This window comes from Garra rufa, chromosome 6, assembly GCF_049309525.1.
Source record: "Garra rufa chromosome 6, GarRuf1.0, whole genome shotgun sequence".
In the NCBI taxonomy this organism is placed as follows: Eukaryota; Metazoa; Chordata; class Actinopteri; order Cypriniformes; family Cyprinidae; genus Garra; species Garra rufa.
In genome coordinates, this window is record NC_133366.1 from 10,064,861 (window position 1) to 10,202,878 (window position 138,018).

The 138,018-nt window shown below is 35.0% G+C and overlaps 7 protein-coding genes across 8 annotated transcripts in view; 5 read left to right on the forward strand and 2 right to left on the reverse strand.

The window, feature by feature from the left end:
* The first annotated feature begins 6,200 nt into the window (after positions 1-6,200).
* prokr1a (prokineticin receptor 1a) lies at positions 6,201-17,147 on the forward strand. Its single transcript, XM_073843365.1, has 2 exons — positions 6,201-6,664; positions 15,785-17,147. The coding sequence occupies exons 1-2, from the start codon at positions 6,201-6,203 to the stop codon at positions 16,488-16,490; spliced, it is 1,170 nt and encodes a 389-aa protein (XP_073699466.1). The 3' UTR covers positions 16,491-17,147.
* Positions 17,148-30,763: 13,616 nt separating this feature from the next.
* On the reverse strand, positions 30,764-53,862 carry aplf (aprataxin and PNKP like factor). Its single transcript, XM_073842974.1, has 11 exons — positions 53,602-53,862; positions 53,338-53,430; positions 51,511-51,582; positions 49,629-49,789; positions 48,147-48,327; positions 45,755-45,839; positions 42,003-42,193; positions 40,070-40,356; positions 39,290-39,409; positions 35,991-36,037; positions 30,764-32,387 (listed from the first exon to the last, which is right to left on the reverse strand). The coding sequence occupies exons 2-11, from the start codon at positions 53,428-53,430 to the stop codon at positions 32,206-32,208; spliced, it is 1,419 nt and encodes a 472-aa protein (XP_073699075.1). The 5' UTR covers positions 53,602-53,862; the 3' UTR covers positions 30,764-32,205.
* Positions 53,863-53,940: 78 nt separating this feature from the next.
* fbxo48 (F-box protein 48) lies at positions 53,941-56,740 on the forward strand. Its single transcript, XM_073843140.1, has 3 exons — positions 53,941-54,012; positions 54,318-54,613; positions 55,844-56,740. Exons 2-3 carry the CDS (start codon positions 54,329-54,331, stop codon positions 56,003-56,005), a joined length of 447 nt encoding a protein of 148 aa, XP_073699241.1. The 5' UTR covers positions 53,941-54,012; positions 54,318-54,328; the 3' UTR covers positions 56,006-56,740.
* Positions 56,741-58,325: 1,585 nt separating this feature from the next.
* Positions 58,326-62,935, forward strand: cnrip1a (cannabinoid receptor interacting protein 1a). Its single transcript, XM_073843123.1, has 3 exons — positions 58,326-58,559; positions 58,927-59,071; positions 61,895-62,935. Exons 1-3 carry the CDS (start codon positions 58,381-58,383, stop codon positions 62,057-62,059), a joined length of 489 nt encoding a protein of 162 aa, XP_073699224.1. The 5' UTR covers positions 58,326-58,380; the 3' UTR covers positions 62,060-62,935.
* A 2,425-nt stretch (positions 62,936-65,360) lies between these two features.
* On the forward strand, positions 65,361-91,882 carry ppp3r1b (protein phosphatase 3 (formerly 2B), regulatory s1ubunit B, alpha isoform, b). 2 transcript variants are annotated; one of them, XM_073842002.1, is made up of 6 exons: positions 65,361-65,596; positions 74,337-74,376; positions 81,890-82,066; positions 83,966-84,025; positions 84,176-84,360; positions 89,580-91,882. In XM_073842002.1, the coding sequence occupies exons 1-6, from the start codon at positions 65,594-65,596 to the stop codon at positions 89,625-89,627; spliced, it is 513 nt and encodes a 170-aa protein (XP_073698103.1). In that variant the 5' UTR covers positions 65,361-65,593; the 3' UTR covers positions 89,628-91,882. The 2 variants fall into 2 exon arrangements, with proteins under 2 accessions (XP_073698103.1, XP_073698104.1); XM_073842003.1 differs by lacking the exons at positions 65,361-65,596; positions 74,337-74,376 and adding an exon at positions 81,202-81,294.
* Positions 91,883-105,424: 13,542 nt separating this feature from the next.
* Positions 105,425-112,515, reverse strand: etaa1a (ETAA1 activator of ATR kinase a). The gene is made up of 6 exons (XM_073843235.1): positions 112,322-112,515; positions 111,832-111,966; positions 111,009-111,082; positions 110,810-110,919; positions 107,867-109,395; positions 105,425-106,104 (listed from the first exon to the last, which is right to left on the reverse strand). Exons 1-6 carry the CDS (start codon positions 112,446-112,448, stop codon positions 105,983-105,985), a joined length of 2,097 nt encoding a protein of 698 aa, XP_073699336.1. The 5' UTR covers positions 112,449-112,515; the 3' UTR covers positions 105,425-105,982.
* A 24,420-nt stretch (positions 112,516-136,935) lies between these two features.
* Positions 136,936-138,018, forward strand: part of LOC141336824 (actin-related protein 2-A-like) — an 8,698-nt gene continuing 7,615 nt past the window's right edge. Inside the window, exon 1 of the mRNA XM_073842552.1 lies at positions 136,936-136,971. Coding sequence (XP_073698653.1) covers positions 136,936-136,971 — 36 coding nt within the window. The remainder of the gene's footprint in view (positions 136,972-138,018) is intronic.

Below are 138,018 nucleotides of genomic sequence, written 5' to 3' on the forward strand. Positions count from 1 at the left end.
ACGAATCTCAAAATCATGCAGTCATTATTGGAAAGGTTTCAAATACGCAAAAGATGATGGAAAACCAAAGAGTTTGTGGGACCTGAAGGATTTTTCAGAAGAACAGCAGGCAGTTTACTGGTTTAGGATAAACAAGGGACTCATGAACATCTATCACACACACACACACACACACACAAAAAAACAGATGTGGATAAAAACACAGTATTAAGAATCAAGTGTATGTAAACTTTTGAACAGGGTTATTTTTATAAATTCAATTTTTTATGTAAATGTCTTTTATGTTAAAACATCTTATCCAGGTCAGTAATAAAAAATAACATGCATTTTGTATGATCCCTCTTATTTTGGTAAAATGATAATTTTTAAGATTATGTAAAAAAAATTCTTTGCTTTTTCTCATCAGTATAGTGCATTTCATGGTAAATTTAAAACAAGTTAGGTAAAAAGTAATTTATAAAGTAGTCAGATTACCTAAAATGACAACCTAGATTACATTATCCCATAACAAAGATTTAAGGTGAGACACTGCAGGTGAATAGGGTAAGAAAAACTAACAGTTATCACCTTACTTACCCAGTTAATTAATTATATTGATAATTGCAAAACATATTTGTATTACAAGTTTTCTAAAATGTTAGGTTTAAATATACAAATGAGGCATTATTTAATGAAATATGCACTAATTTGCATACATTTCTAGTACAAAAATCTAAACACTGGATAAAGTCAGTTTCATATTAGAGTCAAATGTTTTTATGGAGGGGATTTGGGTCTCTCATTTTGTCCCTCCATAATTCTAAAAAAAACTTAGAACAGGTAAAAACCAATGTATTTTTTTGCCATTTTGGGGGGAATAAAATGTATAAAATCAAGCTAATTATATATGAACAAATCCCTCTGTAAAAACCAAATATAGACAGAAATACAAATGTAAAGTTTGGTGTGTGTAAGTGCTACAGAAGTGGAGATTTATGGCTCAGTGTAGGAGAAAAAACAAATTTTGAGAAAACGGCCTTTAAAAATATGTATTCTAATTGATATCTATTAACACAAATAGATAAAGTGCTATAAAAGTAACACTTAATGGTGTCTTTTGGGTGTTTTCTTTCCACTAGTCTGTAAAAACACTATGAAACACAATCTCAAACTTGACAGGTGCATGAAAAAACTGTTTTTGCCTGCAGTGTCTGCCCTTAAACAAGTTACCTGTGTGAAATCGTTCTCACAGCAAGTCTTTTTATAAAGACAGTAATCTAACTGGGAAAAAGGTCATTTGTAGCAACCGTCATCCCTGATTTACTCTCTAAATGAGCAGACTACCGATCTCTCATCGTCATGACAGCCCAATCATCTCTCTCCACACCGCTCTGACATCAGGTAGCCTCATGCAATCTGTGAAGTAACTCAAGCGTGCTGGACGTTCAGACAGTGTGTTTGGGATGAACCCAAAAGGCGACTGCTCAGCTACAGCTGTCAGACGAGTTCACCGGGTCTCTCATGCAGGCTAATGGATGTACACAGCTGTCCACCATTAAAGCATCCCTGCTTCCTCACTTCTGGTTATAATGAGCTTCACTCATTATGACGGGAACGGTCTAATTTTGTCCCGCAGATCACTGTTTGATATTCAGATGCTTGTGGATTCAGTGCTGCTTTTATGGCTCGGTGTGTGATTTAGAGAAAGGGTGGAATATTTTCATCTACCATACTCTCTTATCAGAGTTGTAAATTCAGAGAATGTTCTGGAATGATTCTGTCAGGGAGGGAGTGAAGGATCGTGTGTGTGTGGAGGACAGCATTATGCTGTCTGATAGTTTCTGTGTCTACATATTAATAAATCTTTAACACGACCTGTTTCACTTTCTTCTTTGTCCAGATGGCTTGTCCTGCTTCTCAGCACTCAGCAAACAGAAGTGCATCTGAATCCCACAAAAATGCATCTGGATCGTATTTCAACCCTAAATTAAAAAAAAAAAAAAAAAGAAGGAAATTATATTTTGCATAAAGTCAATGAAGCCTGTTTTTGCATTCTGGCAAATTACTTTATAGCTACTGGCAGCTTGTTTAACTCTGTCTAAATGACATGGTTTCATTGTAACATTATTTTCTGGACAATTAAACACATTTTGCTTTTTTTCTTCACTGCAGTAATGAGATTTTAAGAGGAAAATGTGACCCTGGACCACAAAACTAGTCATAAGGGGCATTTTTTGTTGATGTATGGTTTGTTAGGATAACCAATATTTGGCTGAGATACAACCATTTGAAAATCTGGAATCTGAGTGTGCAAAAAAATAAATAAATAAAAAATTTGAGAGAATCGGCTTTATAGTTGTCCAAATGAAGTTCTTAGCAATGTATATTACTAATCAAAAATTAAGTTTTGATATATTTACTGTATGGACATTTATAAAATGTCTTCATGGAACATGATCTTTTCTTAATATGACACTTGATATGATTTTTGGCATAAAAGAAAATTAGTTTTGTGGTCCAGGGTCACATATGTGTACAGCTGTTTTAAAAATATTCAGTATCTTTAGATTATTGGGTGAAATATGGACCTGGACATGTTTTTGATGGGTTTCGAGATGTTGATTTATTTGGCCCATAAAATTACCTGCTAAAATTCCTTGCTGAACCTTTATCACCTTGTCAGTTATTTATGTCTGAGGTTGAACTAGCCTGTTTCTCTCAAGGCTTTTTCAGTCATCAGTTGCTGTGCCTGAAACAGAACAATATCAAAGAATGGCAGTTTTCATTGAACTGAACAATATCACAAAAGTGACCCTGGACCACAAAACCAGTCATAAGGGTCAATTTTTTTAAATTGAGATTTATACATTATCTGAAAGCTGAATAAATAATTCTCCACTGATGTATGGTTTGTTAGGATAGAACATTGCCTCAGATAGAACTCTTTGAAAATCTCGAATCTGAAGGTGCAAAAAAATCTAAATTTTGATCAAATCACCTTTAAAGTTGTCCGAAAATTAAATTTTGATATATCTACGGTAAAAAAAATTACAAAATATATTAATGGAAACTGATCTTTACTTGACATCCTAATGATTTTTTGGCATAAAAAGAACATTTTTGACCCATACAATGTATTGTTGCTACAAATATACCCGTGATAATTAAGACTGGTTTGTGATATCACTTTTGTGAGAATAAATTACCACTAATTCAAAACATTAGCAGTTAATAGCGTCCAAAATGGCGAGTGCTAATTGTTGAATAGTTGTTTTCCCGCCCGTTTCACGTTTAACACTGGATTAATAATGTAAACAGTCAGTTGAGCCCATAAATTTGTGATTTTAAGGAACTTTACCTCAAAACACTTGACACTTGATACAGCGACTGAACAGAGATTATTCAAAATGAAAAGTATAAACAAATCTTTCGCCAGGCCCAACGGTTGCGTTTACGTTTGACTAGCCACAGAGCGACTTGGCGATTTTATTGTCGTATTGTGATTTCGTGGTTTGTCCATTCGAGTTTTTAAGCTACATTTAGTAGAATATGTTTATAAAAATGTATTTAATTTGCGAAAGACTGCGTGAGGATGATTTGTGATCCGGCTTGCAGACTCACAGTAGTTCCGCTAGAGGGCAGGAGGCGCTGAGCGCTGCTTCATCATTAGCTGAGAGAACAGCAGCAGCTCTAGGATCACAGACAGCAGAAACTAGAGAACATCTGAAGATGCGCACATGTCCTGACTCGGAGATCAACACGACTAAACATGAAAGGAGAAATGCTGTGAAGGTAGGATATACTTGATTTTTATTTCTTTAAGGGAAAAGTGCAATTGTTCAGTATTTTCTGTCTGCAGATTTGCGCTTTTTTACAGACTAATTGCATATTGACTACAGTTTATACAAAGTTTGTAAGCGTTTAAATCTGAGGCAGTTGTTAGGTTTTGTTTAAATACAAACGAAAACATGTGAAGAGCTTACAATAAATTATTTTAGAAGTGCAGAATACATGTTAGAAAACATCACAGACTGACACAGTGCATGCTTATTTGAGGTCAATGAATCTGCAAAATGATAATTATTTAAAAAAAATAAGAGGGATCATACAAAATGCATGTTACTTTTTATTTAGTACTGACCTGAATAAGATATTTCACATAAAAGACGTTTACATATAGTCCACATGAAAAAAAAAATAGTAGTTGGATTTATAAAAATGACCCTGTTCAAATGTTTACATACACTTGATTCTTAATACTGTGTTGTTACCTGAATGATCCACAGCTATTTTTTGTTTAGTGATAGTTGTTCATGAGTCCCTTGTTTGTCCTGAACAACTGCCTGCTGTTCTTTAGAAAAATCCTTTAGGTCCCACAAATGATGTGGTTTTTCAGCATTTTTATATATTTAAACCCTTTCCAGCAATGACTGTATGGTTTTGAGATGCATCTTTTCACACTGAGGACAACTGAGGGACTCATATGCAAATATTACAGAAGGTTCAAAGGCTCACTGATGCTCCAGAGGGAAATACAATGCTTTAAGAATGCATTAATTTAAAGATCATTTAACATATTTTGTCTTCTGGGAAACATGTAAGTATCTTTTGAAGGGCAGTACTAAATGAAAAAAAAAAGCTCTTAATGCATCTTGTTTCCTTCTGAAGCATCAGAGAGCGTTTGACCCTTCTGTAATAGTTGCATATGAGTCCCTCAGTGTCCTCAGTGTGAAAAGATGGATCTCAAAAAATGCTGACAAACCAAAGAATTTGTGGGACCTGAAGGACTTTTCTGAAGGACAGCAGCCAGTTTAACTGTTCAGGACAAACAAGGGACTCATGCACAACTATCACTAAACAAAAAAAAACCCCAGCTGTGGATCATTCAGGTCACAACACAGTATTAAGAATCAGGTGTATGTAAACTTTTGAACAGGGTCACTTTTATAAATTCAGCTATTATTTTCTCTTGTGGATTATAATAAACGTCTTTTGTGTGAAATATAAAAAATTACATGGATGATGCCTCTTATTTTGGTAAAATAATTAACATTTTGCAGATTCTGCAAGGTGTATGTAAATGTTTGACCTCAATTGTATCTGCTATTCTGTGTTTGCTGATACTAAAGCAGAGCTATTTAATTTAATCTAATAGTGCTTGTTTTGTCCCCAATGATCAATTTCAATCTAATATAATTAAAGTACCATCCCTACATTTTTCCTCATCCTTAAATCATTCCTGTTTTATTTATTTATTTTTATTTATAAACTCAGTGCAAGTCTGTTTGCTCTTTAGGCCAGGTTAGTAAAAACCTTAGCTACTTATAATTTTAATCTATACCAGCCTCATACTGTTGCTATCACCAGACAACAATAAAAAAAGAGAGGAGGCGACTAGAAAAAAAAACCCTCACTCTTAAAAAGAAAGGTTCTTTATTGGCACTGATGGTTCCTAGAACCTTTTCAGTGTAAAAAAAAGTCATTTATAATGGAAAAAGGTTCTAAATATTCTTCATTTAAGAACTGCTCATTGAAATATTCTTTGAAACTAAAATGGCTTTGCATCGCTGCATAAACATCCTTTTGTAAGCTTTATTTCTTAGAGTACACAAGTACAGAAAAAAGTAGGGAATTCAGTTTTGTTTTAAAGAAAAACGTTAAGTTTTAAATAAATCAGAGCATTATCATAAACCCATCTCTAATGTGGCCATCTGTAAGCTTTTTGCTCTCCAAACTCGAACCGATTTTGTGTCTCATCCACACATCTCTCAGTAAGCAGGAGTTGTGAATATGTTTTCTTCCATTAAAAGCACGGTTCACTCCAAAGTGAATATTTTGTTGTCATTTATTCACCCACACGTCGGCGCGATCTCATATAATTTTCTTTCTTCCACGCAGCGCCAAAATGGAACGTTAGCCAGAATGTGAGCTCTCGTTGTCTATAAGAGCGCAAAGTGCTTTTAACTGCCAAACTACACTTCAAAATGGAGCTTTTCAAATAATTGCAAAGAACCTTTCAGTGAAAGAATATTTTAATAGTCTGAAGAACCTTTTTCCATCATAAAGAACTTTTTGAGGAATGAAAAGATTCCATGGATCTTATAAGTTTTCACGGAATCACAGATGCCAATAAAGAACCTTTATTTTTAACACCTATCCAACAGTGAATGTCATCTAAAAGTATATTGTGGAAACTCATGACAGCACAGTAAAAAGAGAAGATGGGAGAAGACAACAGGAGCACCTCCACCGGGACATGGACTCTCATCCACCCATCAGGGAGCCCTCATGATCTCGTGCCCAATTACGACATCCCTCTGGATTACGAGGTTCCGGTGGACGAGATGCCAGACACAACTCAGGGACGAGCGTTCTTCGTGGCTACAATCGTTATCGCGGTGGTCCTGGTCTGCATCATGCTGGTCTGCGGCGTTGGGAATTGCCTCTTTATAGCCTCACTGGCACGTTACAAGAAACTAAGGAATCTCACCAATTTACTCATCGCCAACTTGGCAATATCAGACTTCCTGGTGGCGATTGTGTGCTGTCCATTTCTGGTGGATTATTACGTGGTCAAGAGGCTGTCGTGGGATCATGGGATTGTGCTTTGCATCTCCATTAACTACCTTAGGACTGTGTCTCTCTACGTTTCCACCAATGCCCTGCTAGCCATCGCTGTGGACAGGTGAGCGTTTGTCTATCTGATCCATCTATCCCATTTTAAAGAGATAGTTTACATGATTTACTCTCCCTCAAGCCATCCTAGGTGTCTATGACTTTCTTCTTTCAGACGAATGCAATCAGAGTTTTATTAAAGAATGTCCTGGCTCTTTCAAGCGTAATAATGGCAGTGAATGGGTGTTGAGATTTTGAAGTTCAATAAAGTGCATCCATCCGTCATAAAAAGTCAATCTCTAAAGAGTTTATAAAGGCCTTCTGAAGCGAATCGATGCATTTGTGTAAGAAGGGCATAGGCATAGCCTAAGATCCGGTGAGAATATGCTGGTCTCGCGAGAACCAAGTTTTGCTTACAGCAAAGAAAAACCTATGAAAGCCTGTTTCCACCACTGAATTAAAAAAAAAAAAAAAAAAATTTAAAATATTGCGACTTACAATTCTGAAATTTTTTTCTCAGAATTGTGAAATATAAACTTACAATTGTGAGTTATAGAGAAACTCACAATTCCGCAATTGTTTTTTTCGATTTGTTTGCACTCTCAGATTCCAAATTTTCAAATAGCTGTATCTCAGCCAAAATAAAGTCGCAAATTGCGTGATATAAACTCGCAATTAGGAGAAATAAAGTCAGAATTGGGAGAATTTGGAGTTTATATCTTGCCATTCTGACTCTATAACTTGCAATTGTAGGTTTTTATCTCACAATTCTAAAAAAAAAGTCAGAATTGCAAAAAATAAACGTGCAATTCTGATTTTCTTTCTCGCAATTGCGAGGTTGTATCTTGCAATTCTGACTTTTTTTCAAAATCGTGAGATAAAAACATACAATTGCAAGTTATAGAGTCAGAATTGCAAAATATAAACTCACAATTCTGAGAAATAAAGTCACAAATGCATAATTTAAACTCCCAGTTGTGAGTTATAAAGTCAGAATTCCGATATATAAACTTGCAATTATGAGAAATGAAGTCAGAATTGTGAGATATAAACTACATTACAATTCTGTAAACATAGCAGTCTTTTTTTTCTCCTCAGAACTGGACTTTATAATTCACAATTGAAGGTTAATATCTCACAATTCTGAGAGAAAAAAAGTCAAAATTGCGAGAACTCGCAGAGAAAGAAAATCAGAATTGCAAGTCTATATCTCGCAATTCTGACTTTATAACTCGCAATTGTGTTTTTATATCTCACAGTTTGGAGAAAAAAAGTCAAAATTGCGAGATAAAAAGTTGCAACCTATTTATTTTTTATTCAGTGGTGGAAACGGGCTTCCATAAAAACCAGTCTCCTCTTGGCTGATATATGCACTTTATTGGACTTCAAAGTCTCAACATCCATTCACTGCCATTATAAAGCTGGGAAGAGCCAGGACATTTTTTAATATGTGACCCTGAACCACAAAAGCAGTCTTAAGTAGCACTGGTATATTTGTAGCAATAGCCAAAAATACATTGTATAGGTCAAAATTATTGATTTTTCTTTTATGTCAAAAATCATTAGGATATTAAGTAAAAACCATGAAGATATTTGTAATATATCAAAAGTTTTGATTAGTAATATGCATTGCTAAGAAATTTATTTGGACAACTTTAAAGGCAATTTTCTCAAAATTTAGATTTTTTTGCACTCTCAGATTCCAGACTTTCAAATAGCTGTATCTCAGCCAAATATTGTCCTATCCTATCCTAACAAGCTTATTTATTCAGCTTTCAGATGATATATATATTTGAAAAATTGACCCTCCAATTGTATTTGTCTGAAAGAAGAAAGTCATATACACCTAGGATGGTTTGACAGTGAGTAAACCATGTGTTAACTTTCCTTTTTGGGCAAACTATCTCTTTAAGTTGTAAAAGGTTCATGTCATTATGGGAAAGTAATGACTAAATTCTTAGTCTTTCAATTTCATTTGAAAAGAAGTTTAGTTAATTCAGAAAGAATGCATTAAATTGATTAAAATTGACAGAAAAAAAAAACGTTCTGTTCTTTTTAACTTTGGATTCATCAAAGAATCCCAAACAACAGATTTTTCTTCAAAAATATGAAGTAGCACAAGTGTTTTCAACATTGATAATAATGAGAAACATTTCTTCAGCATCAAATCAGCATATTTGAAAGGATCTTTCTGATATTTCTGAAGGATCATGTGACACTGAAGACTGGAGTAATGATGCTGAAAATTCAGCTTTAATCACAGGAATAAATCACATTTTAAAATATATTCAAATAGAAAACAGTTATTTGAATTTGTAAAAATATTTCAGAATATTACCATAATTTTGAGTCTTGGTAAATATAAGAGTCTTCTGTTAAAACATTAAAACATCTGACCTACCCCAAACTTCTAAACAATGTAGATTATATTTGTATAAATTTTGCTGTCATACAGCTATCACGTGCATTCCCTGTAGATTATTAAAAAAAATTTCCTTAACTTTGGTAACAGGGTTGTCTAGCTGAGAGCGTTTACCATATTCATGGAAAGTGCCACGTAAAAAGAGAAACTGCTCAGCTTGTACATTTTTTAAAACCCAAAATGAACATGCACAAAATCATATTTACGACTTCCAATCTTACAAGCACAAACTTTTCAGAAGAACACGAAGGCAGGATCAGAGACTTCAGTTTAGATTTAGGAGAGACTCAAGTTAGGATTAGGTGCAGACTTCATTCATACATTCACATACACCTCAAATGCTTTCTGAGGTGTATGTGGGGAATTGCACAGCGTTTGCATCACATTTGGCCAATCCCTGAAGTTAAGCTAGCTAATTAGCATGTCAATATTTGAATGGCCGGAGAGAACATTTTGTATTTAGTCGCCTTCAGCAACGGCTTTAGATATCAACTGACAACTCTGCAAGTCCGAAAATTAGCATCTGGCACAAAGTACAGTACATCCAATAGTCTCAGCGCCTCTAAAGATCATAAGCTAAACCCATTAGTCAGTCCTTCCTGCAGTTTGGTTCTTCCTAATCGATTCTCAAGCACGTTTGAGCAAATAATTTGGCAGACGTTTACTTTAAAAATAATATAAAACCTAATGGACTCAGTACTTGCTGTGAACTACTGCAGCTACATTTTAAGACAGCATCCTACCTGAAATCAAAGATGTACAGATAATGTACTCACCCACTTGTCATCTAAGATGTTCAAGTCTTCCTTTCTTCAGTCTTAAAGAAATTATGATTTTTGAGGAAAACATTTCAGGATTTTTGTCCATATAGTGGATTTCTATGGTGCCTTGAGTTTGAACTTCCAAAATGCAGTTTAAATGCGGCCTCAAACGATCCCAAATACGGTTGTAATTTTTTTTTAAATGACAATTTATATACTTTTTAACTAGGGGAGGGAATCTTCAGGCTCTTCACAATCAGATCCAATTCCGATTCTGGGAGTCGTGATCCGATTTCAAAATGATTCTTGATCTATTTTTTCCCCAATTAATTCTTCTGCTGTGCAGATACATCTTTTAACAAAATGTAAAATTGCAGTTTTTTGTTTCTTGTTCATAGTTGGAATATCAGTCAGTACTGCCATCTTAAAAGTAGGGATGTGAATCTTTACTAGTTTTAAGATTCAATTTAATTATGATTTTCATTATCAACTAAATATCACGATGCGTCACATTCTCAGTTTTCAATATTACTGCACATGGCTACATTTTCATATACATTTTATATCGAATTTGCTGTTTGATTGTTACTGATGAGCTCATAGACAGTGGCTGCATTCAAACTAATGCACAGATCTCAATATATCAGATGTTTTGTCCTGTTCTGAAAACATAACTGTCTGTGTGTACATCAGTTTCGTATAAAAGTATTTGAAAAATCAAGTGCATTTAAACGCATCTGCAAATGAGCTTCATGACGAACAACCACAAAGTGCATGTGAAAGTCTGTCAGTGCGTGAGTTTCGTGCATCTAATAGTACTGCATTTCAAACGGCATAAATGAAAGCATACCTAAAGTAAAACTCAGTGGGTGGAAGCACACACTCTCAAGCAATGCGCACGTCTCACAGCGCAAATTCTGTGCAATAAAGCCTGCCGCGCCTGTAGCGCGCACATGTGCCATATGCAGGGAAAAAACAAGCTCAGAATCGATTCAGAATTGTTGAAGAGAGAATTGCCATGCATCGTAGAATCTATTTTTTCTCCCACCCTAATTTTTAACCTCAAAGGCTCATCTTGTCCTGCTCTGCTCTGTTTTCTCTCTCAACTTCAAAATCGTCCTCGATTGTCTTTGCATGTTCACTTTGAAAACACTGGGTCGGTACCTCTGTAGCGATGTAGGATGATTTTGAAATTAATTTTGAAGATGAGGGAAAAAACTAGATGGGAGTTCAGGCAGAGCAAGACAAGACGAGTGTTTGAGGTTAAAAAGTATATCAATTGTAATAAAAAAATATATATATAACCACTCGTTTTGTTAGACAAGACTCTTCTTCTTCGACTGGGATCATTTACAATCACATTTGGGATCGTTTGAAGCTACATTTAAACTGCATTTTGGAAGATCAAACTCTGGGCACCATAGAAGTCCACTATATGGAGAAAAATCCTGAAATGTTTTCCTCAAAAACATAATTTCTTTACGACTGAAGAAAGACATGAACATCTTGGATGACAAGGGGGTGAGTACATTATCTGTACATTTTTGTTCTGGAAGTGAACTTCTCCTTTGAGCCTTGTTTACTGCTATAGATTTTGATATTAGTATGCACACTCTTAAAAATAAAGGTGCTTCATAGAAGAACCATTTTTGGTCCCACAAAGAACCATTCAGTCAACGGTTCTTTAAAGAACCATTTCTTGCTTAGCTTTTTATAATCTTTAGAACCTTATTTGCCACAAATAACCTTTTGTAAAACAGAAAGGTTCTTCAGAACATCCATGGAATCTTTCCATTACACAAAAGGTTCTTTACTGTGGAAAAAGTTCTTTAGATTGTTAAAATGTTCTAACTAATTAAAAAATGGTTCTTTTAAGAACAGATCACTTAAAGGTTTCTTATAGAACCAAAAATTCTTCTTCTATGGTACCACCTTTTAGGAACGTTTACTTTTAAGACTTATGATGCCTATTTAGGCAGCTGACTAAGTTTTAGAACAGAGCCGCTCTTATCATCAGTGTTGTTTTCGTCAACGATGATGAAATCATTTCGTTGACGCCACTTTTTTTCATGACGATAATGAGACGATGACGAGATAAAAATAGCTCGTTGATGACTAAAACATGACGAGGCGTGTGTGAGTTTTTGTTGACGAGACGAGAATAGACGAAAATGTTAGTGGGTGGTCCGTCAGACGTTTAAAATGCATGACATTTCTGCTTATTGTGCATGCCAATTAAAACCGAAAAAGTATCTGCCGCTATGGCAAGCCGTTTTAGCATTAAATACTCTTTGCCATACTAGTATGGCAAGCCGTTTTAGCATTAAATACTCTTTGCCATACTAGTATGGCAAGCCGTTTTAGCATTCTATCCTTGTTTGGTTACACTCAACACGTCACATTGTTGTCACTCAGACAGACAGACGATTAACCATGATGGCGGCAATTTGCACACAGGGTGGTCGCAAACGGTGAGAGGACCTATGGGTGTATTTCAAATATATGTCTTTTATGTCTAAAACCATTCCTTCATTATTGTAATTATTGGTGAAAATAGTCGATTCGGAAGCTCACATTTTGTTGAACTATAGATCTGCTATTTTCACAACTTATAAGTGACACTACCCAACAGCAAAATACTTACTGACCTACATTAATTTGTTAAAAGACTTTTCCCCCTTTTTTTGACTAAAACTAGACTAAAACCTTTTTGACTTTTCGTCGACTAAAATTGGACTAAAACTATCACATTTAGAAGTGACTAAAATTGGACTAAAACTAATAAGCATTTTAGTCCAAAAGACTAAGACTAAATCTAAGATGGTTGTCAAAAACAACACTGCTTATCATACAATGCCATTCATGAAATCTTCTGACCTGTTACTCCCAGCATGCTGTTTCCCATGAACTCTGACTTCTCATTTCTGATTTTGCACAGAAGTAGCACAGATGATACATATCAGTGGCAAATTTAATAAAGTAAAAAAGTCTTTGGTCTTTCCATGCATCACAGTAACCGCATGTATTTAGTGCAAAAGTACATTCTGTTCAGTCCTGCTGTTCCCTATTGAGCCAGTGAAGATTGCAAATGTTTCCTGTGGGAAGTATAGAATTCTTTGGAACAAGTAATTTAAAGTAACATACAGATAATTTAACAAATTAAATTTGTATTTACCAGTAATAAGTTTAGAATTATTTCAGGCAGTGGGACAGATTGACTGCATGAGAGAAAACAAGAGCAGCTCTGGACAAAAATGTGCTGTTAATCAAAACGGATGGGTAGAAATTGCGCTGTACCCTACATTTAGAGAACGAGTGATGGAGGAGCCGGTTATTCGCTGTGAATGTCAAAAGGTTATGAAATATGTCATTAAGAACCGGGAGCAGTGATCAGATCAGACAGAGAGATCAGCGAGTCAGTGTGTGTTAATAGACTGCTGTGTGCCAGACCCATAATCCTGATTCATTTTCTGCATTTGGACTGTTCTGAGGATTTGAGCTTTGAGATGTTTGATAAATATCAATACAAATCCTTCACAAACACCCACACCCACACTAAACACCAGATCTGTTCCAAACGCTCACTGTTTCCTGATCCAGATTCAAATCCAGATTTATTCCAAATGCTCACAGTTTCCTGATCCAGATTTAATTCCACTTGTGTTTGTCTATCTATAAATCTTCTAATATCAAAACTCTTTAAACTCTCAGACAAAGCTTTGTCAAAAGATAATTTTAAATTATTATATTTTGTCTTAAGATACTTTTTTTCACTTGTTTCAGGTATAAAAAGTTTTTAGTTTTTACTAATTAATTGTAAAATGTATTTTTTACTTATAAATGAATCAAAGAAGAATAACTAAAAACTATGGAAGCCCGTTTCTGCCACTGAATTAAAAAAAAATAGGTAATTATGACTTTTTATCTCACAGTTCTTTTTCTCAGAATTGCAAGAAAAAATTCAGAATTGCAAGATATAAACTCACAATTGTGAGAAAACTAAATTATGACTTTTTATCAATTCTGACATTCTATCAGTTGTGTCTCTTTTTTTCAGAATTGTCTGATACAAACTCACAATTGTGAGTTATATAAAGTCAGTTAAATACAATATGCTGACTTCTATCTCTCAATTGTAAGATATATAATCTCGCATTTTTTGAGAACATATCAGACTTTTTACACGTCAGAACTGGACTTAACTCAGAATTGCGAGTTTATATCTGACAATTCTAAGAAAAAAGTCAGAATTGCAAGAAAAAAAGTCAGAATGGTAATTTACATGTCGCAATTCTGTCTTGTTTTCATGTAATTGTGTAACACAAACTCGTAATTCTGAGAAATAAAGTTAATTTTAGTGAGAAAAAGTCAAAATTGCAAGAAAAAAGTCACAATTGTGAGAAATAAATTTGCAATTTTGAAAAAAAAGTCTGAATTGTGAAACATAACCTCACATTTGTGAGAAAAAGTCAGAATTGCAAGAAAAAAAAGTCAGAATTACGATATATAAACTGGCAATTATGAGAAAAAAAGTCTGAATTGCGTCTTTATATCTCACAACTCTGACTTTATTCTCACAGTTTACATTTCGTATTTTTTTCTCTGAATTGCATGATACAAACTCACAATTCTGAGAAATAAAGTCAGAATCATAGTTAGAAAAAAAGTAAGAATTGCAAGGAAAACAATTCAGAATTGCAAGATATAAACTTTTAAGAAAAACGTCAGAATTGCGAGATACAAACTTGCAAAAAGTCAGAATTACGACTTTTTATCTCACAATTCTGACTTTTTTCTTGCAATTGTGAGTTTACATTCCACAATTCTGTCTTTTTTTGTTGGAATTGTGTGATACAAACTCGTAATTCTGAGAAATAAAGTCGATCTTAGTGAGAAAAAGTCAGAATTGCAGAAAAAAAAGTCACAATTGCGAGATATAAACTCACAATTGCAAAAAAAAAAGTCAGAATTGTAAAATATAAACTTGCATTTGTGAGAAAAAGTAAGAATTGTGAGTTTATATCCTGAAAAAAAGTCAGAATTGCAAGAAAAAGTCAGAAGACTCACAATTACGAGAAAAAAAACTTCAGAATTACGTCTTTTTATCTCACAATTCTGACTTTTTTCCTGCAGTTGCGAGTTTACATTTCACAATTCTCGGAATTGCATGATACAGACTTGCAATTCTGAATCATGGTTAGAAAAAAAAATGAATTGCAAGAAAAAAAGTCAGAATTGTGAGATAAACTTGCAAGGAAAAAGTAAGAATTGTGAGTTTATATCCTGAAAAAAAGTCAGAATTGCAAGAAAAAGTCAGAAGACTCACAATTATGAGAAAAAAAACTTCAGAATTACGTCTTTTATCTCACAATTCTGACTTTTTTCTTGCAATTGTGAGTTTACATTCCACAATTCTGTCTTTTTTTGTTGGAATTGTGTGATACAAACTCGTAATTCTGAGAAATAAAGTCGATCTTAGTGAGAAAAAGTCAGAATTGCAGAAAAAAAAGTCACAATTGCGAGATATAAACTCACAATTGCAAAAAAAAAGTCAGAATTGTAAAATATAAACTTGCATTTGTGAGAAAAAGTAAGAATTGTGAGTTTATGTCCTGAAAAAACGTCAGAATTGCAAGAAAAAGTCAGAAGACTCACAATTACGAGAAAAAAAACTTCAGAATTACGTCTTTTTATCTCACAATTCTGACTTTTTTCCTGCAGTTGCGAGTTTACATTTCACAATTCTCGGAATTGCATGATACAGACTTGCAATTCTGAATCATGGTTAGAAAAAAAAATGAACTGCAAGAAAAAAAGTCAGAATTGTGAGATAAACTTGCAAGAAAAAAGTCAGAATTACAGCTTTTTTCTCACAATGCTGACTTTAGAATACAAACTCGCATTCATGAGAAAAAAGTAATCCTGCAGTTCTGACTTTATAACTCGCAACTGTGGCAGAAACTCATTCAAACAGGTGTCCCATCGTTTTCTTTTTTGTATTCAACAGGTACATGGCCATCGTTCATCCCCTGAAGCCTCGCATGAAGTACCAGACAGCGTACTGTATTATTTTCGGGGTCTGGATAATCCCAATCCTCATCGCGGTGCCGTCGGCCTACTTCGCCACAGAGCACGAGTACCCGCACAGCGCTCTGGACCACGACAAAAAGATCTTCTGCGCCCAGATCTGGTCAGCAGACCAGCAGCTCATGTATCGCTCCTACTTTCTCTTCATCTTCATTGTGGAGTTCCTGGGCCCCGTGATCACCATGTCAGTCTGTTACGCGCGGATCTCCAGAGAGCTGTGGTTCAAAAGCGTCCCGGGATTCCCAACGGAGCAGCTGCGGAAACGGCTACGCCGGCGACGCAGGACGGTGGTGGCGCTAATTGCGGTTCTGGTGGCATATGTTATGTGCTGGGCGCCGTATTATAGTTTTACGCTGCTGCGTGATTTCTACCCGGCACTGATCACGCGTGGTCGTAACTCGCTGGTTGTTTTCTACATCATCGAGTGCATTGCTATGAGCAACGGAGTCATTAACACACTGTGTTTTGTGAGCGTTAGAAACAATGCCATGAAGTGCTTTGGAGCGGTCAAACTCTCTAACTGGCGCTCTCTAACGAGAGCGATCGTCGGCAAGATGGCGGAAGATGATATTAGGACTTCATCAATGCGAGTGACTGAGGATGTGGAATGTACACGAATAAAGTGAAACGATGAGACGGAGAAAAAAGCTTGAAGGTGACGCAAGGCCTCAACAGTGACTTCAGAAGGGTCAAGAAATGGCCATAAACACTTGAGTCATACACGCACAAAGAAATTAAGAAGACTTTCAAGGCCAAAACCCAATTACCTCTACAAGAGGTTCAGGTCGCATAACTGAAGACCAACGATGTGGTTCAGCCAAGAGTTGTGATATGAAAAATTATGCTGATGAGAGACTGGTTTATGAGCAATATGAAAGCAAGGAAATAAGATGTAAATGCTGCCAGATTAATATATTAATGTCAAGTCGACTGCAGTATTCATTTCCCAACTGATTAAGAAATACGTTGCTCCGAAAAGACGTCAACATGCATTTTCAGTGATTAATGTGGATTTAGACCAGAAACCAGAAATGAGGCTGCTGGACGAAACCTTGAGTTATTCGATTTTAACAAAAGTGACAGAAGAAAAATCTATGGTCACACTAGATTCTAGGGCGTTCATCTTTAGTTTGAGGACTAATTCTCACTATTAACTATGACTTTTGCCTCAAGAAACTTTTGCCGCCTAATTTGCTGCTGATTAAAGAGTTCACCCAAAAATGAAAATTCTGTGATTAATTACTCACCCTCATGTCGCTTCAAACCCGTAAGACCTTCGTTCATCTTCGGAACACAAATTGAGAATATTTTGATGAAATCCAAAAGCTCTCCATAGACAGCAAGGATCCTTCCACATTCAACGTCCAGAAACTAAAATAGTCCATGTGAGGGTCAGAGAGCTATCAGATTTCATCAAAAATATCTTAGTTTGTGTTCCAAAGATGAACGAAGGTCTTATGGGTTTGGAACGACATGAGGGTGAGTAATTACTCACAGAATTTTCATTTGTGGGTGAACTTCCTCTTCAACAGTTAGTAAGGTAGTTGTTACATTTAGGTATGGGGTAGGATTAAAGGAGTAGTTCACTTTCAGAACAAAAATGTACAGATAATGTACTCACCCCCTTGTCATCCAAGATGTTCATGTCTTTCTTTCTTCAGTCGTAAAGAAATTATGTTTTTTGAGTAAAACATTTCAGGATTTCTCTCCATATAATGGACTTCTATGGTGCCCCCGAGTTTGAACTTCCAAAATGCTGTTTAAATGCAGCTCTAAACAATCACGACCGAGGAAGAAGGGTCTTATCTAGCGAAATGATTATTTTCTAAAAACATTTACAATTTATATACTTTCTCTATACATCTCTATACAGAGTACACACAGAGCTAGACAAGACGAGCATTTGAGGTTAAAAAGTATATAAATTGTTTTTTTTTTTTTAAATAAGCAATTTTGCTAGATAAGACCTTTCTTTCCTCGGCTGTGATCCTTTAGAGCCCTTTGAAGCTGCATTTTGGAAGTTCAAACTCCGGGGCACCATAGAAGTCCATTATATGGAGAGAAATCCTGAAATGTTTTCCTCAAAAAACATAATTTTCTTACAACTGAAGAAAGAAAGACATGAACATCTTGGATGACAAGGGGGTGAGTACATTATCTGTACATTTTTGTTCTGGAAGTGAACTTCTCCTTTGAGCCTTGTTTACTGCTATAGATTTTGATATTAGTATGCACACTCTTAAAAATAAAGGTGCTTCAAAAGGTTCTTCAAGCGATGCCATAGAAGAACCATTTTTGGTCCCACAAAGAACCATTCAGTCAACGGTTCTTTAAAGAACCATTTCTTGCTTAGCTTTTTATAATCTTTAGAACCTTATTTGCCACAAATAACCTCATTTCTGAACTGCCGCAATGTGAAGAACAATATAATAAAACATTCACAGATTTACGCTGCCGCTCAAAAGTTTGGGATCAGTAAGATTATTAATGTTTTTTTTTTTTTAAGTCTCTTATGCTTATTAAAGTTAAATTTATTTGATCAAAAATTCAGAAAAAAATGTAATATTATGAAATGCAATTCAAAATAAGTTTTTTTTTTTTAGTTTAATATACTTTAAAATATAATTTATTTCTGGGATGGAAAGCTGGATTTTCATCAGCAGTTACTCCAGTCTTTAGTGTCACATGATCCTTCAGAAATCTTTCTAAAATACTGATTTATTACTAAAGTATCACAGGTTCCAAAAATATATATATATATATATTAAGCAGCATAACTGTTTCCAACACTGATAATAAATCAGCATATTAGAATGATTTCTGAAGGATCATGTGACACTAAATACTGGAGTAATGATGCTGAAAATTCTGCTTTGCATCAAAGGAATACATTTTTTTTTAACTATATTAACATAGAAAACCTCTATTTTAAATTGCATTAACATTTCACAATATTACAGCTTTTCCCTGTATTTTTAATCAAATAAACACAGCCTTGATGAGCAGAAAAGTCTCCTTTAAAAAGCATTAAAAAAAACTTTAAGCGGCAGTGTATGTTTATCTGTTTTAGATAAAACTACACCGAAATTTCTCTCACTGAAGGACTAGCATATATTTTTTTGTAGAAATCGTCACCACAGGTACGTTTTTTTCCAGTAAGCCTGGGTTGCTAATGTTGGTGCCCATTCATACTGTGTAAATAGGCTCTTTTCTGAATAAGAGCAGAGTTTAAATAAAGCATTTATGATACAAACAGTTTTCAGTTGTTATTTCTTCTTCTTTCTTTTCTTTTTTTTATTTATATAGCACTATATAAATACAACACAGTTGCCCAAAGTGCTTTACAAGGTAACCTTATTTGACCTCAGAAACAAGGTTATTAACCTTTCAGTTGAAGAATGACGTTGAAAATGCATTCAAGCATGGAAAAAGTTTAAAAACTTGCATTATTTCTGTTTAGGATCTAAGGTGTCCCCAGGCATCAAAAACATGATTAAATGCAATTAACTTTCACATTTTCTGATTATTGTACATACAGTTGTCTATCTAGGTCTGTTTTATTGAATTTTCCTAATTTTGACCCCAAACAGAAACTGTGACTATAATGGATAACAGTCACATCTGGAGTCTGTCTGGATGCAAAAGCTACAAAGTTAAAGCTACAATAACATCTGCCTACTGGGTTTCCTCTAGATCAGAGGAACATTTTGAAGACTTTTAAAGGGTAAATCAGAGGTTAATTTAAAAACATTCTGTGAAAAACAGTAAATGAATCTAAAAGAAGGGGGTTCATTTTCCTTGTATTCAATCCATATGCACATTTGGGTAAAAGATGCACTTTTTTGCCAAATCGATAAAAAGATAGTTTCCATACAAAGCCGTCACCGGTTTGATCACATTTGAGACTTTCCGAGTCGTTTAACTCACTGAGCAAACAGAGAAACATGAGCATGCTGCTTGGGAGATATATTAGTGAATGAAATCCCCGTACAACAAGTATAGTGCCGCAAAAAAGCCTTCATTGGAAGTACCATGGGTCCCCTCGCACATCATTAACTAGGAATTATCACTCTGTGCCGCAATCTGAAAAACACATTTGCTCTATTCTCAGTGAGCAGCCTATGCAGGGTGCATGTTAATGCCTGCTATGTTGCCTCCAAGCTCTTAGAAAAAAATGTATTCATTCTTTAATTGGTGGATGAGGTGCGAAAAACACTGATTCTACATCATGTCATGACAACAGTACTGTAAAAACTGGTAACAAGTGGAGTGAAACAGATCAAATCCATGGAATAAGAGATAAAATGTAAATCAAAGAAGCCCTTTGTAGCTAAACGCAGACATTTCAACTGACAAACTAATGGACGAAACCTGCTATGATTATTCTATATTAAAGCATAAATTTGATTTAAACAACAGGTCTACATAATATTCACCGATGCAGTTCATAAGGGAACATATACTAGCCCTACAGTTACAGAATTAGATACTTTTTAATATCTATAACATTTAATCTCATAATTGTAGCAAAAACAAGTCTATATCTCGCATTTTGGACTTTATAACTCGATTTAACTTAACATTCTGAGGGGAAAAAAGCCAAGTGTGGGATATAAATTCATGATTCTGAGCCGAGGGGAAAAGACAGAATAACGAATTGATTTTTCTTATCAAAATTGGGAGATATAACCTCGGAAGTGAGAGAAAAAAGTAAGAATTTTGAAATATAAACAGTAATTTTCTGCCACCAGACAGGTTCTGCCCACAAAAACCGTCATCAATGTTTGCAAACACCCAGGGATAATAGAATGCCTAAAAATCTATACACTATCTGGGAAAATGATGTTAGTTAGGGTACTACAAGAGGAAATGAAACAAAGTTGAAGTTATTTTAAACAAGTAATAAAAACTCAGTGAGTGTTTTAGCGCAATTTTCTCACGTCATGGGATCACAACACTAAGAGATAGTAAATGTTTTCCTGGATTTTTTTGTGCGTTCCCGAAATTAGACCTTCCTATGCCGAAAACCCGAAGTCTCTAGGTGGTCTGGTTGAGGAGTACATAGAAGTGCAAGATTGGTGCGCACAGACAGAACAGAAATCATGAGTTAACAATCGCAATTTTGTCCGGTGGAAAATTGCGCTAAAAACCTAAAAGATTCGGGGCTTTTGACAAAACATTCGGGGCTTAAGCCCAATTAGCCACCCCCCGCTCCGCCCCTGCAAACACCTTTATGGGTGAGACTTCTGGGGCCTGTTTCAGTAAGGAGGTTCAACCAACTCTGAGTTTAAACTTGAACTCTGAATTGAATTACCCTGAGATGGGAAACGCTGAGTTTTCAGTTTCAGAACAGCTGATCTGAATTAGTTTAATCCATTCTGAGTAGGTTGAGTAGTTTAGCACTTGCACCACCACTAAAGACATGATCAATGGAGCTCCAAAATTATGAATCACCATGGCAACAGCTCCTGCCAAAAAGACATCCGCATACTTCAAGCCAATGCTTAACTGTAATTCTTAAAGTCCCCCTGAAATCAAAATTAAAGTCTTTTGTCTTTTAGTATGAATATATTACCCTTAAGATTATCTATAAGCTAGTGTGCTTTAAAACGACAAATTTCGCGTTCACAAGATATGGGCATTCAAAACTTACTGTCTCGTCACTTCCGCCAATATGAAGCAACGATTTTGATGATATCACCGTGCACTTCAGTTTCTCATCAAACGTTCTGTCCAATCAAATGCTCTCTAGAGTCCGTAGCGTCCTGCCCCCTACACAGAGACGCAATACACGAGCAGATCATATGCGCTCATATGTGCGATCGGCATGTATTAAACTACACAGCCTCAGCATGATTATGATTACTATTTTGTTTTAGCAAGAGTTTCATATTGAATCTGTGGGATAATTTATTAGTCTGTAGCTGTCATAAGCTACAAATGCAGCTTTACCGAGCTCAACGGCTCTGGCCCGAGCAGATATTAATGGAACGCTATTGGCTATTCAAAATAAGTGGGCGGGGCTGGGCGACATGTTTTTGTTTCCGTTAAAAGTACGTCACCACACAGAATAACGCTGCGTGTTTCAAGGCACTTCAGTGGACCTTTAATAATTATTAAGAATATAATAATTCAATTATTAATCATTATAATATCAAAGGTAAAAACTGGCAGAACGGTAAGTTATTAAACTACTATTAATTTCATGGTATCCCACAAGCAAAAGAAAAAGATGAAAACAGCTAAACATTAAGTTTAAAAACATAATTCAACCAGGTAAAGCTTTAAGCATAAAAGGTTCATGGGTGTAGGCTACATGGCTTTACAAATATTTGACATAATAAAATTTGACATAATAAAAATATACAACTCCTCATTTCAGAGTTAACATACTCAGAGTTCTCACTTAATCTTTCTGAAACGGCCCCTGAAATGACAAGAAGAATAACAATATGCAGTAAGCAGTAAAACTGTTTGCACTACAAACCAGTGTTCATAATTAAGATTATACATTAAAATAATATGGTAGGACACGCCTTGCAATATCAAACAGCAAAACGAGCTGTTTAGTAAAAACAGGTGGATGCAGATGAGACCGAAGCCATACAAATTTACAAATGGCCATGCACATTTAAAGGGGTCATCAGGTGCAAAACTAACTTTTCCATGTTGTTTGAACATTAATGTGTGTTGGTAGTTTGTGTACACAACCACCCTACAATGATAAAAATCCACCCAGTGGTATTTTTGTTCATCTTTAAAAGTAATATCCCCTTTTTAAAATCAGCTCATTCTCAGCTTCTTGTCATTGTGACGAAACACAGTTGATTGACATGAGCGCCTTACCTTAGACCCGCCCTCACCGAGCTGAAACTGTCCGAATATGATCCTTACTGTGTCAACTCAGGTGCAGGGGAAGAGTCATTTACTCTCGACATCTGAGCCGCTGAAGACACAGAGGTTTAACGTTACTTTCGTTTTTAAATGGAAAGCGCCGATCCTGATCTACATATGCATCTATCTTTGTGTGAATCGTTCCTGATGCAGCTTCACCCACAGCAGAAGTGAGTATATAAGGTTTTTTTATCAGCTTTGCAAATGGCCTTTCTTAATTATGTGCTTGTTGTCAAGTTTCGCCGATAAACGTGGCTAAATGCAGCTAAACGCGGCTAAATGCGGCTGAAGTAAACATAATCCCAGAGAGGCACGGGGGAAGTAGAGCTCGCTGGCATTTAAAGGGGCCATGTCTTAAAATGAGCTGAAATATTGCAGAGCTGACAAGGTAAAAGGGTGTTTTTTTATACTACTATTGAGAATTTTTAACCAAAGTATATTAGAGACTTTTCATTAAGACCCTAAAGAATCTTATGAACTTGTGGGAAATGGGCATCCGATGACCCCTTTAAAAGTCGTTAACTGTTAAAAGTAAGTTTTTTTTTTATAGTCCACCAGGTTCAGTTTAAGAGGACAGCTGTCTATGGGCGAATTCCACACGTTTTTTTTTTTTGTTTGTTTGTTTGTTTTTTGCGCATTTTAAGGGCACTTCGGGAAGGGGATGCCATTTGTAGGGGCATTCCAAACGAAAGGGAGCAACTTAATCCCTTCATGAAGGGCCCTTCCATAAGTCCGTTAGCGAAGGGAACATTCCATGGTCACTTCACAGAAGTGATTTCCGTTAGTGATCATGTGATCTTTAGTTAGGAGCTCTTGCGATGCATTTTAAAACAAAGTTGGGGTTGATTTCGACTTCACATACCAGCGTAAGTAGAATAGACTGATTAAATTTGCCTTTACTTTAATGTAATACTAAATATTTTTCGTTAGTGATAGAGATATGATTTAAGACAGTAATGTAAACAAGTTTAAGCATGTTTAGTCTGAAAAAGTTTATTAGTAAATAAGACAGAATTAGACAATATTTGAATAAAATAATAAGATATATTTATTTGCAACAAGTGAGTGCTGAAAGCTGTCCTGAAGGTAACATTTGGTCAGTCATTCCCTTCGCCAAGGGAGTTCCACCCTTAAAAGAACACACTTCACTCTGCCCTTCGAAGGGAGTATGGCATAGGCCTATGTATCAGCTCACTGTTTCGGAAAAAGGACGTTGAGCTTCATTGATGAAACATAAGGAGAACAAATGCTCGGAATAAATCTTTTGAAAACCATTCATTCATAATTGCCGCATCCAATTTAATGCAACAACTTTTACGCATGAATGGATTTACGAATGCTTTAGGAGCAGATTCATTCTGCTTGTTTCCCACTGAGTGAACAGGGTCAATGGCGCAGAACTGTGAAGTGTAAAATTTAACAACATATGATACGTGGAGAACATCATGTAACGAAAACAACGCATTAAAGGGCTTATAACATTCACGTCTCGAGCACCGGCGGTAGTGCTTTATCACTTTATCGAGCTTATGAGAAAACCAGACAAATCCTAATAGTTTTGGCCATTCCCTGCTCTTAAAGCTGGAATAGAGGCATGGCTCTCGGCACAAAAGATAACCTCCTAAATCTTGTAAAAGACTAAATGCTAGAAACAGACAGAACCTCAGTGTCTCTATTTACCTCCCTTCTCCAGGAGACTGATGCTGATTTATAAACATACAGCATTTTAGAGCGGCCGGGACCCTAAGAAAGTTGTAAAAGCTGATGATTTATATAGGTACAAAAACACATAATAAGGGGTCAATAATACATTTTTTTATTATTAAGTAATCAATACTTTTGTTCAGCACGGATGCATTCAAATAATCAAAAAAATATAGTAAAGACATTTATATAACACATGTTTTTATTTTGAAATAAATTCTGTTCTTATAAACTTTCCATTGATCAAAGAATCCTGAGATATAATCCTGAGATATAATTAGAAATTAGCAGCAAATCATCATATCAGAATGATTCTGGAGCATCATGTGACACTGAAGACTGCAGTAATGATGCTGAAAATTCAGATTTGATCACAGGAATAAATTATATTTTACAACATATTCAAATAGAAAACAGATTTTACAATTTTACTAAGATTTTTTTAATTACATAAATGCAGCCTTGGTGGTTTCATAAACATTATTCTTTATCAAACCCAAACTTTATTAAACCCAAACTTAACTGCTAATAAGTTTAGAGCTTTTTTTATGGACACTTCTTACGAAATACACTCTCTACTAAACTAATCTCAGGATGTTCCAGGTTCAAGTTTCAAATGTTATTTATTTGCGACTGAAACTGTGAACAGTTACACACATTGCCCAGTGCTATCTATCCAAGATCAACTTTGGACCAAAAAAGACCCCAGTCTGCCATTTTTTTTTTGTAAGCCCCACTTAAAACCACAATTAAATGTTCCTTTCGTCTAAATCAGCAGTTCTCTGGCTTTGTTTCAGGACACCGATTCTACATTGTACCCAATGTGCAACCCAACAAAGGGCCAAAATTCATTACTACGTTTAAAAAAAAAAGTAAAAAAAAAAAAAGATAAAAAAAATCTTAATAATAAAAGCCTTAAAATATTCATCCAATAAGCATTCTTAAGTACACTGCTTCAGAAGGAAACACAATGCATTAAGAGCCAGGGGGTGAAGACTTTTTGAACTTGAAGATCAGGATAAATTTAACACTTTGTTTTCTGGGAAACATGTAAGTATGTTCTGTAACTTCTGAAGGGCAGCACTAAATGAAAAAAGAAAGGCAAAATAAGAAAAATGCACACATCTTCTTTCTTTTCAAAAGTTTTCACCCCCGGCTCTTAATGCATGGTTTTTCCTTCTGGAGCATCAGTGAGCGTTTGAGCCTTCTGTAATAGTTGTCCCTCAGTTGTCCTCAGTGTGAAAAGATGAATCTCAAAATCATACAGTCATTGTTGGATAAGGTTCAAATGCACAAAAATGCTGAAAAACCAAAGAATATGTGGGACCTAAAAGATCCCTCTTATTTTCGGTAAAGTAATTAACATTTTGCATATTATGTAAACCTTTGGCTTAAACTGTACCTGCATTTGACCAAAAAGTAACTTTTTTATCATACTTGGTATGTTTTTTTGGACTATTCACCCATAAATGTGCAGTGCAGATGAATATGCTCATGCTCAAGACACAATTTTCCATCTTACGGCACAACGATAGAGTAAATGTGTGGAACATCATGTGAAAACAAATGGTTCTGAAGTTTGTTTGTCTTTGGTCTTGAGGGTGGATGCACTGCCGATCTGTGCCTCTCTTCTCTCCTGTCCAGGACAAATAGTGTGTCTGCAGGGATTAAGGATAAGCCAAAAAAAAAAAAACATGAGATATCACATTCATCTCATTGAAATTCAAAAGAACTGACATCGACAAAAAATAGGCTTTGTAATTGTGACTGAACTGACAGATGGGAGGTCAGGAATGAGACTGTGTTGGTAGCATGTTGTTATTTCACGGCTCGTAGAGATCATCAGCTTTAAATCCTGTATAGTGACTGGGTGAAGTACAGAAAGGGCTCAATTTAATCTTTGTGCCGTGATTCAGTACAGTCAGACGGCCAGCAGCATGAATTAAAACCGTGTGAGGAACGTGAGACAGATTAGGATTCCAAAACAATGCTGCACATAAAAACTTTACAACTTTCAATGGTTTCTTTTTTCTTTGAAAAAAAAGGTACAAAAAAGAAAATGTACAATTGAAAATTTTTGCAACAAAATTAACTACAAATAATATAATAAATACAAAAAAAATGAAGAGCATTCTTCCTGCCTTTTAAAAAAAATGAAGAAAAAATTATCGATTTTTCTAAATTTAAAGTAAAGATCATGTTCCATGTAGATATTATATAGATTTCCAACCATAAATATATCAAAACTTAATGTTTAAATAGTAATATGCATTGCTAAGAATGTTTTGAACAACATTTTCAAACAACTTTTTGTACCCTCAGATATAAGATTTGAAACATGTAATTATCTTCTGTAGCTTCTGAAAGGCAGCACTAAATGAAAAAAAAAAAAAAAATGCTATTAGGCAAAATAAGAAAAAAGTTCACATCTTCTTTCTTTGCAAAAGTTTTCACCCCCGGCTCTTAATGTATCGTATTAACCTTCTGTAATAGAGAGTAATCTATCTCAAAGATGGATCTCAAAATCATACAGTCATTGTTGGAAAGGGTTCAAATACATAAAAATGCTGAAAAACCAAAGAATCTGGGACCTGAAGGATCCCTCTTACTTTGGTAAAAGAATTAACATTTTGCAGATTCTGCAAGGTGTATGTAAATTTTGACTTTAACTGTATATACCTGCATTTGACCAAAAACTTAACTTTTTATCATACTTGGTATGTTTTTTGCTATATTTTTATTATTCCCTAATATGTGCAACCCAGTGTTTTTTTTTAATATTTGTAAAAATGTAAAGAATATCTAAAAACTACACACACACTTACACTTATAAGTATTATAAATATATATACGTATTGGTCATTGTTAAAGATACCCAACTAATGATCTAATACTACTGAACTAAAAACTAACAAAACCTTATTTTTTAATGTCTATTAAGTGTTTCAAAGAGTGCAAATTGTTACAATTATTCATCATATGGTGTGTAATTTACTAATTTTAAACATTATTCTATGGTAACATTAAAATGGTTTACAATAAGGTGTCAATATTTGGTGACATTAATGTATCCACTAACATGAACAAACAATAAACAAAACATTTGTTATAGTATTTATTATTCTAATTTATTAAATGATAGTTAATAAAAATAGTTGTTCATTGTTTGTTCATGTTAGTTCACAGTGCATTATCTAATGTTAACGAACACATTAGTTAGTTTTTACAACAATGCATTAGCAAAATTAATATGAACTAAGATTAATAAATGCTGAAAAGTATTGTTCATTAGTTCATGTTAACTAAATTACTTAACTAGTGTAAACTAATAAAATGTAAAGTGTTACCATTCAAATGTTCATTATTCACAATTTACTCTGAAAAATGTTCAGCTTGTGTTGCATAAATGAGGCCCGACGGCTCTGTGCCAAACCCTAGAGAGCTCCCTTGCTGTCTTCTGAGGGAGCACCCTAAACAAAGTTCAAGTTTCTAAGTGAGTGATTTTCAATGCTCACACATATGACTCATACAAAGGCGTAAAGACTTGATTTCCAAGCAACTGTAATAGAGTTTTAAAGGACACATGCAGTGCTGCCAAAGTAAATGATTCTAGATGTCGGCCTAATTATGCTACGTAGCTTCTGGAACAAACTTACAACTTACCGCGGTGTTGGAACAGAGCAAATGTTTCCAGAATGACTAAACGCCTGGTTCTTTTCATGAGCGAGCGCGACTAAAAGCAACCGTCACGCCATATCCTTCTTATACCCTCCTACAGTGTATTTAATAACCGCAGACAGAAAGAAACGGCATTCTGAGTACCATCTCCTAGGAGACTGTAGAGAGGGCAGCTGGCATTGATTGTCAGGACCACTGCCCTGAGAAAGAGTCTCGATTCAATCCAGACCGAGCTCCTTCAGATCCTCCTTTGATGGTCTAATGGGCTGATGCTGAAGCCTCCACAAGTGCAGCAGATAATGAAGCAATGCAGAGAGTAAAGGTGAAAGAATCAAGATTATTCTAGGTCAGCTAGACCTAGCTGTAATGTTTCGAGAAACTTTAAAAACGCCCTGTTACATTCTGTTCTCACCGTTTTTTTTTTTACATTTTTTGTCTTCATTGGGTAACAAGTACTGGTTCCAACACTAGGTGTTTGTGAGGCACTCCAAGTTTCGGCTTCAGATTTGGATGCTTGTCATTATTGTGCCAATCAGTCATGAGGCAAATCTCCAAAGTAGAGCGTTGCAAATCAATTGCATACTCCAAACGCAAGTCCTTGAACAAGCACTTCTACTTCAAGCTCCATTTTGGCCGTCGATGCTTTATCGTACAAAACAGAAACAGAGCTCTTTACCAACAACCAAGTGAAAGAATGATCTGTATTCAACACACAAAAGTCCAAAATATTCATATATCTTAGTATTAATCTGTTTAGATTACCAGTTCCTCTTCTGAATGTTCACTTTTTTTATGTTTTCTGAATGGGCTCTTAAATCACAATGGCTTAGAAAGAGCTTTATCTCAAAATCATGGATTTCCCATTCAAAATTTGTTTGTTTTCTTGTTGCAGATCTCTATAAAAATGTTCTCAAACTGTGCAGCCTACAGGGTTTTGTCCTGGATTTCGAAACGTAATAATTCATGGTAATCTCTTTGCTTTTGGACTCTGTTCAACACAATGCAAGTCGCCTACCCACACAGCATTTTAAAAGGATAGTTCACCCAAAAATAAAAATCGCTGCATGGTTTACTAGGTGTATATGACAAATACAATCTGTGTTATATAAAAAAATCCTAGCCGTTCCAAGCTTTTTAATGGTGGTGAATGGGTGTTGAGATTTTGAAGTCCAAAAAAAGTTCATCCATCCATCTATCATGAAAAGTACTCCACACTAGCGATAATTATCGATAAACGATAACAAGTGTTTGATGTAATGTTTATATGACAAAAGCGGAACGAAAGAGCGCTAGTCATTGTATTTAGACCACTGTTTTTCATACAAATACATAGAAACCATTTTTACCATGGTATTAGGTGCTCTGTTTGTGGTTTTTACTGTGATTATCGTGATCTAAATATATGCTACTATGGAAGACCAATGGTTAATTAAAAAAAAAAAACTTAGAAACAGAATAATTATATTTCACCATATAAAAATTAGGTTGCTACAATTTTACAGATATTACTGATTTTGATAATGGACATAAATCTACATCTACAACTCAAGCTACTACCAAATGTGTATTTCTAAGAGACCAAAAAAGTTATTATTATTATTTTTACGAGGCAATACAAACCTGCTTTTTGATTTGAAACAATATTACTCATTAGAACATGTAGAACTAAGATTTTTTACTTATCGTTTTTAATAAATTTTGTTAAGGAAAAATGACTGGAAAAGGGCAAAGAACACAAAAAAGTGAAGTGTTTGTCATGTTCTGACCATAAAGAATAGTTTAAAACCACAATTAACCGTTTGTCCACATTGGAGCAAAAATCTGCCTTTAAACTAAAGGGACATTTATCGTGTTAATTATCAATATCGACTGATATGAGAAAAATTATTGTGCTATTTTTTTCCATACTCCCCATCCCTTACTCCACATAGCTTTGAGAGGGTAATAAAGGCCTTCTGAAGTGAATTAATGTGTTTGTGTAATTATGATGATGATTTTTATGAAGGATGGATGCGCTTTATTGGACTTCAAAATCTCAACACCCATTCACAGCCATTATAAAACTTGGAACAGCCAGGACATTTACTAATATAACTCCGAATGTATGCGTCTGAAAGAATAAAGTCACATACACCTAGGATGGCTTGAGGGTGAGTACATCATGGGGTAATTTTCATTTTTTTGGGAGAACTGTCCCTTTAAGGCATTTGAATGCTGTTCTAAAAGGATGCATTTTAACATACTTTCTTTTTGCCAAAATGTAAAGCTGTAAGGCGGATAAGGCAACCTCATAACTGTAATTCAGTCCTGAGCAATTCACCTTAAGAGTGCTATTTGTACGATGCAGAGAGTTATTACTCTCTAAGTAGTGTTCTAAATCGCTTATGTCTATTTCAGTTAGAAAGCCAAACTCATAAAGCAGCATGCTTCTACTTTCGCTCTTGCACTGTAAATGTCATTGCAGATAAATAACGATGCAAGTTACATGTATAAATCACTATTATGTCGTTGTAAATGTAGAAATTAAAAAGCATTTAAAAAAACTGAACTACTAAACTAAATCTCCATACTGGTTCTACTATGTTTATAATAGTGTTTATTTTTCCTATGACTCTAAACTTGGTCCAATCAAGACCCAGCAGTAAAAATAAACAGCCAGTCAGTAAAAAATAAAAGCCCACACTAAATCACCTGAATTCTTACAAATCATCAAAAAAGAGATTTATAAAGTAGCAGCCTTTACAAAAACTCTCACATAGACATCCCGTCTTAAGAGAAAAGTAAAAAAATAGTTGGATCTAAAAACAAACAAAGAACAAATTAAAACAAACATAAGATTTTGTGAAAAGATTCACTGAGAGTTGAAGAAACAGTGCACAATCCTCCCCAAAAAAATAAAATCATGTCATCAATTACAATTAAAGTAGTTTTAATGCTATGCTCCATATATATATATACACACACACTGCCGCTCAAAAGTTTGGGATTAGTGAGATATTTATTGTTTCTTAAAGGAGACTTTTCTGCTCATCAAGGCTGCGTTTATTTGATTAAAAATACAGAAAATAAACTGTAATATTGTAAAATGTTAATGCAATTTAAAAAAGTGGTTTTCTATTTTAATGTACTTTAAAATATAATTTATTTCTGTGACGCAAAGCTGAATTTTCAGCATCAATACTCCAGTCTTTAGTGTCAAATCTTCCTTCAGAAATCATTTTAATATGCTGATTTAATATCAGCTGCTTAATATTTTTTTGGGAACCTGTGATACTTTTTTCAGGATCCTTTGATAAATAAAACGTTAAAAAGATCAGCATTTATTTAAAACAGAAAACTTTCGTATTAACAAGCACCTCGTTCAAAGTTTGGGGTCAGTAAATTCTTTCTTTCTTGCTCTCTTTGAAAGAAAGTAATACTTTTATTCAGCAAGGATGTGTTAAATTGATTGACTTAAATTGTTAGAAAAGATTTCTATTTTGAATAAATGCTGTTCTTTTTAACTTTTTATTCATCAAAGAATCCTAAAAAGGGTATCACAGGCTCCAAAAAAAAAAAAAAAAAAAATTAAACAGCACAACTGTTTCCAACATTTATAATAAAAGTAATAAATCAGTACATTAGCATGATTTTCAAAGGATCATCTGACACTGAAGACTGGAGCAATGGCTGATGAAAATTCAGCTTTGCATCACAGAAATAAATTATTTTTTAAAGTGTATTAAAATAAAAAACTGTTATTTTGAATTGCAGTAATATTTCACAATATTACTTTTCATTCTGTATTTTTGATAAAAAAAAAATGTAACTTTGATGAACATAAAAAATCTTACTGATCCCAATTTTTTGAGCGGCTATATATATATATATATGTACGCACATGTACTGTGTTTCTAGGTTGGACTAGCATATGTGGTAAACTATTCCTTAAAATATTAAAGTAAAAGGTCATGAAAGTAATCTAACACTTAATAAAATGCCTCCTTGGAGAGTGTGAGGTGTTTCATAGTCGTTGTAAGATTAGTGTGAAGAAGCCGTTTTCATGGAAAATACCCTAAAGAAAAGTCACTTCTTCCTCCTGAGGAACACTTTTGCTTCTTTCTGCAGACGTTTGACGTCCTCTTTGTCTTCAGATTCGGGCACGTAGTCCGAGTCTTCATCCACCTCTTCCTCTTCACTCTCGTCATTAATAAAACTGTTTTCGTATTGATCTTCATCCTCATCCTCATTATCAGCAGCGGTCTTGGCTGGAGAAACAAAACAGCATGAAATGTGGTTTGAATGAAAGATTTTGGACTGGATTTACACCTGACCCCTTGTGATCACCCAAGACAGTGTAAACATGGTTTAGGAAGAAACATCTTGTACAGCTGCATGGCTTCTGATCTTCTGAGAATGATAATGTTCTTAAAACAGCTGCGAGCGCCTGGGGTTTCAAGACGGGTCTTTTCGAGGCGTTCAGCACGCACTACGCTATTTTCTGCTAAAAAATAGGCAAAACAGTCTGACTTCATGAAGCAGTAAATGCTAATCACTTACTGACTGCTAATAATCAAAGCTGGGTTGATGTTTCTACTAATATTTATTTTGACTGATGTTGTCGCCGATATGCGCAGCCTGTTTCTCCCCAGGGTCGATGCGGCATGTTTTTAATTAGTTTAAGAGAAGTTTAATTGTGTTAAATGTGACCACGGCCCAGAGGAGCCTAGGGTTACTCACTAAACGTTCAGTCGCATGGAAAATGATTCAGACGATAGATTTACGGTGTTAAATATGCATGAGTTGGAAGAATAAACATATTGTTTATTCTCCATCTCAGAATGTCAAAGCAATTGCATTTAGGACAACCAAAGCTGTCGGTTGCACTTTCATAGCTCTGTATACCAAACCGAGACGAGGTTGCTAATTCTAAGTGATGGCAGATGCGGCATACCTAGTCATTTTAAACTAAATTACAGATACCCAAAACTTTTTGGATGAGGATTATTTCGTGCTGGTTTTTAGGGAAAATGCCAGACAGCTTTCATCGTGACTCACTTCAGGCTGCTGCACTTATATAACAGGACTTTTCCTCGGGCAAAATGCCATTTCGTGTTAGATTATGTGATAGAGCTGATTGACTATACACAATTTCAACTAATTGTTTAACTCAAATGACAAACACATGTTTATAAGCTTGTTTACACTTTTTTTTTACGAATTTTGTAATGTTTTTGAAGTCTTATTCTGACCAAGGCTGCAATTTATATACAATTTATATAGGCTGTCAAATCGATTAATCGTGATTTAATCGTGATTAATCACGATTAATCGCATCCAAAATAATAGTTTCTGTTTACATAATATATGTGTGTATACTGTATATATTTATATGTATATATGAATACACACAAACATATATATGGATAGTATGAATCATACATGCATTTAATTTTTCTTAAATATACATAAAGCAAAAACTGTAAAAATTCGAAGTCTTATTCTGATCAAGACTGCAATTTATATACCGTTTTTATTTTACTGTATCAAAATTAGGGCTGTCACATCGATTAATCATGTAAAAAAAACTGTAAAAACTGTAAAATGATTAAATATTTTTACTTATATTTCAAATAACTGTTTGCTATTTGAATATATTTATAAAAATTAAAGCTACATTTTCAGCATCATTACTCCAGTCTTCAGTGTCACATGATCCTTCTGAAATTGTTCTAATATGCTGATTTGCTGCTCCAAAAAACATTTTTCAGGATTCTTTGATGAATAGAAAGATCCAAAGATTAGCATTTATCTGAAATAAAAAGCTTTTGTAACCTAATACACTATACCATTCATTTTTTGGGTAAGAAATAATAGAAAGTATATTTTTTTTAGGAAGGATGGTTTAAATTGATCAAAAGTGAGGATAAAGACATTTATAATGTTACAAAAGATTTCTATTCAGGTAATTGCTGATGTTTTGAACTTTCTATTCACCAAAGAAACCTGAAGAAATTCTACTCTGCTGTTTTCAACATAATTAACGTCCATTTTTTTGAGCAGCAAATCAGGATATTAAAATGATTTCTGAAGGACCATGAATGGAGTAATGATGCTGAAAATTCAGCTTTGAAATCACAGGAATAAATTACGTTTTAAAATATATTCAAATAGAAAACAGTTTTTTTTTTTAAATAGTAAAAATATTTTGTTTTTGCTGCACTTTGGATCAAATAAATGCAGACTTGGTGAGCAAAAGAGACTTCTGTTAATCAATTTGACATTCCTAATTTTAACACAGTAAAACACTAATATTGTAAAACAATATGTGACCCTGGACCACAAAACCAGTCTTAAGTCGCTGGGGTATATTTGTAGCAATAGCCAAAAATACATTGCATGGGTCAAAATTATTGATTTTTCTTTTATGCCAAAAATCATTAGGAAATTAAGTAAAGATCATGTTCCATGAAGATTTTTTGTAAAATTCCTACTGTAAACATATCAAAATGTAATTTTTGATTAGTAATATGCATTGTTAAGAACTTAATGTGGAAAACTTTAAAGGTGATTTTCCCAGTATTTTGATTTATTTGCACCCTCAGATTCCTGATTTTCAAATAGATGTATCTCGGCCAAATATTGTCCTATCCTAACAAACCATACATCAATAGAAAGCTTATTTATTGAGCTTTTATATGATGTATACATCTAAGTTTTGTAAAATTTAACCTTATGACTGGTTTTGTGGTCCAGGGTCACATATTACAATTTAAAAATAACCGTTTTCCATTTGAATACATTTTAAAAATGTAATTTATTCATGTTAGTCAAAGTTGAATTTTTAGCATCATTACTCCTTCAGAAATCATTCTAATATACTGATTTGCAGCTCAGGAAACATTTCTGATTATCAGTGGTAAAAAAAATATGAAATGCTTCATATTTTTGTGGAAACTGTGATCATTTTTTTTTTCAGGATTCTTTGATGAAAAAGTTTTTAAAAAGTTCTAAAAGTTTAAACTTTTAAAATGTTCTCTTTCTGTCTGCAGATCCAGAATGTTCTTAATTTGAAATGTGCATTTGGAATGTTTTTTTTTTTTAGCAACTGACGTTTTGTGTTCCATTTTTAAAGCTATTTTTCAGATTTAAAGCACTCTATTATCACCTAACAACCTGGTCATCGGAGATGATCTGTCATCCAAAGCACTTCGAAGTACAGATTTATGTGTGTAATTCAAGCACCTCATGCTGCTTTCGCAGTTTCCACTGCAAAATATACTCTATATAAAAAAAAAAAAACACTATATAATCCTGAAAGCGGTCCAGAAGATGATCATAGCTCACACCTCGCACATCAGCGCCGCTGCCTGCAGTGGAATTTCGCACTGCTCGATGAATACAATCCAAATGAGACAACACAGAGGAGAGCAGAGAAAACAGGCAAGAAAGACTGATGGCATTTTTTAGGAATTAGCGACTGCGCTCTGGAAAGCACAACTAATATATTTTTTCTTCCTTCTTGGATGAAAACAATTTATTCACATTAGAACAGCAATAATATGATGATTTAGAATGCACAGTCAAGAAATGACATTTTGGCATCAATTACTACGGTCTAGGGAGTGACTCACTTAACTCAATGTCTCTGTATTTCAATTTACTGCCAAAAGGGACACCGAAAGGAAGTAGATACGACATTATTCAGTTTAAGGCTGAGGAGGACAGATTGAAACTTCTTACTCTCAATTAGTGGTGGGGTAAGCATCACTTTTTATATTGTTAAACTTAGACCTTGGGATCTGAAGAAAGCCCTCATCTTACTCCAAGTATTTAACTGTGGCACACAATTCACATTAAAAAATACTCACGTGGTGATTTAGTGTGTTTGTAGTCTTTCTTGTGAAGCAGATTCTTCCTAAAATATTAAGGCAAGAACAAAGAAGTAACTTTAAAGAAAGAATAGAATTACACTTAATCTAATGGAGTTCTCGTTTAAGGTAGGAATCTACGTGCAAATAAATTGTCTTTTTATGCACTGGTTAATTTAGCTTCCTTAACATCCCTTCTTTCAGACAAGTAGAAGGAAAGCATCCAAAAAATACATATGTGTTCCTGGATTTCAATTGCAATACATATCTACGTAAGGCTGTTTTCTTAAAATGAGCTTTTCTTTTTCACTGTACGATTTTGAGATCCATCTTTTCACGCTCAGGACAACTAAGGGACTCATATGCAACTATAACAGAAGGTTCAAACACTCACTGATGCTCCATAAGGAACGTGAGCCAGGGGGTGAAAACTTTTGAACAAAATGAGAAAGTGTAGATTTTTTTCTGATTTTGCCTAAATAGCATATTTTTTCATTTTAGTACTGCCCTTCAGAAGCTACAGAAGATACTTACATTTACTTACAAGATAAAATAAGTTTTTTTTTTTACCCTGATCATCAAATTCAAAAAGTTTACACTTAACGCATTGTGTTTCCTTCTGGAGCATCAGTGAGCGTTTGAACCTTCTGTAATAGTGGCATATGAGTCCCTCAGTTGTCCTCAGTGTGAAAAGATTCTCTAAATCATACAGTCATTATTGGAAAAGGTTTAAATACACTAAAAGGCTGAAAAAGTAGGCTATTACAGTGACAACTCTATTTACAAACAAAAAACATGAGGGCTCATAAAAGTTTCAAAACTTTTCTGTCACATCCTTGTCTTTATTTTTCATATTGCCTACGCATAATTTGGCTGGCTTCTGCAGCAGATCACAGTATACATAAACGCATAATCGCTTACTTTGTGCTTACTAAGTGTTGCCAAGTCCACAGTTTTCCAGCGGAATTAGGCTACTTTTTTTTTTACTGTTGCCACGGGTTGTTTTTCAACTCTGTGAGTTAAAGCAACCCCAATAATGCGATATTTACCCCTGGAAACTGACTAGACCTTTTAGAAGCAATTGGGCGGATTTTATTGTGAAAACCTGGCAACCCTGTTCAGATTGTTTTTTTGCTTATGCGGGTCAGATCAGAATCAGGATCAGTTCACACTGGAAATCTGATATTGGCCACATTTAAATAAAAAATGTGAACAGCTGTATCAAAAAATCAGATCTGAGCACTAAGGCTCACAGTATGAATGTAGCTGAAAAGAGCAGATTCCATGTGGTTTGTGTTGTTCACGCTCTCATGAAACTAAACAATCACAATTATGAGGGAAATTTTTTTTTAAAAATCAGATTTGGTCCACAATTTTCTGCAGTGTGAGCACAGCCGAGAATTTAGCCTGGCTTTATCCAAGGTTCAGACCTCTGTTTTGGAAATGTTTGCAAATTAGTGCATATTTAAAAGAGAAGTTCACTTCCAGATTTAAAATTTCCTGATAATTTACTCACCCCCATGTCATCCAAGATGTTAATGTCTTTCTTTCTTCAGTCAAAAAGAAATTAGGGTTTTTGAGAAAAACATTCCAGGATTTTTCTCCATAATAGTGGACTTCAATGGTGGCCAACGGGTTGAAGGTCCAAATTGCAGTTTCAATGCAGCTGCAAAGGGCTCTACACGATCCCAGCTGAGGAATTAGGGGCTTATTTAGCGAAACAATTAATCATTAAAAAAAAATTAAAAATTTTGCCTGTGTACTTCGGTTCAAAAAGGTAGGGTAGGCCGAAAAATTCCATCTCATTTTCTCCTCTAACTTCAAAATCATCCAACATCATTATTTTACCCCTTTTTTGTAATGGGAGTTTGACTTTCTTTGCACGTTCGCTTTGTAAACACTGGGTCAGTACTTGATTATGCGTGATTATGTAATGTGTGAGGTCAAGCTACTGGTCAAGCTAAGGTGAGAATCTGTGGTTAAAAAAATATATACATTTGTATTTTTCTTAGAAAATGGTGATCGTTTGGGTAGATAAGACCCTTATTCCTCAGCTGGAATCGTGTAGAGCCCTATGAAGCTGCACTGAAACTGCAATTTGGACCTTCAACCTGTTGGCTCCCATTGAAGTCCACTATATGGAGAAAAACCCTGGCATGTTTTCCTCAAAAACCTTAATTTCTTTGCGACTAAAGAAAGAAAGACATGAACATCTTGTATGACATAAGTGAACTTCTCCTTTAATTGGATAATTGGATAATCCCTCACTAGCAATACAAAATGATTGTTTTAAAGGTGCCATAGAATGCATTGATACAATATTTTAATTTGTTCTCTGATATCTACATAGAAGGTATATGGCATAGGAAAGGGCAAAAATTTGTCCCTAGAATGAAATGCTCTGTTATTGCCTTATTTGGAAGGTCCGTGAATATTAATGAGGGGCTCTGCTCTGATTGGCTGTTTCATAGAGCTGCTCATCTCAATAGCTCGCACATGGAGGAAATATATATATTTAATCACAGAGCTCTAGCCGCTTTTAATATGCGGTTTGTTGAATCTGCCATTTTGAATTGGCGACATTTTACTCTCACTAATGTGATCGCATGTGCTCTGTGTAAAGTTATACTGCAGCGACACAAGTATTTACCACACAAGTTTAGATGTTTCTCAGTGATACTCAGGATCTGTAACTTATTCGCCATCATCAGCGCAGTCAGTTCTCCATCATTCACCATTATCAGTGCAGTCATCTCTCTGTTTATGTGGTAAGTGAAATCTTATAAACTGCAATGTAACAGGCTACCGCTAGCATTAAGCTAACCGTGTCCCTTCAGTGGCTTGCCTTATTTTACTGACGTACTGACGTTACTGCTGATTGGGCTATGCAAATGTTGGGGGCGTAACTATTAATTAACTATTAATGATCGCGACTATTGCGTAATAGTCGGTGTTATGTTGGAATTGACCCATTTTTCGGTGGTCTTTTGCAAACACCAGATTTATATAAGGAGGAGGAAACGATGGTGTTTGAGACTCATGGTATGTCATGTCCATGTACTGAATTGTTATTATTTAACTATGCCAAGGTAAATACAGTTTTCCATTCTATGGCACCTTTAACGTACTATGATCTTAGCTTCAATAAACAATTTACACTAAGCAGGTAGTTTTGAGTTCTGAACGTTAATTTTCACAGTACAATAAATTCTCAAAACAAACAATCAAAAAACTTTGATGAACTAAACTAAACAAGTATATAAATGAGGTATTGTGTTATTAAACTCATTTGTCGTCACCTGTAGCAGTGGATGCCGTATGGACACTCCGGCCTGTCATCGTCAGCGTCCTCTGCCTCCTCTTCCTCATAATCGCTGTCTCCAGGGTGACTGCACTCCTGAAAGTGGACCGGATTTTTCCTGGTGAGAGGAAAAACACAATTGCCGAGTGAAGTGCAACGCATGCCGGAACACAATAAGGCAAATGAATTCAATCACAAGCATTCATGCAACTTAATTACACTGACAGCCAATCTACTTGGAAATTAAAGTACTATTCAGAAGCATTTCCGTTCTTCATTTCAGGTTGTCATTATCATTCCGTGACCCACTGATCGGTCTCAAAAATCACTTTTACTAGATTTAGTTTCTTTATGGCAGTTTGGAGAAAAAGAATGAAAAATATGTACAGTATGCGAGTCCCAACAGAAAACTGAACCGCACACAAATGCAAATGGTTTACAAGTGCATGTCACGCTTCACCCCGCGTTTGAGGACAGCGGCCTCCGGCTAAAATACAGATTTCGTGTTTTTATCTCTCAGCTTTTTAGTATTAAAAATAAACGTCAGAGAATTAGATGTTAGGGAAAACATGTGCGTTTGTCTTTGAAATAACACGCAAACCATTTCAGTTCAGCTTATTTACGCAATTTAAACGTTTCAGAAGAGCTTTTGCTTCTTTTAGCATCTTATCTTGACGTTTTCAACCAGTGTTGATCTTTAAGGAGTTGTGTTTATGTCATTATAATCTGAAATGTCTGAACACTGGCTTGTCAGAAGTTTATTCAAGTCTTGTGGTACCTGTAGCAGGAGCTGCCGTAAGGACACGGCGCCCGTCGCTGTTTTTTCACCTTACTGGTGCTTGTTTTACTCTCTGTGATCTTTGACCTCTGTGGGTGTCCTTGGCTGGCCTGAGATTCACTGGGATCTTCTGCTTGTGTCTCTGAGTCTTCAGCTTGAGCTCCTGGTCTGTCCTCAGCTCCCCTGCCATCTCCTCTTCTCTCATCATCACGCTCCATCGAACCGGTGCCGTTCGCGCCGTCCAGGACTGAGCCGACTCTACTGCTCTTGGGAGCGGTTGCATCATCCTGTCAGGACATCCATGCACACAGTAAATACTTTGTTCTGCTTACATTTCAGTGCAAAATGCAGGTAAAAACTACATGTGACAATTCATGTGAACACATCTATACCTGGTTTCACAAGTAAAATACACTATTAAAAGTTAGAAAAATGTAACAAAAGTTTAAAATAACAATAAAACACATTTGTGACCCTGGACCACAAAACCAGTCTTAGGGAGCACTGGTGTATTTGAGCAATAGCCCACAATACATTGTATGGGTCAAAATAAATCGATTTTTCTTTTATGCCAAAAATCATTAGGATATTTAGATCATGTTCCATTTTCTCAATATTTAGATTTTTTTGCCCTTATGACTGGTTTTGTGGTCCAGGGTCACATTTCACAATTATGAAAATTAAAAGCACGAGATATATTATTCATATACACAAAATGACAACGTTACTGTTGAATATATTACTTAGGTTATATAAACATAAAACAAAATGTGCAAGCTTTTTACAGTTTACTGTATTTTTGTAAAGTTTATAATATGTTTTTTTACACTGCCTATTTTATATTTATGTTTAACATAATTACCATCATTAATTTATTACTTATTTCTTATAATTTGCTGTTGCTATCATTTTATAAAATCGTATAATTATATAAACAGTTCCTCCATTGAGTAACCACAAATTAAAAAGTTAAAGTTAATATATTAACTAAATATTATATTGTAATACGTTATATTATTATAAATTCATATATTCAGTTTTTTAGATAATATATATATACTTTTAAGGAATTAATACTTTTGATCAGCAGGGATGCATTAAATTGAACAAAAGCAACAATAAAGACATTTATAATATTACTAAATACTTCAAATGTGAATAAATGCTATTCTTTGATAAATGCATATATACATGTTTATTTAGAAATTTACATTAAACATCCATTAAATAAATTATAAATAATAAATGTTTCAAACTAAAAATAAAGCTATAGTATTATTATATAATATTATACTGCTATATGTCACCAAAATGATATATTTTCATGAGCCTTTTATAATTTTCTGCTGTCATTAACGAAAAAAACCCAAACATTTTTAATACAATAAAATATTTCTTAAACAATATATTACTAAATTATGTCTATAATATAGTACTTATATATTACAATATAATTAATATACATTAAAATACTGTAAGGTACTGTAAGGTGCGAAAGGGTTGCCAAATCCACAGTTTTCCAGTAGAATTGGGCTACTTTTCCCTGTTGTTGCGGGTTGTTATTTAACTCCATGAGTTGAAGCGACCCCACCAATGCAATATTTACCTCCAGAACACAACTGACTTAGTTTTGGACTAATCTTGAGAAGCAGTTGGTCAGATTTTGTTGAGAAAACCTGGCAACCCTGTTTTTATTGTTCTTGTGCGTATGTAGGTCAGTTCAGAATCATGATCTGTTCACACTGGAAATCTAATATTTGTTACATTTAAAACAACAATGTAAACAGCTATACAAAAAAATCAGATCTGAGCTAAAATCAGAATTGGGCTCTAAGGCTTTTAGTGTGAATGGAGTCACATATGAGCGAAAAATCTGATTTGGGACATATTTTTCATTATACATTAATATACTGTCATCTTCTGGGGTCAGTACCGGAGGCTCAGACTCATTTTCAGAGTCACTCTTCAGTCTCTTTGCTTTCCTTTTGGGCATCTCTTCCTCCTCCTCTTCCTCTTCCTCAGATGACACCCGTGGGGCTCGAGCCCGTTTGGGTGCAGTTGCCCTCTTGGGTGTAGCTACTCGTTTGGCTTTCGTAGGGGTCGCCTTAACCGCTGAGCTCTCACCTGCTCCAAAAGAGACAGAAAAGACAATGTTTAATGATGGATAATGACAATTTTTGCGTGTTTTACTACTTGCAAATGAACAGTAACAATAAAGAGTAAAAAGTACAGGGGAAAAACCTGTGGCACTGAGAAGGTCAGAGAAAGATCTGGATGTTTTGCATACAGAGAGGAGAGAACAGCTAATGTATAACTCGTGAGTCTCTCCAAACATCCATCCATCACAGTAAGTGCGTGCAGAGGAAACAAAGAGTCTGATGTGAGTACGTGTGTCTACTATGCATGAAGGTGATTGCGCAACTCTTGATTCAGTCCAAAGTGACTGTTGCAGGTGCAAACAAGAGCTCTCAGGCTCTGCTGATAAGGGCTAGGAAGTCCTTAAACACGCTCACTAACACACCAAAGCACCCGTAACCCATTTTAATCTGCAGTTTTAGTCTCAGATGTACTTGTGTTCAGAAACACAACACAGAAAGTGACAATGTTTTGAAACCGAAGCAAGCTACACGTACATACAAACACACACACACACACCCAAAATACAATGAGGTCAGGTTTGAGTATCAGTAAGACTGATTTATTTATTATGATTTTAAGAAATTAATACTTTTATTCAGCAAAGACGCACTAAATTAAACAAAAGCAACAATAAAGACAATATTACAAAATACTTCCATTTTGAAAAAATGCTATTCTTTGATGAATGCTTATATACATATTTAAATTCATTAAATATATTTATTTAGATTTATTTTGTATATAGAAAGAGAGAGAGATTTTAAATTTTAAATAAAGCTTAATTTTATATAAAAAATAAATGTGCATAAACTAGATATTTAGCTATATATAGTTTTATATTTTACTATATATATATATATATACATACACACACACACACACACACACACACATACATACATACATATTATATATTTCATATTTTATTATTTATATATTTTATAATAGTTTATATATATTTATATTCTATATCTTTAATTATATAAATATTATATATATTAAATATTTAGTTAATATTTAGCACATTTATTTTACATATTTCTTATTTTATTATTTATATAATAGATGTTTTATATTTTTATTATATATTTTGCATTATGTGTGTGTGTGTGTGTGTGTGTGTGTGTATGTGTATAGAAAAACATTTAGTTTATGCACATACATTTTTTTCTTTTTTATATTTTTTAATATATTTAAGATTTTTTATAGATTCTTTATATGTTTTGTATTTTATTTATAATTATATACACACACACAAACACACGTATTATTAAATTATTTAGTTTACGCACATTTGTTATATTTTTTAATATTATATATTTTAGTATTTATGTATTTAATATTTTATTTGTTATATATTTAGAACACACTAAATATTTAGTTTATGCACATTTATTTTTTATATTTTTACATATTGTACATTTTATTATTTATATGTGTTGTATTTATTTATTTTTGGATTTTTTTTTATATATTTTTTTTAAATATAAAATTAAGCTATATATATATATATATATATATATATATATATATATATATATATATATATATTAATACAGGTCCTTTTCAAAAAATTAGCATATTGTGATAAAGTTCATTATTTTCTGTAATGTACTGATAAACATTAGACTTTCATATATTTTAGATTCGTTACACACATTTGAAAGTAGTTCTAGCCTTTTATTGTTTTAATATTGATTATTTTGGCATACAGCTCATGAAAACCCAAAATTCCTATCTCAAAAAATTTGCATATTTCATCCGACCAATAAAAGAAAAGTGTTTTTAATACAAAAAAAGTCAACATTCAAATAATTATGTTCAGTTATGCACTCAATACTTGGTCGGGAATCCTTTTGCAGAAATGACTGCTTCAATGCGGCGTGGCATGGAGGCAATCAGCCTGTGGCATTGCTGAGGTGTTATGGAGGCCCAGGATGCTTCGATAGCGGCCTTAAGCTCATCCAGAGTGTTGGGTCTTGCGTCTCTCAACTTTCTCTTCACAATATCCCACAGATTCTCTATGGGGTTCAGGTCAGGAGAGTTGGCAGGCCAATTGAGCACAGTAATACCATGGTCAGTAAACCATTTACCAGTGGTTTTGGCACTGTGAGCAGGTGCCAGGTCGTGCTGAAAAATGAAATCTTCATCTCCATAAAGCTTTTCAGCAGATGGAAGCATGAAGTGCTCCAAAATCTCCTGATAGCTAGCTGCATTGACCCTGCCCTTGATAAAACACAGTGGTCCAAAGTACTTTTTTCGGATGAAGGCAAATTTTGCATGTCATTCGGAAATCAAGGTGCCAGAGTCTGGAGGAAGACTGGGGAGAGGGAAATGGCAAAATGCCTGAAGTCCAGTGTCAAGTACCCACAGTCAGTGATGGTCTGGGGTGCCATGTCAGCTGCTGGTGTTGGTCCACTGTGTTTTATCAAGGGCAGGGATTCCCGACCAAGTATTGAGTGCATAACTGAACATAATTATTTGAAGGTTGACTTTTTTTGTATTAAAAACACTTTTCTTTTATTGGTCGGATGAAATATGCTAATTTTTTGAGATAGGAATTTTGGGTTTTCATGAGCTGTATGCCAAAATCATCAATATTAAAACAATAAAAGGCTAGAACTACTTTCAAATGTGTGTAATGAATCTAAAATATATGAAAGTCTAATGTTTATCAGTACATTACAGAAAATAATGAACTTTATCACAATATGCTAATTTTTTTTAAAGGACCTGTATATATATATATATATATATATATATATATATTTTTTTTTTTTTTTTTTTTTTTTTTATATTAGCTATAATATTATGCTGCTATATTTCACCAAAATTATATATTCTAAGAGAGTTACACAACTTTCTATTAAAACTGAAAATAGTAAGTAGTAATTATGTCACTGGGATTTGATGCATCACCACTTTGATCAGCCCTTATAACTTTATGCTGTCATTATTAAATTATGGGTAGGGACGTAAGATCCCACTCTAAATGGTTAAAAAAAGCTTTTAAACACTTGTTCACTGTAATGGACATCACGTATCAGAGGCTTGCTAAAGACACAAATCTGCCCCTATATGAGCCGAATAAGAAAGCTTTCTCAAGCATGAACCTGTATACTGGGTAAAGCGCCACAGGATCCAGATGGAGTGCTGAATATAACAGGTTTGGTGCTAATGAGCTGTTTAAGAAGTCTGTAGCACAATTGTTCTTTTTTGCACGCACATTAGCAATACATCTGCATTTCTGGAGAGCTGCAGGATGCAGGAGAGAAGCAAGAGGATGAGAAGGACATCTGGGCCGAATCTGAACCCAGTCTGGCTATGTCAGAGTCACAACACTGTAAATGATTGGACAAGTGGATAGGGACTAACTCTCTATAGTTTCTCCATTTTCTCCACTTTGTTCCTTAATAACAAGCTGAGTAGAGTCGCCGTGACGACTGGACACTTGGCGGATGCATTCTTTTTTTTTTTGAATGGGTGTAAACAGAACACTGGATCTGTTGCTATGGAGACAGCATTCTATCGCCATGGGGACTGTACCTTTGGCTGAAGTCAACATCCAGGCTGGCAAGATTCGCTTCCTCTGTGGCACATCAGACTCATCCTGTTGGCTCTTTGTGGGTACCTTAAATACATAAAACAGTTTGAAGTAGATGAGAAAATTATAGTATATAGAAATATAGCCAAGTAGGGTAGTATGGAAGTATAAGACAGTAGGGTATAGATGAGTATAGGTAAGAAAAGTAGAGCATATAAAGGAGGAGTACTGAAAAGTAAGGTATAGAATTATATGAATAGACCAAGAAGAGAGAAATTACAAAACTGAAGGTATATAGTATGGTAAACAACGTACAAAAGAATAGAAGAAAATTGTTTTAAATCATTTTATGATTCTGATGGGGAACTGATGAACTAGACAGCAAACAGAGAGCCCCTGATGTGACAGGAATGTACAAATAATAGCAAAAGCAGCAATAACAGCGGGGTGAGTCCTGCTGCTTCTGGAATAAGACAAGTAGCAAAGAACTGCCAACTAGAAGAAACAGGATACAATATCATCGTGCATGTGTCCATATTTTTATAGGCATAGTTCACTCAAAAATTAAAATTCTGTGATCATTTACTCACCTTCGTGTTGTTTTAAACCTGTGTGAGTTTCTCTCTTCTCTGAAGACAAAAAAAGATATTTTGAAGAATAGTGGTAACCAAACATTTGACGGTAGTCACTGACTTCTATAATAGTACTTTCATACTATGTAAGTCAATGGGTACCTGCAACCTGTTTAGTTACATTCTTAAAAAAAAAACCTTCTTTTGTGCTCAGCAGAACAATAAAACTTGTGCAGGTTTGGAACAACTTGAGGGTGACTAAATGATGACGAAATTGTCATTTTTGGGTGAACTATCCCTTTAAAATCACCAAAATCAATGATTTATAAAATGTTGGCAAATCCAGGTAATTTACCATAGAAATATTAGGTTTTTTAAATGTTCCAATCGACCTCTTTAAAACTTTGCATGCTTGTTTAGAATCACCAGGTTTCGTGAAGTTTTGAGTTTTCGTTTAAGCTTTATAGGCTTTTGGGTAAATTTGGATGGGTGCCTTTTCTAAACGACCCAGTTATACCTTCCCAATAGGTCAATTTCAACATTTTTTGATAATTATTGACCTAGTGTTTTTTCCAGATTGAGCGAACCTAGGACTAGTTTACTAAAAGTAGGTATTGAACACCTCCTCAATTATTTAACAATCAATTTGATTTGACAGTAGTGGTTCTAGAGGCAAAGTTGTCCGGAATGAGGAGTTCTATCATATGAAATTAATTTCGTGCGTATGTGTGAAAAACCATGCAACATACAAACGCTTATTTTTAGCACAATTTGGGGCTATGAGTCAAACAGGTCCAGCAAGTTTCATTATAATCAACCTCTGTTAACTTAAAAAATGTGAAATACCTGAAAATTTTTGCTCACAGTTGAATTTGAATGTGTTTTGTCCACCATGAACCAAGGATTCCAAAGACATTAGACACTTGAGCACGGACACACTTTAAGAATTACGAGCGATTTTGTCCTTTTGTTTGCTGTAGTGCCCCCCGTCATGCCAATTGGGATGAGCCTTGGTCATGTTGTTGGCGGTGGGAGTACTGCCATCCCTCCAAGTTTCAAGTCTCTACGACTTACAGGTTGATCTGCACGATCAGTTTTATGTGGAGATCGCTGATCTGTGACCATTCTAACAATTACAATAGGGTTTCAGCGCTATGCACTTGAACCCCTAATAAATATTTTTAGTCAGCAAGAAAGCTTTAAACTGATCAAAAGTGACATGTTATAAAATAATTTGATTTCCAATAAATGCTGTTGTATTTAACTTTCTATTCATCCAAGAATCCTGAAAGTTCCTCATTTTAGTGAACCCTGATGGTTTTCTAAAATATTAAACAGCTATAATTTATATTTATGCTTATGCTTAGAATAATCACAGCAGGTTTTATCCATTAAACTGTCCATTTAAACATCTGCGTTTAGTTTCAAATGGCATCTTTGACAGTATTCTATAAAAATGATTTGCATTCCGATTCTGACATCCAAAGGCATAGCAATAAATTATTTATCTTATTCCATGGATTTTACCTGTTTCCCTCCACTTGTTACCAGTGTTTTTCTGCCACCACAATGCGCACACAGCTGCAAGTGACGTAATTGTGACATCTACTCCAAACTGGTCTACACTGTAAATTTACTGATGAAATCATTAGAAAAGGGGCAATGGTCTGGAAACTTTCTATACCCATCTAAACCTGGAAATTCCATACTGTCCCATACTGCATAGAAAGATTTTTTAAATGCATAGGAACTTGCATTTCTCTTATCTATTCAAACCTTTGAACTGTAGGAAATACTGTATGTAGATTGCAAACACACACACCTCATTTAGAGAGCAAAGAGTTTGTGAAGAATCACCGGCTCCTTTATCTTCTGCAAGTGTGGCGCTTGGGGTCACGGGCGTGTAGCTGTTGGCTTCAAGTGTTGCTGAGTCTAGAGAGGGCGCTGCTGGTCCACTCGAACACTTCTCCACCTCCATCTCCTCCTCAAACGCCTGACTGTTTCTGTGAAGAATCAGGAGTGAAAAACTTCTCGACTTCTCTAAGTTAAGCACCACATTTTAGTAAAATCCCTTAGATAAGCTTCAACAATGTAAAGCACAATCAAGGCTTATGTCTTTAAAGGGACAGGTCACCTAAAAAAATTCTGTCATTAAATACTCACCGTCATGTCGTTTCAAATCCACAATGCCTACTTTCTTCTTCAGAACACAAATTAAGATGCTTTCTGACCCTGCATAGACAGCAAAGCAACCAACACATTCAAGGCCCAGAAAGGTAGTAAATACATTGTTAAAATAGTCTCCATAATGTAACCATAATGTTATGAAGCTACAAGAATGCTTTTTGTGTGCAAAGAAAACAAAAACATTGAGTTGCTGTCTGTGCAGGGTCAGAAAGCTCTCAGATTTCATCAAAAATATCTTAATTTGTATTCAGAAGATGAACGAAGGTCTTACAGATTTAGAACGAAATGAGGGTGAGTAATTAATGACATAATTTTCATTTTTAGGTGAACAATCTCTTTAAAACAATTCATCATTAACCAAAACAACTATTCCTTGTCAGCGTGAGCACGCCATAAGAGAAGACATCCACCTAATAGTCTAATTTCACAGATGAAAGGCATGACTTTTAAATGCATGCAAATCAGCACATTCAGAATTAATTCGTCATAGCAGCTCTTATCATTTATTTATCATCTGGGTGTTATCAGAGCGGCTTTTTTTCCACGTATCCATTCAAAACCAGTGCGCTGATTATAGAAATGACAATAAAAGAGTCCTTTGATCTGAACCCAGTGGTCACATATCGGTTTTAAGAGAAAAGGTCAAAATGAACACATTCAACCAGACATTCATTATCATGTCTAGATAGATGAGATAAATGACTGGCCCTAATAAAGGCTGCTATTTTAAGATGACAAAGAGTGATAACACTATGTGCATGAATATTTATGAGGGTGAGAATATTCATGATGATAATTAAATCTAAAGTCAATTTGAAACATTTGCAAACCAATTTCACTTCTATAATGTGAGAGTATTCAAGAAGAAAATAATGTAGCACTTCAATGTATCCATAACATTCTGGAAGTGTATTAAACCAGAATAAAGCTAAATTTGAATACATTAAGAAAACAAATAGTGCCAATTTGATTTCATTTTGACTTTAAACAAATGCATTCAACAGCAATATATAAACCCTAAGTCAAATAAATAGAAAGGTTGTGGCAAATATGCTGCAAATCATTGAGCTCCGTTGTTGTCGAATAATGAATGTCTGTGAGTGACAGGCTGAATCACCTGGGGGTTTGATCATCTTTTTTGACATGCACTCTGTAAATGTATTTCCCAGGCATGAGAGAGAAGATATCGCCTTCCTTTAGGCAATGCCACTGGTCCTTCTCTAGCGGCTGAGGCTGAGCCACAATGTTCGTCTGAATAAAACATGGGTTCAGGTGTGTCTAGAGGATTGAAATGAGAAGAATACCGGTCAATCACATGCAAATAATAATCCTTTTTACATACAGGCCTATTCAGAACTACTTTGCCACCTTGTGTTGAAAGAAACAATGAGGAGAGGAAGCAATAATGCTGGATTTGTCTCCTGTATGAGTGCAATGTCTAAATATTTCTGAAACATGTGCACTAAATGCTAAGCCATGGCTTTGACAATAATTTCTCTCAACAAAACGTCAGAATTTGAGACACAGGGTTTTTCAGTAAGTTTGCCTTTTTTACATTTTTTTCCATCTACTATTCACAGTTAAAGTCAAAAGTTTACATACACCTTGCAAAATCTTTTTTTTTTTTTTAGTAATAGTTCTTCAGAAGTCCCTTGTTTGTCCTGAACAGTTAAACACCCTGCTGTTCTTCAGAAAAATCCTTCAGGTCCCACAAATTCTTTGTTTTTTAAAGCATTTCTGTGTATTTGAACCCTTTCCAACAATAACTGTATGATTTTGAGATCCATCTTTTCACACTGAGGACAACTGAGGGACTCATATGCAACTATTACAGAAGGTTCAAACGCTCACTGATGCTTCAGAAGGAAACACAATACATTAAGAGACGGGGGTGAAAACTTTTGAACAGATTGTGTGTATATTTTCTTATTCTGCCTAAATATCATATTTGTTTTCATTTAGTGAAAACAAATGAAGTACATATTTGTACTTCATCTAGTGCCCTTCAGAATCTACGGAAGACACTTCTGGTTTCCCAGAAGACAAAATAAGTCAAATTTACCATGACCTTCAAATTTAGTTTTTTTTTCTGAAGCATCAGTGAGTGTTTGAACCTTTTGTAATAGTTGCATATGAGTCCCACAATTGAGCTCAGTGTGAAAAGATGGATCTCAAAACCATACAGTCATTGGTAAGGGTTTAAATACACAAAAATACTGAAAAGTAAAAAATGTGTTTGACCTGAAGGACTTTTCTGAAGAACAGTGGGCAGTTTAACTGTTCAGAACAAACAAGGGACTCATGAGCAACTATCACTAAACAAAAAGATAACAACACAGTATTAAGAATCAAGTGTATGTAAACTTTTGAACAGGGTCATTTTTTATAAATTCAACAATTATTTTCTCTTGTGGACTATATGTAAATGTTTTTTTTATGTGAAACATCTTATTCAGATCAGCACTAAATAAAAATTAGCATGCATTTAGTATGATCAGTCTTATTTTGGTAAAATAATTAACATTTTGCAGATTCTTGAGCTTTTGACTTCAACTGTATATTGTTATTTCTGCTTTATTTTATAGAACAAAAACAATTTACTAATTTTAGTTAACAATAACAACACTGAATAGAGCTTGTGCAGCTAGAACAAAAAAGTGCATCTAATAAATTCTCAGTTAGGTGTCAATAATCTGAATATTTATGAGAGGTTTGAAATCAAGGACTTGTTATATACTCAGTCGAAAGATCAGTGGAGGCGAACATTACCCAAATGCAATCAATGTTGCTATGACAGCATGACTAACAGGCTATAACGACACATTTAATTAAGAGAGACAGCTGCTCAAGAGAGAAAGATGCGAGGAGAGTGCTCATTTTTTAAAACTTTTGATGTCTTAACATCAAAGGCAAGTGCTGCTTTCATACGACAGAAGAGTAAAATGATAAAACCACCATCACGACTCTCAGCCCACATCAGACGACCAACAAAAACCTACAGGCTTCAGACGCAGCTGGCCATTCAGGTTCTCAAGGATGCCATGGTTTCTGGATACTCTCTTGTCATTCACCTGATGGAGGACAAAGAAAAAAATGAAGGGATGATATAATAGTGAACTGTACCTTGAAAAGTCTGAATCCTTCTGGTGAATGGTACAAAAGTTTAAAAGTTCAAAAAGAAGAAAGACATGTCTGCTTTTATTTAGCAAGCATGCATTGAGCTGATCAAAAGTGACAGTAAGGAGATTAATAATGTTACAAAAGATTTCTACAAATGAATTCTGTTCTTTTGAACTTTCTACTCATCCAAGAATCCTGAAAAAAACAGTGTCATAGTTTCCACAACAGCTCAAAATTCAGCTTAGCATGACCGGAATAAATTATGGTTTTTTAAAATATATTCAAATACAAAACAGCTATAGCAAACTGTAATAATATTTCACAATATTATTTTTTTTGCTGTCACTATAAGACAAAAACATATCCACCCCAAATCTCTGAACAGCAGTGTATGTATTCCTATATGAAGGCAATTCAATGTCACTTCCATTCATAAATGTTCAATGGCATCCACTACTATCATAAACATTGCTTGCTGTAGCTCAGTGTCATTCATCATTTGTGTAGCAGAACATTACACTGACACCATAAGGTCATTTCACTGTGATCTGGGTTATTTAAAGCCTCCATAATATGAAAGAGCACAGCTTTCTGTTTCAACTTGACATGCACTACCAGTCAAAAGTATTCGAATAGTAAGATTTTTTAAATGTTTTTAAACAAGTCTCCTCTGCTCACCAAACCTGCATTTATTTGATCCAAAATATAATTTATAATATAATTTATAAAATATAATATAATTTATTCTTGTGATTAAAGCTACATTTTCAGACTTCAGTGTCACATGATCCTTCAGAAATCATTTTAATATGCTGATTAGCTGTTCAAGAAACCTTTTTATCATTATCAATATTTAAAACAGTCGAGTGCATTTTTTCAGGATTCTTTAATGAACACAAAGATCCAAAGATCAGCATTCATCTGAAATAAAAAAGCTTTTTTTTGGAAAGGAATTAAAAGTTAAAATTAAAAGTGATGATAAAGACATTTATAATGTTGCAAAAGATTTCTGTTTCAGATAAATGCTGTTCTTCTGACTTTCTATTCATCAAAGAAACCTGGAAAAAAAAATTATACTCAGCTGCTTTCAACAACCATATTTCAAAACCACAGGCATAATAGTTATGGTGCCATCTTGAGGGCTTTGATTGCCATTGTCATTGCATGCCTCATGCATGAAACTGAAAGTATCACATTTGTTTTGTGTGTTCTACATTACAAAAACACGAAGAAAACATTAAATATGCCTAAATGTAGCCTATGTCTACATCTAAACACTACAACTGATGCAAAAACATGCAATCTTAACATAAAGACACTTGCCTATTGAGCTTTAAAAAGTATTTCTGTGTGAATTAAAAGTGCACAGCAGATCTGGCTAAGCTCACAAAGTAATGTTTATTAATTAGAACTTGATAATTTGCACAATGGCAAGAACATTAGTATTCTACCTAATATATTTTAAGACAAATTAGTGAAAATACACTACCCGTCGTTTTTAATGTTTTTTCAAGATGTCTGTTCTGCTTACCAAGCCTGTATTTATTTAATCCAAAGTGCAGTAAACAGTCAAATTTTTACTATTTAAAATAACTGTTTTCTATTTTAATATATTTTAAAATGTAATTTATTCCTTACTCCAGTCACATGATCCTTCAGAAATTATATAAAAAAAATATACTGCATAGTAATAATAGTCCACTTACCCCTAGAAATGGTCCTCTCCCCAAGACAGTTTCTCCATTGGGCAGCTCTATAGGACTGCCACCGTCCACCTGCTCCAGCTCGAAACCTGGCATCTGTGCATAGAAAGACATCTGTTTTATACAAGTTCAGTGAATAAATATCTATAATTAACTTTAAAGTGTATACAACTGCTGTAAAGCAGATTTGAACCCGCACACGCTGCTGTCTTAAAACTTTCTAAATACAACTCTACCATTATTACCATAACTTACTAAATCACTTACAGTTTAATTAGGTTGCAAAGACGAATTTGTTTCTTTCCGCTGGTTCGTGTACATAAAAAATCAGTGAAGAAACTGTGATGATTGTAGTGAGAAATGAATAATAATGATTATTTTTCGGACTTCCGGTGAACTCCACAATGAGCATGCGCTGTCCAAACAAACACGTGGGACGTTTTCTAAAATTTTTAATTTTAGACACAAAGGTGCACAGAATTTGTACACAAGTTATATAACACGTAGACGACCATTCATATTGCGCACTATAATATCGCCGAATCAAAACAAGTTCAAACTTCCGCTGAAGAGACGCGCATGCGCAGTGAGAACGGGGCGAGGTTTGTCTAGTGACGTTTCTGGCGTAAACAAACGCAGACGTTTAAATGCTCAGCTGTCATCGAGACTCCACCGTCGGTATGAATCTTAACAAATAACATATTGTTCTTATAAATATCATTAATCTCTCGTACAGCATACATTTATATAGATGTGACCGTATCGTGGTTGTTTCTAAAATCCGTTTTAGCCTAAACAATGGCTAGATTTACGTAGTTGGTAGCTTTGTCCAACGAACAGATACTGCGATTGTTCAAAATACACAAACACTATAATCTTTGTATTGCTTAAATAATCCTTTATTTGTAAATCTAACGTTATGTCATATGTTGTGTTGTGTTGTGATGTTGTGCTCAATGAAAATCAAACTGAAACTGTTCCAGGGCGCTGAGAGATGCAGAAGGTCTGTAAAAGGAACCACAGCGCCATCTTCAGCTCAGATGGAAGAGGTCAGGATCCACTTCAGCAGAACTTTACTGAGACCCTTCCTACAGAGATGAGTGTGAGGATCTTCAGTGAGCTGGACGTTAGGAGTTTGTGCCGGGCCTCGGTCACTTGCAAGCATTGGAATGGCATTATTGAGGGCAGTGATCAGCTCTGGAGGAGCCACTGTCTTACGGTGCTGGCTATTTGCCGGAGAGAGGTGGACGGGGACAGACTTGACGGGTGTTCGTGGAAGGTTTGTGATATTCTGCTTTATTTTCTTCCTATACTACCGCTTTTTGAACAGTAAGCTTTTGAATGTTTGTTCTGCTCACCAAGCCTGCATTTATTTGATTCAAAGTACAGCTAAAATGGTAAAATTGTTAAATATTTTTACTATTTAAAAGAACTGCTTTCTGTTTCAGTATATTTAAAAATGTAATTTATTCCTGTGATTTCAAAGCTGAATTTTTAGCATCATTGCTCCAGTCACATGATCCTTCGGAAATCATTCAAAGTCCCTTTAAGGTATTCTATAGTCTTTGAATCATTCTAATATTCTGATTTGCTGTTTTAAAAACATTTATTATTATTATTATTTTGAAGCTGAGTAGATTTTTTTTTTAGGTTTCTTTTATGAATTGAAATTTTGTAACATTATCAATGTCTTTATCATCACTTTTGATTAATTTGAATCCTTCTTGCTAAATAAAAGTACCAATTTCTATCATTTCTTGACTCCAAGCAAGAATCCTGAATTTTTTTATATATATTGATTAAAAAAAATGTTTCTTGAACAACAAATCAGCATATTAGAATGATTTCTGAAGGATCATTTGACACTGATTTGACATTTGAAGACTGGAGTAATGATGCTGAAAATTCAACTTTGATCACAGGAATAAATTACATTTTGAAATACATTCAAATAGAAAACAGTTATTTTAAATAGTAAAAATATTTCAAAATATTACTGTTTTTGCTGCACTTTGAATCAAATAAATGCAGGCTCTTATGCCTAATTTTTAACTTCTCTGATTACTCAAATTATGTCCACTCCTCTTCATTTTATTCACTACCAGTCAAAAGTTTTTGAACAGTAAGATTTTTAATGTTTTTAAAAAAAAGTCTCTTCCGCTCACCAAGCCTGCATTTATTTGATCCAAAGTACAGCAAAACATTATTCTATTTTATTATCTTTTAAAATGTAATTCCTGTATTATTTCTGTGATTTAAAAGCTGAATTTTTAGTATAATTTCTCTGGTCACATGAAAAAAGTATATAATTACATTTTATATATATTTAAATAGAAAACAGTTATTTCAAATAGTAAAAATATTTCACAATATTACTGTTTTTGCTGCACTTTGGATCAAATACATGCAGGCTTGGTGAGCAGAAGAGACTTCTTTAAAAAACTAAAAATCTGACTGGTAGTGTATCTCTGTAGTTAGTTTCTTATTTGCCTTTGCTTTTTTGTTCTAGGTTACTCTTGTGCGTAACTACAGGAAAGGCTGCGTAAAGCGGAGGTGGCTGAAGGGCAGATACAGTAATATTCGCTCTGCTGACGATATCCCACCTAACAGCATGTGTCCGCTGGACGTGGAGACCTGGGGAGAGATACTGGAGGCGGAACTGGATAGATAGAGCAAAGAAAGACTTTGGGGATCTTCCCAATGGACTGAAATATATCACCTGTGTCTACAATGGAAGCATTATGACTGAAACACTTGCTGGGCAAATCATTTTATAATCGGTATTGCAAAAAAAAAGCTACACATGATAATGTGGCTTTTGGTACTGAAAATTTTAGTTGTATTACTGAAATTTGCTTGAGACTGTAATGGGGAATGAGATTTCATATGATGGAATTGTTTTATAGATGGAACAAGATCTTTGCTCTTTTTTATAGATCAACAAAACTGCACATTTTGATTCAAGTATTGATTTTTGTTAATTTATTTAATCAAATTTTAAGAGTCACTGCCAAAAAGTGTTTTGCCTTAAATCATGCAACTATTATTTTATCAAAGCTAATATATTAATGAATATAATGTGTCCCAATGCTATACTTTCCTCTTCAGTGCTGGCCTCTCTTTACATTTCTTCCGCTGTCTGTGTGCATATGTCTTTATAACCACATAAAACAATATAGAAATATTGTTACAAATAAATGCACCATTTTTACCATGAAAAACACATTTTTCATACATACAGTGAGAAATCGGTATGTATGAACTAGTATCGTCATGCAGCGAAATCGAAACCAATCCTGAGTATTTTAGTCATCTCAGACAAAAATGTATTTAGGTGCTAGTAGCATTGTGCCATCTCATACAAAAAAAATGTATAATAATAAAAGATGTTAATTGATGCACTGAAGTTGTTTTATCAGCTGTTTGGACATAAAAGACATTTACATATAGTCCACTAGAGAAAATAATAGCTGAATTTATAAAAAAGACCCTGTTCAAAAGTTTACATACACTTGATTTTTAATACTGTGTTGTTACCTGAATGATCCACAGCTGTTTTTTTTTTTTTTTTTTTTTTGTTTAGTAATATTTGTTTATGAGTCCCTTGTTTGTCCTGTAGTTAAACTGCCTTCTGTTCTTCAGAAAAATCCTTCAGGGCCCACATATTCTTTGGTTTTTTTAGCATTTTGTTTATTTGAACTCTTTCAAACTATGATTGTATGATTTTAAGATGCATCTTTTCACACTGAGAACAACTGAGGGACTCATATGCAACTATTACAGAAGGTTCAAACACTCACTGATGCTTAAGAAGGAAACAATGCATTAAGAGCCAGGTGTGAAAACTTCTGGAATTTGAAGATCAGGATATATTTGACTTATTTTGTCTTCTGGGGAACATGTATTTTCTGTAGTATCTGAAGGCAGTACTAAACGAAAAAATATGATATTTAGGCAGAATAAGAAAAATGCACACATCTTCATTCTGTTCATAAGTTTACACCCCCAGCTCTTAATGCATCGTTTTTCCTTTTAAAGCATCAGTGAGCATTCGAACCTTCTATAATAGTTTCAAGTGAGTCCCTCAGTTGTCCTCAGTGTGAAAAGATAAATCTCAAAATAATACAGTCATTGTTGGAAGGGTTCAAGTACTAAACTAAAAAAGTATTAAAAATCAAGTGTATGTTAACTTTTTATAAATTCAACTATTATTTTCTCTTGTGGACTATATGTAAACATCTTTATGTAAAATATCTAATTCAGGTCAGTACTACATAAAAAAACATGCATTTTGTATGATCCCTCTTATTTTGATCAAATAATTAACATTTTGCATATTCTGCAAGGTGTATGTAAACTTTTGACCTCAACTGTATTATCTAAACTGACACTATTATTGACCTGACTGTCTATTAAAAATTCACACACATCCGGTTTTAATTAAAATTCAATTTTTGTTGCAAAGCTTTCCACAAAGACATAACTGCATACAAATGCATATAGGCCTACTCCTTTAAAAAAAAAACCTCATGTAATTAGCCTATTAAGACAACTTTGTTAATTACATTAATGTAAACGAAACACGTAAAAATACTTCGTTCACTATTAAAATGTCTCAACACTGCAGGCATTGAAGTAGCACCACATGATTCTTCAGTTTCAGCACTTTGGACAGGGACTGCTTTTAATCGCGAGAATAACGGGGATAGACACTAACACAATGGGATTAGGATCTAAATCTAATGCTCCATAAACCATTTGCAATATTTATGACTCATAGTATATTCAAATATACAATTAAATAAATAAAGACTTAATAGATTAGCAATGCCAATGTTAGACAGTTTGTTTTTCCAACGCCATTGGTGTAATAAATAAGCCTAGTTTAGCCATATACATATCCATTGGTGTATGCTGCATGGCTAAAATGGGTGTGATGGCTTGTGTAGACGTCACAGCATCTCTCAACAGCTTCCTGGGACCATCCGCCATCCCTTTAATGACAGGGAGCCCTGGAAACACATCGACCTCCGTTAACTCGCAACCATGGCCGACGTTCCAGCGATAATAAACATCGCGATTTCCTTGAAAATCCAACCCAATGACGGACCAGTGTTTTATAAAGTGGACGGGACGAGGTTCGGCCAGAGCAGGACAATCAAATTGCTAACGGGATCGAAATACAAAATCGAGGTGATCGTGAAGCCGGGTAGCGCGGAGGCCATGTAAGTCCATTCAATGACTTCAATTGATCCTGTTTAGCCTACATGCTTCTGATATTATAGGTTGCTGTATATGAATAGCTCGATGTTTTCTCGCAAAACTGAGGTTTGAATGCTGCACCTGCGCTCTGGTAATAAGAAACATATCGTATATGTGATATGCTTATAAATAGCTAGATTGCTGTATGTATCTAAGCGCATAAGGCCATTCTTTATTTGCGCATTAGCCTGCGTTATTTACAAACGCTGTAAATTGAACCACGGGGATGTGTTACGAGTGCACCAGTCTTTAATGTTTAATTGACAGAAGGAATTTCAGATGTGTGTGTCAAATATGCTAAACAGGCACTTGTTTAAATGGGTTTTTCAGCACAATGGGAATCGGCGGAAAGACCTTCCCTTTGGAGCAGCAGTCCAAAGATGAGGAGCAGATCGTCTACATTGGCAACTATGACACTGAGGGTGTGCCACACACCAAGAGCGGGGACAGACAACCTGTGCAGGTCTCCATAGAGGTAACAAAACCCAGCCGAGAGTAGAATAGAATAGAATTCATTATGAAAGCACATGGAATTGTTTGTGTTGAGGATTAGGGATTTGAAGCTAAACTCAGCCTAAGCATTAGATTTCAGTCGTGCTTGTGTTACTTTACAAGACTCATGATTTGCACCTGACAGATCCTATAGGTTTTAAGTCATATGGAGGTCAAAATGGGGGATGGGCTCTTTGGACCAATAAGAAACCACTCAGAACACCATTTAGCAACCTCATATATACAACATGGCAACTACCTCGAAAAATCATGTCAAAATATATTTTTGCATTACTTTAATTTATCAAAACAATTTAACCAGTTACTACTTTAGCAATCACTGCTTACATTTTCTTCAGAAAAAAATGTACAGATACATCTTAGAATTAGTAGATCACTTTGTCAAACTATTTTCTTCTTTCATACACTTTCTACACATACACACTAAAAAAGCAACTCAGCAATGGACAAACCCAGCGACTGGGTTGTTTTGACACAAAAGTTAGGTTAAATGTTTAACCCAGCCGTCTGGGTAGTTTAACTCAACTATTTTTTGCTTAAAATGAACCTAAAATAGGTTGGAAATTAACTAGCGCTGTCATCCAAAATAAATGTTTTTCTTTACATAATATATGTGTGTGTACTGTGTATATTTATTATGTATATAAATACACACACATAGAGTATTTTGAAAATATTTATATGTATGTACATGTATAATGGGGCTGCAAAATTATTCATCGTGATTAATCGCATTCAAAACAAACATTTATGTTTATATATGTGACCCTGGACCACAAAACCAGTCATAAGGTTAAATTTGACAAAACTGAGATTTATACATCATATGAAAGCTCAATAAATAAGCTTTCTATTGATGTATGGTTTATTGGGATAGGACAATATTTGGCTGAGATACATCTATTTGAAATCAGAAATCTGAGGATGCAAAAAAATCAAAAAGACTGAGAAAATCACCTTTAAAGTTGTCCAAATTAGGTTCTTAACAATGCATATTACAAATCAAAAATTACATTTTGATATGTTTACAGTAGGAATTTTACAAAAAATCTTCATGGAACATGAACTTTACTTAATTTCTTAATGATTTTTGGCATAAAAGAAAAATCAAAAATTTTGACCCATGCAATGTATTTTTGGCTATTGCTACAAATATACCCCAGCGACTTAAGACTGGTTTTGTGGTCCAGGGTCACATATGTGTGTGTACTGTGTATATTCATTATGTATATATAAATACACACACACACACATACACATACAGTATATATTTAGAAAATATTTACATGTATTTACATGTAATATTAGGGCTGCAAAATTATTAATTGTGATTAATCGCATTTAAAATAAAAGTTTTTTCTTTACATAATATATGTGTGTGTACTGTGTATATTTATTATGTATATATATATATAAATACACACACACACACACACACATACATTATATATTTACATGTATATAGTAGGGCTGCAAAATGATTAATTACAATTAATCACATTCAAAATAAAAGTTTATGTTTACATACCATATGTGTGTATTGTGTATATTTATTGTGTATATACAGTATAAATACACACACATACATGTATATATTAAGGAAAAAATATGTTAGATTTATATAAAAATATTTCTATTTATATATAAAATAAATTAAATACATATAAATATATACATACATAAATATATGCTTTTAAATATAAACATGTATGTGTGTGTATTAATACATTCAACATTTATAAAGTTGAATAAATAATTAAATGGTAAACTTTTTTTTTAAATTACTTATTAGGAAATCTTCACCTTTTGATTAAATCTGATGCCTCTAGTAATTATGTGTCTGATTTTTAATTTATATTACAATTGACCTATTTTGGGTTCATTTTAAGCCAGCCATAAAGTTTAAGCCAGCCATAAAGCAATTTGTGTTAACCATTTTAGATGCAAAAAAAAAAAAAAATTATAATTAAAATTTTATATTTTGTTATTATTTACAATATATTAACGGAAAACTCCAAAACATATAAAAATCTTCAAAATTATATTTTCAGTTTATAATCTTTCTTTATTTTATTATGTTTTATCTATATTAAATGGAAAGCAAATACCCAAACTGAATAAATAGTGTAAGATTTACTTTATTATAACAATTTAAATACTATAAACTTACTATAAAATACTATAAATTTCCACTCAGAAATTGCTAGTAAATTTCACAAATAATAGTCCAAGTAACACAATATATTAATGTAAAATTTTGAAGTAGAAAACCTGAAATGGTATTTTCTTGAAAGATGCATACTCCTAAAATCTTGTTTCAAAAATTAACCGACACTCCTATAAATAAAAGTGCTTCACAAAGAACCTTTAAAATCTGAAGAACCTTTCAGTTTTACAAAAGGTTCTTTGTGGCGAAAGAAGGATCTTCAGATTATAAAAAGGTAAGAAAGAGATGGTTCTTTATAGAACCTTTGACTGAAAGGTTCTTTGTGGAATCAAAAATGGTTCTTCTATGGCATCACTGTGAAGAATCTTTTATAGCACATTTATTTTCAAGAGTGTAAAATAAGAGTAAATCACCAAAAACAGCATAAACTGCAAGCTAAATCTATATGTTGGCAGGTTGCAAGTTTTTTTTTTTTTAGCAATTGTGTTATGGGAATGCAAGCATGTAAACCTTCACACATCTGAAACTAAAGACAAATCGCTCAGCCAGCTGATTGAGTTTATTTAAAAAACTGAGGTATAAAATGTTTCTAACCTTTCATCTTGTTTTTGTTCCCAGTTCAAAGATGCCGGCATGTTTGAAACTGTATGGCAAGTGAAATACTACAACTACTACAAGAGAGAGCACTGCCAGTTCGGCAACAGCTTCAATTGCATTGAGTACGAGGCAAAGCCCAACGAGACCCGCAGCCTCATGTGGATAAACAAAGAGCTCTTCCAGTAAAACACGAGCGGAACGGCACAATAGCAGCAAACCTGCACAATATGTCCTGTAACCATCATGGGGCCGCTGTGTGTCAGACAGATGACTGCAAAGTGCTCAAGTGAAATAAGACATGACTATTAAAGGCTCCAAACAAGTGATCCATCAGGGTATCTGTTCACCAGTCAAGCATCTATTTGTTATACCACTGGTCATGCATGATCTGAACCTCTCAGTCTGAACAGAATTTCTCCTCGTTTATGTCTTTTCCTCTTTTTCATGCCTGAGCTGGTGAACCCGAATTTTCAGCTCTCTTGGTCATTTGCACAGCACATATCTGCTCTATTATGGTTACAAATACACCGAGAACATCTTTCAACAAGACTCAGATGAGAAAACTACACTGCAGGCCTATATTTACCCTGGAGGTTTGCTGTTTTAGACGGGCAGTGCTCCACAATGCTTGCTCAAAAAGGTGCTGTATGAACGTACACAGGCTATACATGATACTCTATATTAGTATGTATAATGTAATATTATATAAGTGAAGACCAGTCTGGTGATATTGTGGTCTTTTGGGACCAGCGTAAAACAATTATTTATTTGTGACAGGGGTGTCTGTTTGTGTATGGTGTGAAAGGATGCTTAATTATTTCCTATTTTGTGTCTCTGCTTAAACTGTTACTTATGTTGCCTATTTTTCACTGATGAGTTGGAAATGAATTAGAAATGCATTTAGTGCTTATTTTCGCTCAATTCTATGCCTATTTTTTATTTATTTATGTATCTGATGGTTTGCTCGTGGTGCCTATGTGTGTTGCTGAATATGGATTATTGTGTGACTTTGAGCCAAACTTTTGACTTTTTGTATGAATATAAACAATATTGTTGCTTCAAGTTCTGTTCTGTTTTAATAAATCCATTATGGTACAATACCAGCCAATAAAAGACCAAAAGAAGAAAGAAAGTACAAAATATGCAATAAATAGAAAATGAGATGTGGTGGTTATTTTTTAGCTAATTATTATAGCTAATGTACATCATATATAACTAGATTATCTGTAGATAATCATAAAAAAAGTTTTATTTATGAACAGCCAGCTACTGCAAATTAAACATGGATTGTGTTTTTTTTTAAGTAAGGATATAGACACAGTTTAAGACGCAAACACAGCATATTAGGAATAGTCACCAAGTAGGCCTCGCCATAAATTACAAAACCTAGAAAATAAAGATAAAACTCTTTATAACTCTTTATAAAAGATACATTTAAAAAAAGTGAAAATATTAAATATTAAGTTGCACATGTAAACCATTACGAAAATGTAATAAAATAAGGATAAAATGCAATTCTAAAAAATGAAAAGCATTAGATTATAAAATGCAAATTTAAAAACAAAACATTGCAAAAAATGCATTTGTGTTGTATTTAGCCATAATTTTATTCATATTTGATTGAGATGTCTGTTAAAAAAAACAAAAGCAGGCCTGACAATATAATCCTGTCAACCTTTGCCACAACAAAAATAAGGAAATCATGAAAATAAGGATAAATTAAATAATAATAAATTAATAAAAGGCTTTCAAAATGTGCCAAAAAAATGAAATTAATAAAATAAGGATAAAATGCAATAAAAAAAACATTAGATTATAAGTAAAAACACAGCGAAAAACAAATGCATTTATGTGTTATATTTAGCTATAATTCCTATCATATTTAATTCAAATTACTTTTAATTTTATTTAGGAATAGTCACTAAATGTCTGTTAAAATTTTAACATAAAAGCAGACCTCACAAAAAAGCCCTTTTAGACAAATAATAAAATCTAAAATAAAAAAAATAAAGATAAAACACAATTTAAGAAGTGAAAAAATAGTAGGCATAAAGCTGCACATGGAAATCATTGGTAAAAAAAAAATGTATTATATTTAGCCATAATCCCAATGAAATTTATTACAAATTACAAAAACTATTATACTTTTCATTTTATTTAGGAATGGTCACTAAATGTCCGTAGTTAAAAATTATATAAAAAAGCAACAATCCCCTCAAAATGTTCACCAAAAACAAATGAAATAAAAAATATTAGATATTAAGCTACACATGTAAAACATTGCAAAAATGCATTTCTGTTATATTTAGCCTTATTACAAATTACTTTAAATTTTATTTAGGAATGGTCACTAAATATCTGTTAAAATAATCGATAAAATCCATTTAAGAGAAATAATACAATAAAAAACAGATAAAACACAATTTTAAAAAATGAAATTGAAAATATAATATAAAAATATAAATAAAATGAAATATAATTGATATTAGCTAGAATTCAGCATCAATTTTTATTTAGAAATTGTCACTATATGTCTGTAAAAAATGTAATACAAAAGCAGGCCTCCCAATAAAACCCTCTCAAAATGTTCACCAAAAACGAATAATGACATAAAAAAAGGATAAAACACAATTACTTTTTTAATATTAGATATTAAGTCGCACGTGTAAAACATTGCAAAAAAAAAATGCATTTATATGTTATTTAGCCATAATCTCAACCATATTTATTACAAATTACTTTTAATTTTATTTAGGAATGGTCACTAAGTGTCTGTTAAAATAATGGATAAAATCAATTTAAGTCAAACAATACAATAAAAAACAAAGATAAAACACAATTAAAAAAATGAAATATTTGATATTAAACTACACGTGTAAAACACTGCAAACTGCATTTATGTGTTCTATTTAGCCATAATCTTGACCATATTTATTACAAATTACTTTTAATTTTATTTAGGAATGGTCACTAAATGTCTGTTAAAATAATACAATAAAAAAACAAAGATAAAACACAATTTAAAAAAAAGAAAAATATTTGATTTGATTAATCTGCACATGTAAAACACTGCAAAATGCATTTATGTGTTGTATTTAGCCATAATCCCAATCATATTTATTACAAATACCACAAAAGATGTTATAAAAAAAATGTTATACTTTAATTTTATGATCAGGTACTGCAGCATTTCAACATGAACCAATACTAAAGGCCAAATTAGGCCTATATTTGCAAATGTAAAATAACTTTTGAAACAATAACAGCATAAATTCCAATCAATCACTTCCTCTTCAATAAAGTCAAAATCTAAATTTCTCTTTCAGACTTGCTTGAGATGCACAATCATTTGATCAACGGTAATGATGCAAATACTCGTGTATTTACAGAGAGAGAAAAGAAGGCAGAAATACCCGGATGTGCTGTTCTAATGCACCTCCCCCCTCCACTCCGCTAGTCTCGCTTGCTCCCTCCCTCCGCCCCGTTCTCTCTCCACCACCACCACCACCACCAACTCAACCCACTGCCTCTTCCCCCTCCGCTGCGGACCTACCGAAGCCACTGCAGTGAATCCGTCATCCGTCGACTGAAAGCCCGAGAAGAAAATACGAGCGACGCGCCACTGCGACTTCCTCGCTCAGAAAAAATAACCGTCACACCGACAGCGCCCGTTCAGTTCCGTCAGATTCTGCAGAAGGCGCAGACAACCCCGGCGACAGAATGGTAAGGATCCCTTACGGCTCTCGCTAAACCGCTGCAAATATATCCTAGATGGCAGATACTTCCGATAGCGTTGCGCTTCGGTTCAATCGGGCGTCCAACGCGCCTTTCTGGTGCCGCGACGAGCTGGAAATGCGCTCGCAGTGTCGTGATCAAAGCCGTTGTTGATAAAACAGAGCCATGGCTGTCAGTGTGGCCCACGTTCAGGACTGCTAGGCTCTGTACGCTATAAACGGAGAAACACATACGGAAAACACGTCTCTGTCTTATAGATTCCGGTGTAAATACTGTATTTGAGCGAACAGGGATCAAATGTAATGGCGCGGCAGGCGAAGAGAAACATTGTATGGCAGCGAGTAAGTTAGCTGCTGCTCAATCGATACGGCTGTCAGGCTGATCGAGAGCTGGTTTGCGTGTAAAATAGATACGTTGACAACTTGAATCGACTGCTTGATTCTTCAGAAAGCCTGGGCCGTTAATTATAAGGTGGGGTTTCCTAAATTTGAAGACGTTTTCTCTCCCCTGGGGTCATTTTAAATGTATGCCTTTTCATAAATAAGTCATTTTTAAATGATAGGTTATAATGTCTTTGTGAATCACCTTTTCCTCCTTTGAAGTTTTACATTTGCCAGAATGTTTCTGTTGGTCTTGTTGGGTTGTGTTGTGTCTACCCAGACTTTTCAACTTCCCCTTTATGATAAAGCAATATAAAGTGTTAGAATTGGGGTAGTTTTGCGTTGTACGTCTTCATGAAAGCATATGAAGACGTGCTGAACACTGCTGTCGTTACCACAATGCTACACATTTTAGATTCTTCAAAAACTTAATATTTGTGACTCTAGACCACAAAACCAGTCATAAGGGTCAGTTTTTTGCAACTGAGATCATCTGAAAGCTGATGTATGGTTTGTTAGAATAGGACAATATTCGGCTGAGATGCAACTATTTGAAAATTGCAATATGAGGGTGCACAAAAATAAAATGAAGAGAAAACGCCTTTAAAGTTGTCCAAATGAAGTTCTTAGCAATGCATATTACTTATCAAAAATTAGGTTTTAATATATTTATGGTAAGAAATTTTACAAAATATCTTCATCGAACATGATCCTTACCAAATATGTGACCCTGGACCACAAAACCAGTCATAAGGTTAAATTTTTCAAAACTGAGATGTATACATCATATGAAAGCTCAATAAATAAGCTTTCTATTGATGTATGGTTTGTTAGGATAGGGCAATATTTGGCCGAGATACATCTATTTGAACATCTAGAATCTGAGGGTGCAAAAAAATCAAAATACTGAGAAAATCACCTGTAAAGTTGTCCAAATTAAGTTCTTAACAATGCATATTACTAATCAAAAATTACATTTTGATATGTTTACAGTAGGAATATTACAAAAAATCTTCATGGAACATGATCTTTACTTAATTTCCTAATGATTTTTGGCATAAAAGAAAAATCAATAATTTTGACCTATACAATGTATTTTTGGCTATTGCTACAAATATACCCCAGCGACTTAAGACTGGTTTTGTGGTCCAGGGTCACATATTATAATGATTTTTGGTAAAAAATGAATGCAATGTATTTCAAAAGAGCTTTATTGGCATGGCTGTGTAACATACCACAATGTTGCCAAAGAAATAAATATATAGTACACAAACAACAGATAAATGCATTAAATATATAATAATACTTAAGACTGGTTTTGTGTTCCAGGGTCACTGGTGTTTTCCTGCAAAAGGACTTAGTAATGAAGAAAAGATATCTGTCCAGATGCCTAATATGATCCTAAAAAAATCAATAATTTTGACCCATACAATGTATTTTTGGCTATTGCGACAAATATACCCACGGCACTTAAGGTTAATAGGTGTAACTGGCCAAACAGCTAGTGTTTAGGAATTTAAATTAAAAAAATATTGTTGATGATCCATGTGTATGTGGCCTCATTGTAATATTTATTCTTGTTTATGTTATTATGACGTTTATTGAGTTCAACGTTCAGCGATATGAGAGGAAGTCATATCTCAAAATAATGTTGATACAGTTCAGTCCGTATCTGAAGTCATACAGTAAACTGAAGAAATGAGCAACCTGGAGGGCTCCCATAGTTATGAGAACCTGCAAATGTGACCCTGGACCACAAAACCAGTCATAAGGGTCAGTTTGTTAAATTGATTTGATTCATACATCATCTGAAAGCTGAATAAAAAAATGTATTTGTTAGGCTGAGATACAGCTATTTGAAAAGCTTCAATCTGAGGGTGCAAAAAAATCAAAATATTGAGGAAATCGCCTTTAAAGTTGTGCAAATGAAGTTCTTAGCAATGCATATTATTAATCAAAAATTAGGTTTTGATTTATATATGGTAGAACATTTACGAAAAGTCTTCATGAAACATGATCTTAATATCCTAATGATTTTGACCCATACAATATATTGTTGGCTATTGTTACAAATATACCCATGCAACTTAAGACTGGTTTTGTGGTCCAGGGTCAAAATATCCTAAAAGTCATATTAATTTTAACCTTATTACAGATTTGTCGATGAATTTGTACCTAAATGAGTTTTGAGTTTTGATTGGATGCATTGCATTTGAGGTAAACAACAAAAGATAGAAAAGCAAATATTTATCTCAATGAGTATGTGGTTCAATTTATTTATTTTATTTGCATCTTTCCCCCTGCTGTCTGCATATCAGAACAGACCTGCAGTCCATTTTTGGATCTTGACCAACCATAAAAATGATTTCTTCTAAAATCCCTCTCGTAATGGAAGTTTATTGGTCAGAAGGTGTGGGTTTGTTGTTTGTGTGGTATAGGCATTAAATGTAACCTCAATTTACACTGAATTGCTATCATCAGCAGTGTGGCTGATACAATGCAGATTTATGTATAATTAATGATAGCAAACAAGAGATCCACAATATAAAAGTTCAGAACTGACACTAGTTGGAATGAGCGTACTTTGTCTGCATATCTGTGGATCAATGCAAATGACACTATAAGAAGACGCTCAATGCACCCAATTCAAAAAATGGAAAAGTATGCATACTTGGGATGCATAGCATAGCATGACATGCTCTAAGGACTAGCTCCACAGACCCAGATTTAGCCTAGTCCAGACACTACCAACACCATGTCTGTATTGCATTTTAATTTCTGTTCTGTGTCTTGCTTTGGAATTTTCTCTATAGTTCCTTAAAATCAGGCTCAGATGAAATAGGAGAGTCTTCTTCACATTTCCAGCCCTGATTTGGGTGGAAAATTAGTGGAATAGATTTTAGCATGGTAAAATGTGTATAAAAACCTTAAAACTGTATAAAACCAGATGCAGAAGTCATCATAGATGGTCAATAGTAAAAGAGTGATTAAGCTGGTCAGAAGAGGAAAATATGTCAAAATTGTTGTCACTCCCTCAGCTGTTGAATTAGAAACACTCACGTAGCAAAAAACAATGTATAGTGTTAGAAATGTACATTATATGTTTTAAAAATGAAAATATAAAAGTTAATACCTATGGAAATGCATCATCAGAATTTGTGAAAATTGTTCATTGCAAAAGTCCTGTATATAAAACCATAGAGAAAGCTGCTGTTTTCACCAGAAGATCCAATTATGACATTTTGATTCAAAAAATTTTTTATTAATTAAAAAAATAGGGATGCACGATAAATCGAATGCGATTATGAGGCACGTTTAGTCAATGAAGCCGGTTCCTTTATTAGTAGTAAATCTCCATCACGTGTGTTCAGCTGGAGCGGCAATTAATACACAGAGACGTAAATCACTGACAAGCTACGCCAAACCGCGCTAAAAATCTAATTCGATTTTGAGCGCGATTTGGCGTACCTTGTCAGTGATTTACGCCTCTGAACACTCCAGCTGAACGCAGCTGAACGCACGTGATGGAGATTTACTACTAATCAAAGTACCGGCTTCATTGACTAAACGCGCCTGATAATCGCATTCGATTTATCGTGCATCCCTATAAAAAAAAGAAACATATGCACAGAATAATTATTCAGAATAACATCAATAACATGCATTTTAAAAATTATTTAACTTTTTTAAATGCATGTTGAACATTTTTTTTAATCGTTTAAACATCATTTTAATTTTTCATGTTTTTTTTTTTATATAAATGTCTGCTAAATTATGCAAGTGAACATCTGATGGTCAAATCTTTATAGATACAGGCTTGATTTGCATATTCATTTCAGATCATTACTTTTCACCTGACCTTTCCATTTAAAAATATCCAATAAATGCAGTATACCCCAAAATGCTCAAAAATATATGTTCTTTAAACAAATGTGACTCTGGACCACAAAACCAGTCATAAGAGTACTTTTTTTTTATGTATTGTTTGTTAGAATAGGACTATATTTGGCCGAGATGCAATTATTTGAAAATCTTTAATCTGAGGGTGCAAAATCAAAATATTGAGAAAATCGCCTTTAAAATTGTCCAAATGAAGTTCTTAGAAATGCATATTACTAATCAAAAATTAAGTTTTCATATATTTACAGTATGAAATGTACAAAATATCTTCATGGAACATGACCTTTACTTAATGTCCTAATGATTTTTGGCATAAAAGAAAATCAATAATTTTAACCCATACAATGTATTGTTGGCTTTTGCTACAAATACAAAGACAAAGACTGGTGTTGTGGTCCAGGTTCACATATAGCACAAACCACAGAGGGTTTCCTGCAAAATGACTTGGTCATGAAGTAAAGATATCTGACCAGATGCCAGTTGCCTCATATGATCCTGATGTCTTACTATTAAATAGACATTTCTACTGAAGGAGCTTCTTGATTGGCCGCAATTGGGAGTGTTGTGAGGTCATAAAGAGCAGAACGTAGCCTAATTGAACATTGCAAAATTTGTATGCATGTTTTCTCCACCTCTTGCATTGCATTGAGGCGACTTTCCTCGCCTGTCGACTTGGTCATGTGTATAACCAGATGAAGTAATCCTAAACCCTCAATCCACTTTAAGTTAATTTGCTGTCTCTCTACCACTAAAGTCAAAATAGCACAGGGCACTCAACCTCAGCTAACCTACTAGCTGTGGCAAAACACTGTCTGTTTGTAGTGCACGTGAGCGTTCGGACTAATTTTAGAGGGAGGGACATACTCAAAAGGCTATGTTTAATACAATAAATTAGAGAAGTCAGAGAACGGCGTTCGACCACACGGTGACTCAAGTGACCGGTCTCACACAAGTTTAATCTACTTCCACAGCAAATGTGCAAACACACACACACTTATGTACACACAGCACGGAAATACACCTACTTTAGTATCTCTACTACATGGTTTATCAGCACCAACCTAAAGTGTGCTTGAATATTTTATATTAGAACATCTCACTTTAATTCTGCACAGGAACTTTGTAAGCTATGAAACTGTAATAAACGTCTAATAGAGAGCTCTGGAATTGCTCTAGAAATTTCTAGGCACAGTGATATCCCAGTCTATCTGTCCTGCTCTCTACATTAGGTTATGGCAGTTTTAGTTTCTCCCTGCAAGTCATAACAGGCCTTCAGCACACAGCTCAATGAAGGCATCATTCGTCTTGCTGACTTGAAACAACTTGATTTTTGTCTGAGAATGTCACACCTATCGACTGCTTTTTTTTTTCTGAAATCTCGCCCTCTGCTCGTCTCATCCATAATTCATTTAAAAATAAAAACTTGATTCATAATTTATTCATTCTAATGCTGTATTATTTATTTGATATTTTCATGAAACCCAAAAAAAGATGTTAATCAGAATGTCCAAGCTGCTCTTTTTGGATGAAGTCTTTTATTTACCAAGGCTGTATTATTTGGCCAGAAAATACAGTTAAACACTACTATTGTGAAATATTACAATTTATATTTAGTTTTAAATATTTTTTAAATGTAATTTATTCGTTTGATATCAAAGCTCTATTTTCAGCATCATTACTTAAGTCTTCAGAAATCATTCTAATATGCTGATTTGCTAAAGAAAAAACATTTCTTACTAATTTCAGTGTTGTAAACACTAGTACTGTTTGATATTTGTGATTCTGGACCACAAAACCAGTCATAAGTAGCACTGGTATATTTGTAGCAATAGCCAACAGTACATAGTATGGGTCAAAATTAACGATTTTTCTTTTATGCCAAAAATCATTAGGATATTACATAAAGATCATGATCCATAAAGATATTTTGTAAATTTCCTACCATAAATATATCAAAACGTAATTTTTTGTTAGTAATAGGCCTTGCTAATAACTTAATTTGGACAATTTTAAAGGTAATTTTTTCAAAAGTGTTTAAATATTTGCACCCTCAGATTCCAGATTTTCAAATAGCTAAATATTGTCATATCCTAACAAACCATACATCAATGATTTTAGATGGTGTTTAAATCTCAATTTCAAAAAATAATTTAATTTACCCTTATGACTGGTTTTGTGGTCCAGGGGCACAAGAACAGCATAAAAAAAAAGAAAGAAATATTTTCTAACATTATAAATGGATAATGCTGAATAAGAGTATTAATTTCCTAACAAAAAATAAAACACTGACCCCAAAATTTTAAACAATAGCATATGTATATATTAGAATAATTTCAATTGTTTAGCATTAAATCAAGAGCAGAATTGCATCGCTAATAAAGCAAATGTTTTTAGCTCTCATGTCCTCGTTACAGTGTCTCTCTTTGTCTTTTCTCTACTTTCTTCTCTCTATCATGGCATGTTCTCTTCTCTCTCCGTCTCCTGCTATTTCTACGTGTCCCAGTGTGCTGAAGCTGGATGGTGATGGGGTGGCCTGATTTCTTTCCTGGCTTATTGCAGTGTGTATTTCCACTCTAATGTATAACAAAGGAATGCTTGGGTGGTATGACTGTATTACGTGTCAGTCGCTAGAGATTTTGGAATAGCCTTTATATAGCAGTCAATACATTTGCATAGTTACTAGTGGCCTTCTAATAATGAGAAAGGTTGATTAAAATGGATTAAATTGATTAAAAATTGAAATGTATACATCATCTGAAAGCTGAATAGAAAAACCTTCTATTGATGTATGGTTTGTTAGAATAGGACAATATTTGACCGAGAAATATTGAGAAAATAGCCTTTAAATTGTCCAAACAAAGTTCTTGGCAATGCATATTAACAATCAAAAATTAAGTTTTGATATATTTACGGTAGAAAATGTACAAAATATCTTCATGGAACATAATCTTTGCTTAATATCCTAATGATTTTTGCCATAAAAGAAAAATCAATAATTTTGACCCACACAATGTGTATGTCTATTGCTAGAAATATGCCTGTGCTACTTAAGACTGGTTTTGTGGTCCAGGGTCACATTTATTTAGTGCTCAAAGAATCCTTTAAGAAATTGATCATGGTTTCCACGAAACAGCACAACATTGATAATAATAAGAATGTTTTTTGACCAGCAAATCAGCATGTTAGAATGATTTCTGAAGGATCATGTGACACAAAAGACTGGAGTAATGATGTTGAAAATTCAGCTTTGCATCAAAGCAATACATTACATTTTTAAATATTTATCAAAACAGAAAACGGTTATTATAACTTGTAATATTATTTTGCAATATTACTGTTTCTACTGTATTTCTGATCAAATAAATGCAGCCTTGGTGAGCTGAAGAGACGACTTTCAAAAACATCTCACTGTCCTCAAACAGTGTCAGTAGTGTTTATATCAACACAAATCAGCCCTTAACCACACTTTGCTCTAGATTTTGGTGAGTTAAGTCAGTCGAGTCATCAATAATGGATCTTACAGTTTCATTTCAGTATGATTGCTGATATGATAATTAATAATCTAGTGTCTGTGCACTTTCAGTTTAGTCTATACATCTACAATTTTACACACAGCAAAATCCAGCTTCATATGGCGTCTGTTCTCTGAGACCGATGGCCTCCATAGCACTGTAAACTCACTCCTCAAATCTGATTAGCTAATTAACTAAGACACATTAAGAGCCATAGTTGTGACTCTGATGACCCTTTTGCCTTGTGACAGCTGTTTGTCATGTAGAGAGGACATACAAAGATTTTCTAAATTGACTTTTACATTAGAGTAAACAGTAGATACAGTTGAGGTTAAAAGTTTACATACACCTTGCAGAATTTGTAAAATGTTAATGTTTTTTTTTTTTTTTTTTACAAAATGCATGTTATTTTTTTATTTAGTACTGACTGAAGATATGTCACATAAAAGGCATTTACATATAGTCCACAAGAGAAAATAATAGTTGAATTTATAAAAATGACCCTGTTCAAAAGTTTACATACACTTGATTCTTAATACTGTGTTTTTACCTAATTGATCCAAGAGTTTGTTTGTTTTGTTTTTTGTTTGTTTTTTGGTGATAGTTGTTCATGAGTCCCTTGTTTGTCCTGTAGTTAAACTGCCTGCTGTTCTTCAGAAAAAATCCTTTAGGCCCCACAAATTCTTTGGTTTTTCAGCATTTCTGTATGATTTTAAGATTCATGTTTCACACTAAGGACAACTGAGAGACTTTATATGCAAGTTGCAACTATTACAAAAGGTTCAAACACTCACGGATGCTTGGTTGAGCTATTTGTTTTGCCCACATTTGGATATTGTTGCTAAGTCTGTTAAGCTTTACAGAACCTGTAAAATTGATCAGTAAGATTTTATGTGCATTGTCATGCTGATTCAAACTCTTGTTCTCTCTCCACAGGGAAATGAGGCGAGTTATCCTTTGGAGATGTGCTCACACTGTAAGTATTTTGGGCTGTTGCTCCATCTTACCTCAAATTGTGTTTTTTGCTTTTTTAATTTTACCAGAGGTAGTCAAACTAAATCAACAGTGTCTCTACAGTGTGTGTATATATATATCAGAAATTAAGAAACGCAGTTGCTAGTTAAGTGTGAATACTTGTGAAACCAACATTGTATCGAGATGATCGATCCTCACATTTAAAAGCTGATACCAAATGTTTTAACTAGTAATTGTGCTTATTTATTGTGACAGTGAATGTGCTACATAAACTTTGCAGGGAAAAAACAGACAGAGAGCAAAGCATACTATATACACTACATACAACACACTATATAAAAGCCACAGCTAAATGTGACATTTATTATAATGGGTTTATGTTAAGATTGTTAAAGTATTTTTTAATGGTTTTTAACATACTGGGCCTATTAAATGTTGAAATGATGGTACAAAGTTGTGTTACCCATTTTAGTCCCAGAAATTGATAATGATAAACCAAAAAACATAAAATTTAACAGAGGCATCAGTATATTGGTATCGATAGTACTTGCCTTCATTCATAGCACTTGTGAAAAGCACATAGCACAGTGAAAAGTTAAACAAGTAAATATTCATTCTTTATGTAGTTTCTACATTAATTTAGACATTCACTGCAAAAATATAATTATGATTAGTTGAACTTTTAATTGAAAAATAAAAAACCTTGCAATTACTTCTTTTGTTTCACACTAAAACACTAAAATATATATACACAGAGAGAGAAAGATCGAAGATAGATACAGGAAGAAACAGGAACAAACGTGTGTTATAAAATATGTAATTATTTATATTAAATTTAATTTAATTTAGAGCTGGGCAATGAATAATCACAAGTAATCACATTTAAAATAAAGTTTTTGTTTATCTAATATGTGTAGTGTATATATAAATGGACAAACTGTATATCTTTTGAAAATATTTATATAAATATATATATATATATATTTTTTTTTTTTACTGTTACCGATTATTTATTTACATTTTATTATGTTTCATTTTTGTAACACTTTTTTTTTTTCTACTTTAAATACCTTAGAATACATACTTTTAATTTGTGTAAATAGGGTAAATCTAGTCATAGTTTATGTAGGTTTAGCCAAATTCTGAGCTAAATTATTTTTGTTTGAGCACTGAGTCTAAAACGGTGTCTTAAACGACACCTCAAAATCAGCAATTTAGAAAATTGGTGAAAATGGGTGATTTATGTAATTATTGATCTATGGATTATGTTATTGTGAAACTGTGTACAGCTCATCTGATGCATAATTTTTTTAGCTTTACTAATTTCATAATTTTATTAATTTAACTTAAAGTTGACATTTTGCACATTCACTCATATCATTCGTTTATATGATTCATTCATATAAACGAAGATGACCTGTGGTTAGTCGCTTACATATATAGCTCATGGTGGGTGATCAGAATAAGCAGTCAATGTAGTCTAGTCCGTTCCTTTAAACACCTGCGCCTGCTGCTCTGGGATCAGCTGGATATCAAGACACGAGGCAGAGGGCATCCCCTGGATCAGTGGGACTCTCCGGGTTTGGAGCAGGGCCAGCGCTAGTGCAACCAGACTAGACAGGGTGGCGGACTGTAGAAACGAGGGCTATAAATGCCTCCAGCTGGTAAAGGTTAGCCTTGGGGTTGCAGGAAGAGCCTGCTTATTTTTAGAGTCGGTGGGAGTGAGTAAAAGAACACGAGGTGATGGTCTGTTTTTAATAGGTTTCTTTTTATGTGCTTTTCTGCTCCATTGTAAGTACTGACCAACACATCAGAGGAGCTTTTGCACCTTTGACACGTTTTTCAGTCTAATAGTGCTGACCAGTGCTTAGCTGAAAAATCTTGAACAAACACTTTCCATTCATTTATTTTGCCTTTGTTTACTCAATTCATGTTGTTCCAAATTAAAAGAGACCGTCAGTGGGATCCAAAATATTTTCTTTTAAGTCAAAAAAATCACAAGGCTCATAAAGGAAGTGATTGTGACTGTCCCTTTAAGAAATGCATTCTGATGTAACCGTTACTTCATAAACCTTCCACAAATAGACTGCTTTTTTAAGGGATAAAATGTTGCAGACATTTTTGCTTTTTGATGCGCTGATATCTAAATGATTCATTTTTTGCACCTAATAATAGTAATATAAATTTAACAAATTAGACTACATTTTGCAAGAAATAATACTATTTCACTGTTCAGTTACTTGCCATTTCTTGGTTATTAATTGTAAAATTTACTAGCTACTTGACTAAAATTTGAATCTGAGACATTGTCAGTGAATGTAAACATCTTTAATATTAAGCCACATAGGATCAGCTATGTAGAACTACATTACCCAGAATCCTCTGGGAACAACCACAGGGTTCCTTTAATGTTGCTATGGCAACTTCACTGGCACAGGTTTCCAAGATCACTGAGGGAAGACCATTGAGTCTTGCTCCTAATGCACAGCAAAGAAAAAGCTGTATTGTCCTGTTAGTAAGTGGACAAAATCTCTTTTAAAGATCTGATGCCAGCGTGCCACTAACCTGACAAATCCAGTGATCAGTTCTTTCTCATTTAACCCAGTGGTAGGTCAGAGGTCAAGGCAAAGGGTGAAAGAATAATTGCATCATTCGCAAGAGGTCTTGCTGCAGAATGAGGAGGCAACAGTAATTAATTTTGCAGGACTGTAACAGGGTGATAACAAGTATGCTGCTGTGAAACTGAGCCACCTGTTGGTCAGATGGGTGCTTAGCAACCACAAGGACATCATAAGGCCTCTCCAGTTAGACAGTGCAGTAACATGAGACTCATGACATGGTCCCAAATCATTTTGTAGATGAAATGCATCTGGCAAACACTGTTTATGTGAACTGCAAGAGATAAGTGTCCACCAGGTTTAGCACAACAATATAGCACTGCACCGTTTTCCTGAGTTGTAATCACTAGCTTATTAGAGAAGCTATGCATTTTCAATTTGCTAGTCAGTTAGTTGTTGTTTTGTTTAAAGGATTAGTTCAGTTCCAGAATACAGATTTTCTGATCATTTAATCGCCTCTATGTCATCCAAGATGTTTATGTCTTGATTCAGTTGCAAAGAAATAAAGGTTTTTGAGGAAAACATTCCAGGATTTTTCTCCATAAAGTGGACTTCAACGGGGGTCAACGGGTTGAAGGTCCAAATTGCAGTTTCAATGCACCTTAAAAGGGCTCTGCACGATCCCAGCCAAGGAATAAGGGTCTTATCTAGCAAAACAATTGGTCTTTTTCCTAAAACAATAAAAAAAAAGTTTATACTCTTAAACCACAAATGCTCATTTTGCACTAGTTTGACCTCAAGCATTACGTAATCATGTTGGAAAGGTCGAATGTGATGATTTTAAAGTGGGAGGAGAAATTGAGATGAAGTCTGATCCCTACCTTTTTGAACCGAAGTACACAGATGAATAGGGATGCACCGAAAAAAAGCCGAAACCGTACATAATGAAACACTGCGCAGAGGGCCAAATACCGAATGCATTTTTTTCACCATTGCATAAGTTAAATAGCCCAAATGTGCTTTTTACAGTTTTTTCTTGCTTTTCAAAGAAAAAAAATCAATTACAAAACAATTTAAAAATATTTACTTAAGACTGAATTTTTTTTATATTCTAGTAGAGATTATAGCCTACCAACAAAGTTGAGTTCAACTTAAAATTAATAAGTTTGTTGAAAAATAATAATAATAATAATAATAATATTCGCTGGCCATTTTTAAGACACCCGTCTTGAATCAGGTTTCTACTTGTAATTTTTTTAATGGACTTTGAACCCTGGCTAATGAGCTTGTGCAGCTGTCAGAATATATACAAATTGTGCATATATTAGAAAATATAACCTTCTGTAGTTTATTTACTAATGGTTTAAAGCCATTTCAGTCATCATACAGTAACCAGCAACAACCACCCCTTTCTCTTCTCATCAAAGACAGTGTGGTAATAAACAGTCGTTTGCTGTCGGTGCTTGTAAAAGATTTTTGCTTTTTCTCAAGGTGGTTTTAAATGCTTCCACACTGTTGATATGTTAGCTGCATAAGTGCACGCTTCTATTTGATTGTGTCACGTCATTGTTCCGTATAATTTATTTGGTCTTTTCGCTTATTCTGCTTTTTTGTGCTTTTCTTGCTATTTTCGGCAGAATTATTTTGGTTACCCAACTTTCGGTGCATCTCTATGTATGAAAGCTAACCACACGTGATGTTTCCAACGTAATTACGTAATGCACCAAGACGCACATGCACATCGCAGAGCTAGTGCAAGATGAGCGTTTCTGGTTAAAAAGTATATACATTTTTATTGTTATAAGAAAATTATCATTTTGTTGGATAGGACCCTTATTCGTCAGCTGGGTTTGTGTAAAGCCCATTGAAGCTGCATTGAAACTTGACAATGTGTTTTTATCATTTCCAGTCAGGTAGGTTAAATATTAGGCTAATATCTTAATTAATACTGCTCAGAGGTATTTTTACCACCTGTTATCTTTAATTTGTCAAAATGTTGTGCCCTTTCCTACATACTAAGTCCTTCTTCATATGATTTAGCAGCTTCCACACATTTTTTCAGGGCTTTAGACAGCATAATTTAACAGAACAACGCTGCTTTGTTTACAGCTCTAACAAAGGAAACACTGTATCACTGCTGTTCCATAAGTGCCACCTGCTGTCAGACAGTGAATTTGCGTCTCTTTCAGTCCGTCTGATGTTTTTGTTTCACTCGGATGTTTAATAAAGCATATCACAAAGCTAAGGTCAGACCATTCTGTTTTTGCTTTAATTTATGAAGTTGTTATACAATCTAATTCACATCAAAAACTGCTCATGCTATAGGTAGCATGTTTGTTTGGATCGTGATTAAAATGCAGTGGTTCTGCAACAGCTTCATGCATTCTGATTAATGTAAAGGCACAGTCAGGGAAAAACTGATTAACAGTCAAACCGTTGCATTGTCTATGAATAATATAAAACCTTCGGTGCTAATCAACATTACACCACATGCTGCCTGTTGAGTCTAACTTGCACTTGAATATTCCTTTAAGATTCACCTCATTCCAAACAGACACATTTCTTAAAGGGCATTTACATAAGACATGTTATGTTTAAAAGCATCTAAATGGAGCATAATGTACACATTTTAATAGTGAAACGCTTATTTACCACAAAACACCGGTACGAATGATATTGCAGCATTTGACACATTTTTCTAAACCATCATGCTCTAATGAGCACGTACACCACCGCTCTTTCTCTGCTAAGCTGGCCGTCCTTGTTGCTAGGGGGCTTTTCTGAGAGGCCCTTATCGGCCATTACAGCGAGTGAGTGCGAGAGACCATAGAGGATCAGCCTGACTGCTATAAATATTCCCCCTCTGTCTCTCCCATCTCCACATTGTTTGAATACTGTGGCTCGGTGATGCAACTGCCCCTGCTGATGCCGAATGGGTTGCACTGAATAGTGTGAAAATTCAGCTCTTGTTTTTATTCTTCCGTTGCCTTGAATGCCCCTTTAGGTAACGGAAATAACACTGTCAGTATGTGCATTGTGACATTGGCATCCTTTGTCGTGACGTCTCTGTGAACGACAGATGCGTGATGGTGTAATAGAGTCACCTGGTTTAATAACACACATTGGCACTAGCTGTATCAGGGTTAATCCATGGCATATTAATAGATATGAAGAGTAAGCAGTTACATCATCTGCTTTAGGGTAACCGGGGAAGTGTCCACAAACTCAAAATAGCACAGCGGAAATCAACATACTGTAAGTCTCTTTACCTCTCTTGTATCTCAGAACAACTGGATGTACAACAGCAGTAAGGCAGAGCTTTTTTTATCTGCTTGCTTTCCATTCAAACAGTTGTTTTTTGGAACCAGGTTATCATGAATATCATGTTGTGAGACTTACATTGTACGTAAATAGTGTAAATGGATTAAATTGTCCTCTTGAGGCCCAGATATATGTTAGTTTTGAAAGATAAACTATAATGTGTGAAAAAACTGATTTTAGTGGGCTTATTTTTGGGCTTAAAATTACAGCATGATTTACTCACCCTTAAGCCATCCTAGGTATATATAACTTTATTCTTTCAAACCAATACTACTGGAGTTGAATTTAAAAAAAATTCTCGCTCTTTCAAGCTTTATAATGGCAGTAAATGGGTGTTGAGATTTTGAATTCTAATAAAGTGCATCCATCCATCATAAAAAGCGCTCAAAACATCTCCAGGGGTTAATAAAGGCCTTCTGAAGTGAATCAATGTGTTTGTGTAAGAAAACTATCCATATTTAGGGATTGCTGTTTATAAAGTTTTAAATATGGATATTTTTCTTACCCAAATGCATAGATACACTTCAGAAGGCCTTTATTAACCCCCCAGAGCCATGTGGAACGGTTTTTATGATGGATGGATGCACTTTATTGAACTTCAAAATCTTGGAAGAGCCAGGACATTCTTTTATTATAACACCCATTGTATTTGTCTGAAAGAAGAAACTCATAGACACCTAGGATGGCTTGAAGTAAATCATGCAATGTGTTTTTGGCTATTGCTAGAAATATACCTGTGCTACTTAAGACTGGTTTTGTGGTCTAGGGTCACATTTATTGGGGCCTCTGACATCAAAGGACTGAAAAGTCACAAAGGTTGAGAATCGCTGCTCTCTGCCACTTTGTGACTTAGATTTTTAATTTGATTAACCGCACAGTGCTAACAGCAAACCGACTGGCAGCTGATTACTGGAGGTGTGTACCACGTGGCTGTGTGAATGAGATTAGTTCATTTAGCACTCCACGAAGCACAACAGCGAACTATAGTTGAACGGTAGTCCTCTGAGGGATGACCATGACTGCCAGGCAGGACAAACTGGGTAAGGATCATTCTGGGATGGGTTCTGGCTTTCTGAGGCTTTTTGATGACAGCCAAAAATGCATAGGTGTGTGTGTACCTGGTATTTATCACGTTATGGGGACCAAATGTCCCCACAAGGATAGTAATACCAGTAGATTTTGACCTTGTGGGGACATTTCTTAGGTCCCCATGAGGAAACAGGCTTATAAATCACGCACAGTGAGTTTTTTTGAGGAAGTAAAAGTGTGCACAATCTCCTGTGAGGGCTAGGTTTAGGTGTAGGGCGATAGAAAATACGGTTTGTACAGTATGAAAACCATTATGCCTATGGAATGTCCCCATAAAACATAGAAACCCAACGTGTGTGTGTGTGTGTGTGTGTGTGTGTGTGTGTGTGTGAGAGAGAGACAGAGAGAGCTCTAGATGTGCAATATTGTGTTCATATGTGTGTGTGTGAACATGTGTTTTAAGGCGTGTGCAATCTTTGAAGCCATTTTAATGATGGATTTATGGTTGTAGTTGAGAAAAATCTAGGATTAAAAGTATGTATAGTTTAAGTTTTGTGTTGAAATGAGTTGTTCTCACTGTTTTCTTCTTCTCTCCCTCTATTTCAGTTGACGCTGATGAGATTAAAAGACTAGGCAAGCGGTTTAAGAAACTCGACCTGGATAACTCAGGTTCTCTCAGCGTGGAGGAGTTTATGTCTCTACCCGAGTTGCAGCAGAACCCACTGGTGCAGCGAGTCATCGATATATTCGACACAGATGGAAACGGAGAAGTGGACTTTAAAGGTTTATTTCTGTTTATTCCAGTAGATGTGTGGTGTACATTGTTTATGGGTTTTCTGAGCATCATGATGAAGTCATTGCAAAGCATACTAAATTCAAATGGGTCTTTTTTGCTTGCATTTATTTGAAAGCCAAATTGTGATTGGTCCTTGTGTTCCTTGCATATTTTTAACCATTCATAACTGCCGTTTTGCAAAACAAAGGCCTAAAATGTGTTCCTTTTGGAAGAACTGATGTTTTCTACAGGAAATGTAATGTTATGTGTGCATTTTCTGACTGTTGCATTGAGAAGACTTGGCAGAGCTCCATGCTGGTTATGAGAGGCTCTCTGTACTTGAGGACTTCAGATGCATTAAAGAGATAGTTTGCCAAAAAATGAAAATTTAATGTTTATCTGCTTACCCTCAGGGCAAAATGTAGGTGACTTTGTTTCTTCAGTAGAACACAAACAAGATTTTTAACTCAAACCATTGCAGTCTGTCAGTCATATAATGGCAGTCAATGAGACCCACGGCTTTGGGAGTCAAAAAAACATACACAGACGAAACCAAATGAAACTCTGCGGCTCGTGACGATAGATTCATATCTTAACACATGAAACAATCAGTCCGTGCAAGAAACTGAACAGGATTTATATAATTTTTTACCTCTGATCCACCACAATGTTCAACTGTCCTGAGCATGTGCACAACAGCCGGTGCGTGACGAGCAAGCAACCATAACTTCAGTCGATCAGGCTCAGTTGTGAGTCGGTGAAAAGTCAACTATCCCTGATGAGTTTGCACAAGCGAACATCATTTTTTAGTCTGTAATTGGTTACCATTTTGAGTAGCTGTCATACCCACAATCTCTCTGTGTAAAAAAAAAATGAGTGACATATACGCACGACAGATCGCTTCCAAGTATGCGTCTACTAGGCCAGAGCACGTTGACGGAACACTTGGACATTGCAGTGGATCAGAGGTAAAAAATGATATGAATACTGTTCCGTTTCTTGCACAGACCGATTGTTTCATGTGTTGAAGGATTAGTTCACTTCCAGAACAAAAATTCTCAGAGAATGTACTCACCCCCTTGTCATCCAAGATGTTCATGTCTTTCTTTCTTAAGTCATAAAGAAATCATGTTTTTTTCCATATAATGGACTTCTATGGTGCCCCCAAATTTAAATTTCCAAAATGCAGTTTAAATGCAGCTTCAAAGGTCTCTAAATGATCCCAGCTAATGGAGAAGGGTCTTATCTAGCAAAACTAACAGTTATCTTCTAAGAAAAAATTACAATGTATATACTTTTTAACATCAAACACTTGTCTTGTCTAGCTCTGCTAGAGGGTTAAAAAGTATATAAATTGTCAATTTGTTTAGAAAATAACCGATGGTTTCACTAGATAAGACCCTTAATCGTTGGCTGGGATCATTTAGAGCCCTTTGAAGCTGCATTTAAACTGCATTTTAGAAGTTTAAATTTGGGGGCACCATAGAGGTCCATTATATGGAGAGAAATCCTGAAATGTTTTCCTCAAAAAACATGATTTCTTTACGACTGAAGAAAGAAAGACATGAACATATTGGATGACAAGGAGGTGACCTCAATGTATCATCACAAGCCGCAGGGTTTAATTTGGTTTTGTCTGTATGTTTTTTTTGACTCTCAAAGCTGTGGGTCCCATTGACTGCAATTATATGACTGACAGACTGCAATGATTTGAGTTAAAAATCTTTGTTTGTGTTCTACTGAAGAAACAAAGTCAAGTACATCTTGGATGCCCTGGGGGTAAGCAGATAAACATCAAATTTTCATTTTTGGGTGAACTATCCCTTTAACATAACTTGGTCCAATTAAAGGTGGAGAGGGTAAACGCTTCGCTCACCCTCCCGTTTTCTATCTTTTTGTTCGTGCAGAGTTCATTGAAGGTGTCTCTCAGTTCAGTGTCAAGGGCGACAAGGAGCAGAAGCTCCGCTGTAAGTGTCTTCAGTTTTCAATCTTACAAACACTTTCCTCTGTTGATCCAAACCAAAATAAATACTAAACCCCACCCTCATAAAACTAGTCTGTAGTGCACTGGAGCAAAGCATTTTATATCTTTTTTTTTTCTTTGCTTGTTTCTGTAGTTGCATTCAGGATTTATGACATGGATAAGGATGGCTACATATCCAACGGCGAGCTGTTCCAGGTGCTGAAGATGATGGTAGGGAATAACCTGAAGGACACCCAGCTTCAGCAGATTGTCGACAAAACCATCATCAACGCAGACAAGGATGGGGACGGGAGGATATCTTTCGAGGAGTTCTGCGCTGTGAGTATGAAGGGATCATTTAATTTGGGGTCTGGTTTTTAATTTAGGGATAAAGTGAAATCATTTAATCAAATTATATCATTGTTTCTACTCCAATATGTGGCTGTAATAACTTGTAAGACAACCGGTTAAGAAAATACATATGTTATAGTGCGTATATTTAGTAAAATGCTTTTATTGATATCTTTCCATAATTCACCTTTTGTAGCTTAAACACATTGTGGAAAGCAAATTAAATCAAAGCATGTCATCGGAAATTAAATATAATTTCAGTCAATGATTGTGGCTGAAACTAAAAATTAATTTTTAGACAAATATTTTTCAATGCCAGAATTTTGATGCATCATTAGCATTGGTTATTACTGGTTTCAGAGCATTTTTCCCATACATGTTTATTTTATTTATAGTGACTCCTGCATTCAGTTTAAAAAAAAGTTACCCGTTTTTTTTCTATATTAAAATTACTTTGGGGAAAAAAATATTGTCTAGTACTCATGAGTGACTGAATTTATTTATTAATTAGTTTTTATTCATTAATCAGGGATGTGATTTTTCCGGATTAATCCGGAATTCCGGATTTTTCGACCTGAAAATGTGACCTATGTGAATCATGCAGATCTGTAAAAAAAAAAAAAATTTAAAAAAAAAAAAAAAAAAAGGGGGGGGGGGGGGCGCATCTCACAGCCGTCACCATAATCGCCGTCCCCGAGCAACAGGGCCACACCGGGCGGCACGTCAGATGGCAAAGAGATGCATTTTTCCTTCCTTTCCAAGTATCAACAAGGACGTATTTGCGAATAGTTTCTCCCGGAATCTAGAGCGAGGGAGTGAGTGCGAGACCGCGTAGCGCGTGCATGACAGAGGGAGAGAGAGCAAGAGACCGCGCGTGTGTGCCTCATGAAGCACATGTAAGACAAACTCTACACATTATCCCGCTTATTACATGGCTACCTACAAAATAAATCAACAATTTGACACAAAATATTGATTTTAAAAGGAGTTTATTGATTTAAAAACGGTTTATATTGCTTCCGCTAAAGAAAATAATCCGTCTCACTTCTCGTACTCAAGTAGAAGTACAGATACTTGTGTTAAAAAATGTTGTTTTAACCCTTTAGCGCGTACGATCACACCCGTGTGATTTGTCTTGGCTGGTCCCTGAAGCGTACGATCACACCGGTGTGATTCGAACGTTCGCCGCATCACGTCATCAGATGCTAAATTCAAATCGGTTTTGGCGCGTTGGCTGGCGCTGAGCCAGATCGGACGCGCTGAGTGCTTGTCATATTATCACAACTATTCAGTGTTTTCAACCATATAATGTTTATTTTAGGTTTCAGACATTTAAATAGACATAAGTACTAGCAAAACCATACATTTATAGTTTGTAAAATACACACTGATGTCTATGGAAGCGGCAATAATGATCCTACAAATATATTCTGACAACATATTTTATTGATATTATATACAGATTATGTAGGTAACTATAAAGTTCACTCTCCTCTTCTCCCAGCTCACCAGAGACTTACTTTAATGTCTTTCGGGAGGAGAGGATGAATTTGCGTGTTGTAAATCCCACAGCTTGGATTCAACGCGAACAAACATGGCGGCGCCCATCACCCGGTATAGATCAACTAACGCGGTCATTATAAAAGTGTTTGAGCTTTTAAATACATTTACTTGCACATATTTCGAAATCGGAATATCAGATATTTCATAATATAGTGAGCATGCTTGTGAATATTAATAATAAAAAAGGAAAAACGAAATAAAAGCGATCCATGTGTCTTACAGTGCTGTTGTGGCTGCGGTGTGTCACATGACGCGTCGCCATGGAAACATTAAAGCGAAACATTCTAAAATAACGGTCGCCTAAAAAAACTCACTCTTTGGGGTTAGATAGAATATTTTAAACTCACGTGTGAAAAGGTTAAATTACAACGCAATCGAAACTGCAAACAGCCCAAAAGTGCGAAGCGGCGGGATCAGTCACCCGCACAGCGCTGACGAACGTATACGCTGCGCTCCCACCACAATGTAAAGTGATAAACAGCGCAAGTTGCTTGATCCATTCAGATAAAACACACAAAAAAACCACACATAATCAGACTGTTCAGATCTGATACACTAGCAAACAGTGGGTTTGTGTAAATATATTGTTAATAAAACAACTTTCTCCAATATCCTGCCTGTAGTGTTTGTTCTATTGTATTTTCATTGTCTGGTAATGACTTCTCATTTTAAACTGCAAATATATTGCATACAATTAATGCATGCTTGTATGTGTTCTGTTGATAGTTTATAGACTTTCTACTGTTATCAACTGTTTTTCACTTTAATTGGATAGTCCTAAAATATATCTACAGATGCTTAGTTGAGAATGCCTACTAATAGTCTGCTGAATGTAAACTTTAGATTAGTTGACACACAACAGATGCACAACTAATGTTTAGTTAACTATCAACAGATAATAAACTAGTGATTTTGGTAAAAATGAGATGGTTAAGTAATTATTCATTTGATGCACTTAAGTAAGGATGATATAATATGCTGTTGATCATGTGTTGACATGGCTGTAGACTATCAACTGACAGATTAATTTTAATAAGTTGGTAGACAATTTAGAAGATGGTAACACAATCTACAGAAAGTTAGCTGACTATTAGTTAATAACATGTTGCAAAAGACATACTGAAAATCAACATGCACTTTTTGTAAAATCTATAAATTAGAAACTAACATGCACTTTATAATCTACAGGCAGTTAGTTGAATGTATGTTGCTTGTCTGTTGAAACAATGTTGTTGAATGTCAACTGATGCACTGTTGACATGCTACTAAATGAATACTGATAACTAGTAGAGTGTCAACAGATGGACCATCAAAATAAAGTGTTACCATTTTTTTTAGTGCAGAATTTATTAGCAATACATGTCCTGCATTCTAGCTCAAAATCAATGCTTTACTGCATGCATTTTCATGTGACAAAATGCATTATTAAGTTTGTTGCATTTGAAATTATCAGTATGTAGCATTATTTGTTTCTGTCCTGTTTTATTCATTAATTTATTTACTCCAATTAAAAGCCCCATTATCCAACAAAACTTTCACAGGGGGACTTTGTGGGCCGGATGGGCTGGATTTGTCCAGGGCCAAATTTTGTTGTCTTAGTATATTTTCCTGTTTTTTGGTCCTTAGCCAATCACATGCCTGATTAATTTTCTCCCCTAAAGGTTTATCATCAAAATGTAATGTTATTTTTGTTACTTTTATTGTTTCCTGCATTCAATACAAAAAAAACTTTTCACTTTTTATCTCTATTAAAATGATTTTTGGAAAAAAAATATCATCTAGTATTCATCCCCCAAAGGTTTATTATCAATTTTATTTTATTTTTAACGATTCCTGCATTCAACTTAAAAAAGAAATTATAATTAATACATTTTTTAGTTTTTATCTCTATAAAATTATTTGGGGGATAAAAAAATGTTTAGTACTCATTAGTGACTGAATTTATTGTTTTATTATTTCTTTAATTAGTATTTCCCCCAAAGGTTTATTATCAAAATTTTATTTAATTTTTATTGATTTCTGCATTTAACTTAAATAAAAATTTAAAACAAATTTTTCGTTTTTATCTCTATTTAAGTGTTTTTTGGGGGAAAAAAAAAATCTAAATTTTATTTTACTTTTTGTTATTTTTATAAATTCCTCCATTCAACTTAAAAAATAAATAGTCAGTTTTTATCTCTATTAAATTATTGGGGGGGGGGGGGGGTAAAAAAAATTGTCTAGTACTCACGTGTAACTGAAATTGATTTATTAGTTTTAACTTTTTTTTTCTCTAAAGGTTTATCAATTTTATTTTATTTTTGTCCTTTTTATCGATTCCTCCATTCAATAAAACAAAAGTCAGTTTTTATCTCTATTACAATGATTTTGGGGAAAATATATATTGTCTAGTCCTCATGGTAACTCAAAATGATTGATTTTATTTGTTGATTCCTAGATTCAATTTAAAAAATGGTCTTTCTCTTGATTAAAATGATTTGGGGGGGGGGGAATCTTGTCTATCACTCATGAGTGCCTACATGTATAATTTATTAGTTTTTATTATTTTATTTTTTATAATTTTCCCAAAGGTTTATTTTTAAAAGTTTGTTTTATTTTTGTCATTTTATTTATTTATTATTAATTTCTACTTTCAACTGAAAAAAATATATATCCGTTTTTATCTTGTAAAATGATAAAAATATTGTCTATTACTCATGAGTAACTGACACTATTGATTTATTAGTTTTAATATTTTTTTTTTCTCTAAAGGTATATCAATTTCATTTTATTCTTGTCATTTTTATCAATTCCTGCATTCAATAAAACAAAAGTCAGTTTTTATCTCTATTACAATGATTTTGGGTAAAATATATATTTTCTAGTACTCATGAGTAACTCAAAATGATTGATTTTATTTGTTGATTCCTAGATTCAATTAAAAAAAATGGTCTTTATCTTGTTTAAAATTATTTGGGGGGGGGGAATTAATAATAAATAAAAATAAAATAATAAAAACTAATAAATTTTACTTTTTTAGTTTTTACTTTATTAAATTTTAATAAAATTTATTAGTTTTTATTATTTTATTTTTTATAATTTTCCCAAAGGTTTATTTTTAACATTTTATTTTAGTCATTTTTTCAAGTTTGTTTTTATTTATTTATTATTAATTCCTGCTTTCAACTGAAAAAAAAAATCTGTTTTTATCTCGTAAAATGATAAAAAAAAATATTGTCTAGTACTCATGAGTAACTGAAACTATTGAAACTATTTTTTTTTTCTCTAAAGGTATATCAATTTTATTTTATTCTTGTAATTTTTATCAATTCCTGCATTCAATAAAACAAAAGTCAGTTTTTATATCTATTAAATGATTTTGTGTTAAAAGTTGTCCAGTACTCATAAGTGACTGAATTTATTGATTTATTAGTGAAGTGAACCTTAAATATAATAATTAGCATTTAATGATAACGGGTTTATCATAATGTCAATTTGGGTTTAATTTTTTGTCCACTATAGGAATGTCTCTAAATGGTAGACAACTGACTAGTTGTTTTTTAGTAGTCTGTATGTTTAGTTGTGATGGTGCTTCAGTAAGTCTGCTGTAAGAGTTCCCTCTGGTTTTGAAATGCAAACGTCACCCTTTCCCTTCTCTTCCGCAGGTGGTCGGTGGCTTAGACATTCACAAAAAGATGGTGGTGGACGTGTGAAGAGACAGAACAGGCCCTTCACTGAACACCCTCTTTTCACTTCTCCATTTCTGAGAATCAGCTCCAGATGTTCCGCTAACACGCTCTCTCTCTTTCTCTCTCTCTCTCTGTCTGTCACTCTTTTTCTGTCGTTCTCTCTTTCAATGGAAGTATTTCTCTGAATGATGCCTCTGTTCCCCGTCTGTACTCCCTGAGCCTTGTGACGCCTGCCATCCTAAGTGTTATAGAGCATGAGATTCTTCTGTCCACGTTCTCGGGTATTTAAGGACAGTCAGAGAGACGACTTCTCTGTCGATTACCGAGCGATTCAGTGTGGTGGAGAAGAACGAGAGGAGGGTGTGTGTGTGTGTGTGTGTGTGTGCGTGTATGCGTGTATGCGTGTGTGCATGTGTGTACGTTCTGTAATTTTCTTTTTGAAGGGGGGATTTTTTTGTATTTATTTTGGTCCTGTCTTTTTTAAAGATGATCTAGGTCTACAGGGAATGTGTATGTGAGCGATTATATATAAATATGACTATATATGACTTGACACTTGATTTCAGCGCAACTCGCTTCAAGCATGAAGTGCCAATCGAAACATATACGTGGGATTTAACAATAGCCGAATATTGGAATCGCTATCTGATGTTCTTCATCATGTCATGGGGAGATTAAAAAAGTCATCAAGTTTATCATCAAGCTTTTTGTTTTTTGTTTCCACCTCTTTTTCGAGCAAATATCTGCTTCGGATCTCACGCAAAATGCAAATCCGATTTGAATTTTCTACCAAGAATGTGTGCGCGTATGTAAAGTGTGCTGTGTTAATATTGTCAGGGAGTTCATCTGCCGTCTTGCTTTCTGATATACAGTAGACTAGGATTAAAAAGCAAATATATTTGAAGTTGTGCACATATATACGTATGGTTTACTTTTAAGACCGGTGTTTTATCGCAGGGGTCGGGTGGGGAGGGACGATCAGATCACACCACATGTTACTGTAGGATGGAACAGTGCCATCAGTAAAAATTTTTGGACTTCTTTTTTTTTTGGTTTCGTGTGCGTATTCTGGATTTATTACCATTTGAACACAGCAAACGAGTCATTTTGCTTTACCTCTCGACCTTTGTAGGATACAGTGCGTATTGTGGCAAACTGAATCCACAATAACACCTGATTTGAATATTTGTTTGTGGAAATTTAAGGTTAATTTTTGTTCCAACTTGACTGCAGGCAGCATTGTAAAGACCTTAGTAGCTCATATTTGTATATTAGGGACTGAAGGACAGATTGTGTGTTTTGTGGGTTCGGGTTTTTTCTAAGCTTTAATCGAGTCGGTTCGCAGCAAGTTACCTGACTGAGAGGGATCGTCGAAGTAAGCAAAACCAGATCTGACTGACTGACTTACCAGCTTCTCTCTTTTCCTTCGTCATTTCAAAGATCGATCCGAATGTTCAAATAGGAGAGACCAAACCAGACGCTGTCAATGCGGACGAATAAACTCGAAGCGTTCGGCCACTCCGCCATTTTGCTTTCAATGTGATTCTCCCGCGCAAACCGGCGCTTTTGGCGCCAGCTGCTGCACGGTGATGACGCTTAAATATGTCTTTCCCGAAGACCGCTGAGGTCTTGTGATGTGCTTGCATGATACGGGAGGGTTTCTCTCTCTTCTTTTTTTTTCCTTTCTGTTGTGCATGTAGATCTGATTTTTTTGGGGGAAAGATTCTCTTGTTTACATATGAATCGTACTATTGAGATATTATAATCTGAATGACCGTTGCATATAAATATATGGACGTTGCCAAACTTTTGGTAAATGTTTAAATATGGAAATGATTTTAAAGCGAGTTTCTTCACTACATTTATCCATAAATATTATTATTATTATTATTCTGAAAATTGAAAAATAAAAATGTGTGAGTTATTCTGGATTGGTGTCCGTTACTCCCAGCGAAGCATCTTCTTTCTTTTTCTTTTTTTTTCTCCTTTTCCGTTCTTGGTTGAATTGTTTTGTACAGAATGTGTGTTTGTTGATGCTCCTTGCTCTCGGTTCTGTTTTGTATTTCTTTAGCTGGGGGCCAGACAGCCATCTTCGTAACTTTCGATGGGAAAGCGATGGGTTTTTGGACAAAGGAAAACATACAAGTGAATGAAAACGTTTCGCTTTTAGGTTTAACGTTTTGTTTCTTTCTTCATTTCTCTGCATGCTGCGTCATATGCTGTGGGAACCATTGAAATGTCATTCATGAAAATGAGAAATAAAATATTTGAGACTTGTACCACCTTGTTTTCTGTTTATTTCACCTCGATTTCAAAAAGCAGTCTTCATCATATACTTCTTACTACAGGCCTACCGAATGTAATATACACCGTTTTTAACTCATATTTTATTTGCCATCATTACTTTTATAAATAGGCCTAAATAAAACAGTTGCTAAACAAGTCAGTGTTAGCCAAGCATTCGGAGATGTTTTGTAGCGTTAGCTGTAAACAGATGTGATAAGTAATATATATTTGTAGCAATAGCCAACAATAGGCTACATTGTATGGGTCAGAATTATCTATTTTTCTTTTATGCCAAAAATTAATATTAAGTAAAGATCATGTTCCATGAAGACATTTCGTGATTTCCTACCGTAAATATATCAAAACTTAACTTTTGATTAGTATGTATTGCTAAGAACTTAATTTGGACAACTTTAAAGGCTATTTTCTCTATATTAGCCTAAGGTTTTTGTTGCACTCTCAGATTCCATATTTTCAAAAAGTTGAATCTCGGCCGAATATGGTTATATTCATAAACCATACATAAATGGAAAGCATATTTCAGCTTCCAGATGATGTATAAATTTCAGTTTCAATCACAATGATTGGTTTTCTGGTCCAAATATTTCATTTTCCATCAATAGTTTTATAAAATAAATAAAATAAAAAGAATTCTGTTCATATCCGCTAATTCTCTGTCCCTCACCGGGAAAGCTGTTTTAATTCTGTTACGTTCCGTCTCACTTCCATTCCATTGTGTGCAGTGGCGGTTCTAGACAAATTTGACTAGGGGGGCCAAGAAGGGGCCAGTGTTTAACCAGAGGGGCACATTAAAAATGACAACAAGTGATATTTAAAGATTATAAACTTTATTTTACTTTAAAATCATACAAACATTTTAGGGATGCTCATATTGACCGTTCACTGTTAATCGACAGTAAGAAGTACTATAAGTTAAACGGTTTAATTCTTTTTTACGTTTGCTGCATGGTGAAAGAAAAAAAAAATGTTTACTCACGGGCGCGTGTCGACATGTGTAGTGCGGCTGTTTAGACATATTTTGATGAGTAAGCACCTGCTTTACCTTCTCTTAGTTTGTGTAACTGATGTAGTAGCCTATGTGCTGCACGATAGCAATGGCGATGTTGCGTTATCAGAGAGTGAATCCATGAATAAATGAATTCAAATTCTGAATTAATTATAGTCTTAAAAGTGCGCGCTCCCCTTACAATCACTGGAAAGCTGTCACTCATACATTACTGTAGTTCATCGCAATCTCTCAAAGTTAATAAAAGGTAATGAAATCACATTTGCACAGTACAATTAATCTCTTATTTACATCATGTCTACACTTTCTTTGTTTTAATGAGAGAGTTCTCAGAGGTGTAGAGTTTCAGCAGAACTGCAGACAACAGGGTGTCTACAGGTTTGACCAAGTTAAATTTAATACATTTTAAGACTTTTTAATACCATTTTCAAACAAAATTTAAGACAAAATTGAAAGTCCCGCAAAAGTCTAGCACAAAACCATGAAGATATTTTAAATTATTATTTTATTTAACTGATTATTCTTGGGAATATTCAACAGAAAACACTATTCCAGAAGAAGAAATTATTTTCTATTCCATGACAAAGTCAAGGCTCTCACACACTTTGAAGCCAATGTAACAGTGTAACAAACACGAATTTTGAGTCATGGATCGGATCATTTTTCGGATCAGCAAAAAAAAAAAAAAAAAAAAAAAAAGTTTTTTCCTAATTACTGAATGCTTACTTTAGGTAGGCTACTTCTCATCCACAGCAAAAACTACTATCTGAACTAAAGTTCAGTAACAAAACAAGAACGATTACACAAATGACAAGTGTAAATGAATACAACATAAAGTTAGTAATAAAATCAATAACACTAGTATTCAGGAGGGGAAATTTAATAATTAATTGTAAAATAACTAGTGTTTCTCATTGCAGGTATTTATAGGACGCTGTCTCTTTAAGGCCAAATGCCCAAACCGAATACTGGCACGCATCTCTTTCTCAGCTGTTTCGGTTCACTGAAGACATAAACGACTGTTAAACAGAATACCAAAACGGGTATCAAGACATGACTTGGTATGTACGTTTCCGTTCAAATAGCAGTTAAAGAGGAATCAATCTGTGTGAATCGCGCCGCGCGCCTCTCTCTCCTCTCTCTCTCTGCGCGTGCTCGCGCCAGTTGTGTGCGGCAACGTAAAAACATGTGCTAATTATAAACTTTTACTCTATGATGGTTAAATTTAACAGCTAATCTGCGATTCAAATGCGTGTAGTTGGGCGGAAACCCGCTAAATCTGGCAACACTGAGGCGTTGTCAAGCAAGCGCGTGTGTAGCAACAGAACAGATTTAGAACCTGCGCAGGAGATTCTCCTCAAAACGATAAACTTTTCCTTTTCAAAGTGTAAAAAAATTAAGACCCTTGGATTTAGATTTAAGACAAATTAAGACATTTAAAGGCCTTATTTTAGGACAACGGAATTTAAGACTTTTTAAGGATCCGCGGCCACCCTGAACAATGAACAGCCAGGGCCAGATTAACACTTTGTTGTACCCTGGGCAACAATATTCAAGGGCCCCATCATCACGACCCCAGGATCACCATAATATGGTCATATATAGAATATATTATTGTAATATACAGTAAATATACTCAATACTTCAAATCCTAACTGTCATCATATTTTGATTTAACGTTACAAATATTTAAATGCTCATAGAACTACAAATGCACTACTATGTCCCCTATCAAAGACATTCACTCACATATGATGCTATGAAAACAAAACACATCAGCATCTGTACAGTATAATCTGGTAAAATTGTCCCACTACATTGAGAGGGAGGGAAGTATCCTCCATTTTCACAAAAAATTAATAGTGTCCTCAATGAAAATGTATTTGGTAATAATACACAATGGACAGTTCCATACAAAAAGAGGTTAGACTGCATTTTACATTTCACATGAATACTAAAAACTCTTTGGTCAAATCTTTGGTCAATTTGATGTCGAAGAACATGCTTTAACACAAGGATTCACAACAGCCTTTTTCCTTGATATAATAAGCAACCACTTTCAAACCATTTGCCAGTAGCCAACGTTACTTTTTTTCCCGGTACTTTAGCCTACTTTGTGTAAAAACGAAAACATTTATTTCAGTGAAAAATAAGTCCAAAACTCTCTATTTTAACATTTTGAACAATCTTTTGCTTTTTTTTTTTTTTTTTTTTTTAGAAATTCTTATGTGTTTTAATTTTTCTGATAATCAAATGAAAGCCTAAACATTTATTTATTTTTAATCAAATGAAAAATAAACCCTTTTAATTTTTGGCAAACAGAGGTTTACTGTTAAAATCAATACATAGAAGAAAAATTATATTCAGTTTAAATTATATTCAGTTTAAACGTTTAAATAATAATTATAGTATTTTTTTCTACAATTAAGTGGCTAATCTTGTTGTAATATTTATTTTTTATCATATATATATTGTTTTATGTAAATTATTTAAATAGGAATATATAAACACCTACATTATACTGTACAAAAGGAATGTTGTTACATGTTAAACCGTACTTTTATTTTGACAGGTGTGTACAGTATATGATGCTAGTTTTCTTAAAAGAAACGGTAAAAGTGACACTCACAGCAGTTTTGGAGATTGAGTTTATCTGTTCATGTGAGATGCAAATGCAAAAAATTAGCAGGAGCGTCACGTGTACTTCAGTATGCGTATATTACAAAAACGCGTCTCCGCCATTCAAACACACAGAGGCAAACGGAACATGCAGGATTAATATTGAAACGGTCTTTTTGCATTTCAGTTTTCACAGACACTAGTCCATATCGCGATTTGAATTAAGTGACAGACCAACTTTTGATTTATTAATCCAAAAATCGACGAATTCCGTGGCATTCCGCGCTATAGTAAATTCGGTTTTTATGAATGGAGTGCGCGATCCCGTCGGTGTTTTCGCGGAGGAGACATTGTAAACGCGCGACTATGTAGAGACAGAAATGACATGCCTTCGTGTAAATAAGATAAATAACATAAGGCAATTTATTTTGCTCTTGCCCTTGCTGTCCTGGGCCCTTTAGATGTCGTGGGACCCTGGGCAATTGCCCAGTTGCCCGTATGGTTAATCCGGGCTTGTGAACAGCTGTATATTTTTATTAACTAACGTTAACAAAGATTTTACAAAGCCATTTACAAACTTGATTTAATTATCAGTGTGAAAAACAAAAGTAACACGGTTATGTGCAAGAACAACAAGTCACTCACGAAATGAAATTGTTTTGCTTACTTTCGACTCTTGCAACAGGAGAAATAAATCGTAGCTCCTCTATCCAAGAGTAGTTCTAATTGTTGCTGCAGTGTTTGTGTGCGCCGCTCTAATTTACCCATTTAAGTAGAACGATGCGTCGCATTAGTTCCGCTTTTGGCGCTCGTGTGTAAAACCATAATTAATTTATTTTATTTTATTTGGTCAGTAGGGGGGGCCACAGGGGTGGCCAAGGACATGTCTACAGGGGCACGGGCCTCCCTTGGCCTCCGTGTAGAACCGCCACTGATTGTGTGAATAAATGAAGCTGTTATAACTCGGCTATTAGTGTAATTAAGTGCCTAATGTTGACCAGAGCTTATTTCTAAACGGTTTCTATGTTCTTTAAATAAACATGCGTTCTTAAATTGCAACACAAGCGTATTATTTTACGAGTTAAAAAGTCGAGCTATTTAACGGAGTGACCTTAAAAGTCCTAAAGCTGTAATATTCTTGTTTTCCCACTGGGTGTCGGTAATACACAACAAACGAACGAAATCTAAAAGTCAAAGATGAAGTCAAAAAGGGAAATCCAGCGTCTTGAGAGAATGACTTTATTTGTGACCCTGGACCACAAAACCAGTCTTAAGTAGCACGGATATATCTGTAGCAATAGCCAACAATACATTGCATGGATCAAAATGATCGATTTTCTAATGCCAAAAAGCATTAGGTAGCTACTAAGTAAAGATCATGTTCCATGAAGATTTCCAACCGTAAGTATATCAAAACTTAATTTTGATTAGTAATATGCATGCTGAGAACTTCATTTGGACAACTTAATTTTTCTCAATATTTAGATTTTTTTTTGCTTGCACCCTCAGATTCTAGATTTTCAAATAGTTGTATCTCGGCCACATATTGTCCTATTCTAACAAACTATACATCAATGGAACTTGTATTTATTCAGCTTTCATCTAATCCATAAATCTCAATTAAAAAAAAGTACCCTTGCTTTGTGGTCCAGAGTCATATATCTTTCTATATATATTTTCATTTGGTTGTTACAAAAAAAAAAAAAACTCACTGAAACGTTCTAAGGAGGTTAGATTTTGGTCACAGAAAATAACACAACACACCTTAATCAGGTTAGCACCATATTTCATTTTCGACAGGAATGAAAATGAGGCTGTGAGGGATAAAAGTGCAATGAATTGTACTGTTGTTTAACCAGGTACTTGATTACATGTAATATTACATTTTAAAACACTCTTAATCAAACTACAGCTACTTTTATTGGTTATATTATTTCATATTCACACAACAATACATTATTCATAAGTTATTTCATCAGTTTAATCTTTTGAAATGTCCTTTCTGAACTTAACACTTATATTTACATTAACATGTAATGTAGCCTAGGTTTTTCCTCAAAACCTTTCCTTTTTTGTCAGTTGAACCTCTTTAATATATTTACTTGAAGTTCCCCTAAGATTTTGAGTCAATACGTTAATAGTTAAGTAATACATTTGCATGTTCACGGCTTTTTGGCGTTGGTTGGGCTAATGGTCACATGACATGCAGGTAAACAAATAGTTAAAGACTGTGTAAAGCAATATTAAATATGTGTTCTGATTTTTCACACCACAGAAAAATGTGCTATTAACCCCCAGCCAAATTTGAATGATAAAAAAAGTCAAGTAAATAATATAAGTTAACGCTGGGGGCGTGTCCGCTGTTGGCGCTGAAGCCACGCCCACTCGCGGGAAAGCTGCCGCCTCTCTCAACTGTCAAATACAAACAAATTTGAATAACGAGACCGAGCTGTTTTGTAAACTATCACAAACAGGTAATATGCATTTATGCGAAGAAGGCATAGCTAGCTAGCAAACTGTAGGATGTAGTAACTAACAGTAATGTTTGAGCGGGTGAACCTCGCCCAAAAATTCCTGAACACTAAAATGGCGGTAAAAACGGTTTAACGGTCAAACTGCACAATTCAGTACTATATAATTTAATCTTTGTAATGCGTTTTCAGCAATACATTTCTAACATCTTTAGAAATGTGACCCTGGACCACAAAACCAGTCGTAAGTAATATAGGTATATTTGTAGCCATAGCCAAAAATACATTGTATGGGTCAAAATGATTTTTCTTTTATGCCAAAAATCATTAGGATATTAGGTAAAGATCATGTTGTACAAAGATATTTTGTAAATTTCCTACCGTAAATATATCAAAACTTAATTTTTGATTAGTAATATGCATTGAACTTCACTTGGACAACTTTAAAAGCGATTTTCTCAATATTTAGATTTTTTGCAGCATCAGATTCCAGATTTTCAAATAGTTGTATCTCGACCAAACGGAGCTTAATCTTCTCTAGTAAGTCCTTTATGTTGACTAAAGTCTTCTCCATTTTATTTTGTCGAAAACCATCTTGTTTTACATCAACGATAAATGGTGCAAAACACATTTGGTAGTCTATTAAGGGCTGATTCAGAAAAATGCTCAAAAATATGACCCAAAATACCCTAATAATCACACCTATTTATCTCACTCTCATTTAAAACCACAGGGTACATTTACAACGGACATTTTCCAACACGTCAGTTTTTTCCCTCTTACAGAAACCGAGTCCCGTACAGGATCTTTCTGCGGGAGATTCAAGAACAGCCGTATCAGTCAGCATCAGGTGAAGCACAACAGACAAATTAGAAGATCTATCAATTACAGCTACACACACACACACACACACACACACACACACACACACACACACACTATTTCCCACACACATGCATAGACACCAGAGGACATTGATCCACTTCCAGAATCTGTGCCCCGGTAGGACAATAGTCTTGGCCTCGCAGGTTGGCTTTTCTCAGGCCCAGTGTCTGGGACGGTGAGCGATATTTTGTATCGGTGTCCGTACTGATTGGGGAAGAGAATAATTGATGAAAGTGAGAGAATCGGAGTAAAGCAGAGAGGAGAGCGGGTTCAGCTGGAGTTCAGGTGTATTCTCAGGTGACTTCATTTCTGCGCACAGGCTGCTGATAAGCATGTTTATCGAGCAGACAAAAGGACAGTGAGGATACTGTTGCTTCAGTCTAAACCTGTTCTCCGTCTTCATGTGCCGGCGACGGGACGCCAGACCGGCTCTAAACGAACCAACGAAATGCAGTACAGGGATAAATGGCAGTCTCATACACAGAATTTGAAATCCTATGGGTTCCCACACTTAGATCAATAATAAAAAAAAGAGATTATTAAACATCTTTAAACTATTCAGACTGATTCACTAATGAATCACTTAGATTCAGACCGATTTTGATGCTTTAAGCCTGATTCAGCAACAAATAAATCATTACTGCGACTTTCAAGCTAATTTTGCTCTGCACAAAAGCATGTTAAATATAAAATATATACAAATATTTTAAAAATATTCAAATATTTCATGCCAAAAAAAACATTTTTTACTAAAGAGAGACAAAAAAAAAACACACGTAGAAAATGTGTATTTCAGATAGCTAAGAAATTAAAAGAATTTTTTTTTCTTGAAAGATGGCATATTTTTTTAAACAGTAAACTGTAAAAAAAAAAAAACTAAACAGTAAATATTTTAATAAAATTGTGTTTACTATAGAATGTTATATTAATATGAATTTTAGGCTCTTATTAAATGTTATATAAATATTTAAAAAAAATACAAAAAACAAAATTTAAGAAATTATAATATAATATAAATTATAATTATATAATAAATTATATTTAATATATTTACATACACTACCAGTCGAAAGTTTTTGAACAGTAAGATTTGAATGCTTTTTAAAGTCTCTTCTGCTCCCCAAGCCTGCATTTATTTGATCCAAAATACAGAAAAAAAACAGTAAAATTTTGTCATATTTTTACTTTTTAACATAACTGATTTTTATTTGAATAATTTATTCCTTCGATTTCAAAGCTGAACTTTCAGTCACATGATCCTTCAGAAATCATAATAATATTCTCATTTGCTGCTCAAAAAACATTTAATATTAGCCAAGTAGAATTTTTTTCAGGTTTCTTTCATGAGTGGAAAGTTCAGAAGAACAGCATTTATCTGAAATAGAAATCTTTTCTAACATTATAAATGCCTTGATCACCATTTTTGATCAATTTAAAACATCCTTGCTAAATAAAATTATTAATTTCCATCATTTCTAAATGCAGGCTTGGTGAGCAGAAAATAATTGTGTTCAAAAACTTTTGACAGGTAGTGTATAAGAAAAAAAGAAAAGCCTTTGGTATTTAGACATCTATAAAATATATAATAGAACTAATAGAAATAAAAGACCAAAATGTTGAATTTTAATGACTTTTCCAATCATTTGTTACTGTTGAGTAAAGATTACATGCACAAAGAACAAATCTTAACTCAATTAAACATTTTAGAACTGCAAATAAATAGAAAAACTGAAAACAAACAACCAGACCCAACCTACTTAGAAAATGACAAGCTACCAAATGAGTGTAAATGAAGCTATTTTTCAGCTTTAACAGCAACAACATCATCCTAATGTGTGTACTTGTTTGGGAAGCAGTGGTTAATGAAGCATAGATGTAGACCTTTGACTTCGGCTATGTAATCCTCAGGTCAGCCCCATATCAAAACACACACTAATCTCTGCATGTACGACACGAAGCTCACCAGAACGCTCCATTCATGCTGTCCTCATCAGAGTTCAGACAACACACGGTCCAGGTAAGTGCCTGGACGCTCGGCTGGTCAGCTGAAACCGCATCCCCGGCCCTGCGGGGGCTTTTCATAGTTCTGTGCGCTAGCTACAGTTACACACCGGCAGGCTGATAACAAGACTCGACTTTCAGGAGCACTCATGTGTGCCGCAGGTGTCCCAGAACAGCCGCGTCAGACAGGTGTCAGAGAGCTAACGATGAGAAACAGACCGACGGAAAAGCCTTGCACACCGTTACACCTATTTCCCTTAGTTTGGAAACAAATAGTTCACCCAAAAATAAACATTTGATGAACACCGTCTCACCCTCAGGCTTCCAAACAGATTTGGAAATATGTAGCATTACATCACTTGCTCAACAATGGATCCTCTGGAGTGAATAGGTGCCATCAGAATGAGAGTCTAAACAGCTGATAAAAACATCACAATAATCCGCAAAACAATTCCAGGCCACTTCCAGAACAAAAATTTACAGATAATGTACTCAGCCCCTTGTCATCCAAGACAACATTTTTAGGATTTTTCTCCATATAGTGGACTTCTATGGTGCCCTGAGTTTGAACTTCCAAAATGCAGTTTCAACGCGGCTTCAAACAATCCAAAATGCGGTAGACGATCCCAGTCAAGGAAGAATGGTCTTATCTAGCGAAACGATCGGTTATTAATTTTTTTTTAAATTACAATTTATATACTTTTTAACATCAAACGCTCATCTTGTCTTGCTCTGCCTGAACTCTGTTTTTTTTTTCTGGTTCAAGACAGTTAGGGAGAAATTAGAGAAATTAAGATGGGAGTTTTTTGACATACCCTAAAAGTTTTGAACCTGAAAAAACAGAGCTTGACAAGACGAGCATTTGAGGTTAAAAAGTATATTAATTGTCCGTTGGTCTGTGCTGCCTCTTTCCCTTGCAGGTAGAATAAATTGTATTAAAATGAACATACTGCCCAAATTCCTTTATCTTTTTCAGTGTATCCCGGTTTTTATTCCAAAGCATTTTTTTAATTCTTTGGATAGTTCTATTTCTCAATTTATATGGAACGGAAAAACTCCTAGAATCCGCAAAGGCATATTACAAAAAACTAAGGAGTTGGGTGGCTTAGCACTACCTAACTTTTTGTTTTATTACTGGGCTGCAAATGCTCGAAATATGTTATTTTGGTGTTGCTCTAATGATCTGCTTCCACCCTGGCTGAGGATTGAGGAGACTGCAAGTGACCGTTCTTCACTTACGTCTCTTCTGTGTCTCCCTTCTTCATTTTCACCTTTAAAATTCTCTAATAATGTTATAGTTAAAAATTGTCTTAAGATTTGGTGTCAGCTTAGGCGCCATTTCATTTTACAGACAACACCTCTTTTATGCCCTGTCCATTCTAATCCTCTTTTTCCTCCCTCTGTCAATGATAAGGCTTTTGCAGCCTGGGTGGATCATGGGATAGTTTCTGTTAAGGATCTTTACATAGACGGTACATTTGCCTCATTCGAACAACTGACTCAAGTTTTCAATTTGCCACGGTCACATTTTTTCAGGTATTTGCAGATTCGGGATTTTGTCCGCAAACGTTTCTCTGGGTTCCCTTTAATTCCACCCTCTACTCTGATTGATACCATTTCTAATATCAATCCTTACCATTGCGGAGCCATCTCTAAGATTTATAACATCTTGCTCACGTATCATTCCTTGACCTCTGACAGTCTGCGTCTTACATGGGCTAGGGATCTTAACATTGAGATAGAGACCGAGATTTGGCAGTTGGCTTTGAAACGTGTCCACACATCTTCTGCCTGTGCTCGTCATGGGGTTTTACAGTGCAAAGTAGTTCACAGAGTACACTGGTCAAAATGTAAACTAGCTCGTATGTTCTCTGACATTGATCCAATTTGTGACAAATGCCATGTAGAACCAGCTAATTTAACTCACATGTTCTGGACCTGCCCTGCTCTGTCTCTTTTCTGGGACTCTGTCTTTGATTCATTCTCAGCTATCACATCTATCAATATTCATCCGTCTCCATTAATTGGCGTGTTTGGAGTTCTTCCTCCTAATTGTGACTTGCCATTTTATTTTGCTGAGTTAGTAGCTTTTCTCTCCTTACTAGCAAGGCGCTGTATCTTAATGCTTTGGAAAAGTCCCCACCCCCCCTCCCACACTCAGTGGATAAAAGACGCCTTATTTTTTGTTAAATTGGAAAGAGTTAAACATAGTCTTCGTGGGTCTATGGTTAAATTTTCAAGAATTTGGTTACCCTTTTTGGAGCATGTTAAGTCTCTGCGGCTAGATGGTATCTCGATTGATTGATGGATTGATTAATCATTCTGCACCACATTATTAGTATTCACTTAGGTAGGCACCATATAGGCACAGTATTTGCTGCAAGTAAAAATTATCTCCCACCCCTCTCTTTTTATTTATGTATTTTTATTTTTTATTTTCTCCTAATTTGTTATTCTGCCTACCCCCCTCACCTTACTGGACTAATTAATGTCTACTTTAAGTTTATGTTCGTATTGTTACATACAGTTTTTGTGTATAATATTGGACATTGTCATTTGAGTGAGGGTTAGTACGTGTTTTTATCACTGTCATTATTTGTTTTTTTTTGTTTTGTTTTTTTTGCCTGTTTTTGTATTTTTTTTTTGTATTTTTTTTTTTTTTATTATTATTATTATATATATATTTTTTTATTTCTTATTTTTTTTGAAAATGTATTTTTTATTTGTATTGAGAAAATCTAATAAATAAATCATATATAAAAAAAAAAAGTATATTAATTGTAAAAAAAAAAATAAAAAAATAAAAAAGTATAAATAAGTATATCAATTGTATTTTTTTTTTTTCTTTTTAATAATCTATCGTTTTGCTAGGTAAGACCCTTCTTCCTCGGCTGGGATCATTTAGAGCCCTTTAAAGCTGCATTTAAACTGCATTTTGGAAATTCGGGGCACCATAAAAGTCCACTATAAGGAGAAAAATCCTAAAATGTTTCACTCAAAAAAACAACTTCTTTACAACCGAAAAAGTAAAGACATGAACATCTTGGATGCCAAGGGGGCGAGTACATTATCTGTACATTTTTGTGCGGGAAGTGAACTACTCCTTTAAGCTGTGTGTTTGTAAGAAACAAATCCATCATTAAGGAGTTTTAACTTCAAACCATCCCAACTGGCCAACATTTAAGTTCATAATTCATAATTAAGCTTTTCCTCCGGTGGAAAAGTCTATCCTCTCGTTTTTCCATATCAAAATCCACCAACTTATTTGTTTAGAGCTGTTTTGGACTGTTTTGCTTGTAAACAGTGCTTGATCCGAATATTCTCTCCTGATTCAGATGAGATGACTTTTTCACTGGATAGAGACTCATATTAGCCGAAAATAGTTTGAAGTTAAAAACAGTGTAATGATGGATTTGTTTTTTTACAAACATGCAGCTTTTCACTCTGTAAGATGTTAATTGATGGACTGGAGTGGTGTGGATTATTGTGATGTTTTTATCAGCTCTTTGGACTCATTCTGACGGCACCCATTCACTGCAGAGATTCAGTATTAATTGGATTTTAATTTCTGTGACTATTAAAGAAGTAGTTCACTTCCAGAACAAAGATTTACAGATAATGTTCTCACCCCCTTGTCATCCAAGATGTTCATGTCTTTCTTTCTTAAATCGTAAAGAAATTATTATTTTCAGGATTTCCCTCCATATAATGGACTTCTATGGTGCCCCAGAGTTTGAACTTCCAAAAGGCAGTTTAAATGCAGCTTCCAAGGGCTCTAAATGATCCCAACTGAGGAAAAAGGGTCTTATCTAGCGAAACGGTCAATTATTTTCTACAAAAATTTAAAGACAGTTAGGGTATGTCGAAAAACTCCCATATCATTTTCTCCTCCAACTTCAAAATCGACCTACATCGCTGCAGAAGTACTGACCCAGTGTTTACAATGTGAACATTGCAATGGACTATTTTGAAGTTGGAGGAAAAGATGAGATGGGAGTTTTTTCAACATACCCCAACTTTCTTGAACCGGAAAAAACAGAGTTCAGGCAGAGCTAGACAACATGAGCGTTTGAGGTTAAAAAGTATATAAATTGTATTTTTTTTTTTGTTAGCAAATCATTACGCTAGATATGACCCTTCTTCCTCAGCTAGGATCGCTTAGAGCCCTTTGAAGCTGCATTCTGGAAGTTCAAACCATAGAAGTCCATTAAATGGAGAGAAATCCTAAAATGTTTTCCTCAAAAAACAATTTCTTTACTACTAAAAAAGAAAGACATGAACATCTTGGATGACAAGGGGGTGAGTACATTATCTGTACATTTTTGTTCTGGAAGTGAACTACTCCTTTAATGTTCCTAACTGGGGGAACTTGAAATAAATGCATTATAAGTGTTAGTGTGGTCATATCAATCTGTTATGACTTGACCTGAAACTAAGCACCAGTTTGATAAAAAAACATGAAAACTAGAGAATATTTTTAAAGTTATTTATTATGCCTTAATTACAATAACAATTTCAACTCAATAAATACTATACAACACTCACTTTAATATTTTGGGCTTTCTATTTTAGACTCATAAACAAAGACAATAAAAGAAACCAACCAAAATGTGTACAATTTCTTCTACATCATTATAAAAGACAAAAAAATAGAACAAAAGTGATTTACATTAAGCATTGTGAACTTTAGATTTTAAAACAGATTAAAGGAAAATATTTATTATACAATTTACATAAAAGTGACTGAAATAAAGGAGAAAAAAAAAAAAAGCTACTCCTGATTTTCAATAATAACCAATGAGGATCTATTGAGAAGGTCAGCATACGTTTATCATCTAAGATCGGCTCTCTGATGTCAAACAGACATAATACTGAACATTTCTTTTTTTTGAAAACTCAAATGTACTATACAAAACATTGTTTCTAAAGAGTTTATCCACAAAGAAGCGGCATGATGCGAAAAATCAGATCGCTCCCGTTATAATCCATAAAACAGCAACGATTTGTTGCTTATAATGGGAATAGTTCTAGTTGCGGTGTATATGTACACATATACCTGTTTTGTTCTGCATCTTTTTAGTAGCAACAAATCAGATAGGAGCTCTGAGGTTCTGATTGGCCAGCATCCTGAGTCTCCGCCTCTCCATCGCCTGCTGCTTCTTCCTTTCGATCTCAGCATCGCTGCACTTCATGGCTCCCGAGTTACACACATCTACAGAAAATCACAGCAAACAAATAACATTATTTGGGAAACTTTGATGCAAGGCATATATTAAATTAATATAAATGTCAATACCAAAACCGTTTGATTAAAAAAAAGTTAAATTTTGATCACAGGAATAAATTAAATATATATAAATTAAATAAATATATTCAAATAGTTTGAAATTGTAGTAATATTCCACAATGTTACTGTTTTTGTTTAAATATGCCTCGATGACATCTTTCCCAACCATAATTTTTTTTTTTACCAACCCTAAACGTTTGAATTGTCCTGTATATTATACACTACCAGTAAGATTTTCCTGTTTTTTTAAAGAAGTCTCTTTTGCTCATCGAGCCTGCATTTATTTAATCCAAAGTACAGCAAAAACAGAAAACTTTTAAAATATTTTTACTATTTAAAATAACTGTTTTCTATTTGAATATATTTTAAAAGTTTATTTATTCCTGTGATCAAAGCTACATTTTCAGCATCATTACTCCAGTCTTCAGTGTCACATGATCCTTCAGAAATCATTCTAATTTGTTGATTTTCTACTTAAGAAACATTATCAATATTTAAAACAGTTGAGTAACTTTAAGCATTCTTTAATGAATAGAAAGATCCAAAGATCAGCATTTATCTAAAATAAAAATCTTTTGTAACAAAAGAAAAAAATAATAAAAACACTGACTCCAAGTCAGTATTTTTTCAGCAAAGAAATTATAGAAATTAATATTTTTATTTAGCAAGGATACTTTAAATTGATCAAAAGTGATGATGAAAACATTTATAATGTTACAAAGATTTCTATTTCAGATAAATGTTGTTATTCCAAACCTTCTATTTGTCAAAGAAACCTCAAAAGATTCTACTCAGCTGTTTTCAACATAAATGTTTTTTGAGCAGCAAATCAGAATATTAGACTGATTTCTGAAGGATCATGTGACTGGAGTAATGATGCTAAAAATCAGCTATGAAATCACAGGAATAAATTAAAATATATTCAATTAGAAAACTCGGTAACACTTTACAATAAGGTTCATTAGTTAAACATTAGTTAATGTATTAACTAACATGAACTAACCATGAGCAATACATTAGTTACTGTATTTACTAATCTTCATTAACGTTAGTTAACGGAAATACAGTTGTTCATTGTTTGTTCATGTTAGTTCACACTGCATTAACTAATGTTAACAAGATTTTAATAATGTATTAGTAAATGTTGAAATTAACATTAACAAAGATTAATAAATGCTGTATAAGTGCAGTTCATTATTAGTTCATGTTAACTAATGTGGTTAACTAATGTTAACTAATGAACCTTATTGTAAAGTGTTACCGAAAACTCTTATTTACAATAGTAAAAATATATTTAAAAAATTTACTGTTTCTGCTATACTTTGGATCAAATAAATGCAGGCTTGGTGAGCAGAAGAAACTTCTTCAAAAAAACATTAAAAATCTTACTGTTCAAAAACTTTCGACTGGTAGTGTATATGATATGTTCACTATTATTATTTTGCAATTATGTAGAATTAAGTGACTATATAAAATATTGTTCACTATAATTATATAGTTGCATGTAAATAAAAATGATTAAATATTCCTAATTTTGCTCAATTTTATTTTACTGATTAGACATTTTTAATATGATTATTACAATTATTATTATAATAATTTAAACTAATATTATCAAAAATTAAATTAAAATAACCCTACATAACACCACAATAATAAAGCAAAGAGCATGTGACATTAACTCTACCTTTGGCAATGACCGGCGCAGACCTGAAAGAGTCACTGTACGGCTTCTTGAACTGATGACTCTCTGCTGTTCTCACATCTGATTGGAGGACGGCCAGCACGCCCCTCTCGTGACCCTGCTGTGTGGAGGGAACAGCACAGGTCCCGTGTCCCACCACAGAGGAGCTTCTCACCTGTTTGAATTTATACGGTCCATTACTTGAGGGGCCAGATGGTCTTGTTGCATCACATGACACATTAGAGCTGCGTCCTGCAGGCCCAGAGTTCACCGCATGAGCTTTCTGGCCGTGCAGAGACACTGATGTGTTTGCACTAGACGTGGAAATATTAGCGGCCGGCTTTTTGGGCGGATAAGAATGAGCAAACACCAACTGCTGACTGGCCGTTTTGGAGGTTACGGCTGACGGCTTGTTTTGTAGTGGCTTTGTGGTGTTTTGTTGGCTGTTTGCGGTTAGGGTTTCGTTGCCAGATAACTCCTCAAAATTATCACATGCCTCGCAAAACAGATCATCATCCTCATCTCCGTCATCCCAGATGTCATCAGATGCAAAAAAAGAGTCTAGGTCTTCATCTAAAACATCACTAAAGCCATTTTGGGCTGTAACGGCATCCTCTCCTTGTTGTTTATTGCCTCCAGAGTTTGGATTCTGGTGCATGGGAGGATTTGAATAAGGAGCACTGGTGTTTGGCTGGAAATGGCGTGTTGAGGAAACGGATGAATTTTGAACATCCTGAAGCTTTTGTATTTGCGTTTTGGGCTGATATCGTTGATTCGGGTTGGCATTAAAGCAACTTGGAGGAACTGGCAAAGCCTTGCTCATGGGAAAAACCTGATTTGTGCAATTATTTTCCATGTGATTTCCAATTCTAGGCAACATTCCACACGGCTTTGCCTGTATTCGAGAGTCCTGCTGAAAGCTTTGCTCAGTTTTTGTCTTTTGGCTTTGAAATGCACCACATTTGCCATCGGTTTTAGTTTCTTGTTTTTTGTTTGTCATTCCACTGAAAGTATTTTGATTCTGATGAGTTTGTTTCTGTGTTGAACTGCACTGCGGTGCAGCAAACAGGTCTGGGTTTTGCGTCATCTCCAAAAGCAATGAGTCATCGAGTAAACCATCACTGTTCCAGTCGTCATCAAAATCATCAGCTTTATTAACTTGTTTACTTCCATGGTTTCCTGTCGCAGTGAACGCAGAACCTTTCTGTGAATTGCTGGCTTTTGCAGCGCTGAGATTTTTCTCAGGAACTACCTGGGAACGACAATTCGACACCTGACTGAGACGGCCGCTGAGCTGCTGAGTCGGGCCATCAAAAAGGAAATCAAGATCATCGTCCATCTCCTGATGAAGTCCCCTTTCATCATTAGGTTTCTCATCATTTGCTTTTACAGCAGAACCGTTGTGAGCTGTTGTGAATTGGTCTTCATGTGGTGGCACTTGTGCGTCTGAGTTCTGCTCTTGTGCTTCATCTTGCCTCATGTTGAAGTCAAACTGCTTCGCCAGCCGCATTAGATCTTCTACGGTGCTCTGTCTGCGACATTCACATCAACAGAATTTAGATATGTACTACAGACAAAGACTAAATATAAATACACTATATAAATAACAGTAGGATTTTTTTTTGTTTTTAAAGAAGTCTCTTTTGCTCATGAAGCCTTCATTTATTTGATCCAAAGTACAGCAAAACTATTTAAAAATAGCTGTTTTCTTTTTGAATATATTTTAAAATGTTATTCATTCAAAGCTAATTTTTCAGCATCATTACTCAGTTTTCAGTGTCACATGATCCTTTAGAAATCATTCTAATATTTTGTTTTGTTAGTTCAAGAAGCAGCAAATCAAAATAAAATACAAGTCATCAACACTTAAAACAGTTGAGTACATTTTTTTCAGGATTCTTTGATGAATAGAAAGATACAATAAGCATTTATTTGAAATAAAAAGCTTTTGTAACATTATACACTATATCATTCAAAAGCTCGGAGTCAGTATTATTATTATTTTTTAAAAGACATAATATAAAGACATTTCTTACTCTTACAAAGGACCTCCATTTCAGACAAATGCTGTTCTTCTGAACTTTCTATTCATCAAAGAAACCTAAAAAAAAATCTACTCATCTGTTTTCAACATAATAATAATAATAACAAATGTTTTTATTATGCAGCAAATCAGAATATTAGAATGATTAGAAAACAGCTATTTTTAAATATAAAAAATATTTCAAAATGTTATTGTTTTGCTGTACTTTGGATCAAATAAATGCAGGCTTGGTGAGCAGAAGAGTTTTCTTTAAAAAAAAAAACATTAAAAATGTTTTTAACTGGTAGTGTATATGATGATAAACATTTTCCTATAACACTTACACCTATTTCACCTGTACTATATTACTGTTAATGATGAAAAACTACTCTTACAGACCTACACAACTTTGCAACTTGCTGCATTAATATAGTATTTATCATAATGCAAAGCTGTTTGTGCAGTGATGCCAGATTTATCATTCATTATTTACAAATAACTAGATCTTTTGGATTTTCCAACAAGTTTTAAGCATCAACACATAGCCATTTAATATACAACCAATTTTTCCATTAAATTTACAGCAAGATTAAATTAATTACACACAGCTTCTGTGACATAAAACTATTCATACCTGTGTACATGGACAGATGGGCCATGCAGAACAGGTAAATTAATCAACTTTAGAATTTATTGAAGATAACAAGCAATTCTGTTTTTACTGCATTTGTGTCATGCAGCCTATTTGATCTCCCGCTGTCTATAATGTCATTAATATTATGATGCCATTATTAATAACTAACAGCATGAATTAAATTTTTAAAGTAGTTAAACATTTTTTTTTTTTAAAGTAGAATCATTTTTGAATCAGATGGAATTGTGAGGTGCCTAAAGATTCCCAGCCCAACAGAGCGGTGGCTTACTTTGTTGACATGGGCTTGACTTTGGGTTGGCGTACTTCTGGTGTGCATGGAACAGCACTATCCCCAATCCACTGCAGTAAAGATGAGTCTGCTTCTTCTAGTCTTCCGTTCTGTAAACAAACAAATACAATACAGTATTTGACAACAACACTGGAGATGTTATGAACTAAAAACAGTAGTTTATGCTTCTCAAGCTAACCTTTGGCGCGATCCGATTGGCAATGTCCGATATATCCACCGTTCTGACATTAGCAGCTCTCCTCTGTCCACGACCTGAAAATAAATACAATTCTGTCGTGCTTTTATACTGCAAGTTTAAAGAAGATTTTCAAAGCAGACATACAGTACTGTGCAAAAGACTTAGGCCACTAGTATTTTCACTAACAAAAAATGGTTTTAAATCAGTTATTTCTATCAAACTGAGACAGACTGAACCCAGAAGAACTGTGGCAATGTATCCAAGATGCTTCAAGACACCTACCTGCAAAGCTACAGTACTTTTAAAAGTTTTAGGCGCTTGTGTAAAAATGCTGTAAAATGAGGATGCTGTCAAAAATAATGTCATAAATAGATTTTATTAATCAATTAACTTCAATTATCTAAATTAAATCAACATTTGGTGTGAACATCCTTTGTGTTTAAAGCAGCTTTCGCCCTAGGTACACTTGCACATAGTTTTTCAGGTAGCTTTGTAGATAGGTCTCTTGAAGCATCTTGGAGATGTTGCCACAGTTCTTCTGGATTTAGTCTGTCTCAGTTTGTTGTGTTTCTTCATGTGATTCCAGACAGACTGGATGAGGATGAGATCAGATCTCTGTGTGGAGCACTGGCTGTTGTCAGACTCCTTGCAAACAAAAATTTCACTGGATTATTACAATTAATGGCAAAATGAATATTTGGAAATGTAAACTGATATTTCCTACTGACACACTACAGCAAAAGATAGAAATTACTGACTTAAAACCATTTTTAGCTGGTGAAAATTCTAGTGGCCTAAAACTTTTGCGCAGTACTCTACATACCATGTCGAATGGGTGATGGAGATGTCGTATCCCATATAATATCTTGATGACAATCAGGATCATTGCTGGGGGAGTCGTCAGGTATCAGTCTCCTGAACTGGCCTCTTGCTGGACGTGTAGGGGTTTTGAACTCTGCTATAAAACACAGCCATTTCAAGAACAAAACAGAAAACATAGTACTTTTACATGTGAGACTTTCTTGTCTATGCAATGCTATTCTTGGCCTTTTTCATTACATTTAATAAAATGTCAAAAGAATAAAAAAAATGCAAATCATGAAGTTGATTGAGGTCAAGCTTGAGACTGACCAAAGCATTTTTCTTAACTTTCTTAAATGTAAACACGTTCGTATTTTAAAGTTGCGAAACTCAGAAGATACGTTGTATAAAAGCATTACGTCCAAACAATAAGCTTGAGCTTTCAAATTGATCACGAATGAGTTAGATGTGACACTGAACACATTACTGTCTGTTTTCGGGTGATTTTGTACCTGTGTTACGCATTTGCCCGGGGTTCAGTGTAGCAGCTTTTGGGCTCCGTCTCAGTCTGTTTACTTTCGACTTCATCTGCGTCAGTTTGGCGATTTCATTTCGCTCCTGACTGCCTTTGCCCTCCATGTTGTTGGATCAATCAGAACGTCCGGAGTTTAATATATCACCGAGTTGGTGTTATGTTATTTGTGTTTTCCGCTGCCATTATCAGCCTGGATTTGTATAAACTGTTCAAACATTCCGCCAAATACGCAGTTCCTCCCAGGATTCATTGCGGGAACGTGCTCGTGCACGCCGGATGTGCGTAGTTGCTACGCAAGGGCGACGCATACAAACTGCACATTTAAAAAACAAATACTAACAATATAACTATTTAATAAAAGAATTAAATAATTGGAAAAAAGACGAACAGTTTATTACACGGTTATAATTAGAATGCAGAGCGGTTATTTCACTTCAACTGTGCAGTAGTTTGAAAATTTAAAGTTACATGTTTACGTTTTCTTAACGTAAACAAAGTCAAAAAGTGTGTTACTCAAGTAATGAGCCAAGACATGTAGTGTGTTACAGTGATTTTTTCATGGGTAAGGGATTTTGTAAGGCACAATGCAACACCATCAGTGATAATAATAATAATAATAATTGAAATAAATACATTTTATGCCAAGTAATATAGTTCATTAGTCTAAATGTGTCTGTGGATGAAATCAAGTAATTTCCATATGAATTCATGCAGTCTGGGCAAAAGATTTCTTTAAAGTCCCTATGAAATCAAAATGGAACATTTCTGGCTTTTAGTATGAATATGTAAGCCTCAAAGGGTTAGTTCACCCAAAAATGACAATTTAATGTTTATCTGCTTACCCCCAGGACATCCAAGATGTAGGTGACTTTGTTTCTTCAGCAGAACACAAACGAAGATTTTTAAGTCAAACCGTTGCAGTCTGTCAGTCATATAATGGGGATCCACAGCTTTGAGAGTCAAAAAAACATACACAGACAAAACCAAATTAAACCCTGCGGTTCGTGACAATACATTGAGATGTTAAAACACCAAACAGTCAGTCTGTGCAAAAAAAAACTGAACAGTATATAATTTTTTACCTCTGATCCACCGCAATGTCACAATGTTCACAACAGCCAGCGTGTGACGAAGAGCAAGCAACCTTAACTTCAGTCGATCAGACTCAAAGGTTGGGAAGTGGTGAAAAATCAACACTCCCGATGAGTTTGCACAAGCAAGCATGATCTTTTAGTTTTTATTTGGTTGCAACAATCAGCATAAGCACAAGTAATTACCATTTTGAGTAGCCATCGTACCCACAATCTCTGTGTAAACAATGAGTGAGGTATACACGCAACAGATCGCTTTCGTGCATGTGTCTATGTCAGAGCACGCTGGCTCGTCACGCATCGACTGTTGTGAACACGCTTAGGACAGTTGGATATTGCGGTGGATCACATGTAAAAAATTATATAAATACTGTTCAGTTTCTTGCACAAACAGATTGTTTCGTGTGTTAAGACCTTAATGTATCGACACAAGCCGCAAGGTTTAATTTGGTTTTGTCTGTGTATGTTTTTTTGGCTCTCAAAGCCGTGGATCCCATTAACTGCCATTATATGACTGACAGACTGCAACGGTTTGAGTTAAAAATCTTTGTTTGTGTTCTACTAAAGAAACAAAGTCACCTACATCTTGGATGCCCTGGGGGTAAGCAGATAAACATCAAATTTTCATTATTTAGTGAACTATCCCTTTAAGGTTATATATAAGCTAGTGTGTTTCAAAACAATGACAAAATATGCATTTACAAGATAGAAGCATTCAAAACTTTTAGTCTCTAACTTCCGCCAATATAGATCAACGATTTTAATGACATCACCCTGCACTTCAGTTTCTCATTAAACTTTCTGCCAACTCAAATGCTCTCTAGAATCTGCGTCCCGCCCACTACATTATAAATAGATGCTCAAGCTGCGGCTGAAATTGGTCACTTGTTCACAGAATTAGTATTTTCTGTATGGCAAATGGTCTGTAGTGCACTATGTAGCGGATAGGGAACAATTCAGACAGTGTAAACATGCTTTCTATTGGGGCGAAAGAAGTCAGGTTTCACGTTGTGTCATGCAAACCATCGCAGAGTGCACACACACAGTCTGCTTTGGTCCAGAGACACGATAGCACAGAGCGGATTATATGCACGACCATAAAACATATCGAACCGGTTTGCATTCTACACTGAATGCTATATTTTATAGCGATATGGATAAGATTGTGGCTGTTATACGCTGTCAAATGCGACTTTACTGAGCTCAAAGGCTCTGGCCCAAGCTGTGATATAAATGAAACGCTTTTGGCTATTTAAAAAAGGGGATGGGACTGCTGGAAATGTCCCGCCCTGTCTTCCTGTTTCAGTTGAAATTACGTCAACACATAGAATAACACTACGTGTTTCAAAGCACTTCAGTAGACTTTTAAGCATATTTCGCAACAGGTTCAGGTTGGTCACACAATATGTCTGCGTTGACCAACAGAAAAAAATACTTCTGTATGAGCAGTGTTGCCAATTTAGCAATTTTGTTAACTTGATTTAGCAATTTACATGCCCCTTTAGCCACTTTTTTCTCAAAAAATAATTTCTTGGACAAAATCTGGTTTCTGAGACTCGCCGGTATAAAGTAATCTAGCAAAAATAGCTGTAAGCTACTTTTCATCTAAATCAGTTGGCATCAGTTCCAAACCCATAAGACCTTCATCTTATGAACACAAATTAAGATATTTTTTTATGAAATCCTACAGCTTTCTGACCCTGGGTTTGCGCTTACCTCACAGTTTGGTCAGTTACTCGGATGTGCGGCCATATTGGTGATACTCGGATGTAAACAACAGCATGGATTGCATGGTTGATTTACTACTGAATACGTTGTTCTGCTAATTCATGCTGTCTAAACCACAGAAAAAACATCTGGAAGCTGCTAAATCATATAGAGAAGGACTTAGTAAGCAGGAAAGAGCGCAATATTTTGACAAACTAAAGTTAATAGGTGGTAAAGATATGTACGAGCAGTATTATTTAAGATATTAGTCTAATATTCACCTACCTGACTAGAAATTTTAAGAACAAACACGAATGTTGTCAAGACTCTTGCCCTGGAAATCCTGGTTCAGTTCGGCCAAACACAAACACCCTTCGTTCCTCTTTTTTGCACTCTTCTACTTGATTTGTTATAACTTTTGGCAGTCTATAGTACTCTAAATGTTTTTCCCAGTGCGACCGATCAGTACAGCCCCAAACATGACAATAATTGACCTTTTTCAGCAGCAATAATCAGCAAAAAATGCGAGTTTTATATAAAATATGTTTCATTCAGCTCAGTGGCATTGTTTATGTTCAGTGCCACCAATATGGCCGATTGATGACGCCTTTACCAAAAAATCACTAGTGACTTCTTGGACTCACCGGTATGACGTAATGTTGGCATCAGTGTGTGTAAGCTGTGCTTATAGGGAGAGTTTACACAAAAATGCAAATTCTGTCATTAATATCTCACCCTTATGTCATTCCAAACCTGTAAAATTCATCTTTTGAACACAAATTAAGGTATTTCCGATGAAATCCGAGAGCTTTCTGATCCTGCAGAGACAGCAATGCAACTGACATGTTCAAGACCCTGAAAGGTAGTAAAAACATTGATAATATAGTCCATGTGACATCAGTGGTTCAACTGTAAAGCTATGAGAATACTTTTTGTGTGCAAAGAAAACAAAAAACACAACTTTATTCAACAATTCCAGTACCATGACACAAGGTTGAACCACTGATATTTATGTAATTGATTAATTTATGATTTTACATAGTGACAAAAACAGCAGGGACTATGGTATTTGGGCAAATCTATTGTTTTTCATACCAAACTAAATGTTTGTGAGCCAATGTTCTGTGATTCCAATCATAGACTGAATCCGATGTGCTCTATTTGTCTTTTCAGATTTCTTGCTGTAGGTATTTATCATCACACTGACAGAAGTCTGGAGCTCTGCATGGCTTCCACTGTCTGTCTGTGTCAGCGCAGGTCAGAAACTGTGGAAAAGCGTCTGCAGAGCTCTGCAATCATTGCACATTATGTGTGTGTGCTTTTCTGAAATGAGCTGTGTCCAAATAATGGTTGATAGTGATCTAAGCTTGTCAGATCCTTTTTCCTATTGTACTTTTAGAGTGATTACATTGTAGAAATGTCATAATACAGCATGTGTCCACTCAGTAATGTATATTTTTTGGTTTCTTATGATGTTTTGCTTGTAGACTGCACCGCTGCAAAGCTGCAGTGTTATTTTAGGATAACGTAACACAGGAAATAGCTGCAGGAGCTGAACATAAATTTAAAGGCGCATGTGATCGACCTCTCAGAGGTTAAGTGGAAATGTACATCCGTTTGATGTCATACCAAGGTATTTTGTTAACAGGAAGTTTGACGATTCATTAATCAGTAACCTTAACATTAAACAAATTACTGTTCAAACTGGTAGTCAGAAGTATTTGCCTTGTAAAGAAAGGGTTTTCCAATGTTTTAGATGCTATGGACCCCTAAACATTGTCATGTTTACACAAATATATATATTTTGTCCATAAAGATTCAAATTATATTAATTTAAATGAGTATACTATATACTATACCAATTTAAAATATTATTTGGGAAATATTTTGTTTCCTTTCATTTCTATTAAATGTATTTTTTTCTACCCACTATAATACTATACCATTAGATGTATTATTGAGTTATTAAATTATTTTGTTTATTTGCTTGTAAATTATTTATTTATATCTAGTTTGTATTTATTTTTGTATTTTAATCTAATTTCACTTTTAAACAGTTTTTTTCATCTGAACTTGAATGGTAAAAATATTTTTAATATAAAAATGTGCAGATTTAGCTTCTATTAAGTTTTTAAAGATTTTTCCCCCACTCACTATACTACTATACTGTTAGATGTGTTGTTTGTATATTTATTCATTTTTATCTAATTCTATTGTTTATTTGTTTAAATCTAATTTATTATTTGTATTAAATTTTTATCTATTTATTTACTTGTTTTAATCAATTTATTTTAATCTTATTTTTATTTATTTACTCACCCTCATGTTCTTCCAAAGTCATATTTTCTTTCTTTTTCATATTTATTTTCATTTTTGAACAGCAAAAATAATGTATAATACTATAATAAATAATAATAAATAGATGTATTATTGATATATAATAAATTTATTTGTATTATTTTGTTTATTTATTTTTTAATTATTTATATCTCATTTGTATTTATTTTTGTATTTTAATCGAATTATTTATTTTATTCTTATTTTTTACACATTTAAAATGTTTTTATCTAAACTTGAATGGTCAAAAATTATTTTAATATAAAATTGTGCAGCTTTGTGACTTTTTGATATTTAGTTTCTATTACGTCTTATAAGTTCTTTCCCACTCACTATACTACTATACTGTTAGATGTATTGTTTATATATTTATCCATTTTTATCGAATTCTGTTTGTTTGTTTGTTTGCTTAAATATTATTTATTTATTCATTTAATTTAATCTATTTATTCACTTATTTTCATCTATTTATTTATTTTAATCTTACTTTTTTATTTATTTACTCACCCTCATGTCATTCCAAACCTATATTTTCATTATTTTTCCCGTTTATTTTTTATTTTTGAACAACCAAAAATAATAAAATGTTTCTACTCACTATACCATTAGAAGTATTATTGATTTATTCAATTATTTTGTATTATTTTGTTTATTTTGTATTTATTTATTTATATCTAATTTGTATTTAGTTTTGTATTTTATTCTAATTATTTATTTTATTCTTAATTTTTGTTTCTTTTTTCTTTTTTTTACACTTTTTAGACTGTTTTTATCTAGATTTGAATAGTAAAAAATCTTTAATATTATGCCGTTTTTGGTCCTTTTTAATATTTAGTTTCTATTAAGTTCTTTTCCACTCACTTTATATATTTATTCATTTTTATCTAATTCTATTGTAATTGTAACTATTTATTTACTTATTTTAATCTACATTTTTTAAAATCTTATTTTCTTTATTTTTTATATTTATTTTAAAAATATATAAGGTGTAAGGTATCCGCAAAAATAATTTGAATATAAAAAATAGACCACTGTTGTAGTGGTATTTTGATGTTTTTGGACATTGATTGAGATTTGATGAGCTGTTTTTATATGTAAAAGAGCTGTGTGTATTAACATACCGATTTGGATCATGAGAGTCAAAGTAATGACAGAATTTACATTTTTGCTGAACTATTCCTTTAAGACATCTTTAAGATCTGTTTCCAGAATCATTCAACCGTTCAACCGTATGATAAATGAAGACCATCTCATTGAATTATCAAAGCATGATAAATTGCGGTTTGGCAATTTAGCAGAGTTTCCTGTGAGCTGTGCCCATGTCAGAAGGGGCCTCACGGGTGAGTCTAATCAATAGAGCTAAGTCATTCTAAACAAGAGCAGACTGGGGATATATTATTTGATCTGACCCGTGGCTAATAAATCTCCCGTGAACTGTTAAACTGTCAGGCTGACATGTAGACGGAGGCCTGATTGACTGCCCTGTCATTGCTAAAGCTACCTCAACAGATTACTTATGTTTATATCTGAGCCCGCGTTGGGTACGTACACGCACACACATACGAGTCTGCACCGCTAGGCCTTTCATTTGATAAATGGCTGTTCTCTGAACAGTCGGTTATTGGGAAACTCCGTGATATACGGCCCTGTACGGCCGCCAGAGCCGGTCCAGCTCCGGTTACCCGCGGCAGTCTGATGATGTCATCAGAAAAGGTTCCTAACGACCCCTGCTTGGCCTTTTTTGTGGTTAGATCCTGATTAGAGGAGCTGATTGAATGTGTGTATGTGTGTGTGTGAAATTGCGTAATCACTCACAGGCCCGTCTTTGGTGTGGTTCGGCCGAGGGTCGCACAGGGGTCGGTTGCTAACTGTACGTACGGTGACCTATCAAACCGTTCACATCCATGTCTGAGTAGGGTGACCATATTCTGAGAATCCAAAAAGAGGACCCCCGTTATTCAGCAAAAGTACCCAAGTGCTCAATAATGACAAAGCGCTTTTAGAAATCGCACATTTATTTAAATTCTCTTTCTGTTTGAACTGAATCTTATATCAAAACCTTATTGCCTTGTAAAAAATATCATCTCTCTTAGTCTTTTCTTTTCTTCTCTTTGCAATTCGTCTGTGAAACTACATTTGCGTTTCGGCATGATAGTGACACACAGCTCTTGCAGCCAGTGTTGTTTTTGACAACCATCTTAGATTTAGTCTTAGTCTTAGTCTTTTGGACTAAAATGGTTATTAGTTTTAGTCAAATTTTAGTCACTTCTATATGTGATAGTTTTAGTCCAATTTTAGTCGACGAAAAGTCAAGAAGGTTTTAGTCTAGTTTTAGTCGACGAAAAGTCAAAAAGGTTTTAGTCTAGTTTTAGTCAAAAAAAGGGGAAAAAGTAGTCTTTTAACAAATTAATGTAGGTCAGTAAGTATTTTGCTGTTGGGTAGTGTCACTTATAAGTTGTGAAAATAGCAGATCTATAGTTCAACACAATGTGAGCTTCCGGATCGACTATTTTCACCAATAATTACAATAATGAAGGAATGTTTTAAAACATAAAAGACAAACAAGGATGGAATGCTAAAACGGCTTGCCATACTAGTATGGCAAAGAGCATTTAATGCTAAAACGGCTTGCCATAGCGGCAGGTACTTTTTTCGGTTTTAATTGGCATGCACAATAAGCAGAAATGTCATGCATTTTAAACGTCTGACGGACCACCCACTAACATTTTCGTCTATTCTCGTCTCGTCAACGAAAACTCACTCACGTCTCGTCATGTTTTAGTCATCAACGAGCCATTTTTATCTCGTCATCGTCTCGTTTTCGTCATGGAAAAAAGTGGCGTCAACGAAATGATTTCGTCATCGTCATCGTTGACGAAAACAACACTGCTTGCAGCGCAGCTCCTCGTTTGTTAACGTTGCGTCCCAATTTGCATACTATCCGTCCTAAATAGTATTCGAAAATAGAATTAGTATGTCCCAAATCGTAGTATGTTCAAAAAAGTATTCCAGAGATTCCCGGATGGTCTACTACTTAACTTCGGAATTCGAAGTGCGGATCAATGCACACTCTAACGGCTAAAATTGCCCACAACACATTGCGCGGTGAACGAGGATTCGATTAGAACTACAAACACGCATGAAAAGTGCATAAAAACATGGAGGATATGCGCGACCAACGGACAGGTAGAGAAAGGGGTTTGAGTGATAAATTATCAATGTGTAACCTGATGAAAGAATTGTTTTTTATGTTATCCGCGTTATATTTCATGTGCTGCAACATTATGAACTTTTATAATGATAGGTTTGGTCATTAACGTTTAAGTGCATAATTATGCAAACACAAGAGCAGAGTTCTCGGCATGAAAGACACGTGAAAGAACGTGCCTCTTCATTTCTCTCTAATACGGTAGGAAATTAAATTAAACGAAATGTAGATAATGTTAACTGTGATGATTGACAGGGCAGTTTAAACAGTGACAGGATTCAGGTAACTAAGCAACAGAGCGTCTGTTAAAGACAGTTATGACGAAGTAGTATGTCCCAAACCTTGCCTACTATTCTGCTACATACTCAAAAGTATGTACTTTTTCGTCACAAAAAGAGTACATACTTTTAGTGCATAGTATAAGTAGGAGAATTGGGACGCAGCATTTGTTTTGACAATTGGGTCTTTCACGTCATCAGACAGGTACCTCAGAATAATGCCGTTGGGCAGTGGCTGCATTTAAAGTGTTGAATTAATGACGGTCAGTGAAATGAGGTAAAAAACCCGGACATTTTATGATATTTTACAAAATCCCCCCGGACATAATTTTATAGCCAAAAAGGAGGACATGTCCGGGTAAAAGAGGACGTATGGTCACCCTATGTCTGAGTGACTTTGGGAGGTTCATTTCTTGTAAGTTTCTGATTTGCTGTTAAAGGTCCATTCACACCAGGACCAATAACTGTAACGAAAACTACACATTTATAGTTTTAGAGTACGTTCACACAACAATGATTGTTTTAAAAATGTAAGAGGTTTTCCTTAGCGTTTTTTTGTTTTTTTTTTTCAAAAGTTTCAAGTTTTCAAGATTCATAAAAGCGATTAAAAAGTTTGCATTTGCACAAGACAACAACAGTATCCACCTTATTTTTCCCGTAAGAGTGGGCGTGGACATTTGTAAATTTTATAGGTCTGGCTTCCGGTCCTTAGTTGCTCGTTCTGCTGCTTGATGTTGCAAATTGGAGTGTCTTGCAATATTATTTTAATGTATTATCTTAATAATGAACACATTGGTTTGTAGTGCAAACTGTTTTACTGTTTACTGCACTTTGTTATTCGTCTTGTAATTTCCCTACAGTAGAAAATGAGCCAGAAGTCTTGCACATTTATGGAAAATGGCTTACTTCTGTATTGAAAATATAAGGTGAATAATTCTCCAAAAAGTGCACTTTGAAACCGTTTTCAAAAGTTTATGTTTTCAGGCTCTCAAAATGCCATTGTTGTGTAAATGAATGGGCAAAACTCATAAAAATGTTTCTGTTTTTAATTGAAAAGGTGCGTGTAAACACCCCCTCAAATAGTCAATCTATGAGAATGGATGAGAAGTCCATACACAACTAATGAAAATGACAAAAAAGATGAGAATTATAACAATAACAATAAAGATATCCACTTTATTTTTCCTGTAAGAGTGGGCACAGTCATTTGTAAATTTAATGGGTCTGGCTTCCCTGACATCCACGTCCAGCTATTTTTAGCAGTACAAAACAACTCGTTTTGCTGCTTGATATTGTAAACTGGTGTGTCTAACCATATTATTTTAATGTATTATCTTAATTATGAGCACACTGGTTTGTAGTGCAAACAGTTTTACCATTTACTGCACTTTGTTATTTCTCTCATTACTTCCTTACATCAGAGAATGAACCGGAAGTCTTGCACATTCACAGAAAACAGCTTACTTCCGTGTTGAAAAATAAGGTGGATCGATCTATGAGAAAAGTCCATACACAACTAACGATAACGACACAAAGGCCCATTTACACAAAAGATGATAATTATATCAAAAACAATAAATATATCCACCTTATTTTTCCTGTAAGAGCGTGCGTGGCCATTTGTAAATTTAATGTCTGTCTTATTTGCTTCCATATATATTTAGCTGGACAAAATAGCTGCTTGATATTGCAAACTGGTGTGTCTTACCATATTATTGTAATGTATAATCTTAATTAAGAACACACTGGTAATAAGTTCAAACAGTTTTACAGTTTACCGTGCTTTGTTATTCTTCTCATTATTTTCCTTTAGCGGCTTATGGGCCGTAAGTCTAGCACATTCACAGAAAATGGCTTACTTCCACTAAAGAATAAAGGGGATAGCGTATTTTTAAATTCTTTTTAAACAATATACTTGGAATCACTTTCAGAACCAGGGTTGCCAGGTTTTCACAACAAAACCTGCCAATTTGCTACCCAACACTAGCCCAATTGCATTTTAAAGGGATTTCACCATTAAAAACCGCATTCCGTTGGGTAAAATACACATTTTTTGGCAGGGTTCCCTCAGTAAAATTCACATTGCAAGAGATAAATATCACGTTATTCCATTTGGTCCTGGTCCACTTAGCGTTGTTGGACTTTCAAATAGTCCTCTGCGTGTTCAAAAATGGTTCAGGAGTCAATCTATCAAAATTTAAAAGTTTTATTCAAGCTCAGCAAATAGGAGAAATCAAGAGTAACAACAGCGCTGTTGGAGAAGCCAAAAATCTTCTAAGTTCCCCCAAGTGCTTCTGAGTTCTTCTTTTTAGAGACAGACTTATATATCAGTTATCACTCTTCCGTGCATCTTCTGCTGGTGTCTTCAGCAGACGTTTCCTGCAAGCACATCCTGTTAGGCTTTCAACAGTATTTTTGCAGATCAAAACAGGAAGCTCTATCTTCAGCAGTCTGCAACATTTTCTCTGCCCTGCACTTCATATCTTCACTTAACCCTTTCAGACAGTTTCACAGTAATTAGCACTCTATAGTTTAATTATTAAAGCTTTCTTATGCAAATGGAAAATATATAAAACATATTCAAACTGAAAAGTACCACAAATCCCTCTCTTGGCCTCTGAAAGAGGCCACACACAAAAAATGCACAGAAATATACAACCAAAAAAGAAAAAAGAAAATATAAGACACATGATAAATTTTTTTTTTTTTTTTTTTCACAATGGTGCAACACAAATCATTTAAAACAGTTTGTAGTCTGTCATGCCAAATGCTCTAGCCACCACCACGTCCAAAGATCCATGAAATCAAAACCCACGAAATCAGTCTCATAAACCAGTGTCCATCCTAGAGCTTAATGTTTTTGTTTTTTTATAACTTCAAGCAGCCAATTTAAATTTTGCAATATCATCACACAGTCTCAGATGGTTACTGAAAGCACATCTCCATTAACTTACTATAAAAGGTATCTTCTCCCCAGGGCTGTGATCCCTGGCACAATTGCATCAAATTGTGGACCCTGGTCGCAATCAAAAGCAAGCCATCAAGGAATGCGGTGTCTGGTGGACAATGTAGGAGGAGCTCATATTCTTAAAAGGGCAGACTGCCTGCTGCTACTCTGTACAGTTCCCCTGATGCTTTAGGCCTATTAAGCATCTGCTCAACTCCACAACAGTCTCACATATAACACCTCCCATCTCGGGCAGGTGCCCAGTGGCGGTGAATCCCTGCCTTAGGTTGCCCTCCGCTTGGCCAAAAGAGGATCTTACCCGTCATCGAGAAATCACCTCATTAACACTGGTAACCGCTCTTTCCCATTGGATATCCCAAACAGTGTTCTTACAGAATTTGGTGTTTTCTTGCAGTTTAGGAAAGGTGCATTCAAGAACCATGAGAGCCATTGAGACTTCCTAATCCGATTGACTGTAAATACAATTTTTTTCTTATTTTCACTACATTTACAGCTTTAGCCATGGTGGAGGCCAGCATGTGACAAACAAACTGTCCTATTGCAGTCAAACAGAGAGAAGCAATGAATAAGTATATTTTGAATCACGGCATTGCCTTACTTACTGGTATACATCAACATTCTACTCTAGTCAACATTGCATGCATGTAAAATTCAAAAGGTAAAATTCCCTATATTACCAGTGTGCTCAGACAGGACTGGGCCGAAAAAAAACCCCTTTGGGAAAAGATACCCAGCCGGACCCCTAATTTTAGCAAATGGGCGTCCACAACATGTCAGCCTGAGGCAGTCACACTGAAAGCATCTAAGTTAACATTTCTACACATTCCTTATAGGCTCAAAACATCTATTTAAAACATCTATTTTAGAGAGAGAGAGAGAGAACATTCACAAGCTACATTCCTCCTCCTCTTCTTCTTCTTCTGGGGATATCAACAAAGGCATTGTGTAAGGGGGCGGAGCCTCTTCTTTCTTTTCAATTGCTGTTACTATCACCCGGTTACACAATGACCGGATGCACGGAATGCAGCAGCATCCACAAGTTACTACTATAGCTACAAAAGTAGCGAGAGAGACTAGAATGGATGTTATCATGGTTTTATATTTTCCAAACACATTGGTTAGCCAATCATCAAATGGGTTATCTATACCAGAGTGTTCTGCCATAGTTTTGGAGAGAGTTTTCAGTCCCTCTAGGGCCCGCGTTACTGACCCATCTGGGGCGGTATTGTTTGGGATAAACGTACAACAAAAATCTTGGAACATTGCGCAAACGCCCCCACTCTGGCTAAGGAGCATATCGAGCGCCATTCTATTTTGTATGGCCATCAGGGAAGTCGGAGCCAATTGTTCTGATAGGCCTTCTACTGCGTCTCTAGTCAAATTAGCCAATCTCATTACGTTATAATGAACGTAGTTTATCCTATCCACATTTTTATTTGGAGTAACAGGGAAGAGTGCTGCTATGATTGGGATGTTCTCAAACCCGGCCGCAATTTGATCTGCCAATTTGTACTCATCCGGCACCCCCCGGGGAACTCCTATCGAGTCTACGTAGGTTGGAGAGTTAATGGATAGGTCGAATGTTCCCGCTTCTCTTTTCCTCCTACCTTTTTCCACGTCTTGTGCTATTCCCTTCCTGCCAATTAATGCCAATGGCGCTGCCAACCTAACCATCGCACATGTTCCTACAGTCAATTTCCCTTTTATTCTCACGAACAGCCTCCTATGCCCGCAGTAATAGTATAATCCCCCTCGCTCCCATGGTCCAATTACATCCTCAGCATTCTGAATGACCTCACTGCACCAAGCAGGATCAATATGTCCCACCTTAAACCTTGGATCAGAGGCGCTAAAGTTAAAACACGTAAAGTTCCCCGAGTCTGCAGAGAAGGGACCTGTTTTTGTTTGATTACTTATTGGAGGGAATATTTCTGCTAAAGTGTCACAGCCTTCGGGCTTGGCTTCCTGGGTAATACTCATCATACAGCCATACCCCACTTTGTCAGTCTTTATCAACGGAGCTGGTTCTATCCTAAGGGTGGGTCTAGCTCTTCGCACATGCAACACACTCCGTCATCTGTACTGCCCGGGCAGCGGATATGATCCATTCTAACCACAAATTGGACTCCCCATATCCCGTAGCTTTTTCTATTAAATCCTCAGGGGTCAATTTTGTGTAATCCATTTCAATAACTACCTTATTTCCCCTTACCTCTTTGCTATAATCCTTTACTATAGTTTCCATTGTAGTATTTTCTACTGGTTCCACTAGGTTAACCTTTACCAACCCTAGTGGATCCTTCCCACCCACTTCAACACCAATTAATACATAAAATTGCCCCTCAGCGGTGTCCCAACATTGTCCTGCTACCCCTCCAGGTTTGGCTGGATATGGGTCTTGTTTAAGGCCTATTATGGACAAGGTTATGGGGTTTTTATCCCTATTGAAATCCCTCTGTATCCTAAAATACCCTGCTGCCTTTAGTTTTCCATCTGAGGTTTTCTTTTCAGTGGTTCCTGTGAAACTTGGGTTTGTCGCTTGCCAGACGTTGTTCCATGTTGGACACCACTTTTGGTTTCCTGGCCAACCTAATCCACAGAGGTAGACATCATATCCCCTCCATGAACTATCTTTCCCACCACACTTTATAAAATCCCTGGCAAATGTTTTTGTGACTAGGTGAAAAACGATCCTATCTATTTCGTGTGTTACGGCACAGTCACCTTTTGTCTTCTCTTGGGCCCACACCTTTTCAACCCCGTACCTTTCCCTGAATTTCCTTGCTATGCCTGCTCCAAATGCACAGTCTGCACTGATGCAATGAGCTACTGGCTCACCTTTAGGGGCTGTGAATAAATCCCCGGTCTTATGGACCACTTGCAGGGCTTGCAGATTATTTTGTGATGGTTGGAAATTCTCTTTTGGGTCTTCTCCTGTATGTGTATGTGTTTGTGTGTCACCTGTATTTTGTGTGTCACCTGTATCCTCCCTCTCTTGGACCTGTGAAGCCAGGTCCACTCTGGTGTCCTCCAAGGATCTGGACGGCGAATCTGCCGGACAACACTGACTCAGGTGGTACCACGTGTCTCCTTTTCCTGCAAGACTAACACAGTGAGAAGTGTGTGCAGTTACCTTAAGTGGAGCAGTCCAACGATGTTCTCTCCATTTGCTCTCGATTGTTTGTAGGAATATGTTAATTTGATCTGTGCACAGATTTTAGCCAATTCACTAAATTGTGTTCTGGGGCAGCAATGTCAAAACTCAGGGAGAAGGGACGTCACATCTGGCTCTGTTTTTGGCCATATCTGCATCCTCATTCAATGATAGGTCAATTCTTTGGGAATGACCAGTGCACTTAACAATAGCCACTTTGCTAGGTAGTGTGGTGGCTTCTGGAGAGCTCTCTCGCTTCTTTCTCATGAGTAATTGGCCGGCCGGACGAGGTTGTGAATCCACATCTGACCCACACAGGCAGCTCCACATGGGCTGCGGAAACTGCGTATGCAGAATCAGAGTAGATATTTGCTGTTTTACCCTCAGAGTATCTCAATGCATTGATCAAGGCTAACAGTTCTGCTTTCTGTGCTGATTGTTTCCCCACTAGGGGCTCTGCTTTTACTGTCACAAATTTGTCACCCTGCAATTCGACCACAGCAAATCCTGCCTTCAATGTTCCACCATCTGCTCTGTGGTATCTACCAACAGTAAAAAGCGTGATAGGGTTGTCTGTTTCAGGAAGCTAGGTATGGATTTCCCTACCTCCATCCCACTGCTGTTGTTTGGGATATTGTGGGGCATAGTTATGATTTTTTACAATAGTTGCATGTACAGGGTCAGCCTATGGTTGTGGCTGCGTAGGTGGGAGGGTAGGCTGTCGCTGTAGGCTGTCGCTGAGTGTTGAGACTCCTATTTTTAGCTGACTTCCTCTCCTCGAGCTGCAGTTTCAGAAGCTCCTTCTGCAGCTTCAATAGCTCACTTCCTTCTTTCTCTGCCTTCTCTACTGCTTTGTCAATAAAGTGTACTGCGTACCTTTTCCATTTTGCATCATCACTGCCAGGTACCTCTGGACACTGCTCCATTGCTTGGGTCACGCCAGCTGGAGCTCCATACAACACTGCTGCCCTGAAAATTCTATTAGTGACAGGGTTAGACATGGGGTTTTCATCACAAGTCTCCTCCCATTCTTGAGAGCATCTATTTATATATGCTGCTCCATTCTCACCAGGCTTATGTTTAAATTTCATGTTTTCGAACATTGTATCAGGTGTGGGGAATTTATCTCTTATGGCTTGGCATAAGGGCGATTGGCCTCCCCCAGTCACCAATGGGGCGCTGTTGCTCACATTTCTGGTGAGAGCCATATTCTCCAAGTCTGCCATCTGGTGTGCAGACAACACCCTGCTCATTATCTGTCTCAAATCTCCTACAGAGAGGACCTGACCATGTGACAATGCAAAAAGTTTGTTCACCCATCTACCTCCCCCTTCCGTAATGGCAGGGAGTTTCTTCACTAATGTTTCCAGATCCGTAAGGGACCATGGCTGATACACAGGCCCCGCAGAGCCAGCCAATATGGGCAACTGGAATTTTGTTCCCATATCAGATAAATCAGTCTTCCCTTCCCACTGTTTTCCTAGCAACATCTCTTTCAGTCTCGCGCTGGATCTGGGCTGAAGTGTGCTAGGGAGATTTTCTTTGGTTTTCTTCCCTATCTGTACCCTTTCACCCTTACTGATTGCAAATGTGCCCTCCATCTTAACATACGCTTTGTCACTGTCTGAGTCACTGTCACTAGTTTCTTTCATACCCCTCTTATCTTTCTCATCTTTCTTATTTTTCTTACCATTTCCTTTCTTTCCTTGCCCCTCAACTACTATTTCTTCACCTACTGGAAAATCCTTTTCACCTTCTATGTTCTCATCTTCATTCACTTCATCCTCATTGTCCTCATCCTTCAATTCTCTTCTATGGGTCTGACCTTCGTCCTCATCTTCAACGGGGAATTCTACCATGCTACTTCTACGACCCTGACTGCCTTCCTCATCCAATTCCAAAGTTCCACCTTTTACTTTGTACAGCGGCATTTGTTTCATAATTTTCCTGAGAGGCAGCTGTTTCGATTTTTGACTTGTACTTGGATTGTAGGGGGGTGGGGGATCTGGATATAGTCTCTGCACAGCAGGAGCTGTAGGAGGGGGGGGAGAACTAGCCTCGGCTTCCTGCTTCTTGCTCAGTTTAACATTGACCTCGCCCTTTTCTCCTTCCTTCTTTTTTGGTTTTAAAATGGCGGCCGCGGCTGTTATTCTGGCCCATTTCCTGCGATCAGCATCTAATTCTCTCTCTCTCTTCGCGTGTGTTCGTCTTTGCAGTAAACCCACTTTCTCTTTTCTATTTCTCTGAAGCGCTTCCTGCGCTCTTTTTTCTTTCACCCCTACTTTCTGAAACAGAGAACCCTTTTTTTTCCATGCAATCATCACCAAAATGTTCAATCATTTCATGTTTACAAGTTTCCAATTCTAGCATGCGTGTTTTCATATCTTTTGGATCAGTTTGGGTTTTTACAATTTCAATCATTTCATCCCACTGTTGTCCAAGAGTTGGACAGGCATATTCCGTACATTCCCTGTCAAATTCACCCTCCATGACGTCTTTTATGGTCTGCGCGCTCCCTAGTCTGTCCCTCGCTAGCGTCAGTCACGCTCCAATGCACCTAAACTGTCCCTAATCTAAATAAATCAACAAACTTCTGTCAAATTTCTTGCTCGTAAATTATGTAGAGCTCTGCTTTTCTGTTATCTCCTCTCGGAGTTACAGATACATCTACCTAGTTCGCCACTTGCGCGCAGCGACACTAGTAATTTACAGCATTCCAGTCAATTCAGTTTTTTATACTGGGTACACCAGTACCTCAGTCAGGGAGAGGCTTTTTAGATTTTACGCCAGTACCACCTTCGTCAAGTGTGGAATTCTGTAAAATCCCTCTGACTTAATTTTATTCCAGAACCTTTTGCACACAGCCTTTTGCACACAGCCTTTTGCACACAGCCTCTATTTATATCTTATTTAACACACAGCCTTAATACACAACTTATTTCACTTTTACTGTTGATTTCTCCACTGACATCAGAAAATAGTCCAAATTCAACACTTCATTTAGAATATTCAATCGCAGAATTTAATTAAAAAGGTTTCTGCTTACCTTTTGATTATGAGCCGGCTCTTTGTGTTGAATTCAGATATTTCCCTTTGTCCTAAAAAACTCCTTTTACCATCACGTCGGGGGTCACCAAATTGTTGGACTTTCAAATAGTCCTCTGCGTGTTCAAAAATGGTTCAGGAGTCAATCTATCAAAATTTAAAAGTTTTATTCAAGCTCAGCAAATAGGAGAAATCAAGAGTAACAACAGCGCTGTTGGAGAAGCCAAAAATCTTCTAAGTTCCCCCAAGTGCTTCTGAGTTCTTCTTTTTAGAGACAGACTTATATATCAGTTATCACTCTTCCGTGCATCTTCTGCTGGTGTCTTCAGCAGACGTTTCCTGCAAGCACATCCTGTTAGGCTTTCAACAGTATTTTTGCAGATCAAAACAGGAAGCTCTATCTTCAGCAGTCTGCAACATTTTCTCTGCCCTGCACTTCATATCTTCACTTAACCCTTTCAGACAGTTTCACAGTAATTAGCACTCTATAGTTTAATTATTAAAGCTTTCTTATGCAAATGGAAAATATATAAAACATATTCAAACTGAAAAGTACCACAGCGTTCACACTGACAGCGAACCTAAGGATACCAAACCTAAAGGCAAAGTGATACGTTCACAACCTGATTGGTCGGGTTGAATGATGTATATTTTGTGATGGAACTATTTTGTGGACCAAACACTTCAAACAAAAGGAAAAGGTGCACTTAAAGTCGAATACACCTAATGCCATCTGCTGGAGTGTGTTTGGTCCTTGTTGCGTTCATCTTTCATTCAAACTGCATTTAAGTTCATTTGGAAGCAGGCATAGACCCACCTTTTAGCAGTCTCAGTCTGCTTTTTTGGTGCACACCAGGGTTTGGATAGCAGCGTTTACATTTACTCAAATGAACTGCACTATGGGTGTGTTCACACTTGTCATGTTTGGTTCGATTGCTCTGTTAATGCGGTTCATTTGAACCCAAACAAGCAAGCGGAGACTGCTTAAAAGATGCAAAACAAACTCTGGTGTGGGTCGAAGTACAAGATGCAATGCTTTATGGTCCAGACCAAATGAACCAAATGAACCGATCTACGAGTGTGAACACATCCTAAAAGAGCAACCGCATTAGAGTTCATTTCAGTTGAACCAAACATGAAAAGTGCGAGCACCCACAACTTTTATAACTGCTTTATGGAGTTTTTCTTTTTCTTTTCTTTGAACGCATGTATCTTCTGACACAGCAGTGGTTTGCCAAATGAGTGTAAATGGTAGGAAACACTGATTGTTATTATACAGTGAAAGAAAAATAAACACCTTAACTTTAGGCTCTGCTAGATTAAGATAAATGAATAACTATAGTTATTTGGAATAAGCTACAGTCATTAATCCAAGTAAACAGGGTGAATTTTGATTTCACGTTGACCACTGTAAGTCCTGTAAGTGTATTTGCTAAACGAAGCCAGTTGCTTCTTCAAACGAGGGCAACTTCCTGTCCAAGCGTTCACAAGACAACCTGACACCCATATGTTTGTCTCTCTTTCGCTCGTTCTCTTCGTTTCTCTCTGCCCTTGAACCGAAACAGATCCAGAGAGATATTCAATCCCCTCGTTTCCTCGTTTCGATTGTGGACACCCCTTATTATATGCATGATTTAAATGGTTGACTCTATTTAGCTTGAATACAATGGAAAAGACCTCCATTATGACGATTATGCACATTTGTATTATTTTTGGATGCATTGTGGTAATGAATTTGATCCTAAAATACTGTAGATTTCATTAAACATACAGTACTCCTGTACAGCTAAAGGTCTGCATGGATAACTGATCTGAAACATGCAGTCATAATGCAAACAGGAAGGCTGCTTCGGAGTAAAATATGTCGACGTAAAACAGTTTGCCAGAATTGTAAACATGGTTTTGGATAAGCTTCAAGATCCTCCTGTGTTGAGATGACGCTGGTTTGTTTTGGTAGTGAGTTTAAACAGGAAAGTGGAAGAAGAGCGAGATCAAGCGTTAAAATCCAAGCCAGACGTTTTAATTACCCTGACCATCACTCACCTTCATACCACAGATGGTTCTGTTACAACCACAACCCGTGTCCATAAGCCGCCTTCTCTCGTTCAATCCTATTTTATAGAAAATAGTTCATTTCAGGGGAGAATGTACATATAGATGTTCCTGTGGACATGGACATAGACATTCATTTTCCCCAGCTGTTGATCAAATGTTCAGTTCAACCAAAACAAGTTATTTAATATACAAACCACAGCAGAAAGCTGTACCTCTCATGCCCTACAGAGGGCGATACACACCAGCGTCAGTGTGCAGTAGTCCACTTACCAGCGACACATAAGCTGTTTAGAATAACACACTAGCATACTACTATCTTTCAGTATATAAATTGTGTACAGTATGCGTATACATCATATGTGTAGTATTTAACTGAACCACACAATAAAATACTGTATCCCGCAATGCAAGGCTCTCAATTTGACCTTCTATATTAAGTGTGACAAGTACACTGGAAAGTGTCTCCTTGTCTCATTATTTGGTTAGACGTTTTTAGAATTATTTGGTAAAACTCTTCAGAGTTTTAGACGTCAAATAAAATAAAAATGTACATGTTATTACAATGTAGCTCTGTTTGAAGCATATTTGTTTTACACACACTATCCTTCAAAGTTTTGGTGTCATTCAGAGTTTTTAATGTTTTTAAAAGCAGTCTCTTCTGCTATTTTTATTCAAATTGATTTTTATTTATTTGATTCATTATCAAATATTTTGGATATACAGATGAAGTCAAACGTTTTATAAAATTGATAAAATGTGATATACAAAATGTATTTTATATATGAATGTATAAAAATGACCCTGTTCAAAAGTTTACATACACTTGATTCTTAATACTGTGTTGTTACCTGAATGATCCACAGCTGTGTTTTTGTTTAGTGATAGTTGTTCATGAGTCCCTTGTTTGTCCTGAACAGCTAAACTGCCTGCTGTTCTTCAGAAAAATCCTTTAGGTTCCACAAAATCTTTGTTTTTTCAGCTTTCTTGTGTATTTGAACCCTTTCCAACAATGACTGCATGATTTTGAGATTCATCTTTTCACACTGAGGAAACCTGAGGGACTTGCAACTATTACAGAAGGTTCAAACACTCACTGATGCTTCAGAAGGAAGGACAAATGATGCATTAAGAGCCAGGGTTGTAAACTTTTGAACAGAATGAAGATGTGTACATTTTTCTTAATTTGCCTAAATATCGTATTTTTTAATTTAGTACTGCCCTTCAGAAGCTACAAAAAATACTTGCATGTTCCACAGAAGACAAAACAACACAGTATTAAGAATCAAGTGTATGTAAACTTTTAAACAGGGTCATTTTTATAAATTCACTATTATTTTCTCTTGCGGACTATATGTAAACGTCTTTTATGTGAAATATCTTATTCAGGACAGTACTAAATAAAAAAAAAAAATAACATGCATTTTGTATGATCCCTCTTATTTTGCTAAAATAATTAACATTTTGCAGATTTTGCAAGGTGTATGTAAACTTTTGACTTTAATTGTATATCAGGTATAGTACATTAAAAATTTTCATGGAAAAAAAAATCCACCAACTAATGCTGTAAAATATAGCCTAGATGAGAGTCAGCTGGTACTACATTATAGCCTAATATTGGGGGTTAAAATGAACTGATGTGTATACAAACATTTAAACTGAACTCATTTACGTTTTAATAATAATAAATTATTATAAATATATTATATAATTATACTCTTAAATGGTGTCTCTCATACAAATTTGGCGAATTTATTTAAACGTAAATTAAATATTTAAGAGTAAAATAGTATTAGCAAATTTTCCTCCCTAAAAGTCATTTTTCTAGCTGACTAAGTTTATGGTCACCGAATACGTTCTTTCTGAGGTAAATGTGACATAACGTCAAACGTTGTTTACAAGCTGTTATTGACGTCTTTCCGCGGTTGAAACAATGATTGAGCGATTACATGAGACGGGATACGGATTTCGGTAAGTTGTACTCTTCCTTTTAACATACATTTAGATGTTTATTCATGTTCATTTCGCGCTGAAGCTTGTATTAAAGCAGAGACGATTCACGTTCAGTTCACGTTTCTCCACTTGAACTGAGACACTACAGCGACGCACTTCATATTAAACAGCGCAAAAACGGCATTTGCTGTTTGAATACTGTACTAAAATGGACATAATTTGAAATATGAGACCTTTTCCATATCAAAACTAACAAAGCACAAAGATTAATGCCATTTATTGGATGAGGAGGCGTGCTATCTACCTTTTGCTTTACCGTAAGAGCGGGCGCGGCCATTTGTAAATTGTATGGGCGTGGCTTCACGTCTCATCCGTGTCCAGCTATTTTTAGCTTGATAATATTAATTAGCAAATTAGTATATCTTACCATATTATTTTAATGTATTATCTTAATTATGAGCACACTGGTTTATAGAGCAAACAGTTTTATCATTTACTGCACGTTGATATTCTTCTCATTATTTATCTATATGCTTAACTGGAATTCACCTATGTCGTTTTCTAAAAGTAAGAATGGACACTTTTCACAAGACTCTCATGATGCGTTTTTAACTGTTATCAGCAACATAAATCCTTGAAAGTGTTTTTATTTTTTATTTTTTTTTAATGTACGTGCATTTATAACACTATACTTTGTATTATATCACCTTTTCATCAAGTTACAAAATCTAGTTAACGCTAATGCAAGGGTGTTTCTAATGCCGTGTCTATGGGAGGGTTGGTAAATTCAACATTGTTCTCTCTTCTGACTGCTGATATCAGTCTCTCTCCTTTTCTTACTTTGTTTGAAATTCGTGAAAACACTATAGTGGAGTTTTCCTTTTGCTATTTGAGCAAATGGGAATGCAAAAAATATATTTGTGGTACATTTCACCCAACTATGATGACTGAGACACCCAAAAATGTGAGAAAGGTCCATCTACTAAAACCAAGAAATTCATATTTTTGTACAAATGGCTTTACTGTCACTTTTGATTATTTAATGTGTCCTTGTTGATTGACTTATTTAAAACTAAAACCTTACTGACCCCAAACTTTTGAACAGTACTGTACTATACTGAAATTACTCTGTACTGTACATACTGTATAGAAACTAGTAGTCCATTCCAAACGCAGCCAATGAATCATGAAGCAGATGTGCAACAAAAATGATATACCACACGTGTTGAGGTATGAATTTTTATGTGAATAATCCCACACTCACTGAAAACCAAACAAACACACACACGCACACACACACACACACACACACACACACACACATAGTGTGAATATACAGCTCAGCTCACGTCAGTCAAACCCAAAACAATCATTAGTACCTTTTAAAATCATTGACCGTCCCGATGCATCCGAGCGCATTTATACTGCAGTAAATGAAGTGTGAGAAACCTGCATTCATCGGGCAATACCAGCGCTTGTGAACCGTTTCTGTATCACTTTTGACACATCCAGCAGCATTATATACATTTATGGGCTTTGTATTAAATTGCTTTGAACAGATTCGACGGTGAACTCCTGTAATAGACGGCCGCGGAGTGTGACGCAGGCGCGCGATAGCGTGACATCGACGTCCGTCGCTGCGAAAAATACTCCCAGGCTTTTGTCTGCAGAATAATGAATCTTCATTTCAGGTGGCACTTGATTTGAAACACGAGACTTTGTTTTGACCTTTCAGGCCACTTGAAGATTCACCTGGTTCCAGGTGAAAGGTCACGTGAAGGAATCTCCCGGCCCAGAGCGGCTACGTCCAGGTGTTGAGGCATTTCTTTTTCCTGTATTGTTTTCTCTCTGTACTGATACGGTTGATCTGCCCATCACAGGGAACGTGAGTCCCGGCGGCCATCTTGAATGCGTCTGGCGCCTCGTTTCGAGAGTAAAGCTGTAGGGGTTTCTTTAAGGTATCTGTACCGCTGAATAAAGGTGGTGCAAGTCAAAATCCAATTTCCGAATCCGTCCGAAAACTCCGGGTGTGTGAGCAAAGGGTCGATCCTCTCGCCAAAAAGCCTGGAAAAGAGTTGAAATCATTTATGAGGAAACACCACTGGCGGCAGCGCTGTCACAAATCAACTCAGCTGACATTTCTGTCAAAACAGCCGCTTTCATCTTTATCTTTTCCAGTTGGTTGAGACATTAACTGATTTCAAAGTCATAAACTGTCTCCACTGAGTAATTGAGTGACTAATTAATCGGGCTGGCCGGTTCATACCAAGTGACGTGGAATTACGGGATAGGGATCGCTAGTAAATTTCACAAATAATTAGGTGACACATTGAATAAAAGTGTTTTTAACACTGAAAATGCATTTCCTTGTAAAACATACTTTATGTTTAAGTTTAAATTTCAAAAAAGTATGAATATTTATGACTCTGAAAAATATTTTTTACAGTGTGCAGGTTATAGCACAAATTATGACACAGAAGAAATTTCAGACAGGATAGTTTGAACAAACGTGAAATCGTGATCGAATTTTGCCTCAAACAGCCGTAAGAGCTGCTTTCATATGAGGGGAATCCCTGGTGCAGTATCGTACCTCTGCTCTGCTGTGTTCAGCAGGATGCCAGGGGTTTGTTTACATGTAGTGCCACTGACTCTCCAGCCCCATATTCACTCCCCCAAGACCACCCAGAGCCGCTGAGAGACACAGACAGACAGACAGAGACAGAAAGAGAGAGACATTCAGGAAATGCATTACTTAGATCTTTCACAAAAACATTTACATACAGCCTAGAGTCTAGACAATGGATCTTTGGATTTCGTATTTTCAAATGCTTTTGGTGAATTTTGAGTAAATATCGTGTAAACAAAATTGCATGCATCTAATTTGCTAACACACACACACCAACGTCAAATCACGATTAATTGCATCCCAAATAATTTATAATTACACAGCATACACTACTAGTCAAAAGTTTTTGAACAGTAAGAGGTTACTGAGAGGTTTTTTGAGAGGTTTTTGAACAGGTTTTATTGTTTTTTTTTTAAGTATTTTCTGCTCACCAAGACTGCATTTATTTGATCCAAAGTACAGCAAAAACAGTAAAATTTTGAAATATTTTTACTATTTGAAATAATTGCTTTCTATTTGAATATATTTTGAAATGTAATTTATTCCTGTGATTTCAAAGCTGAATTTTCAGCCTCATTACTTCAGTCACATGATCCTTCAGAAATCATTCTAATATTTTTATTTATTATTTTGTTATTATTATGTTGAAAACAGCTGAATAGATTTTTTTAGGTTTCTTTGATGAATAGAAAGTTCAGAAGAACAGCATTTCTCTGATGTCTTAATCACTTTTGATGAATTTAAAGCATCCTTGCTAAATAAAAATATTAATTTCTATAATTTCTAAATTATACTGACTCTAAGCTTGAATGGTATAGTGTATAATGTTACAAAAGCTTTTTATTTCCGATAAATGCTGATCTTTGGATCTTTCTATTCATCAAAGAATCCTGAAAAAAAAATTACTCAACCCTTTTAAATACTGATGAAAAAAATGTTTATTGAACAGCAAATCAGCATATTAGAATGATTACTGAAGGATCATGTGACACTGAAGACTGGAGTAATGATGCTGAAAATTCAGCTTTGCATCACAGAAATAAATTACATTTAATATATATTCAAATAGAAAACAGTTATTTTAAATAGCAAAAATATTTCACAATATTACTGTTTTACTGTACTTTGGATCAAATAAATGCAGGCTTGGTGAGCAGAAGAGACTTCTTTAAAAACATTAAAAAACTTTTGACTGGTAGTGTATATATAAATTTCTTATGCATGTATACATACATATATACGTGTAAACATTTCT

Excerpts from the sequence above, each read along its gene's own strand:
- prokr1a (XM_073843365.1), top strand. The coding sequence starts at position 6,201 with ATGGGAGAAGACAACAGGAGCACCTCCACCGGGACATGGACTCTCATC. Across the intron at positions 6,665-15,784 it reads CTAGCCATCGCTGTGGACAG|GTACATGGCCATCGTTCATC; the intron begins GTGAGCGTTTGT and ends TGTATTCAACAG.
- aplf (XM_073842974.1), bottom strand. The coding sequence starts at position 53,430 with ATGCCAGGTTTCGAGCTGGAGCAGGTGGACGGTGGCAGTCCTATAGAG. Across the intron at positions 49,790-51,510 it reads GCCAGCTGCGTCTGAAGCCT|ACACACCTGAACCCATGTTT; the intron begins GTAGGTTTTTGT and ends TCAATCCTCTAG. Across the intron at positions 36,038-39,289 it reads TACGGCATCCACTGCTACAG|GAAGAATCTGCTTCACAAGA; the intron begins GTGACGACAAAT and ends TTAATATTTTAG.
- fbxo48 (XM_073843140.1), top strand. The coding sequence starts at position 54,329 with ATGCAGAAGGTCTGTAAAAGGAACCACAGCGCCATCTTCAGCTCAGAT. Across the intron at positions 54,614-55,843 it reads TTGACGGGTGTTCGTGGAAG|GTTACTCTTGTGCGTAACTA; the intron begins GTTTGTGATATT and ends TTTTTGTTCTAG.
- cnrip1a (XM_073843123.1), top strand. The coding sequence starts at position 58,381 with ATGGCCGACGTTCCAGCGATAATAAACATCGCGATTTCCTTGAAAATC. Across the intron at positions 58,560-58,926 it reads CCGGGTAGCGCGGAGGCCAT|CACAATGGGAATCGGCGGAA; the intron begins GTAAGTCCATTC and ends TGGGTTTTTCAG. Across the intron at positions 59,072-61,894 it reads CTGTGCAGGTCTCCATAGAG|TTCAAAGATGCCGGCATGTT; the intron begins GTAACAAAACCC and ends TTTTGTTCCCAG.
- ppp3r1b (XM_073842002.1), top strand. Across the intron at positions 74,377-81,889 it reads TTTGGAGATGTGCTCACACT|TTGACGCTGATGAGATTAAA; the intron begins GTAAGTATTTTG and ends CCTCTATTTCAG. Across the intron at positions 84,361-89,579 it reads CTTTCGAGGAGTTCTGCGCT|GTGGTCGGTGGCTTAGACAT; the intron begins GTGAGTATGAAG and ends TCTCTTCCGCAG.
- etaa1a (XM_073843235.1), bottom strand. The coding sequence starts at position 112,448 with ATGGAGGGCAAAGGCAGTCAGGAGCGAAATGAAATCGCCAAACTGACG. Across the intron at positions 111,967-112,321 it reads CGGGCAAATGCGTAACACAG|CAGAGTTCAAAACCCCTACA; the intron begins GTACAAAATCAC and ends TGTGTTTTATAG. Across the intron at positions 109,396-110,809 it reads GTCAAGCCCATGTCAACAAA|ACAGAGCACCGTAGAAGATC; the intron begins GTAAGCCACCGC and ends TGAATGTCGCAG.